Genomic DNA, 141,262 nt, shown 5'->3' with positions numbered 1-141,262 from the left:
TCTCTCAGGGGAAGCTGTTGCTGAGAAAGACTCTGAAATCACCTTCATTAAAAAGGTAACCTGCTCTAACGCTGAGCTGGTAAAAGGAAGGCAGTACTTAATTATGGGTAAAGAAGCCCTCCAGATAAAATACAATTTCAGCTTCAGGTAAGTCATTAATATTTTGGAGTCACTGATCTGTCCTCCAAAACTGAGTATAATTTATTCTTAAATAGGCTACGTGTTTCTACGGCCCTGCTCTTAACCAACAAGCCATTTTGAACATAAATTAAATAATATGAGTGTCAAACACAGAATGATTTAAAACCATCGTGGCAGCTGATGACTTAGCTGCCAGATCAACCATCTAAGTGTCTGGACCTGATGATGAATCTGAAAGTGCTCACTGGACCTCCCCTAACCACCATACCAATTCTTTCGATAGGCTCTCAGATTGTTGTTTGTAAAGAGGAAAATGTGTAAATATGCATTGTATTATCTGTTTTTAGCAACTAGACATTGAAATAGATGTCATTTCTGCCTTTAATATGGGAGCCTAGGCAGCTTCATGATGCCTCAAGGGTTTGTGAATCTTTCCCAGGAAAGGCTGGTACAGAAGAGTTTGGCAGACAACCTGACCCCTGGGGACCTGATCACAGTTGGGCTCTTACAAAAGAAACCAAATTCAGCTTTTCTGTATTGTGACCACCTCACAAACACTTTATTTCTTGGTAGGTACATCTACCCCTTAGATTCCTTGACCTGGATTGAATACTGGCCTAGAAACACAACATGTTCATCGTGTCAAGCATTTTTAGCTAATTTAGATGAGTTTGCTGAAGATATCTTTATAAATGGATGCTAAAACTCCTGAAGTTCAGCTGTCTACAGATTTTACTTATGGACTCCTATTGCTGAAGTTCGTTTTGCTTTTTTTTTCTTCTTTTTTTTTTTTTTTTAACATTCACAGCTGGTCTTATTTGTAAAGCTTACTTAGAATTAGTGGCACTTCCCTTTATTGGAGAACAATTTTAAACACTGTAACTTTCTGAAACAACATGGCCTTAGAGGACATGAAGACAGATACTCCTCCAAGGTTATTGGACATCGGAAGCAATAAATTGGAACACCTCCTCAAACCTACCACTCAGGAATGTTTGCTGGGGCTGAAAGAATAGTCCATTGAAATGGAGTATTACAAAAACATGGCCTTTGCTTGAAAGAAAATACCAAGGAACAGGAAACTCATCATTAAAGCCTGACTTTGCTTTCAAACTGTGCTAAAAAACCTGTTATTTTATGCTAGATCAGCTTCAACTGCACAAAGACAGGCAAATTGAGAAAGGTGGAGAAAGTAGGCAGTAGAGAATCTTAACCCTGAGCGGGCTTAGCCTCAGAGCCCTCAGCACACCAAGAAGGTAGGCGAGTTTGTCTCTGCCCGCTCCCTGTCCATTGCCCTCTCCATACCTCTGAAGGGAGATCCTCTACTCTCTTTCCTTCCCTCCTGGCATGTGTTCATTTCCCCCAGGAACTTGCTCTCGCCGATAATTGCTTTACTAGAAGGCAGGCCCCAGTGCAGCAACCTGGTGAGAAGAAACTGAATGGGGGATCAGGAGACCTTTTCCCAGCCCTATCCAGGTCTCTCTCTGAACCTCAGTTTGAGCTTTATAAAAGAGGTTTCATAATAAGGAGTTAAATTTTAAGTGACATTTTGCAGCACTTTAGAGCATATTAAAAAGTTCTTACATATATTACCATTTAATGCCTCAAGATTCCCACAGGTTCAGAAATTATTACTATTATTATCATTATCATCCCTATCTTACAGATAAGAAAATTGAGGTTCAGGCCTGGCTCAAGCCTATAGTCCCAGTGCTTTGGGAGGCCAAAATGGGTGGATCATTTGAGGTCAGGAGTTAGAGACCAACCTGGCCAACATAGTGAAATCCCGTCTTTACTAAAAATACAAAAATTAGCCAGGACTGGTGGCATACACCTGTAATCCCAGCTACTTAGGAGGCAGGAGAATCACTTGAACCCGGGAGGTGGAGTTTGCAGTGAGCTGAGAGCCTGCCACTGCACTCCAGCCTGGGTGACAGAGTGAGACTCCATCTCAAAAAAGATAAAAGAAAAAAAGAAAATTGAGGTTCAGAAAAAAAGCAGTTTTCCCAGCCTAGTGAAGAAAAGAATTGGAAATCAAACCCCAAGGCTCTATCTCAGTCTAAATACATCTCTCTTCCACATCACTACATATTGCTTGTCAGGTTGAATTTTCTAACACTAAGGTAGGACATGGTATAAGTTTCTTAGACACAGGTTAACCAGTCCCACTGAACTATCAAAAGAAACATGAAGATGACATCTGGATGTAATGGTAATTAACAGAGACTGAAAAGCATCTCCTTTTGAAGAGTCTGCTTTTTCACTAGTTAGGTGAAACTATCCAAGGCCTTGTAATGTGCCTTTATAAATAAGGCTAAGATTTTCCACTTCCAGGGACTAAGGGCTTATTTTTCTCTAATGTCAAAGCTTACATTGTAGGCACTCCCTTGGCAAAAACAACCAGTGTGTCAGGTTCAAGATGTCCACACTCCCTGTCAGCGAGGGGTGAGGAGACCTTTTCCAGAGCAGGCCTCTGGGTGTCTCCTGTCACCTTCTTACTGAATGCAGGGAGGAGGGAACCACTGGTGCTGCTTCAGAGGCACAGGAGTCTGACTGCCTTTTCCCTGAGCACTTTGGCAAATAGGGCAGGCCACAGTGGCCTAATTAACCCACAATGCAGCTGTCAAATATCAAAGCAGCTTTTGTGAAGTAGCCTGGCACCATTTAAAATATCCGCCAGCTCCTCTTCAGCTAACTCCTATGCATTCGAACATACTTTCTTAGTGAGTTTTTTGTGACCTCCAAACCAGGCTGGGCCCACTACCCAACCCTGCACTTCTCCTCCAAGACACTTGTGTTCTTGCAATGATTTTTAATCAGATGGAATTATTTGTATAGCGTGACCACACTGAAAGCTCCTTATAGGTGAGGCCTGAGTCTGTTCTATTCACCAGTATCTCCTGTTGTTGCCACAATATCAGGCACATCATAGGGATTTAATAAGTGGTTGTGGATTCCCCTACAGTGTAGAGAATCAGGAGACCCAAGTTCTAGTCTTGGCTTTGGCCCTAATTGGCAGCAATTTGGGACAAGCCTCTTACTCTCTTTGATAGCCTATAAAATAAGGAAATTGGACACTCTAATGTCTCTTATCTACAGTTAAGAAAATGTTTTATAATCTTATGATGTGAAACAGAAAAAAACAAATGGCATATAAGCATCCAAATATTGGGCTTATGTATTATTATTATTATTTTTATACAATGGCATAATCTCAGCTTACTACAACCTCTGCCTCCTGGATTCAAGTGATTCTTCTGCCTCAGCCTTCTAAGTAGCTGGGATTACAGGCATGTGCCACCATGCCCAGCTAATTTTTTGTATCTAGTAGAGACAGGGTTTCACCATGTTGGTCGGGCTGGTCTCAAACTCCTGGCCTCAGGTGATCCACCTCCCTCAACTTCCCAAAGTCCTGGGATTATAAGTGTGAGCCACTGCACCTGGCCTGGGCTTACATATTCTGTCTGTAATTATGGAGAGAGCTCAGAGAAGGAAGCTGGAGGAGCTACCAAGGCTTCCTGGAGAAGGACAGTGGGATTTGAGTAGGTGGCAGGTACAGGAGGGCCTTTCTGGTTAAGGGGGACTGCTTAAGGCAGGTTTCCCCAGGAGTAAGCAAGATGTTCTCAGGTGATGCGATGCACATTGTTCACTTGAGTAGCTATATGTTTATTTTAACATGTATTTTTAAAAAGTAGCTAGCACATCAAAGCTGTGATATGACATTTTCTTTCAAAATAAATTTATTTCCCAAGAAGTAAGTCTACTTAAGAAAAAGTATTAAGTAAATAAAAGTAAGATTATTCTCTAGGCAAAAATCATGCAGTTGGCATACAAATGATTGAAGTTTAAGATACTCTGTCTTAAGAAAATACGTGGAGGTGTCTATGAGCCACGGTTGAGACTAGCACCCTCACTCCATATTTCTCAGTGACAGACTCTGGACCAAAGTCATATTTAGTCTTTCTTTCCAGACCCTATAATGCTAATGTATTCAGCAATCCAACAAACATGTATTGATTGGTAACTGTAGGCTATGCCCAATTCTAGGTGCCTGGTACCAAGATCCCTGCCCTTGTGGATTCCAATTGGGAGAGATATGCAATAAAAAATAAAGAGAACAATTAAGGAATTAATCTTGGATCTCAGAAAGTGATAAGAGCAATGGGAAAAAGAAAAAGTAAAGCAGACTAAGGGAGACTAGTAATGGTCATGGGAGGGGTTTTTGTTCTAAATAGGCTGGTCAGATCAGGTGGGCTTCAATGAGAAGGTGAAATTTGAGCCAAGACTTGAAGGATGTGAAGGAGTGAGCCACATAGCTAGCCAGGGGGAGAGTGTTCCCGGCACTCTTGGTATCTGGTGTCCAGCCTAAGGCAGGAGCATGCTGGTGTGTCACAAGAAAAGCAAGAAAGCGGGGGTGGCAGGTGCAGGTTATGAAGTTAATGGAAGGGGCTTTGGCTTTACTTGGAAGGGAACAGGAGCCATTGCAAGGCTGTGAACAGAAGAGTGACATGGTCTGTCTTGCCTTTTTGAAGGACTACTCTAACTACTATGTTGAAAATAAGGCAAGAGTAAAGAGAACTGATAGGAGGCTACTGTAGTAAACCCAGTGAGGGATGATGGTACCTCAGACCAGAGTGGTAGCAGTGGAGGTATTGAAAAGTGGTTGAATTCTGGATATACTTTAGAAGTAAATGATACAGTTTGGGTATTTGTCCCCCAAAATCTCATGTTGAAATGTGATCCCCAGTGTTGGAAATGAGGCAGGGTGGAAGATGTTTGGACCACAGGGGTGGATCCCTCGTGAATGGCTTGGTGCCCTCCCCATGGTAATGAGTTAGTTCTCACTCTGTTAGTTACTGTGAGATCTGATTGTTAGAAAGAGCCTGGCACCTCCTTCTTGCTGGTTGCTTCCTCTCTCACCATGTGCCACCTAGGCTCTTTTTTCCCTTCCACCATAGTTGTAAGCTTCCTGGGGCCTCACCAGAAGCAGATGCTGGGACCATGCTTCTTGTACAGCCTGCAGAAACATGTGCCAAATAAATATCTTTTCTTTTTTTTTTTTTTATTGAGACTAATCACTCTGTCACCCAGGCTGGAGTGCATGGCGCGATCTCACCTCACTGCAACCTCCGCCTCTCAGATTCAAGCAATTCTCCTGCCTTAGGCTCCCAAGTAGCTAGGACTACAGGCATGAGCCACCACATCTGGCTAATTTTTTTTGTATTTTTAGTAGAGACGGGGTTTCACTGTGTTAGCCAGGATGGTCTCGATCTCCTGATCTCATGATGATCTGCCTGCCTCAGCCTCCCAAAGTGCTGAAATTACAGGCATGAGCCACTGCGCCTGGCCATCTTTTCTTTATAAATTATGCAGCCTCAAGTATTCCTTTATAGCAAAACAAAAGTGACTAATATAGTAGGTTTAATTGAAGGGGCTAATAGAGTAATTGTAACTGAATTTCTTGATAGAGTGGAAATAAGTGTGAGAGAAAGAGAGGAGTCAAGGGTGATGCCTGAACAACTGGAAAGATGGAGTTGCCTAAGATTAGGAAGGCTGCAGATGGAACAGGTTGCGGGGAGTTAGGAATCCATTTAGTTTTGGATGTGTTGAGTTTTAGAAGAAATCTATTAAACATCCAAGTGAAGGAGTTTGGAAGGCAATGGATTATACCGTTCTGGAGTTCAGGAGAGAGGTCTGGGCTGAAAAATATAAATCTGAGAGTCATCAGCATGCTAAAACCATTAGACTAGCTAAGATCACTAAGGATGTGAATATAGACAGAGTAGGGGAGAAAAGAAGACCAAGGATAGACTTTTTGAGCATTCCAACATGAAGTTGTTGGAGAAAAGAGATAGAGGTTCCATTGAATTGGAAGAAGAAACAAGAGATGAGGTCCCCTACAAGCCAAGCAAAAGAAAGACGTACTGGGAGGAAGAGTGTTGAACTGCATCAAATGCTAAGAGAGAAGTAAGATAAAGACTTGGCTATTGGGTTTAGCATTGGCGACTTTGACAGGACAGGTTAGATGGAGTAGTGGAAATAATAGCCTGAATAAAGTGAGTTGAAAAGTAAATGGAAAGAGAGGATTTGGAGACAGGGAGTATGGACAACTTATTCAAGGAGCAAAGAAATGGATTGGGGGAAGTAGAGTGAAGGAAAGTTTAAGATGGTAGAAATACACATTTGTGTTCTAAAGGGAATGACTCAGTAAAGAGTAAATAATTGACAATGCAGGAGAGAGAAAGGAGACTATCTAGAGTAATGTCCTGGAGAGGTAAGAGTGAATGGGATCTGGAGCTCAAGTGGAGAACTTGGCTTTAAATAAGAACATGACTATCTCACCTATGCCAGAGGTCAGCAAACTTTGTGAAGAGCCATGCATTAAAATATCTATAAATATTTTAGGCCTCGTGGGCCATGCAGTCTCTGTTGCAACTGCTCAATTCTCTTATTGTAGCACAAATGCAGCCATAGATAATGCAGAAAAGAATGGGTGTGGACTAGGCAGGCTGGATTTAGCCCTTGGGCAGCAGCATACTGATCCCTGATCCATGACTTGTGGTTATAGGCAGAGAAGCTGAGTACATGTAGCAGACACTGGCAAGGGTAGATGTGGTGAGAGTCTGTGGAAGTCCCTTTCTCAGAGAACTAGGATGCAAGATCATCACTTGAGTTGGGGGATAGGGAAGAGCGATTGGAGGCATGACAGGAGGAAAGAAGGGTGAGATCGTTATTTAAAAGAGAGGGAGGCTGAACCAACTAAAGACTTGTAATATATTTGCCTCTTCATATTGAGGGTCCACTTGAAGTTTCCAGTCATGAATTTAAAGTGGGACTGATCAGCATGAGTTGTAGGATTTTTTCCAGCCATATTCAGATCCTTTTCAGAATCTAATGAAAGCTATAGACTTATCAATTCCCTCCAATCAAGACTAACTACGAGGCCGGGCGCGGTGGCTCAAGCCTGTAATCTCAGCACTTTGGGAGGCCGAGGTGGGTGGATCACGAGGTCAAGAGATCGAGACCATCCTGGTCAACACGGTGAAACCCCGTCTCTACTAAAAATACAAAAAATTAGCTGGGCATGGTGGCGCGTGCCTGTAATCCCAGCTACTCAGGAGGCTGAGGCAGGAGAATTGCCTGAACCCAGGAGGCGGAGGTTGCGGTGAGCCGAGATCGCGCCATTGCACTCCAGCCTGGGTAACAAGAGCGAAACTCCGTCTCAAAAAAAAAAAAAAAGACTAACTACGAATACCTAAAACTGAACAAGGTCAGTTTACTGAGTCTTTGCAGCAAGGTAGAACACACACCATGGGGGCTTCATAAGGCTTCTTGGTGAGAGGGTGTTAGAAAAGCCTTATTATAGGATGTATGCTTGTGATAGAGTATTTGGAAGAAGGCTTAAAGAAGTGGAACTTTATTCTGGATTGGATACTTTCAGGAAGCAGGGGCAATCCTATGACCCAGTGTCTTATTTCTTTTCTAGGTGGGAGGAAAAGCAGCACTTACTCACTTTAGCCAGGAAAGAAGGGTTTGTGGTCATTTTTGTGGTTTGGACAATGTTATCGTTTTTATATCCTGCTCAAACATGATTATAGATCGGTCTTTTTTAGTATTGATCCATTTTATCTGATGTTGATGTTCTATGACATGAGACACAGAGAACACCATAGCCTGGCTCTGAGTACCAGACCAGTTCCCAGGGACACCAAGGCCTCATTCCAGCTGTCCAGGGCCATACTTCTCTTTCACAGACCCCTTTCCCAGAAACAGGCACATACACATGCCATGCTCACAGCTACATACCTGACAGAGGCCCCCCCTCCCAAAAATCCATGCATGGACTTCATGATTGAGAATCTCTATCTCAATAGCCAGGAATTTAGCAGCCAACTTGGGAGGTTCTCAGAGACACAGAGCAAACCTGGATCATGTTTCCACAGGTTTTCCCTACTCCTGAAAAGAGACTGATTCTGTATGTTTAATGTGACGAAAGAAACATGCCAGCAGGGACATGATCTTTAACCTTGATTGGGAGATTAAAATACTCCTTTATGCCTCTGAATCAGGAAGAAAGGCAGGGAGGGAGAAAAACAGAAAGGAAAGAAAGAAGGAGAGAATTTAAAAGGAGAGACGGGAAAAAGGGGAGAGAAGGGGGATTTCAGGACAAGATGAAAACAACTTTTCTAGAACTTTCTGGATCCTTCTCAACTGGCAGAGTCACCACCCTAACAGACACATTGGCATAAATTGATGTATTCCTTGGAACACGATGCCCACTCCTTCTCTGTTTGCATTACTATTGTCAGATATGTGTATGTTACATGCACAGTCATGAATTATACAAATCTAAAATTCCCACACCAGAAGGACCTAGAGCTCATCTCATCCAGTTCCTTCATTGTGAACATGGAGGTCCAGAGGAGCAGCTTGCCTGGGATTACGGTGCTGATAAATGGAAGGGCCGGGACACAAGCCCGTGGGAGGCCTCTGAGCCCCGAGTTCTTCCCACCACTGAGATGAGCAGGAGTTACAGAGACATCGGTTTTGGCTCCCTGTGAAAAATCATTTTCTTATAGCCAGAGCTGATCAAAAGTAGAGTCAGTCCCAAGCTCCCCATTGCTGGGGCCATCTGAACAGAGTCTAGCTGCCACCTTCCAGGGATGTTTCTGGGTGATTCGAGGTAGGAGTTTCAATGTCCCTTCTGCTCTGAGAGGCTTTTAATAGTCAAGACTTCTTTAATAAAATGGTAAAGTTTTCACATCTGAAAAATGGAAGTATTAATATTACCCAAGTCAGAGGGTTTCTGCAAGGCTCAAATGAGATAATACAGATAATGCACATAAAATGATTAGCACAGTGCCTGGCACAATAAAATTTCACTTGTGGTTGGGTAATAATACATCCCTGGCACACTGTAGGTGATAAATTCAATAACTTTTTTCCCTGTGAACATCCTACTTAGAATCATGAAATATTGACTTTAAAGATCCCCTAAAGATCATCTCATCCATGCCTCCCCATTTCACAGATGAGGAAGCAGGCCCAGGGAGGAGCCAGGACTCACCAAAAGGGTTCTACAACAGAGCTGGTGCTAGAATCCACAGCATCAGCCTCCTCTGCCTTCCTATACACAGCCTGGTGTCTCCTCCGGGCCTTAATAGGAACATTGCCTGCAGGGGCGAGCAGAGACCCGAGCCTGGCGGTGGGGTCCAGGGCTAAGATGTCTAACAGAGGAGATGGGAGAAATCAGAGGGTTTTGTTGTTGGTGGTTGTTAGGCTGGAGGGGTGCGTGTGTGTATGTGTGTTGGTGTTGGGAGTGTGGTCGGTGGGAGAGGGGTTGAAACTGAATGAGACAAGAGAAATTGGAGTTGAGGAAAGGATTGTTTGGCTTAATAATATCTTTTCTAAATAAAGAACCTTTAGGAAATTAGAGCCAGGACTAGACTCCAATTCCCTCAGGGCAAAGGAAGAGGAAGAGAAAGGAGATATGCTTAGAGTTGGAGGAGAAGGCAGAAAGGTTTCCTGAGTCTGTTGGGGCCTTGGTCATCATTATCCTCTTTTTGCCTCCTCCTTTCACCTTTGAAGGCAAAAGGCCAAATTGTGGTCTGTTCATTAATTAAATGCTGGGTGTCTAAATTAAAATGGCTCATTGGTTTGCTATGTTGTGTGTGTGTGAATGAGAGACAGACAGAGAAAGGAGGAGTTATTGTGGGGAAGTGATATGGTGAAGAAGTTAGAAACTGAACCATGAAACAGAGGAGCTGCCCTGACTTGTGACCTTGGGAGAGTTCCTGAACCTCATCAAGTCTCGATTTGCCGATCTAGAAAGTGGAAGTAACATTATCAGCCCTATAGGGTTATAAGGATTAGGAAAAACACCTGAATGTCAATTCAGGTGCCCACAACCTGTGGCAGCCAGCTGGCGTGTGATTTCCAACTGTCTTAACTCTCTGGGCCTCGGTTCTACCTTTTAAAAATAAGAATTTCCCCCAACCCAATTTACAGATTTTTTTGCAAGGATGAAATAAGATCAAACAAGTGAGAGAACTTTTAAAATGTAGAATCTTGCACAAATATAAACATAGCATTAAAAACCAAAAGCATCTTTGTGCTAAGATACCATAGGCAGAGACTGCCTGGTGTGGTTTTTTAAAAATTGGGAAAAGGCCACTATCTTAAAAAACAATCTCTGGCTGGGTGTGGTGGCTCATGCCTGTAATCTCAGCACTTTGGGAGGCCGAGGCAGGTGGATCATGAGGTCAGGAGTTCAAGACCAGCTTGGCCAACATGGTGAGACCCCATCTCTACAATACAAAAATACAAAAATTAAATTTTTAGATATGAAGCCCCATCTCTAAAAATACAAAAAAATTAGCTGGGCATGGTGGCGGACACCTGTAGTCCCAGCTACTTGGGAGGCTGAGGCAGGAGAATTCTGTGAACCCAGAAGGTGGAAGTTGCAGTGAGCCAAGATTGCACCACTGTACTCCAGCCTGGGCAAGAGAGTGAGACTCCATCTCAGAATAAAAAAAAAAAAAAAGAGCTTGTGAAAGTGCAGGTTCTTATTCTATAGGTCTGGGATGGGCCATCCTGTTTACTTTTGTACGGTTATAATTTTTCTTTTTTTTCCTTCTAATTACCATCATTTTATAGTTACAGGTTGAGCATCCCAAATCTGAAAATCCAAAATCTGAAGTGCTTCAAACTTTGAAACTTTTTGAGTACCAACATGACACCACAAATGGAAAATTCCACACATAAGTACTTAACACAAACTTTTATGTATAACATTGTTTAAACTATTGTATAAAATTACTTTCAGTGGATGCATATAAGGTATATATAAAACAAAAATGCATTTTATATTTAGACATGGCTCCCATCCCCAGGATATCTTATTATGTATATGCAAATATTCCAAAATCTGAAAAAAATCTGAAATCTGAAACACTTCTGGTCCCAAGCATTTTGGATAAAGTTTACTCAACTGGTATCTTATTCTGCTTTGTTTATTCTCAGATTCTATTTATTTGTTCTTAGGGATTTTTTTTAACTTCACGTTTTTTGTAATGTTCCTAGCAAATGTTATTCATGTTATTTAATTTTTTAAAAATTATGCCATTGCTCTAGCAACCGAGCAGGAAACAAAGGAACACAGGGCCAGCGTGCTGCTGAATGGGCCTGGCAGTGGCAGAACTACACGAAGAGGCCTCTGTGTTCCTGGAGGTTTAGGGACAGAGGTGTTGCATAACATACTGTTCCAGACCCCGTATCCTAATCAGAGTAGCTGCAACCCAGAAACAGCCTCTGCAAAGGAGGCTTTAGTACCAGATCCAAGCCTCACTTTGTGTCCTCACTCCCACTTTCGCATTAGCCCCCGACTCAGACCTTAGGATTTCAACCCGAATTGCAGGTGCACCTGTTAGCTTTTCTGCTCACTCTGGCTCCTGTGACCAGACCCAAGTTCATACAATAGATCTTTCCTGCCCTGCATGGGCATTTGAGACGCTGTGGAGGGTGGGCCTGCTTGGTTGATTACTGCTGCTGCTGCTTCCAGTTCCTTTGACCCACCAGGAACAGCAGCTCTGATTTGGCCTGTGCCTGTCCTCCCCCACCTCCATCTTTCCTTTTTCCCCCTCCCTTCCTCCTTGCCTTCCCCCTTCCCCCACATACCAGAAATCACTATCTTGGCACTTGGGATTTGAAAGGTTGCCCAACAAATGAAAACTGATCTTACCTCTCTGCAAAGCAATTCGACAATGCATTTCAAGAGCCAAAATATGTTTATATTTCTTGATCCAGTAATCCTTCTCCTGTTGAATGATTTATATAAATTCCCAAAAGGAAAAAAAAATAGTTTGCACACAAAGATCTTCTGTGGCAGATTAATTATTCATTTAATAAATATTTATTGAGTGCCTCCTGCATGCCAGGCACAGTTCTAGATGGTGTAATCAAGATAAAGTCTCTGCTCTCCTGGAGGTTATGTTATAATTGAGGGAAAAGACAATAAATACCTATATAAAGAGAGGAAATAATATATTTACTAAATCCTCTGCAGAGGATTTTTTTTTTTTGAGATAGAGTCTCACTCTGTTGCCCAAGCTGGAGTGCATTGGTGTGATCTCGACTCACTGCAACCTCCACCTCCCAGGTTCAAGCAATTCTCCTGCCTCAGCCACCTGAGTAGCTGGGACTACAGGTGTGCACCACCATGCCTGGCTAATTTTTGCATTTTTAGTCAAGATGGGGTTTCACCGTGTTGCCCAGGTTGTTCTCAAACTCTCAACCTCAAGTGATCTGCCTGCCTCGGCCTCCCAAAATGCTGAGATTATGGGCGTGAGCCACCGTGCCTGGCTTCTGCAGAGAATTTTTAAAAAGCTATGTGACGGAAAATGACTCAGTGATTGCTCTAGATTGGATGGTTAGGGAAGGTCTATCAAATATCACTAAATAAGGTGACATTTAAGCTGAGATTTTTTTCAACAAGAAGGAACAACCACGTGAAGGTCCAGACTGGTGCATGTAAAGACCCAGGGGTCCAGGGAACAGTGAGAAGGCTGACGTGGCTGGATTGAAGAAAGCAAGTGATGGACAGTGAGATCACAGAAGTGAGAGAGGCCAGATCACTGGGATTTTGTAAGAACTGGTAAGATGTTTGGATTCTATGCAGCTGAGAGTATTAAGCCAAAGGCCGTGAGACCAGGTTGTAGATTAGAACAATCAGGGAAGACCAGTGAAGAACTGGTGCCGTTGTCATGTGAGAGGTAACAGTAGCTTAAACTAGAAAGGAGGAAATGGAGATAAAGAGAAATGGATGAATTCGGGATAGTTTTGGAAGTGGTGTTGAGAGGATTTGCTGAAGGAATCAGGGTGGGGTGATGAATGCAGAGGAGTCAAGGATTACTCATGGATTCCTGGCTTGCATTGCTGCAGATGCCATTTACACAGCAGGGGAAGACAGGAGAAGGTGCACACTTAGGAAAACAAGGAAACAAGATGTTACGGGTTGAACACTATGCCACTCAAAAAGATATGTTGAAATTCAAATCTACAGTACCTCAGAATAGGACCTGATTTGGAAATAAGGTTGTTGCATGTGTAATTAGCTAAGGTAAGATGAAGTCACACTGGAATAGGGTGACTCTTAATCTAATGTGACTGATGTCCTTATGAGAAGAGTGAAATGTAAACCCAGAGATATGCAGAGAAAACCCCATGTGAAGATATAGATGTTGCGAGAGATTGGCCGCATACAGACAGAGGCAGAAATTGGAGTGATGCAGGTACAAACCGAGGAAGGCAAAGAACCGCTGCTGTCACTGAAGCTAGGAGAGAGGCATGGGTCCGCCCTCGGAGCCGGCCAGAAGGAACCAAACCTGCAGACACTTTGCTTTCAGACTTCTAACCTCAAGCCCGTACGGGAATACACCTCTATTGTTTCAAGTCACCCAGCTTGTGACACTTTGTTACCACAGCTCTCATACTAATTCAGAAGAGAAGGATTTCTGTCAGGGCTTCGTTAATGTTTGAGAAGCCTTTCAGACATCCTTGTGGAGATATCAAGTAGGACTTAGCCTAGAATTACTATGAATCTAGAATTAGATATAAAGCAATACATTGTAATTTATTGAAGTACTTTGTGTGATATAAAAAACCTGACATATAAACTAATAGTTCAAAGGGGCAAATTGTAATTACTACTCATAATTACATGTAAATGATGGAATGCATATTCCATGAACTATTATGCAGCCTCTAAAAAGAATCATTTTAAAGACTAGGTAGGAACCTGGAAAATGCTTATGATCATCACAAAGGCAGTGATTGCCACTATGTAATAACTGCCTATGGATGAGAAGCAGATGTTAAACTTTATGGGTTCAAATCACAGCTTCAACTCTTCTGAGTGCCCTGAGATACATTGTATGTCGGTATCCTGCGCATTATGTGCGTTCCCTATATTTGCAGCACCAGGGTAGGTGAACACAGGCTGAATTGCAAAGTGCCAAGATGATAAGAGTAAAGAAACAATCAGAGTAGACCTAGAATTAAGCAAGGAAAAATTCCTGGAAGTGCATGGCCTGGGCCAGACATGATGCCAGCTTCAAGAAGTACGAACACTCAGGACAAGCTCTTGCAAGTCCTCTGGAAACACACCTGTGCTGGAGCTCCGGCCACCCACAGCCTTCTCATTGATTGCTTATCATGGCCCTCCATCCCACTTTGAGCTCCTGGCGGACAGGGGCTGTAATTTGTTCCTCTCTGTATCCTAAGCACAAGACCTGGCACTTGGCAGTATAAATTAAAGTCTATGGCAATTAATAGAACATCAGAACCATAATTTTATTGTCACACAAGAACTTGCAAAAAAGGCTTATTGATATTGAGTCCTTCAGCCTGTGGACATGAGAATCCCAAGGAGTTAAGGGTTTAAAGCCTGAAGCACAGCTGATCTTTCAGGTAATGGTTAAGTACCTTTATCTGAGGTGAGCCCAGGGTTTTAGTTGCTTTGGAAGATGTGATAGAGGCAAACAACACCAATTAGAAAAACATAATGGAGAAGAGATCTCATTGTACAAAAGCAAATATAATTGCTGAATTAAGTAAATAAGACTCACTGTGCATACTTATAAGTCAGCTTTATTTTGTCTTCCAGTGCCCTATAAAGATTTATTCAAAGGGAAGGGAGAGATGTCCTTTTTGTGCCCTTTAAGGAAAACTCAAGCATCTTATGACTGTTATGATCACTCTTAGGAACTAAACAGTCCTATGATCAGCCGGGCGTGGTGGCTCACACCTGTAATCCCAGCACTTTGGAGGCTGAGGCGGGCAGATCACAAGATCAGGAGTTTGAGACCAGCCTGCCCAACATGGTGAAACCCCGTCTCAAGTAAAAAAAAAAAAAAAAAAAGCCAGGTGTGGTGGTGTGTGCCTGTAATCCCAGCTACTCAGGAGGCTGAGGCAGGAGAGTCACATGAACTCGGGGGGTAGAGGTTGCAGCCAGCAGAGATTGCACCATTGCACTCCAGCCTGAGTGACAGTGTGAGATTCTGTCTTAAAAAAAAAAAAAAAAAGTCCTATGATTACTTCAGTCACCTAACAACTCTATTCATAAGTTAGATGTTCAGTCCCATACAAAAGCAAAATTCCCAACTTGATTTAAAATACAATCTTCTCTCCCAGCCAGGGCTTGCTGCAGGTGGTATCCCTATAGCTGGGAGTAGTGTCATGGGCAGCTGCTTCTTTCCCTGAACTTTCCTTCTCAGCTTACTAAGGCTGCTTAGTGTGACTAAAATTGTAATAAATTAAAAATGCATAACATAAAATTTACCATCTTAACTACTTCCAAGTATGCATTTTGGTAGTGTTGACTATATTCACATTGCTGTGCAAGCTGTGACTTCTAACCTCTCCAGCACTAGAGGGATTGGGAGGGAAGGAAGGGAGAAGAAAGGGGAACAGGATCACTTACTTGACCAGTACTACCGTAAGATGGCTTTCAAGGTTTTAAAGCGGACTCTTTCATGGGCATATCCATGGACTTTTTAGACATCCCCCCAATCTCTCTCTTTCTCTCTCTCTCTCTTTTCTTTTTTTTTTTTTTAAAGATGGAGTCTTGCCCTGTCACCAAGGCTGGAGTGCAGTGGCCTGATCTCAGCTCACTGCAACCTTTGCCTCCCAGGTTCAAGCGATTCTCATGCCTCAGCCTCCTGAGTAGCTAGGATTACAGGCGTGTGCCACTATGCCGGGATAATTTTTGTATTTTTAGTAGAGACAGCGTTTCACCATGTTGGCCAAACTGATCTCGAACTCCTGACCTCAGGTGATCCACCCATCTCAGCCTCCCAAAGTGCTAGGATTACAGGCATGAGCCGCCACACCTGCCCATGCCCCCAGTCTCTAAGGACCTCTCACCATTCCATGCTCATTGTACCGAAGTGTATCCCATTTTTCACTTTCTGCTGCCCTAGGAATCCAGCAATGCCTTCAGTTTGTCACCCACCCCCACTAGAAGAACCTAGAGGCCTTTCACATTAGCCCTCTTGTGCATGGCCTGTTTCTGGTCCATGGGAACAGCGTTCTTTGCCCACATCATCTTTGGGAGTTGAGGCTAATCTGAGCAGAGCCACCTCTCCTTTGTCTTGTTTGTCTAAAATGGTGCCCATCTCTCATCGTTAAGATTTTTTGGGTGGCTAGCATGTGCTACTATGAGATAAAGCTCACTATGTTTCCTCTTCTCAAACTACCATTGACAGTACCGTGTGCGTGCATGCACACACACACACACACACACACACACACTCACACACACACACTCATACCCATATAGGGGAATCCAAGATGAATCCAACACTTTTTTTTTTTTTTGAGATGGAGTCTCGCTCTCTTGCCCAGGCAGGCTGGAGTGCAGTGGCGCCATCTTGGCTCACTGCAACCTCCACCTCCCAGATTCAAGTGATTCTCCTGCCTCAGCCTCCCAAATAGCAGGGACTACAGACACCAACACCCAGCTAATTTTTGTATTTTTAGTAGGGACAGGGTTTTACCATGTTAGCCAAAATGGTCTCAATCTCTTGACCTCATGATCCGCCTACCTCGGCCTCCCAAAGTGCTGGGATTACAGGCGTGAGCCACTGCCCCCAGCCCAACACTGTTTTTTAAGGAATTCAGTCTATTAGGGGAACTACAACATGTGCCCACAAGACGAGTACAAGACAGGATCATTTCTGATGCTTGCAGTGGAGAAGGCTCTGTGGGGAAGGTGCCCCCTGAGCTGGGTCTGGAAGAATGTCTAAGGTTTGGATACACCAAAATGAAATTATTTCCGAGAGAAGTAATGTGAGCAAACACTCAGCAGTGGGACTCAAGGGAGGTGCAGACAGAGACCCTTAGGCAGTTTGCTTAAATGAGACAAGTGGAAGACAAGGCCGAGCCAGACCAAAAATGAACAAGATAAAGGGTTTGGATTTTTTTCCTGCAGGAAGTGAGACATTTTGAAAGTTTCTGGACAGCACTACAGGATGGATTAGGGAGGGTAGTGATTTAAGTCTTGGTGAAGTGTAGGGTTCCATTAAGAAGAAAAACACAACAAAACATTTTAGGACCTGTTTTCTTTCCCAGAAAAACCCCTGCCCTTTGGAGCCTCTCATGTGTTTGGTTGATAAAGGGATTAGATCCTGTTTTTTTTACTGTTAGTTAAGGGCCCTTGGCATAGCTGCCAGTCCCAGGACCCTATTCCCAGCTCTGAGTCCTGGTGGCGCTGCTTGACCCATTCCCCTGTGTCCCCCAAAGACCATGACCCCAAAAGACTGCTCTCTGGAAGCATCTCAGAAGGGCTTGCCTCTCTGGGCAGCAGGACCAAGGAACTCTGGCCTCTGATGAGTCCAGCCATAAAGGCTCCCCGCTGGGCCCCACTGAACTCAGACCTGCAGCCAAATGGAAAAAATCCAGGAGGCTGCGAAGCCAAGAAAAAGAAGATTTGGATTCAAATTCTAGCTCTTCCCCCTTCCCTTTCTGATCTTGAGAGACCTCACTGAGCCTCTATGTCTTAATCTGTAAAGTGGAAACCTACCCTACAGGGTTACTTGTCAGGATGAAATGACAGAGATTTGTAAGTATGCTTTATAAATGCCAGACCTTGAAATGCATATAGCAGCCTTTCAATAAATATTCCTCCCACCTCTTCCCCCTACATTTCTCTGTGTCTCAGTTTCCTCACTTATTAAATGTGATGGAGACTGAAGGATACGGTTGAATTAGGTGATTTTCCCGAACCTCCGTCATCTGCCCCACGTAGAGGCCCTCGGGAGAGCAGAGGGCCTTCATCTGAGCTCTGGAAACTATTTATTATTTTATTTTCAAAAACGTAAAAAAATCACAAAAGACCCTTTACTGGTAATAACACTGGCACACACTTGGAATGAGCCCACATCCTCTAACCTCTTCCCACTACTGCTGTCTGACTCAGGTTCCCTTCTGTAAAGGAGCCTGGAGCAGGTCCCCTCTGCAACTGCCCACAAGGTTGGGAGGACAGTGCCCGGCAGAGGGCGCTCCAAGCGTAACCTCCTAGCCAAGGCGCTGGGGGAAGGCAACAGGCCAAGGAAAATTCTAGTGGAAAAAATGAAGAAAGGATTCCAGGTTTATGAGTCCCAGACTTTGAAAAACAAAACTGCTGAGTTGTCTCCTGAGTTAGGAAAAAGAACACCACAGCCGCCTCTAGATTTCCAGGAAACTATTTCTGAAGGCTTTGGGCAAGGCTGGCAGGGGAAACTTGGGCTGCGCCAGCTTAGGGTCCAATACCTTTGTGGGGTGGGGGGGAGATGGAGGTGGGCGGTGTGCACGCGAGAACATCAGCGTGCGCGTGTTCTTCAGCATGGTGGGGTTATGTGGGTTTAAATGCATGCCCTGTCTGTATACATTTGTATGAACCAGTAGGTACAATCCCACCAGTACATACTGAACACCTTCTATACTGGGCACAGTGCCAGGTGATGGGATGCACCAGCAAATGAAACACAGTCTCTAAACTCGTAGAGCTTAGTTTAGAGAAGGATGCAAAGTAACAGGCAATGTTAATTTGGAGTGCAGGCATCTGGGTGGTGGTTTGTGCGGCGGTTCAGAACACCAGCTTTGTGGTCAGGCAGCCTAGATTTTGACATGATCTTAGAGGTCCCTCTGATATTCAGTCTCCTTAGCTGGAAAGTGCAAATATTAAAACCACATCCCAGGAGATACTATGTGTGTGTCAGTGTCCAATAAAGGTCTCTAATATGTGTGTGCAGGGCTCACATCTGGATGAACGATGTGTACAGCCCAGATGAGTTACATGCGGGCACGTTCACACATCTGCTTTTGTTGTGTTTATGGAGTGCCAGGCTCTACCAGAGGTCACAAATAGTGGCCCACAGACACAGTTCATGGGGATGCTCATTTGGTTTGGGTTTATTTTTTTGGCTTATAGGGTGTTCTAAAAATCAAGACGTTTCACATAAAAATCCAGTTTTCCAATTTCTCTTGAAATCTTGGATGAGCCAGCCATCCTGTGAGCGTGTGCATGTGTGTGCCTGCCTGCCACAGTCTCTGCTTCCTGATAGATGTGTCCTTCCCAGGGGCACCCTCCCTCCTGGCCAGCGTCCAGGGCTGTCCTTGGAGGGATTCCAAGACTGCTCAGGAGAGCTGGTGTGTAGACATGTTCCCTGTGAAAGGAGAAGCAGGACTAGGCAGGAGCTGGTGCCAGGGCCCCAGGCCTCCCCAAGCAGTTCCAGTTTCAGCAATCACAGGGGCCAGAGAGAGCCATGGGCCCTACCACAGCTCTCTGGCTGTGCAGCTGGGTACTGGTTACAGAAGATAGTAACCAAGGATGGCAGTTAGACAGAATGGCTTTTCTTATCTATTTAATTTTGGATTTTAAAATGTTACAAGTACAGATCTGAAATGATTAAGACAATGATCTCCAGAAAGTGTTGCTAGCTATATATGCTAGAATTCTTTTTAAAATTTACAAAAAGGGCTGGGAGCAGTGGCTCATGCCTATAATCCCAGCACTTTGGGAAACCGAAGCAGTTTGAAGACCAACCTGGGTAACACAGTGAGTCCCTGGAAAAAAAAAAGTGTTTTGTTGTGTTTTTGTTTTTTAATTAGCCAGGCATGCTGGTGCATGTCTGTAGTCCCAGTTGCTTGGGAGAGTGTGGTGAGAGGATCACTTGAGCCCAGGAGCTGAAGGCTACAGTGAGCCATGATCACAACACTGCACTCCAGCCTGGACAGCCAAGTGAGACTCTGTCTCAAAAAAAAAAGGCTCATGGTGGAAGCTAAACACATATTTGTTAAATTCATCTAGCTGGGTAACCCACAGATGTGAAAGGCAGGGTTAATATTTCCTGGTATCCCTGAATCCTCTTATGACGGCAAAGAAGTCCCTCTTCATAGATCATTACTGGGCCCCCACTGTGTACTAGATGCAGGCTAGGTGCAAAGGAGCCCAGAGAAGTGTCTGTGCCCTGCTTCTTTGCCCTCAGGAAACTCAGTCTCGTGGAGAGATATCCAAGGAGAAACGAGTGCAGGAATAAAAGGACAGGATATTACTAAGACATCTTAAGACAACAGGGCATCAGAATACAGAGGAAGAGTCTTCTGGACCTTGGACTGACTGTGTAAGTTCATTTCCCTCTCTGGGTCCCCATTTCCCCTTTTTTAAGACAAGGAGGTCAGAAGAGATGATCAAACATCAACTCCATTTTCACAACTCTCCCGGCCCCCAGCCAGGGCATTCTTTGAGACTAAGGGCTGCACCCTGGTTCTTAGCTTCTTGCTCCTGCCACATATTCTTGCTCCTAAGCCTTGGCTTGTGCTGGGAAATCCTTTGGCTTGAGCTCTGAAAGAAAATCCATCAGAGGAGGTTCTTCACATAGCTTCCCTTGAAAAAAACAAAAAACAAAATGTTTGGAGTCCAAAAAGAGCATGCCTCTAGTGGAAGCTTCCATTGTCCATTATAGGGATTGCTGGTACCACCCCAAGGGCAGGTGGGGAGAACCACCCTCGACAGGTGGGAGAACTGTGCCCCGTCCCCAGCAGCAGGGATTGAATGATTAAAGTTTAAAGAATTAAATGGTTCACGCTGAAGGATTCCTCTGAAGTCATTCTCCCACTTTGCAGGTAAGAAAAAATAAGGTTTAAGGATGGAAGGAACTTTCTCCCACGGTCCTCCAACATCAGAGAGGACCATCTGATGTCTGAATAACAGCTTTCCTCGCTCCTTGGTTTATCTGTCCTAGACTGAGTCCTCAAGATAAAGTGAGATGGGGACCTCCACGCTGTTCCATTCTCAGCCAGATGTTGACAGCTGTTGAGCTCGAACACCAAGTTATTCTTGTTCTGTACTAGCCAGTGGCCAGGGAACCCAAGGCTCACAAAGGGGAGTATGAAGAAAGAGCAATAATTCTGTAGCCCAGCAAAAGGCCCTGGTGCAGCACGTTCACCTTTGGGAGAGTCTTTGTTTCCAGAGTCCATGAAAGAAGGAATTGTCACACAGCAAAAGCAGTCTCTTAGAACAGGATAGCTAGGTAGCCAGAGATGGCAAAGAAAGGCAGTAGGCTGGCTAGTATCAATGCCTTCCTCATCATTGGCATCTTAGGGCATGTCCCTACCAAAGAGTCCATCTGCCATATCACCTGACCATAAATGTCATTGGCACTTCCATCAGAAATTGAAATTCCCATTGCATCTTCACAGTGCATAACCAATTAATTAGAAAAACCCCAGGGACTGCTTGGTGCCTACAATTCAAATAACTTCAGAGGTGCTTTGTTTCTTTTCTTAAATTCTGGAAATCTCTTGAGATAGAGAAAATTACTGGACATAGAAACTCCCTTCAACAAACAACCCCAGATTTCTTTCCAAATTTTTGCTAGAATGATATTTCTAACTTCACAACACACAGGAAAAGGCCAGGTTGAAGATACTTAATAAATGTTTTCTGATGGTGGAGAAATCATTAACTCTTGTTACCACAAGTACAAATTTTTATTAATAGCATGTTGCATATTAGTCATTTATTGAATCAATATTTATTGATGTCTCCTATGTACCTAGCATCATGCTAAGCCAAGGGAAGCAACAATGAAATCAGATACAGCTTTACTTTCATGGTTTTAATTAATCTAATTTCATATATTCCTATACACATTTTCATATATTCCTACAATTTCATGTTTTCATAATTCTGTGGTAGAAAAAAAACCCTGTCAACAGCCATGTTTTAAAAATTGCTAGTCATAATAAGTGTAATAAGAACCAAGACGGAGATTAACAGAAGGAAACTGGAGGAATTTTTAATCATCAGACCATAGCAAAAAATACACATGACATGCTATCATTTTTATAAGATCATGTTTTATTTCTTTGTTTTGTTGTTGATATCAGTTCTACGTAAGGTACCACAGGGAGACACTGAATCTGGATTGAAGAACCCAGTACCATTTGGTGTTCTAATCTGACAGGTTGCTGACAGCTTGTAATCATCTGTTTAATTAAATTTCCTGGTTCAGGAATCAGAAGTTATCAGAGCAGATTAAGATGATACTAACAGGAAAGCTGTTCACTAATTGTTTTTACTAAACTCAAGCTGTGTGACAGAGACAAGGCACGCTGCTGACAATGAGAAGAAGGCCCCAAAGGGCTGATGGGGTTGAGGAAGTGATAATCATTCTGGGTTCCACATTTAAGGGCTGTTGACAAACAGGAGCCTGCCCAAATGGCGGCCTTTAGCCGGCTGGATACACTTACGTGTTCCATTCATTCTGCTTAGAAATGCCAGATATAGTATGCACCTAAAGTAAAATAAATAAATTTTAAAAAGAAAAAAAAAGAACGGATTATAAATTGCTGCTCTGGGAAACAGTGCAGGCCAGGGGGTGGCTGGATGCTTAGAGGCAAAGTCTAGGGGGCACATCACTTGTGCTCCATCATCTCATCATCGCCAATGCAGAATGGCTCACAGATCGGTAATTATCTAGAATCCTCCTGGCTGCAGGAGCCACAAGCTCAGAAGGCTACTAGGTTAGGCAGGCAACTTCAATGTTAAGGGGCGGATAGCTAAGGGATTAGGGGGAAACTGGAGGCTGAAAGCCTTTCCATGCCTCTTAGAACAGGCCAAACATATTAATACATGGACAAGAAGGGAGAGGGCTGAGGCTCAAACGCTGCCCACTTCCCTGTGTTCATTTTCTTATTCCTCAGTCATGGCTCCACGGTCAGAACACCAGATATGAGGCCTTGGCCAGATAACTATTTCTCTTTTTAAAGTTATTTTTAGAAAAAAAAATTCAACTGGGTAGACACGAGTGGCCTCCAAAAGATTTTCTTTCCTTTCTGAGTCAGGTTCAGCCTCACTGGGCTCAGCTTTCAATTTCTGTTGCCTTGCTGTTCCCCGGGCATTCAGAGGTCCTCTGGTGATGCCCCTCCATGTCAAGAGCCCCCCAAATTAAGCTGAATGACTACAGATAACTTTTTGGTACTTTCCAAAATTAAACTATTTCCCTTGGTAAATTTCCAGCAAATGAGCTCATTAATCTGAAAACAGGATGTGGCACATGAAGAGAGTGAGGTCAGACTGCCTGCTCTTTTCACTTACGCTGGCTTAGGGCAGAGAGGAAGGGGTGGGTGGGACAGAAGAGAGTGGCTTTTATAGGCCCCAAATCCTTGAGAAACTTTTCTTCAAAAGGCCCCTGTGCAATGTGCCCACCTTTGGAAGAGTCTTTGTTTCCAGAGTCCATGAAGGAAAGAATGGCCCCACAGAAAAACCAGTCTCTCAGAACAGGACACATGGGTAGCTACAGATGGCAAACAGAGGCAGCAAGCTGGCTACTATTAATGTCTTCCTCATGATTGGCATCTTAGAGCATGTCCCTATCAAAGGGTCCATCTGCCAAGCTCTTCCCCAGAACCACATTGCCTGACCATGAGAGTCATTAGCACTTCCATCAGAAACTGAAATCCCCATTGCACCTTCAAAGTGGCCAGTCCCATAAGCAACTAGAAGAACCTCAGGGATTGCTTGGTGCCTAGAATTCAAATAACTTCAGAGTTGCATTGTTTCTTTTTTAAAAATATGGACGTCTGTTGAGGTAGGGAAAAATCACCAGACTTAGGAACTCCCTTCAACAAACAACCCCAGATTTCTTTCCACATTTTTGCTAGAATGTTATTTCTAACTTCACAATACTCAGGAAAAGGCAAGGTCAACGACACATAAATGTTTTCTGATGATGGGAAAACCATCAGACTAATTGACTCAGAGTCCATTAATTTTAATTCAGACACTTAATTCTTTGAACCCTTTTCACAGAGACCACATCTGGTCAACCTCCCATAGATTGCAGAAATTCTCTCTTAGAGGCCCTTGAGATCCTCTGCTTGTCCACAAGTAGCATCTCCCTCCCAGGTGGGCCCCCCTGAGGTTCCACTTTCACTAGAGTACCCTGTGTCCTGCAGCTTCAGCCTGTGTAGCGGAAGTTGGAGGACAGCAGCTCTGCCTCCAATAAGTGAGAGACTTACAGTCATGCCAGGTTAAAAAACACACAAGTAAAAGATGGTTCCCTGCTCTTACAATCCAGTTGAGAGTCAACACATAAAAAGGGATCCTAACACATAAAGAGATTTAACAGGTGCCTTTGAGGGGTTAAAACCAAACCAACAAGGTGGGCAGCCTCGCCCCTCCCTCCATCAGTCCTACTAAGACGTCTGACAGAGAAGGAGCCTTTGTCAAATTGGTAGTTTGCAAAAATAAAAGTGGTTTGTAGCTTTTAATCTAAAATTCTACCCCAACACTAAGTTCCATCACTATTTTGATTACTACATATTCATAAGGACTTAGCGATTGTGTGTGTGTTTAAATGAAAACAGAAACGGTTCCTTAAAATACCCGGTTTGTAAAAGCACAGTGCCTGGAACCACTTAGTACCATCACTTTACTGATTGTGTTGTGGAAATTTGAGCGGAGAAGAACAGAGCGATCAAAAGACACAAGAGAACCTCTTTATTGGAGGTCCGGCTGACAGTGGCCTTACTGCTAGTAATGGCCGCCTGCCTAAAGCAAAGAAAATACCTTGCTTATATATTTTCTCAGCTGGGAAGACAAGGCAGGAAATAGGCTTAAACAAAGACAGTTAATCATTGACTTGTGACACGTTTTACAACCTTGAGAAAACATACATTGTCTACTTGGTTATTGCGTTTCCAGGACTTGTAACTGGGGAGGAAAAACAGAATTTTACAGAAATATGCTTGTGGTCTGCAGGTACAAAGATATGCTTGGATGTCTTATAGCCGAAGGAGGAGTCCGTGCTGGGTCTGCTTTTTATCTAAACACAGTTTACAACTTAGCCTGGAATGTAAGATAAGCTCGGCAGCTGTGAGCGATCTAAACTAAGCCAGGGGAGGTTGCTTGCTTCTTTGCTCACTATGATAATTCTGGGACTTTGGTTCAGAGTTTATTATTTATTCAGATTTAATATTTATTTTCCTCCTCAATTGCTCCAACCCAGTAAGCTTGGGCCAGCCTGGCACTGTGCTAGGATCTCTGGAGAAATCCAAGAAGGGTAAGACTGGGATTTCGGGCAGGCAAGGGGACCAGGGTGGGGGCTCCAATTCCCGGTTTGTGTTTGTATTTTCAGGGGGCAGTTTACCGAGCACTAAACACGCGCAGGCGCCGCACCAGGTGCCAGGAGCCCCTCACGCAGAGGAGCGGCGTCCACGCGTGTCAGTTAACAGTGGGCGCACAGTGCCCGTGGCGCCGCAGACCCGGGCCTCAGCCTCAGTTTCCCCGCATGGGGATCGCTCGCCCCGCCCCGCCCCGGGGCGGCCCGGGGAGCAGCCCCCGGCCCCGGCCCTGCCTCCCCGGTTTCCGCCTGCACGGCTGCGGCCTCCACACCCCACCGGAAGCTCCCGGCGGGGCAGCGGGGATGCGGTGGCAGAGGCGGCGCCTAGGTTGCCTGCCCTGCACCCCGGCGCCAGAACCGCAGGGCGGCTCCCGGCCCCCTTCCTCGCCCTGGACGCCCCGCTCCAGCTCGCGCTCGCTGAGGCGGGGACTCCCCGGGCGCGGCCGGGGACCTGGAACCTCGGCTGCGGAGCCCGCCCCCGGACTCACTGTCCCCAGCCCCGGCGCCCCGGGCGCTCCTCCCTCCCCGCAGGCTCCGGCGCTGCCAGTCTCCCAGCGCTGCGCTCGCAACGATTTGTGGAGGTGGCGACGCGGCAGTCCCCGCCCTTGGGCAGGCTCCCGGACGGGGCTGGGGACTCAGACAGGCAACCGGGCCTGCGGAGCCGGGCGGCCGGGGTTGTGCTGGCGCCGGCGGGCGCGAGGAATCACAGAGCGGGGCGCCCAGCCTCATCACGGGGCAGCCCACGGAGACTTCCCAGGGGAGTTGTGTCTGGTGCAGGGGGCCCCGAAGGACGAGTGGGAAATGGGGACACGCGACGCAGAGACTCCTCGTGGATGGAGCCGACGGAGGCTCAGCATGGAAGAGAAAGGGGTCACGGAGACGGATAAGGAGCCACCAGAGACTCGGGGGAATTCCCCCTAGAGGGTGCGGGAAGCCGGGGAAAGGAAGGGATTCCGAAGGAAGGGCTGGGAGCCGGGTCAGGTGCCGGCAGGACGGCTGGTTGGATAGAAACTGGGACAGGCCCAGTGCATTTGGAGTCCTCGACATTCGTATAAACTTGGAGAGATGGTTCCCTGGCGATCCAGGTGCCTGTATAGACAATATTTTCTAGAAGTTCTACCGTTAAGTGAGGAGAGAGAGTCGATGTGGAAATTGGAGACAAGCAGAAAGAGTGTTTTGAAAGCAGGCGTGGTTAGAGGACTGGCTCTGGGTTCAGGAGTCCCCACTCACTAGCTGTGAGACCTTGAGCAAGTCACTTAACCTCTCTGTGCCTCGGTTTTCTCATCTGTAGGATGGGGATGATGATGGCAATACCTGCTTCACAGAGTGAAAATTAGATGAGATGATGTCCATAAAATTACCTAATACGGCACCCAAAAGCAGTACTAGTTATTTTTCCCTTTTCTTATTAGAGCAGCTTGGGCACATTTTGATGGCCGTGGGAATGAGCAGGTAGAGGGTGGTATTGAGGCCAAAGGAGAGAGAAGGGACCCAGAGATGGCGAGATCAGTCTTGGGTGCCTGCTCCCAAACCAGGGGAAGGAGGGAACAGGTAGGGCTGCAGGAAAGTTTGCGGGTGTGGGGTACACAGTTAAAGGGAGTGTCTTCTGATAGTCTTGGTGCAGGTCTAGAGGTCGTTTGCTATACGGGTGGAGGTTCCGATGTACATTGCGGCAGTAAGATGCCATGCGTGCCCTCTTTGCCACCAGCCTGTGGCAGCCCCAGTATTACACCATGGCAGGTGGGCAATTTAATGTATCTCAGGTCAGATGACCTGCCCTGCCAACCTTTGAGGCTCCAGCTGAGAGACGTGAAAACACAGTATAAGCATAATGCACCACTTTAATCCTTTTCTCTGAGGAGCTGGAAGGCCTGTAGCCATCATCTGAGCCAAATGTCAAAGACTTTCAAGTACTTCAGTTGGGCTACGCGCCACGCCACACTTTGACCCACCATCTCATTTAGTCATCACAACAATTGGGTGAAATAGGTATGATTGTCTCATTTTACAGATGCAGAATATGAGCTTCAGGGAAGTTAAGAGGACCTTGTCCCAGGGGCCACCGTTAGTAAGTGGTGGACCCAGAATCCCAACTCAGCGCTGTCTGACCTTAAAACCCATGATTTGAAACCATCATGAAAGTTTGCAAAACCAGGATGGAAAGATGTGTAGGGATCATCTCCATTTGATAGATGAAACAAGAGCTGGGTACTCTGATCTCCATCCCAGGCACACAGAGCTTGGGACCCCACAGCCCTGGTGCGAATCCCACTCCACCACCAGAGGAGCTGTGTGCCTCTGGACCAAGCATCTTGCTTCTCTGACCGTATATACGGCTGCAGAAGAATTCCTTGCCCGTAAACTGCTGCCCAGCACACAGTAGACATGCAGGAGCCATCGTTCTCAAGCTGAACTTTTCCTGAGAACATGGATCTTGTATTTGTTTAGTGCTTTGTTCTCCTTGAGGCAGCGACGTGGTGACGCCTGACCTGAGCATGTAGCCACCTATGACTTCCTGAGTGGGGTGATCGGGGAGGGCCCTGAGGAGTCTGTGGTCCTAAGGCCTTGGATTTCAAAGGAAAGTCATGGTGTCACCGTGACTGTTCAGAATGCCATGAGGTGTTGGGTCATCAGAGGCCTTCCTGCTCCTTCTGGTTACCTCAGTCCCAGGAGAGATAGGGTCCCAGAATTTTAGAGCTCAGAGGCCACCTGTTGCAACTTCTTTTTTACAGAATGGGTCATCCAAACCCACGGTGAGGAAGTGACTTCTTGAGGTTACCCAGATGCTCTGAACAGAGCAGAGTGAAAGCGCCTAGAACTTAAACTTTTGGACCTGCCTCCAACACCCTGGGGATTTCCACTAGGAAGGTGAGCACCCCCACTGAGAATTCCAGGCTGCTCAGAGGTGCCAGGGAACACAGACCAGGGGCCAGCTGTGGCGCCCTCCTCCAATGTGCCCAGGGAGGTGGGGGAAGCCAGCGGTAGCCTGTGATTCTTAGCCAGGGGAACTCTCACTGTGCTTTCTGAGAGTCTGTGACATGGCTCATTTTCTCTGACTTGCTCTCTTGCTTTTTCTCACTCTAAAATAAAAAATGACTGGACACTCCTAAAGCCTTCAGTCACCATCCAGGGGATTTTTATCACCACAAAGGGTAATTCCTGCTCCATCCCTGCTGTGACTCAGCTATGACGTTGAACCACACAAGCCAGAGAGAAGAAGATAAAGTCATCAGACTCCTACTCACCAGAAAGTGAAGCCCAGGGCAGGACTCCACAGAGCTGGTCCCCTGCCCTGGAGGAACTTAGACGGGCCCTCTGGCCAGCCTGGAATCCTGAGATGGCCTCCAGCTCAGGCAGCAGCCCCCGCCCGGCCCCTGATGAGAATGAGTTTCCCTTTGGGTGCCCTCCCACCGTCTGCCAGGACCCAAAGGAACCCAGGGCTCTCTGCTGCACAGCCTGTCTCTCTGAGAACCTGAGGTGAGGTGATGGAGGAGCGGAGGGCGGGCAGAAAGTGGGTGCCAGGGAGGGACCCCTGATGGAAGGTGATGGGCCGAGGAGCCTGTGACCTCAGGCAAGTGACTTTACTTGTCTAGGCCTCAGTTTCCACACACCCTTTCTCACACTCCCTGACACTGCCCTTCTGGCTGTGGTGGGAGGAGAGGAAGCCACAGAAAGGCATCGGCTCCCACCTATTTTACAAATGAGGACACTGAGGCCTAACAGAGAAATTAGGTCAGCTTTGGACGGTTTCCTGGCAAATGTGCCCTTAAACTGCCTCATGTGATGACCTTTTGTTTGGGGTTTTATAGCTTAAGAAGGTGGGAAAGCTGAATCAGGCAAGTGAGAAGTTCAAATCTGTCGGCAAAGGAGGCTGTGGGATAGCGAGGAGAGGCTGTGGCGGTGGAAAGGCCAGCCGGGGGGTGGAGGAGCGGAGCTTGACTGGTTTTACCACCAAGCTCAGGCTCTGATGGTGGATCTCCTGGTCTCCCCTTTCCATCCTTCCAAAACCTGACAGAGGAGGGAGCTGATTGGAAGTTGGAAGGCCGAAGCCTGAGGCCTAAGTCCTGAAGAACTTCTACTCAGCTCTGCTCCTGACTCACTCTACCTTGGAATCCACATGCCCTCTGGGATCTCATTTCCTCACTTGTAAAACTGGCTATCTCAGTATCGGGTCAGAGACACCAGGAGCTTTGTAAAAACACAGGTTCTGGCCGGGCACAGTGGCTCACGCCTATAACCCGAGCATCGGCAGGCCGAGGCAAGAGGATCACTTGAGGTCAGGAGTTTGAGACCAGCCTGGCCAACAAGGTGAAACCTCACCTCTACTAAAAATACAAAAATTAGCTGGGCCTGGTGGTGCACACTTGTAATCCCAGCTACTCGGGAGGCTAAGGCACAAGAATGGCTTGAACCTGGGGGCAGAGTTTGCAGTGAGCTGAGATCACACCACTGCACTCTAGCCTGGGTGACAGAGTGAGATCCTCTCTCAAAAAATAAAAACCCAAAAACAAAACAACAAAAAAAAAACACGGGCACCTAGATGTCACCTGTTAGAATCTGACACCCACTCCTGATTAAGAACCTCCAGGCCAGCTGTTCTCTGAGGCCCCCCTTCTTGTTCTAATAGGCCATGATCCTCTGTTAATCACTAAAAATATGAGACCAAAATCAAATGGAGGACCAAATGAGAAGAGCAAGTATAGTTACATGTCAACAATCTCTTGCCTAAACCCTTGACATCAGATGTGTTTTGAAATTCAGAATTTTTTAGAAAAGCAAATCAGGGCATCACCTAATTCCTCTGGCAGGGAATGGAGCAGCACCTTGTAATCAAGCACATTAATGTTTCTGCAATGAAACCTGTAAATATTCACGCTAAGCGGGGCAGGTAAGGGCTATAATAGCTTCCGGTCAGTGCAGTCAGGGCAGATTTGGCAGCCCAGGAAGCTCACTGCAAACCACTGAAAAATGTGGGATGCTCGGCACTTTTGCGATGTAGGAACTGGCTCTGGGATTGTGAACGTACGCGATCACCACCTGCTGACGCTTCAGGCTTCTGGAGCTGTCAGGAGAGTGGACGGTGCAGGGAGCTAGAGTGCATCACTCCAGTGCTTTGTCCCTGTTTCCCCAGGAATGGCGAGGATCGGATCTGCCCCAAATGCAGAGGGGAAGGCCTCCAGTCTATAAGCCCAGGAAGCCGTCTTCGAACTCAGGAGAAGGTATGTTGGCCCATCACAGAAAAGTTTGTCCATTGTCTTGACTTTTCCAGGTTGAAGCTGAGCAGACAGCTGCCTGCTCCACCCCTGGCAGGCACCTCCCTCCTAGTTCTGAGTCTGGACTGAATTTGCTTTATAAGGAGTGAGGAAACTGATGTTCACAGTGGTGAAGGGTCTTGCCCAAAGCCACCTGGCGATAGACTTAGGGTGACAGCAATCCAGTCTGGGGTCCGCAAACTGTGGCTTATGGGACACCTCTGGCCTACCACCTGAGCAACGAGCTAAGAATGGTTTTTATATTTTCAAATGGTTGAAAAAATCAAAGGAACGATAGGCCATGCGTACTGACCTGTAATTTCTCGAGGCGGAGTGAGGCTGCTCTCTCACTGTGTGGTCTGGTGCACTGCTAATGTTCCCAAGCCACAGCTTGCTTGTCTGTAAATCTGTTTTCTGCATCACAGAATTGTTACGAGGCCTAATTAATAATCATCAAAAAAGTTCTTATAATAACAAATATACACCCCTTGGTAAATGACAAACTGTTACTGAATTACATGCCTGTAATTCTGAAGTGTTAGAATGCAAATTACATAGAATTACATACCTGTGGCCAGGCATGATGGCTCATGCCTGTAATCCCAGTACTTTGGGAGGCTGAGGCAGGCGGATCACAACGTCAAGAGATCGAGACCATCCTGGCCAACATGGTGAAACCCCGTCTCTACTAAAAATATAAAAATTAGCTGGGCGTGGTGGCACACACCTGTAGTCCCAGCTACTTGGGAGTCTGAGGCAGGAGAATCACTTGAACCTGGGAGGTGAAGGTTGCAGTGAGCCAACACCAAGCCACTGCACTCCAGCCTGGCAACAGAGCAAGACTCCATCTCCAAAAAAAAAAAAAGAATTACATGCTTGTAATCCTCACACTTTGAGAGGCTGAGGTGGGCAGATAGCTTGAGCCCAGGAGTTTGATACTAACCTGGGCAATATGGTGAAACCCCACCTTTAAAAAAAATACAAAAACTAACCTGGAGTGGTGATAGATGCCTGTAGTTCCAGTTAGTCTGAAGGCCAAGGTGGGAGAATCACCTGAGCCCGGGAAGGTTGAGGCTGTAGTGAGCCATGATCACGCCACGACACTGCAGCCTGGGCAGCAGAATAAGGCCCTGTCTCAAAAAAACAGAAAAAGATATTTGGGGACACATGAAAATTACATAAAATTGAGTACTTGTAACAGAGACTTCAAAGCCCAAAATATTTACGTCCAGCCCTTTACAAAAATACTTAGCAAACTCCTAATCTAGATGGTTCAGTCTGCCTCTGTTTGCCCTTAGGCAGGGAGAGACCATGATCAGCTCACCTCTTGTGCTCTGCCAAACTGTGCATCTAGGGATAAGAGACACCTTTGGAAGTGTGATAGGCCAGAGAAACATTTTCAGGAGCTACAATTTAGAACCCTGGCCCTCCCCAGCTGACCCTCATAGGGTACATGTCCAGCTCAGAGGTTCCCACATGCTATCGTGGACTGATCCATTCCCATCAGTTCATGACAAAATGATAAAAATAAGGCAATTAGGCCAGGCGTGGTGGCTCACGCCCATAATCCCAGCACTTTGGGAAGCCGAAGCAGGCCAGATCATGAGGTCAAGAGATCGAGGCCATCCTGGCCAACATGGTGAAACCCCGTCTCCACTAAAAATACAAAAATTAGCCAGATGTGGTGGCACGCGCCTGCAGTCCCAGCTACTTGGGAGGCTGAGGTGGAAGAATTGCTTGAACCCAGGAGGCGAAGGTTACAATGATCCGAGATTGTGCCACTGCACTCCAGCCTGGCGACAGAGCAAGACTCCGTCTCAAAAAAAATAGATAAATAAGGCAATTATATAAATGAGTTTATGTAAACTAAATTCTTTCCATTTATAAAATCAACCTTTACTCTGAGATTCTGTCCATCCTATGCATGTCTTTGCATAAATGAAAGGATGTAATAGTAGATGATAGTTTTTGGTAAAGCCTTTACTAAGTAAAATTAAAAAGATAGCAATCTTTTTGTTAATCTCTCAGGTTAAAAAACACACTTGTATTGGTCCATGAATTCAAGCAGGCAGGAGTTGCTGCTCAAAATCAAATCCTCTTGTTTACACATGGGGCCCTGAGACCCACAGAGGAGTCTCAGTGCCCAGCCACCCTCTCTGCCTCCACTGTGAGGTGCCTGGCTCCTTTCAGCCAAAGCCCTCTTCTTGCAGAAAACTGTGGCCCAGGGATCAGGACCCTGATGTCCAGGTTGTGCATAACTCTCTGCTTGGGTGGAGGCAACTCCCAGGCCCTGTTTCTGCATCTGTAAAATGAGAATATTAAGTTGGCTCTGCAAAACCTTTCCCGGATCTGTGATGTCCAGGTCACAGTAGCAGTGCCGGCAGGGCAGCTATCCCTCTACCCTTGGACCAGAGGCAAGTGAGTGTCCGCACCTCCTTCTCCTTTCTCTGAGCTGGTCCCTCTCATTCAGAAGGTTCAGGGGACTTTCCTGTCCCACCCAGAGCTGGTTTTGAGCATTCTCCCATCTGCTTTTCAGCAGCCCTTCCATCCACAGTTTCCTCAGGGAGTAAGAGTAAGGATCAAATGCATGTTCTTGGAACTTTCCACTCTGCAATGTGGTAAGAGTTAATATGACACGCTGATTGGTGGAGTAACTCCCTGACCCTCCCTGTTTGGCTCTTGGTGGACTGGCTGTGAGACACGGGCAGACCCTCAGCTCTCTGTGGGCCACTGTCCCCACTTGCAAAAGGCCTTTACCTGCTTAAATGCTCTAGGAGTATTGTTTTTAGCTTGTTTTATTCTTTCCTCTTAACAAAATTAATATACATTTGTTGTGTAAATCTTAGATAATATAGATATTTTAATATCTCTTAATCCAATGGATTTTTTTTCATCTTTTTCAATCAGATAAAAGTAGAAGTGTTCTGATGGAGGGGGAGCCTGGAGCCCCCACCTGTCAATTGCTCCATTTAACAATTAAGGGGTTCTGGGGACTCCTAGGGCCCTGCAGGGCACAGTTTGAAACTTGCTGCCTTAAGCCAAATGTAGGGACTTTAATGGTAGAATTACAGGCACCCTGACAGGCTATGGGATGGGAGAGGAAGCTGCCTATATTTGGTAGCAAAGAAGTCTTCTTGAATGCAGGCAGACCTCTGAGAGACATTAGCCCCCTCCCCTCTCTGCAAGGTGGCTTCCCCACCTTGCAGACTCACCACTGTACTCTGGGTGAAACGCTGGGGTGGGGCAGTAGTCATGATCTGATCACCTACACAAAACCACAGAGGGGAAGGACCAGGGACTCCTCTCACTTTTACCCCGAAGGGAACTTTGGGGAACTTTTGACCACAGGAAAGTGGCTGATGATAAGTCAACCTTTTGCATGTGTGGTAATTCCTAAGTTTGCCTGCACATCTGGGGCAACCTGGGAAATGGAGGCAAGGTAGAGGGCTGGGCCATCCCTCCTTGCAGAACTTCCCATGCCATCTGCTTATCGGTTTGTCCTCAGCCTCTGACTTCATCAGATGATTATCTCCCGAAGAAGTGACCAGAGCCATGGACCAATTAATTAATGTAAGAAGTGCGTATTAAAGGATCAATGTTGACCTAGTTAGAGACTCGATACTTGCCTGACATGATCTTAGAAGTGACAGTGAAGGAGGGAATGACCAGGGACTGGAAAATAACCTTCAGTCCTGTCTGCTGAGGACCAGCAAATGGATTGTCTCTCCTACTCTCTTCCCTCTGAGGCCCTTTCAGTAAAGTCAAAGGCAAGCTGACATCTGATGCCAGTAGCTCACAGTAATGCCTTCATTTTTCTAGAGTCAGAAAATGACAGGCGTTTAAACTGTCTAGTTCAATTTCTGTTCTGTACTGGACTCCTGCTACGTGGCTCCGTGTCCTTCTAATGGCAGAGAGCTCATTACTCCATGAAACAACCACACCCACCCTGGGGGGCTCTGTTGCAGCATTCTCCTCTTTCCTTGTACTGAGCTGAAGTCTGTCTCCCTTGAGGCCACAAAAGGCAACCTAGCCTCCTGTCCCATGAGTCAGTCTTGCCTCCGTGGAAAGACACTGAGCAGCCTTTCCCCAGTCTCTGTGCATTTGGGGTAAATGTGCCCCTGTTTATCTGTGTTCCTTGACGTGTGATGCTTGGGAATAAACCCCCAAAACTTACACTTCTGAGCTTGACAGTGTTCATCTGTAATCGCTCCAATCCTGTGACATCCTGTGCGGCGGGTGGTGGCCATAGCCCTGTTTTACCAATAGGTAGTATTTTGAGGCTCCATGAGGAGGTGTGCCTGGACCAGTCACACAGCAAGTAGGAAGCAAAGCCAAGCTCTAACCCATGGCTCCTGAGCTGGTGGCATCTTCTCTGTGCTGCTTCTACACAAGGAACCCTCCCCCAAATGTTTCATACATGTTTCAATAACACAGTCACCCTTTAGTGCAGGAGTCCACCCAGTGCTGTGGAAGAAACAGGAATGGGCAAGACTACTTTCAACCAGGAGAATCAGGCAGGGCTTCGTGGAGGAGGTGGCAGTTGAGCTGAGCAGAGGCTGACAGAGAGTTTACTAGCCCGGTTACAGAGGGCAAGAATGGGTGGACAGTGGCAGACTGACTAAGCTCCCCGTGTGACTGTAGAGTACCCCCTCAGCACCAGCTGAGATCCAAGCCCAAGCAGCCCCTCCAGGCATCCCTGACCTCAGCCTAGCATGGGGGTAGGCAGTGCCTGGCATGTTCAGATCCTCTTTGTCCCATGCAGGGGCCGCAGAGAGGTGGCACTCATGCTCCCAACATCCTCTTAACACTCACATTCCCAGAGGCCCCTGGTCTCAGAATGGGGCCCCCCACTAGGGCCCACTGTGACCCCACCACAAAGGGCCTGGGTAGCCAAGGGTGGCTGGAAACACCACACACCCAGAGACTCCTCAGACCCAGACAGAAGAACAAGTGTTTCCTCAGGGCTGGGAATCTGTTTTCTCTGTTTCTGTCTCCTCCTTGGAGGAAATTCCACTGCACACTTTATTTTTAGCAATTTGCAGGCAGTGAGGCTACTCACACAGGGGCCACTTGTGACACCAGACGTGTACCAGGGTTGGCCCAGGACAGATGCCCTATTCTTCTCCTGCAACACAATCTGATTCCTGATTCCCTCTCCTGTCCCCTCCGTCCCCAGCCTGAGGTGAGGCCACCCCAAGCAAGGAGGCTGTGGTGGGGAGGACGGAGCCTACACATGGACTCCAGGCTCCTGGGCTCGCCTCGCTGCCCCGTTGCCTCCTGCAAGTCACTGATCACCCCTGGGCTTTGGCTTCTGCACCGACACAAGGGAAGCAGAAGCTCAAAGCCCCAACCTCCTCCCCATGGCTGTGAGGATCTGATGGGACAGTGTCTACACGAGTGCCAGGTCAGCACCAGGCCTTGCAGGGGCTCACAGCTATGGGAGAGAATGCGCAGGTGCGCCCGGCTCCTCAGCTCACAAGCTCGGTGTGGCCTTAAACAAGCCATTCCCTGTTTCTGCCGGTATTAAGGTGACACTAATCCAGCCCTGCCTCCCTCAGAGGATTGCTGCGGGGATCCTATGGGACAACATTCAAACATGTTTTGGTCCTGTTCATTTAGGAATGTTCCTCACCGCCTTGAAGAAATCCAGTGGGAAAAATAGAGTTTTAGAGAATTTGTTGTTAAGAGTTTGTGATGTGAGGATGAAATGAGATACACATATATGACAGCCTTTGGGGGACTGGGACTGGCAGTGCTTAATCCATAGGAATAATAGTATCACTAATTAATACTAACAGTATTAGTACTAATTAGTATTCTTAGTGTTATTCTTAGTAGTATTCAACAAGTATTCAGTAGTAGTACTGAATAATTTCAATAAATATGAGCCATTATTGCTAATACTAGTAATAGCCATAATTACTGTTACTAATACTAATAATGGCGCATATTTATTGAACACTGTGTTAGGCAGAATAATGTCCTCCAGAGATGTCCACATGTGAACCCCCAGGACCTCTGAGTACGTGACCTTGCATGGCTCTATGCGTCTGCTAGGGCTGCCATAACAAAGTGCACAGACTGGGCGGTGTAAACAACAGAAATGTATTTCCTCACAGTTCTGGAGGCCAGAAGTTTAAGGCAAGGTATTGGTGAGGTGGTTTCCTCCAAGGCCTGTCTCCTTGCCTTGACGTGACCATCCTTTCCCTCTGTCTTCACATGGTCCCTCTTCAAATCTCTTCTTACAAGGATACTGGTCACATTGGATTAGGGCCCACCCTGAATGACCTCATTTAATTTAATTAGCTCTTTAAAGACCCTATCGCCATCTTCTGAGATATGGGGGGTTAGGACTTCAACATATGATTTGGGTGGCGGATGCTGAGTCTGAATGGCAAACAGACTCCACAGACACGATTAAATTAAGGATTCTGAGAAGGGGAGATGACCCTGGATTATCCAATCTGGCCCAAGGTAATCCTAAGGGTCCTCAGAAGAGGGAGATGAGAATCAGATAGAAGGGGAGATGCTCCACTGCTGGCTTTGAAGATGGAGGAAGGGACCACAAGCTGAGGAGTGCAGGCAGCCCTGAGAAGCTGGGAAAGGGAGGAAGCCATTCCCCTTGGGCCTCCAGGAGCAACACAGTCCTGCTGATGTTTCCATGTTAGGACCTCTGGCCTCCAGAACTATACGATAATAAAGCTGTGTTGTTTTAAGCCATTAAGTTTGTGGTATTTTGTTACAGCAGCAATAGGTAACTAATACCCATGCATATATGTATTATCTCATTTAATCCTCACAATAACCCTACAAGGGGGATATATATTATTATTATCCCTATTTTGCAGATGAGGAAACTGCAGCACAGAGAAGTTAATAACTATCCTCAGGCCATAAAGCTAGTATGTGAAATGACAGAAACAAGCTCTGAACCCCAAAAAGGCTGGCTCCAGAGGCCATACCCTGAACTCCCGTGTACTCTAAGGAATGAATAATGATGATGGAAAAGCCTCTCAAGTCACCCTGTCCCTTCCTCCAGCAGCCGTTCAAGGCTCCTCACAGTCCACATCTGTACACACGTCACAGAAGGAGGCCCCTACATTTGTATAGCATTTTACTCTCTGAAACAGGCATTTGCTGTTTACACAACACCAGGAAGGCTCCACTGCTAAAAGACACATCCCCTCCACCTGCAGGGTGATGTCTGGAATTTCACTCGTAGCTTGATCATTTCACGTTCTTATCCCTTTAATGACTCTCCCATCAAGCTTCAACACTTAGAACCGCGGAGGATTGGATCATGGACCCGTGGGGAGTGGTGGGACCGGAGAGGCTACCCCAAGTGTGTTCGCCCAGCAGCCAGATCCACACCTAGCATCAGTTCCTCCACTGTTCTCACGTGTCAAAAGCTACATGTTGGGAGAGGTTTCATCACCACAGACTTCCCGAAGCCAGCACGGTCTCCCTGCCAAGGCCGCCCTCTGCCTGCCCTCCATAAAACATCTGTTTTCTATTCTTTGTTGGGAACAACTTGTCCCTGAAGCCCTAGGCAGTTGAGGGGGGTCAGGGTGGCCTTTGCTGGGCTATGTTCTGTCTGTGTCCCAAACCAACTGTACTCATTAAGCCCACAGCTCTCTGCTCATGTTACTTTTAAAGAATAATAACTAGTGTGGCTTTTTGTATTTGCTCAGTCCGAAAGACCTCTGTCCTCCCTTGCTTTCAGCCAAATCCCCTTTCACGTGGTTCCATGAGATTATTCTCTCAAAAAAAAAAAATAATAACAGAGTGCTTATAGAATCAAGATATTATTTATATGCAATAAAACTCACTCATTTTTAGTATACAGTTTGATGAACGTAAATAATCACGTGACCGCGACTACAATCAAGTGGCAAACGTTTCTGCACAGGATAAAGCTGCTTTCTGTCCCTGCATGTCACTCCCCTCCCTGCCCACAGCTCCCGGCCACCACCGATCTACTTACGGTCACTGTAGTTTTGCCTTTTCTAGAAGCTTGTAAGAATGGAAATGTGTAATGTGTAGTCTTTGGTGCTGTCTTCTTTCACTTAGCATAATGTTTTTGAGGTTCATCCACGTTACTAGTATTTAATTCCATTTGGTTGTTCTGTAGCATATACAGACCAATTTGTTTATCCACTCACCAGTTGATGACACGTTTGGGTTGCTTTGAACAAAGACGCTACGAACACTCACATACACATCTGTGTGCAGACATTATGTTTTACTTTCTCGTAGGTAAGTTCCTAGGAGTGAAATGTGTGGATTGTATGATAACTTTATAAGTATGGTTTTTTTGTTTGTTTGAGACAGAGTCTCACTCTGTTGCCCAGGCTGGAGTAGAGAGACACGATCTCAGCTCACTGCAACCTCTGCTTCTCAGATTCAAGCAGTTCTCCTGCTTCAGCCTCCTTAGTAGCTGGAATTACAGGCACATGCCACCACACCCGGATAATTTTTTTGTATTTTTAGTAGAGACGGGGTTTCGCCAGGTTGGTCAGGCTGGTCTTGTGCTCCTTACCTCATGATCTGCCCACCTCGGCCTCCCAAAGTGCTGGGATTACAAGCCTGAGCCACCACACCCAGCCATAAGTATGGTTTATAAGTAAATTATTTTATAAGTATGGTTTAACTTTATAAGATACTTTCATAGATTGTATCTGTTATTTTCCTTTTTTTTTTTTTTTTTTTAAGAGAGACAGAGTCTTTCTCTGCTACCCAGGCTGGAGTACAGTGATGTGATCATAGCTCACTACAGCTTTGAACTCCTGGACCCAAGTGATCCTGCTACCTCAGCTTCCCAAGTAGCTGGGACTATAGGTACACACCACCAAGCCTGGCTAATTTTTAAATTTTTTAAAGTAGAGACGAGGTCTTACTATGTTGCCCAGGCTGGTCTTGAACTCCTGGCCTCAAGCACGATCCTCTTGCCTCAGCCTCCCAAAGGGTTAGGATTACAGGTGTTAAGCCACTGAGCCTGGCCTTGCCCATTTTTCATTGGGTCATTTGTCTTCTTATTAGACTGTAAGAGTTCTCTATATATTCTGGATACAAGCCGTTTTGAAGATGCAATCGTGTGCCACATAACATTTCAGTCAGCACCGGACTGCACGTACGATGGTCCCAGAAGAGTAAAGTACTGTATTCTTACTGTATTTTTTCTATGTTTAGATATTTTTAGTTACACACGGGATCATGTTACAATTGCCTACAGTATTCAGTATAGTCACATGCTGTACAGGTTTGTAGCCTAGGGCCAATAGGCTATCACAGAGTTTTGGTGTGTAGCAGGGTGTACCATCCAGGTTTGTGTAAATACATTCTATGATGATCACACAATAATGACACATTTATCAGAACGTATTCCTGTTGCATGACTGTATATGTTTTGGAAAAACTTTGCTCCCATCTCTCCTGGGCTGACTCCTGTTAAGAGGTAGTGATGTGCATGGGAGGGGCCCTGTGGCTGTGCTGCCTCCCAACTCTGCCTCCTTGGGCAAATCTCTTCCCTTCTGTGAGCCTCAGTTTTTTCATAAGTAAAATAGGAGTAAAAACCCACCCTCTCTTCCCCACCATGCTGTAAGGAGCCCTGCGAAGAATTACGACCATGAAAGCATTTGGTAAATGCTTCAGACCTAAATAGGCTAACAGTGGGGTCAAATTGCTATTATAATAGTACTGAAGACCCCTCTGTGTCCCTTCCCTCGGCTGGACGTTATCTGGAAGGGAAAGTTGTGCAGAGTGGACGCATCTCAGTCAAGGATAGACGACCAAGGAGGGATGCAGATGGGAATTGTGTGCACACCATTCCCCATAGGCTTCAGGAGGAGGGAGCAGCCAGTGTGTTCCGAGTGCCTCCGCTGTGCCGGGCACTGCCCTCAGCACTGGGAATGTGCCATGACCCTCACAGAGCCCCTCCGACCAGTCAGGGCAACCAGAGAGTGAGTGATGGTTACAGAGCTGTACGGACTCTGCGCTGACAGGAGAAATAGCAGTACCACCCAGGATCACAGTCGGGGCCCAGGTCCTGATTTGAAGGAAAGTCGTGGAAGGGTGGAAGCTTGAAGAGTGGAAAGGAGGTAGCCGGAGGGAACAGCATCTGCAAAGCTGTGTGGCCCAACTCATCTCCTGCCTTGGTGGATCCTGGTATATTGCAGAGAGGCCCCAGGGTAGCCACAGGGATCGCTATAACATTCAGCAACGTGATTATTATTTCCAGGCTCACCCAGAGGTGGCTGAGGTTGGAGTTGGGTGCCCCTTTGCAGGTGTCGGCTGCTCCTTCAAGGTAAGAACCTGAGTGTGAGAAAGGAGATCTGTCCACTATGGTTCTGGACCTCTGGGTCTCCCCACTGCAGCCCCTCTAAGATTTTCCCATAACATCAGCCCACTTATCTGGATGTCCCTTGTACTAATGACTTTCCCAAGCATTAGATCCTACTATTAAGTCATGATAGTACTTAGGGAAGTTCTTCTTAATGTCTCACCTAGGCATTGGCAGAACATCACTAAAATGACCCCCACCCGACCCCTGCCGCTTCTCTCCATGGTCCTGAATCACCCTTGCACTCCAGGGCAGGGCAGAATTAGAGGCTGCGATGTATACGGCTCATCGTGGGCATATCTGATGCCAGGATCTTCCTCCTCAATCCCTCCCACTGTACAGAAACCCACTCTTCTTTGCTGGGTGAATGGATCTGACTTTCCTTGGGGACTTTTGATAGCAGGGCTCTCCACTGCTCTCCGCTGTTCCCCTGTCCTCCCTCCACTGTTTACACTGATCAGCCCCACTCTCTTGGCAGGGGAGCCCACAGTCCATGCAAGAGCATGAGGTCACCTACCAGACCTCCCACCTAAACCTGCTGTTGGGGTTCATGAAACAGTGGAAGGCCCGGCTGAGCTCTGGCCTGGAGTCTGGGCCCATGGCCCTGGAGCAGAACCTGTCAGACCTGCAGCTGCAGGCGGCTGTGGAAGTGGCGGGGGACCTGGAGGTAGACTGCTACCGGGCACCCTGCTCCGAGAGCCAGGAGGAGCTGGCCCTGCAGCACTTCATGAAGGAGAAGCTTCTGGCTGAGCTGGAGGGGAAGCTGCGTGTGTTTGAGAACATTGTTGCTGTCCTCAACAAGGAGGTGGAGGCTTCCCACCTGGCCCTGGCCACCTCCATCCACCAGAGCCAGCTGGACCGCGAGCGCATTGTGAACTTGGAGCAGAGGGTGAGTGTAGGAGGCAAGTTTGCTTTCAAGCCTGGCTGAGCCCCATCCTGACTCCAGAGCAGCAGACAGGCTTCTTCCTAATCATTCATCCTGCTTAGAGCAGTCACTCCATCAAAACATATCTCCCCTTTCCCCCACACCCTTCCAGGAAGAGCACTGAGTTAGAAGCTGTAGTCAAGGTCACGGCTCCCCATCCAGTGCTTCAGTTCCTTTGCTTGAACTTTTGTGATAAGACACCACCTCCTTGAGCAGCTCATTCCATTGCAGGACATATTCCACTATTAGCAAGTAGTTCCTTACACTAAGCTAAAATAGGCCACTCTGTCTCTTCCCTGCATTGTGCCTGAACCTGCCCCTCAGAGCCCACAAGACAACTCCACCTTCTAGTCCCCACAACTTCAGGGACAGAGAGTTGGATTCTGTCCTATCTGAGTGCTTCCCTTTTCAGACTAAAAGCCCCGGTGCCTTCACCTCTTCTCAGAGCATGCTGCTTCACATTGCCCTCCTATGCTCTGGCTCCGCCTCTAAAGAATTATGTATGCTTGGAGTGTGGTCCCAGGCTGACCAGATAATCCACTATCGACAGTTCTTGCTCCAGCAGGGCTGTCTCCTCCTTTATTCTAGAGCGTATACTTTCCTTAATGTAGCCAATCACCATTCTAATGTTGCTTCTTTTGGAGTAACATTAACATTACATCATTGTCTCATATTGAGTTGGGCCTGGATTTTAGTTTCTGCTTCACCATTACCATTATCTGCCTCACCATTCGCGGTTACCATTACAGCAGGTGCTCAGAGCCACCTGCCATGCGGGTCTGAGCAAGTCACTTTCCCTCTGGGACCTCAGCTTCCCCATCAGTAAAATTAAGGATTAAATTTTCTTTAAGGACGCTCATTTCCATTCATGGCTTCCCTACCTGAACACACTCAAGAATAAATTTGTATTCTTTCCATTTTATTGGGGAAATCTATTAGAAGAGCCAGGCACTGAGTTGGAGTGGCTGAGACTTTATTTATGTAACTCTTGCCCCAGTTAAAAAGTGGGCTACCTGAAAGCCACAATTGTGTCATCATTTCACCCACAGACTTCCTGGCTCTACTTTTACATGCCAGGCACTACGCAGGGTGTGGACAGCAAGAAAAAATGAGCCCCCAGTGGAGGAGACCATCTGGTAGAGAAGGCAGAAAAATATGTCTCATAAAATCATTGTAAGGGCCCTGTAAGAGCATGTTGAGAGAGAGCAGCTGAACTAGGACAGTGGTTGAAGGCTCCCAGATGAGGGGCCTGGATTCCTGGTGGATAAAGAAAAGGAAGGCCAGGCAGAGGGCAGCACATTCAAACACAGACGCATGTGCCTGAGTGAGGCGTGGTCGGGAAAGCATATTTGGGGCTGATCAGTCTCCACATCCTGCCGTCCCCATCCCATCCCCAAGCCGGGTTCTGGTGCTCCTAGCTGAACAGCCTTCCCTACAGGTGGTGGAGCTGCAGCGGACCCTGGCCCAGAAAGACCAGGCCCTGGGCAAGCTGGAGCAGAGCTTGCGCCTCATGGAGGAAGCCTCCTTTGATGGCACCTTCCTGTGGAAGATCACCAACGTCACCAGGCGGTGCCAAGAGTCAGCCTGTGGCAAGACTGTCAGCCTTTTCTCCCCAGGTAACACCTCCCAGGGGCACAGAGGACCCAGGAAGCAAGCCGTGAAAACAGCCAGCTCTGTGACAGCCGTGCTGTGTCCAGTTTAGGCTGGTGCCCATTCAGGCCACTCGCCATGGCTGGGAACCATGCAGGGACCTTGGGGTTTGTGGGGGAACCGTGCTGTGCCCTGTGGCTCTCAGCCACACACAGCAGTGGCCCAAGCTGACTGACATTCAGGCCCCTCTCTTCCCTGGATGTCAGTCATGTTCTGCAAATAGGAAGCAAAATTGTTACCCACTTCATGGATTTGGGATGTGATGGTAAGTGTGCTGTGGGTGGATGAGATGGATGTGGATGATGATTTTCACAAGTGAACACCATAGGGCCCCTGGCCTCAGAGAGCTGACAGTCTGAAATAAGATTAGAGAGCTGAGTAAGACACGTGGATTTGTATACAATTGCAGTTAGCAAGTGAATCAGTGTCTTACTCATTTCTTACTCATTTCTGGGGACCCTGGGCTTGGCACAATGTCTTGCATAATTACTTGGTAAGTGTTCCTCTTAATTAAATGATATCTGTTAATATAACAATGCATATATTTGTGCAGAAAATGAGGCAGTGACCTGGGTGCAGTGGCTCATGTTTGTAATCCTCACGTTTTGAGAGGCTAAGGCAGGAGGATCATTTGAGGCCAGGAGTTCAAGACCAGCCTGGGCAACATAACAAGACCCCATTTCTACAAGAAAAAAAAAAATTTAATTAGCCAGGCATGGTGGCCTGCACCTGTGGTTCTTGCTACTTAGAGGCTGAGGTGGGAGGATCACTTAAGGAGTTCGAGGCTGCAGTGAGCTATGATGGTGTCACTGCACTCCAGTCTGGGCAACAAAGCAAGACCCTGTCTCAAAAAAATTTTTTTAACCGAGTCAGGAGCGTTTGTCACACTCCCAGAGCAGGGCTGGGACCCCTTTCCTGCAGGAGCAGTGCTCATCCTGCTCTGTGAGGACAGCCTCTTCATGGGGTGGCCTCGAGCCCTGCTTGTAGACTTTTTCCCTCAATTCTTTTCAAAGAAGGAAAAAGCAAGCAGTGCCTTGGGCTTCCTGTTCTACCAAAACGTAATAGGCATCAGACCCTCCTCTACCCCCCTTCCTGCCCACCCCCATCCACATCCCAGTCAGCCCTCCCAGAAGGACCCTCTGCCAGAGGACATGCTTTCGTGAGATGGCCCCTTCAGCTGCCCAGGGACTTTCTGTGCATCATCACCAGGGATGATTCATCCCTCAAAGGTTTTTGCCACCTGAGGATGGCTGGCAGAACTGTGAGTCACCCCATGTACCCCCAGCCTGCAGGGGACCCCAACCAGTTGGCATAGGGCAGCAGAAAGAATCCGGTGCTGGGAGGCAGGAAGCCTGCCCCCTCATTCTTGCTGGGCCCCCAACACACTGTGAGATGGTGACCAGCCACTTTCTTTCACCCAGCTTGGTTTCCAGACTAAAATGTAGGTTGGTTAGATCAGTGGTTCTCAGAGTGTGGCCCTAGGGCCAGCAGTATTGGCAACCCCTGCAAACTTGCTGGAAATGCCAACTCTCAGTTCTCACCCCAGGGTTATTGAGTGAGAAACTCTGAGGGTGGGGCCTGGCAGTATAGGACTTGGATGGCCAGGGGACAAACCCTGAGCTAGATGATCCCCAAGAGCCCATTCCTCTCTGACACCCTAGTCGAGAAGAATGTTGGGCTCTAACCCCATCTTTCATGGTTGTGAGCCACTGACCTTGGGCATGCCTAACCGCTGGGTCCCCGTCCTGCATCTGCAAAGTCCAGCACTTCCCAGCTGCCTCAGGCTTCTGCATTTCAGCATTCTACACTGCCAAGTATGGCTACAAGCTGTGCCTACGGCTATACCTGAATGGAGATGGCACTGGAAAGAGGACCCACCTGTCACTCTTCATTGTGATCATGAGAGGGGAGTATGATGCGCTGCTGCCGTGGCCTTTCCGGAACAAGGTACGAGTGTGGAGACGCAGGGGTAAGGTGGGGAGCATGGGAACCTGAGTCCTAGGCCTGGTTTGGCAATGAGTTGACCATGTGACATGGAAAGTCCCCCCCACCATGCCCCTGCTCTGTGTTATCAGTCTCCTTTTTTATAAAACAATCAGATCTGGTAACTAGGGCTCCCTCCAGCTCCATGAGTCCAGAAGCTAAAATGTCCGGAATCTTCCTGAAGTTTATATAGAAATAAAATTCATAACCAGGTGCAATGCCCCACATCTGCAATCCCAGCACTTTGGGAGACTGAGGCGGGAGGATTGGTTGAGCTCAGGAGCTTGAGACAGGCTGGGCAACATGGCGAGACTTCATCTCTGCTAAAAATAAAAACCATTAGCTGGGCGTGGTGGCACGTGCCTGTAGTCCCAGCTACCTGGGAGGCTGAGGCAGGAGGATTGCTTGAGCCTCCACTAAAAATACAAAAAAATTATCAAGACCATCCTGGCTAACACAGTTGTCCAAGAGTAGGGGCAGGGAGAGATGAACAGAAAGAGCACAGAGGAGTTTGGGAGCAGCAAAACTATTCTGTTTGATACTGTTATGGTGGATGCATGTCCTTATGCAGTTGTCAAAACCCATAGAAGTTGAAATACCAAGAGTAAATGCCAATGTAAACTGTGGACTTTGGATGATAATGATGTGTCAATACAGGTTCATCAATTGTTACAAAAGTACCACTTTGGAGGGGATGCTGATAGTGGGAGAGGTTGTGCATTGGGTGGGGGCAGGAGGTATATGGGAACTCTGTATTTTCTGCTGAATTTTGCTTTGAACCTAAAACTGCTTTAAAATATAAAGTCTATTAGGCCTGGCATGGTGGCTCATGCCTGTAATCCCAGCACTTTGGGAGGCTGAGGCGGGTGGATCACAAGGTCAAGAGATCGAGACCATCCTGGCTAACATGGTGAAACTCTGTCTCTACTGAAAATACAAAAAAATTAGCCAGATGTGGTGGCATGCACCTGTATTCCTAGCTACTCAGGAGACTGAGGCAGGAGAATCTCTTGAACCCAGGAGGTGGAGGTTGCAGTGAGCCGAGATCACGCTACTGCACTCCAGCCTAGGCAACAGAGAGACTCCGTCTTGTAAAAGAAAACATAAACAAAATAAAGTCTATTAAAAATTATTGACCAGGTGCAGTGGCACACACCTGTAATCCCAGCACTTTGGGAGGCTAAGGTGGGTGGATCACCTGAGGTTAGGAGTTTAAGACCAGCCTGATCAACATGGTGAAACCCCGTCTGTAGTAAATACAAAAAGTTACCCAGGTGAGGTGGTGCATCCCAGCTACTTGGGAGGCTGAGGCAGGAGAATTGCTTGAACCCAGAAGGCAGAGGTTGCAGTAAGCCAAGATTACACCGTTGCACTCCAGCCTGGGCAACAAGAGCAAAACTCTGTCTCAAAAAAAAAAAAAAATTCTTATAGAGGGGTTTGGGGGATAGACGTTCCCTGTGGGTGAACAGCAGCATTGCGTGAGTACAGAGTGTCAAGAATAGAGACCTCAGGTCCTGGGAAACAGGTGGGGCAGGGCGGGTATGCCGTGAGAATCAGTGGGTCCTCCCACCCCCAGCAGTTCCCAAAGGCACTGGGGAGATTTTTAAAACACCAACGACAGAATCTTACCCCGTAAGTGATAAGGCCTGAGCATCAGGATTAAGTCTCCCCAGGGGCTTCTAATGTGCAGGATTGAGGACTGCTTCAGTTGGCAACGGGAAGCCATTCAGGGTCCTGATGGGCATTTCAGAGACAGGTGCCAGGGAAGAGGGTTTGTGTCACTTTTAGACAGTCAGCTTCTCAGGGGAACCTCTATCTGTGCTGTGTATACCAAAGGCTCCACAAATGTCTCAGGACATGGATGACAGCCCCTCATTAGAAGACCTGCGTGTTCTGACCCTTCTGCCTTGCCCCAGCAGGTTCCAGCTGTAGCTGATGAAGCAAAACTGTCCACGCCAGAGGGGGTGTTATAGGTTATTGCATCCGCCCACCTTGTCAGTGCTTCAGTCACACCTTTTGCCCCAACAGCCAATCAGACTTGACTGGGGCATCAGAACCTTCCCGCTTTCTGCTGGGTGGAAGGAACATCTGATCCCCATCATAGAACAGCCCCTGAAGTGCACTCAGAATATCAGGTGATGTGGGCTCCCTGAGCCTGGCCATACACCAGCTGTGCTCCTTACCTGGCTTCTCTGACTCCGAATCCATCTGAGCCAAGGGTCCGAGGGGCTGCATAGGCGGTAGGCATGGAGCACAGCTCTGAGCCCAAGCCTGGGCCTCCAAGCTGCTCTGCTATTGGGTCTGATCTCCCACCTGCCCTTCCCTTCAGGTGACCTTCATGCTGCTGGACCAGAACAATCGTGAGCACGCCATCGATGCCTTCCGGCCTGACCTGAGCTCAGCGTCCTTCCAGAGGCCCCAGAGTGAAACCAACGTGGCCAGTGGCTGTCCACTCTTCTTCCCCCTCAGCAAGCTGCAGTCACCCAAGCACGCCTACGTGAGGGACGACACCATGTTCCTCAAGTGCATTGTGGAGACCAGCACTTAGGGTGGGCGGGGCTCCTGAGGGAGCTCCAACTCAGATGGGAGCTAGTGAGAGGACTGTGATGCCCTGCCCTTGGCGCCCAAGACCCCAGAGCACCAGGATGGGCGAAGACTGGCACTATCCGAGCAAGACTGAGGGGTCGACTATTGGCTGGCTATCTGGTTAGGATGGCAGGATGTAGGCTGGTCCCACAAAGGCAAAGGGTCAGAAGGAGACAGGCAGAGCTGCTCCCCGCTCTGCACTGACCCTGTAACACCAGGAGGCCAGGGGGCCACTCCAGCCCCAAATGTCAAGGTGGACTATCACCAAGATGGGAAGAAAATGGAACCAGGCCTGGAACTGTGGGACCTAAGCAGAGAAGCTCTCAGGCTAGGAAGATCTCTGCAGAGCCACCAGGGAGACCTGGACACAGGCCTGCCCTCCTCCTGTCCAGGATCAGAAACAGGACTGGGTGAAAGGGATGGGAGGGCCATGTGAATGCAGTCTGTCTAGGCCTGAACTGAGTTCCCTGTCACTGGAAGTGAACAAGCAAATCCAGAGGGCTCCAGTGGGACTTCAAATTGAGGGTTGGAATTGAAGACTTTTAAAGTTCCTTCCAGCCCAGAAAGCCTCTAATTCTAGGCCTCCTGGCTCAGGTGAGTCCTAGAGTTACAGGGGGTTCTGGAAACATTCAGGAGCTTTCTGCCCTCCCAGCTCCTCACTCATCTTCAATAACCCCTGCTGGACTGGCCTGGCCTGCAGGGCACCTGCCACCCTGGGCCTGGCAGCTCAGCTTCCCCAACACGCAGGAGCACACACAGCCCCCTCGTCCTGTGCCTCCACCAGCCAAACACCACTTCACTTCCTGCAGGTGAAACCCGGTCACTGTGAGCTCCCAGGTGCCTTGAGAAGGAGAGGGGCGTAAACCTTGCTCTTCCTGCCTGGAGGCCTCACCTCTGGTGCTTTCCAGAGTCCCACATCACTTGATTAACTGAGGCAGCCACTTCTCTCAGCAGACTGATCAGGACCTCCAAGCCACTGAGCAACGTATAACACCAAAAACAATTTTTGGAATCTCTTTTGAAGTTTTCCTAAAGTGTATGGTTTGGGAGTTGTTTGTACTGAGCCAAGTTTGAAAAGGCCATTGCTGAGTTTGAGGTGGTGCCACCAATTTTGCAGGTGGCATCAGAAGCTGGCATCCTGGCAGGAACATACCCTCTTGACCCCAGTCTTCTCTTTTCTATGATGAGACCCACCCCGGCTTGCCTCCCTCCCTGGGTTCTCTGACCCTCAAAGGAGATGCCACACAGGAGAGACTGGAGAGAGAGAAGCCTGGGTAATGCTGCCTGCCTGTCATGGCCTGCTGGTGGCCCACAACTATCTTCTCACCTCAGAGGCCACACCCAGCTTTCCAGAGATGCCGAGACAGGTCAGGACCCTACCACTCGCCCACCACCCTCCCGACAGCTTACTCTTCCTCCACTGCTGAGCCTCCACTAGACTTCAGTCCTTAAAATGCTAGGGTTCCTTCTGTAAAATGGGTCAGTAGCCCTTCCTTTTCTCTCCAGCCCAGCATGCAGGAGGATCAAAGGAGGTGAGGGAGCACTGTGGCACAGCAGGCTCCATGGGTTAGAAGACCCGGGCCCAACTGGGCTCTAAACCTGGCATCCTGTCATGCCTCAGCCCTCCAGCTGAAGACCAGGGGAGGTCCCTCCCTTGCCCTGCCCAGCTCTAGGAGTTTTTAGGAGGCCCAACTGCAATAATGGAGCACTAGTGATTTTATGTGCAATGGTGTCATCCATACAGACAGCAGCAAACATGCTGGGGCTGCTTGTTCTTGTTCCCACCGCTGGCAGTGTGGCAGCGGAGACTGTGGAGTCAGTGGAGACTGACTGCCTCCCGCTGACAGCTGATGTCACACATGAAGGTCTGGCCTAGCAAGTGATGGAGTGAGGCCCCGAAACTGATGTCCTAGCAATGACCTTTTGGTCCCTACTCACCAGTGCTGAGCTCAAGGGGGATTTGTAGGACAAGCCACCATGAGGGACAGCTGTTACTCTACACTTTTGATTGCCTATTTCTGATGGGAAGGGATATATACTCTCTTCAAAGAGTGTGAGATGCAACCATTCTTTCAGCAAAGCTTCACTGACACCTGCATGTGTTATCCACTGTGTTCGAACATTGGGGGGAGAAAGCAAGATGTGCACCCTGACCTCAAGAAACTCTTAATTCAGTGGAGGAAATGAGCACATAAGCAGCTCATTATGACTGAGAGTAAGAGAAGCTTAGAGAAAGCACAGAATCCCAGATCCACTGGGTGAAGGAGGGAAGGCTTCATGGAAGAAGTGGCATTTAAACTCAGCCTGAGAGTATTTCGAAATGCAGAGGATGGGGAAAAGGGAAGAGTCCCGACTTGGAGATGGGAAGTAGCCTTGGCTGAGGGCAGGGTCTGTGTGGCAGGACGGGGGAGGGAGGCAGCAGGGTTGGAGGAACTGGAATGTCGACAGCATCAGATGTGGCGGTGCCCTCCCCAGAGCACCTGCTGGTAACCCCTGGGCCTGTTGAAAGCAGGATGAGATGATGATTTAAAACACTGAATGGGCCGGGTGCGGTGGCTCACGCCTGTAATCCCAGCACCTCGGGAGGCCAAGGCGGGTGGATCACTAAGTCAGGAGTTAAAGACCAGCCTGTCCAAGATGTTGAAACCCCATCTCTACTAAAACTACAAAAATTAACTGGGCACGGTGGCAGGCACCTGTAATCCCAACTACGCGGGAGGCTGAGGCAGGAGAATCGCTGGAACCCAGGTGGTAGAGGTTGCAGTGAGCCAAGATCGCACCACTGCACTCCAGCTTGGGTGACACAGAAAAACAAAACAAAACAAAACCAAACCACTGATTTCTTTTCCAACAAAGCTCTATGTTAAGTGCACCAAAGATGTGACATCATATCTTTTACAGGTGATTCAAGGGTGGGGGAGGCAAGATGAAGGCAAAGCCATTGTTTCATTGGGTGGGGTCAGTAGGTCCTCCCCGCCAGCATTTCCCATAGATGCTGGGGAGATTTTTAAAACACTAACGACAAAAGCTCACCCCCGTAAGTGGTAAGTCCTGAGCATCAGGATTAAGTCTCCCCAGGGGCTTCTAATGTGCAGGATTGAGGACTGCTTCAGTTGGCAACGGGAAGCCATTCAGGGTCCTGATGGGCATTTCAGAGACAGGTGCCAGGGAAGAGGGTTTGTGTCACTTTTAGACAGTCAGCTTCTCAGGGGAACCTCTATCTGTGCTGTGTATACCAAAGGCTCCACAAATGTCTCAGGACATGGATGACAGCCCCTCGTCCTGTTCTGACCCTTCTGCCTTGCCCCAGGAGGCTCCAGCTGTAGCTGATGAAGCAAAACTGTGTCAGTGCTTCAGTCACACCTTCCACTTCCAACAGCCAATCAGACTTCACTGGGGCGTCAGAGCAGTTCCCTGCTTCCTGCTGGATGGAAGGAACATCTGATCCTCATCATAGAACAGCCCCTGCATTGCACTCAGAATACAGGTGTTACGGGCTCCCTGGGTCTGGCCATATGCCAGGTGCACTCCTTACTTGGTTTCTCTGACTCCTAACCCAAATAAGCTAAGTGTCAGAGGGTCTGCATGCAACCTGCTCCCCAACAGTGTGGGAAGCCCACTTTAATCCTCTTTTACAGATTAGGAAACTAAGACCAGAAAAGCCAAGTGCTTGGCCCAAGGAGGCAGGGATGGGACTGACGTTGGAAATCAGTTATTTGCTTCTAGTTTCTTTCCTTCCTCTCCCTTTTGGGTGAAATCTTCAGCCTTGATGAGATCATATCTTCATGGAGGCAGTAGGTCCTTCTGCCCCCAGCCAGAGGGCCAGCCCTGTGGGACCTACGGATGCCAGCCTGGCTGCATCCCAGGAGGGCAGAGCAAGCACAATCAGTACCACACAAGCTTGCTCACAGAGGACACCTCATGGGTATCCACAGCCAATCCCCAGTCAACCCTGGGCAGTAAAGGCAACTATCATTTAGGACTTCAATTGCTAAGTTCTGATTGTAAGAGACACATACTCATTATAGAAAAGCTGGGCCAAGCACACTGGCTTATGCTTCTAATCCCAGCACTTGGGAGACCGAGGCAGGGGAATTGCTTGAGGCCAGGAATTAAGACCAGCCTGGGCAACATAGCAAGATCCCCTCTCTACAAAAAAAAATTAAAATTAGCTGGGCACGGTGGCATGTTCCTGTACTCCCAGCTACTCCAGAGGCTGAGATAGGAGGATCCCTTGAGCCCAGGAGTTGGAGGCTGCAGTGACCTGTGCATCATTGCATTTCAGCCTGGGTGACAAAGACCCTGTCAAAAAAAAGGAAAATCAAAGAAAAACTGGGAAGTACAAAAGTCATAGAAAGAAGAAAGCAAAAATCACCCATGAGCCCAGTGTCCGGAAAGTACTCCTGGGAATGTTTTGGTTGATTTTCTTTGTATATTTGAGAAAGTAGATACAAGCACATACACATAGACTGATTTTAAAAATGTAATTAGAAGCATATTGATTGCTATTTGGTGCTCTCTCTCTTCACTTACCATCCTATTATCACATTCTACTACTAGCCCCTTCTTGCAGGCAAAGCCACAGAAACTAAGAAAATGAAGTCAAGGCCAGGCGCAGTGGCTCATGCTTGTAATCCTAGCACTTGGGAGGCTGAGGCAGGCAGATCACCGGAGGTCAGCTGTTTAAGACCAGCCTGGCCAACGTGGTGAAACTTCGTCTTTACTAAAAATACAAAAATTAGCCGGGCATGGTGACACATGCCTGTAATTCCAGCTACTTAGGAGGCTGAGTCCAGAGAATCGTTTGAACCCGGGAGGCAGAGGTTGCAGAGAGCCAAGTTTATACCACTGCACTTCAGCCTGGGTGACAGAGTGAGACTCTGTCTCAAAGAAAAAGAAAATTAATTCAATTGCTCAAGGCCACTCCAAATCAGTGTTCACACTCAGGTCTTTTGATACCAATGCCAGGGCTGAAATTATCACAACTGTTTTTAATGGAGAAACTGAGGCACAGAAGGGCAGTGTCCTGCACCAGTGTCAGGCTGGGGCTCACCCTGGCAGAAGTGAGGAGGGGATTTGCCTTTTTGACTGGAGGAGCCAATGGATTTAGAAGCTGGTGGGCAGGACACCATGCTCACAGCCGGGGCCAGGGAGGGTGACACAGCCTCTGCTTTCAAAGCAGCTTAGCCCGGGAGAGACAAACAGGACCCACTTTCCTCTATTGAGCTTGGGAGCAGAGGCTCGCTAAGCCTCAGCTTCTACTTCTGCCATGAGAGTGAAAATTCTAACCTCACAGTGTTGTCGTGAGGATGCCAATTGCAGAAGCTGCTTGCTTTGTCCACTGTGGGAGTGCCAGTCTAAGAATAACATAATCTTTTTTTTCTTTTTTTTTTTTTGAGATTGAGTCACCCAGGCTGCAGTGCAGTGGCGAAATCTCAGCTCACTGCAACCTCTGCCCTCTGGGTTCAAGCAATTCTCCTGCCTCAGACTCCTCAGTAGCTGGGATTACAGGCGCCCGCCACCACGCCCGGCTAATTTTTTGTATTTTCAGTAGAGACAGGGTTTCACCATGTTGGCCAGGCTGGTCTCAAACTCCCAACCTCAGGTAATCCACCTCACTCAGCCTCCCAAAGTGCTGGGATTACAGGCGTGAGCCACCACACCCAGCCAGAATAACAGAATCTTAAACAATCATGGAGTGCTTAGTTAGAGCCAGATACAGCACTGCAGGCTCTACCTGCATTGCTCCATGAAACTTTCATTTAAAAATCCATCAGGAAGGTATGTTTAGTATCATCTCTGTTTTATAGCAGAGAACACCCAGGCTTCAAGGGGTTCAAGGTCACACAAGCACCAGGAGCCAGGACTTGAACCAAGATGGGTCTATGGCAGGTTCAAACCCTTCAGTCCAGCAATTTGATTGATGACTAGAAGCAGCATAATGCTGTCGGAAAAGTACAAAAGCAGCTATGAGCTGTGACATCCAGTTTGAGTTCTGCACAGACTGTATGTTAATTTGTTTAAATAGCCATGATAAAATGATGACAGCTCTCATTTGCTGAGCACGTGCTTTTCTTGCAAGTATCACACTTAATACTGATAACAGACTTTGGAGAAAAGTATCATTTTTGTGACTTTATAGATGAAAAAACAATCTCAGGGCAGGGCGTGGTGGCTCACGCCTGTAATCCCAGCACTTTGGGAAGCCAAGGCGGGTGGATCACCTGAGTTCAGGAGTTCGAGACCAGCCGGGCCAACATGGTAAAATCTCGTCTCTACTAAAAATATAAAAATTAGCCGGGTGTGGTGGTGGGTGCCTGTAGTCCCAGCTACTTGGGAGGCTGAGGCAGGAGAATCACTTGAACCGGGGAGGCAGAGATTGCAGTGAGCCAGGATTGTGCCATTGCACTCCAGCCTGGAAGACAGAGCGAGACTTTGTCTCGAAAAAAAAAAAAAAATATATATATATATATATATATATCAGAGAGGCTAGGCAATTTTCCCAAGGTCACACAGCCTCCACAGCCAGGGCCTTCCCCCACCAAGGTGTGCTCTCTGGCGACTGACAATAATGGCAGCAGTAGTAGTATCAGGTAGCTATTTATAAAGCTCATACCATGTGATTTCTGCGCTAAGTTCTTGCTGTGTGTTGGCAGGAAGGAGTCACACAAGACGAAATGTGCCTTCTGCACCAGTTGCCAGCCGTTCTTCTCCAAGACCCTTCTCCAGGGGATACGTCCCCTGCCTGGAGCGCTCCAACCCAGGGGGCCGCTTGGGTGGGATTGACATGGGCCTCGGGGAAGGGGTAGGATGAAGTCAGGGGAGCTGCTGCTGAGCCCGTGCCCCTTGCCAGGAACTGGGTCTCATTTGCCACCTTGGCATCTGGGACTTGTGTGTTTCCTCAAGCAAAGCACATTAGTATGGCACAGACTGGGTTTAGGGGATCGTTCCTGAGAGAAGTGGATGTTCCAAGCATCCAGGCCTAGGGCGTTCCTTTTCAGGCTCTTTCCTCAACCCCCACCCATCTCAAGGCAGTCTCCTCCTTGGAAATCCTGGGTGTACAGGGCTAATGTTGTCATAACTGTCTCAGCCAACCAAGCAGGGAGGTCAAAGTAGCCGCCAGGCAAGGTCACCCGGTGGATCGAGGACTTGGCTGTGGTGGCCTGGGACTCCTCTTTGAGGAGAGGAGGTTGGCTGAGCCATCATCCCACCCTGCCTGCTGCCCCCCCACCAGCATCCTACGGGGCAGTTGGATCTCTTCTTGCAGCAACAGGGACTCCATTCCGTGTGTACAGATGAAAAGAAGGAGCTCAAGGGGGGCCGGGCGCGGTGGCTCAAGCCTGTAATCCCAGCACTTTGGGAGGCCGAGGCGGGTGGATCACAAGGTCAAGAGATCAAGACCATCCTGGTCAACATGGTGAAACCCTGTCTCTACTAAAACTACAAAAAATTAGCTGGGCATGGTGGCGCGTGCCTGTAATCCCAGCTACTCAGGAGGCTGAGGCAGGAGAATTGCCTGAACCCAGGAGGCGGAGGTTGCGGTGAGCCGAGATCGCGCCATTGCACTCCAGCCTGGGTAACATGAGTGAAACTCCGTCTCAAAAAAAAAAAAGAAGGAGCTCAAGGGGAAGAGTAACTTGCTCAGGCACCCAGCTGCCAAGAGGCAGAGTCCACTTAGAACCTGGGTCATCTTTTTTTTTTTTGAGATGGAGCCTTGCTCTGTCGCCTGGTTGGAGTGCAGTGGCACAATCTCGGCTCACTGCAACCTCCGCCTCCCGGCTTCAAGCAATTCTCCTACCTCAGCCTCCACAGTCCCAGTGTAGCTGGGACTATAGGTGCGCGCCACCACACCCAGCTAATTTTTGTATTTTTAGTAGAGACAGGGTTTCACCATATTGGTCAGGCTGATCTCAAACCCCTGACCTCAGATGATCCGCCCACCTCAGCCTCCCGAAGTGTTGGGATGATGACAGGCATAAGCCACCACGCTCGCCCTAGAACCTGGGTCTTCTGACCACAGCTCCCAGTCCTTCCCGCTGTACCCTATAACTTCTTGGTATCAATATTAAAGATTCTCATGATGAAAACAACCGATTCTTTTCCTCACTGACCATGTCAGGCTCTGGGCAGGAAGAGGCACAAAGAGCCTGAAGGAGGCCCTTTTTCCATGGGATTCTTAGGAAGCTTTTTTCTCAGCCCCAGCCCCTGCTTCGTGGGGTGCTGAGGAGCTGGTCCTGCCTGCCTGCCCAGGGCCCCCAGTTGCTTCCCCACACCCCATGAGCTGCAGCTCCTGGGTCAGTACATGCCAGTCATTTAAGACCATGTCCCAGCCTCACACCTGCATTTAGTCAGGAGCATATGAGTTGGAGTCCAATAGTCTAGTTCCAGTCCTGGCTCTGTCTTTTAGCAGCTGTGTGACCTTGGGCAAGTTACCTAACTTCTCTGTTTCTCAGTTTTCCCATCTGTAAAATGACGATAATAAACTTTTACCTCCTAGAAGTGTTGTGAGGATGAAACAAGCCAAAGCATGGCCAGAACTCGGCATAGAAACCACGTGGTGTGAGCTTTATAAGTGGTACCCAATATTCCTACCACTACCATTACCATCATCTTAACCGCTGGCCTCCAGCCCAAGGAGGGGAACCATAAACCAAGGCCCTAACGCCCCCTTCCCATTAGTCCTGGCTCTGCCTTTGAATCACGCCATCTGACCTTAAGTGAGTCCCTTCCCCTCATTAGGCTTCCATCACCCTGCCAAGAAAATGACACTTGGACTGTGAGATGGCAGGAACCGCAGCCTCTTCTTCCCTGGCCATAAGACACAGCACAGAGCCTGACACTCAGGAGACCATAATGAATGAATGTTCAAAAGCTTGAGCACTGTGCACCTCCGAGGCTATTTCTACAAAATCCTACGTCTCCAGTGCCCAGAGGAAGAACACATAACCCTTTTCCTCCCACCGGCATAGAACCTGCATAAATAGCGTGTTAGGTTGTTACTGTGCATGATCTAATCCCTGTTTGACTTGCAGTCAGGAATTTTCAAAAACTCAACACCAATGCTGGCACCCATTCCTCTGGCCCAGAGGTCTCCTTGCAGCTCCATAGGACTGCCCTGCTCAGCCCACGGTCAGGATGGAGCTGCAATGCTGGCATGGGAGGCAGAAACTGACACAGATGAAGCTACCCTGGGTTCCGGCTCCACCCCTGCCTCTTGCCGTGTCTCCTGCCAGCAGGCCCTACCCACTAGTGCAAGAGGGATTTTGAGTCAGGAATAGTTTCTTTCATTTTTTCTTTTTTTTTGAGACAGAGTCTCGCTTTGTCACCCAGGCTGGAGTGCAGTGGCGCGATCTTGGCTCACTGCAACCTCCACCTCCTAGGTTCAAGGGATTCTCCTGCCTCTCAGCTTCCTGAGTAGCTGGGACTACGGGTGTGCGTCACCATGCCCGGCTAATTTTTTGTATGTTTAGTAGAGAGGGGGTTTCACAGTGTTAGCCAGGATGGTCTCGATCTCCTGACCTCGTGATACGCTGTCTCGACCTCCCAAAGTGCTGGGATTACAGGCGTGAGCCACTGTGCCCAGCCAGGAATAGTTTCTTGTGACACCTACAGAAACTTAGGCCTCAGGGGGCTGGTCAAACCACCACCTGCCCACTGTGCAGCTGGGCACAGAGTGGCCAAGAAATAGCCCAGGCCAGCCTGGTGAGCCAGTGGGAGGGCCAGAACACGAATCTCAGGCTCAGGCCTCTCTACCCAGGCCTCAAAGAGCCCCTGCCTGGCTCCCTGCCCCAGGCAAAACACAGCTCCTGCAGGAGGAGCAGAATTAAGTGAGGCCCAAGCCTTGGAGAGGTCACTTTCCAGGAAAGGGCCACAAGCCCATGTCAGCATGGGAAAGGCCTGACTCCTGCTGCTCCCAAGATTTGCTTCTAGAAGGGAGAAAAAGACCAAAAGTCAGGAAAGGCCTTGGAGCCCTCAGCAGGCACCTTTGAAGTCCTCTGAGGTGTCCAGAGCACTGCGGCTCAAGCAGATGGAGGGTGCAGCCCCCGTCACCCTTGCAGGCTGGCCAGCCTCAGCCCTGGAGCTCAGCCATAACACCTGCACCTGGGTGTCCTCACGACTTCCATTCCACACTCCTTCAACTGTCCCCAGAGCACATACACACCTGAGAACTCCTTTGATCTTCGCAATGGCTCTGAAAATGTGCATTATTTGAGTTTTTACAGGTGAGGAAACTGAGGCTCACAGAGGGGCATGGCACTGCAGCATGGTGGGGGAACAGTGTTCCACTTGAGTCCCCTTTCTGGCTCGACTACCAGCTCAGCGAGAGCCCCTGGCAAGCCTCTTCTTCACTCTGAATCTGTTTCCCATCTGTAATGTGATTTAGCTGAACCCTATATGGTCTCTGACAACCCTCCTAAAACTCAGAACTCCCCTTTACAATGAAATAAGCACTTACATGCCTGGTGGCTTGTTACATTTTCCCAGCCATGGGTTATCATCAACCTCTTTTTATAGGCAAGGAAAGTACAGTCAACCAGGGATAGGAAGTGATCTGCCCAAGGTCCCACAACACGGCTGAGCTGGGGCATGACACTGGGAGTTTGGATTAGATTGTTCACCTGTTTCTGAAAGCGGCACTGTCCAACGTGATAGTCCCTGACACCCGTGGGTATTCAGCGGAGGGCAGGCTGAATAACAGCCCTCCGAAGATGTCTGTGTCCTGACCCCGGAACCCTGTGTACATGCTAGTTTTCCTGGGTCTTTGCAGACGTGATTAAATTGAGGGCTTTGGGTTTATAGCCAGGTGAGCCCAGTGTAATCACAAGTGTCATTTTAAGAGGGAGTCAGGAAGGTCTGGGGCAGAGAAGAGAGGATGACAAAAGAAGCAGAGATTGAAACGATGAGATGGAGGAAGGGGCCATGAGCCATGGAATTTGGGCTGGAAAAGACAAGGGCCAGGCTGGGCGCAGTGGCTCACGCCTGTAATCCCAACACTTTAGGAGGCCAAGGTGGGTGGATCACTTGAGGTCAGGAGTTAAAGACCAGCCTGTCCAACATGGTGAAACCCCATCTCTACTAAAAATACAAAAATTAGCCGGGCGTGGTGGCAGGCACCTGTAATCCCAGCTACTCAGGAGGCGGAGGCATGAAAATCACACGAACCCAGAAGGCAGAGGTTGCAGTGAGCTGAGATCATGACACTGCACTCCAGGCTGGGTGACAGAGCAAGACTCCATCTCAAAAATAAAAAAAAATAAAAAAATAAAAAAGACAAGGGATGAATTCTCCCCCAGAGCCCTGCCAGCACCTTGGTTTTAGCTATCAGACTCTGCAGACATCCAGAACTGTCAAATCATATGTCTGTGCTGTTTTAAATCACTAAGGCTGTGACCATGTGTAACAGCCACCACAGGAAACTCACACAACACTTGAAATGTGGCTGCTTCAAACTGAGATGCTCTGTCTGAAATACACACCAAAATTATTATTATTATTATTTTGAGACAGCATCTCACTCTGTCCCCCAGGCTGGAATGCAGTGGCGCAATCTCAGCTCACTGCAACCTCTGCCTTCCGGGCCCAAGTGATTCTCCTGCCTCAGCCTCCCGAGTAGCTGGGACTACAGCTACAGGTACCCGCCACCACGCCTGGCTAATTTTTGTATTTTTAGTAGAGGCAGGGTTTCACCATGTTGGCCAGGCTGGTCTGGAACTCCTGACCTCAAGTGATCCACCCGCCTCGGCCTCCAAAGTGCTGGGATTACAGGCGTGAAGTACCTTATCTGGCAGAGAATTTAATTTTTCATTCATATTTTCATATTGATGACATGTTGAAATGATAAAAAATTTTGATAAAGTATATTAAAATTAATTTCATCTGCTTCTTGTTTTCTTCTAAGATAGCTACTAGAAAATTTAGAATTACGTGTGCAGCTCATGTAATATTTCCATTGGAGAGCACTAGTGGACTTTTTCATTGCCTTGGCTACAGGGAACAGGCCCCGCCCACTCCATGTGACCTTAAACCAGTTCCTTTGTAGTCAGGGGCCTTCCACTGGGTAAAGGAATCATCCCCTATACACACCCACATATCTGCACACTGCAGGCGGAGAGTTCAGGTGGTGCGTGAGCACCCCCACCCCTTCTTCCCCCCACCCCCATCTGTCTCTGTGCCAGCCTATGTCCCTGCAAGACATGACTGTTATTTGCACTCGCCGCCTCAGCACAGCTGGCTGGAGAGCTTGCTGGGCATGGGCCAGCCCCAGGACTGACATCTCCCTGCCAATGGGGATCTCAGGAGAACTCGATTGTGAGGCTCTGGAGCCTCTGAGGGCCTGTGAGCAAACTCACAACATCCCTGGCAAGTACATATGACCGTAATCTGCATCTTTGCAGATGATGAGACCAAGGTGAGGAGGTCTCTACAAGGTAGGAGGTGGCAGAGCTGGGGCTTGGAAGCAAGTCATCTAGCCTGGGCCTTCTTCCCAAAGGCCTAATACTTCACTGGGTGGGCTGTGGGCCCTGCCCACTACACTCTGGGCAGATGCCAGGTCTCGTGCAGACGTTCACTGGGGGCGTCTCAAGAGAAAGTGAACCAACTGATTTGGAAGGAGGTGGATAGGCAGATGAAACTGTGCTTCAGGGCGGGCAGCCCAACATCTCCAGGTGAAGTGGGTTACGATAATTTAAAGGAGCCATACAAACATAAAAACAAAACTACACAAAATCCGAGACTGTCTCATGGTTCAGAAGCCAACTTTCAGGGTTCTAACCCAGGCCTCATCTTTGAGAGCCCACTGGCCCTGCCCTGTCTAACCTTTGGTCTCCTCCACCACGCAATTGGCATGAGAGTGGTTAGAGGATTAAATGAGATCATGGACATAAGAGCTTCTCGCAGTGGCAGGTACGAGTGAGCCCTCGGTAAACACCAGATAGTGGTATTATTTATCAAGCGCTTATTGCATATCAGTGACGCACCATGCTAAGTGGTTACACAATTCCTCCCCATAGAACATCACAACAACCTCCTGAGGCAGCTACTCTTATCCTGCCCATTTTACAGGTAAAGAAACAGAGACTCAGGGAAATGAGGTCACTCTTCAAGGTCACATGGCTAGTAAGGAGCAGCAGAGGTTGGATTTTTTTGGTAACAGCTTTTTAAAGATATAATTCACACACCGTACAATTTACCCACTTAAAATGTAAAATTTGGCCAGGTGCAGTCGCTCACATCTGTAATCCCAGCACTTTGGGAGATGGAGGTGGGTGATCACTTTAGGTCAGGAGTTCTAGACCAGCCTGCCCAACACAGTGAAACCCTGTCTCTACTAAAAATACAAAATTAGCTGGGTGTGGTGTTGCATGCCTGTAGTCCCAGCTACTTCAGAGGCTGAGGCAGGAGAATCACTTGAACCCGGGAGGTCAAGGCTGCAGTGAGCCAAGATAGCACCACTGCACTCCAGCCTGGGAAACAGAGTGAGACCTTGACCAATAAAATAAAATAAAATAAAATCCATTATAGTTATGGACGCAGCATGGAAGTCATAGACTTCTCTTTAAGGCAATCGTGTTTTTAAATTTGAAGCTCTGGCAGGGGGCAGGGGGTTCCTAGGCTTTGTTTGTGGTTTTTTTGTTTTGTTTTTGTTTTTTGTTTTCTTATTTCTTTTGAGACAGAGTCTCATTTTGTCACTTGGTGTTTTTTAAAATTTTTTTGAGACAGGGTCTTGATATGTTGCGTAGGCTGATCTCGAACTCCCAGGGTCAAGCAATCCTCCCACCTTCACATCCCTAAGTGCTAGGATTACTGTTACTGGCATCAACCACCTCCCCGGCCTTAAGGGGACAGTTCTCTCCTTTGTAAGTCTTACTAACTCTGGGATTCCAGTGAGGAAAGCCTCCAGGGAGGCCAGGGTAGGTTAAGTTTCATCAGGGTCCCCTCCCTCTGGAGTTTGGATAGAAAGAGCACTAGATGTGGAGTCCTTTAACCTGGATTCAAATTCTGACTTGCTCCTTGCTACCCATGAGACCTTGGGCAAGTCAGATCACCGCTGGAGAACAAAGTCCCTGACCAGTCAGGGATCTGGGACTGGGTTTACACAAATAGAAGAGAAGGTTCTTGCCCATGGCAGGCTCCCAGCGATGTTCGGTGGAGCCGAGTCTGGGGAACTGCGTGCTGGGTTATTTAAGGAGCCGACTCGCTGACGCCGTCTACACCAGTCAGTTGCATACTTAGCACTCATGCATCTAAGCCTCCGGATGCCTCCTACGTGCCCGGCACTGTGCTAGTCTCCGTAATCCGTGGTCCCCATCCCAGCGCCCAGACCGGCAAGAACCCAACGCAAACTGCTTCCCGCGGGGCGGGCGCTGGGCTAGGGGAGCCGCGGGTGGCCGGGTGGGCCCGCGACGCCGCCATATGGAACGCATTGAGCGGCGCTAGCATTCCAAACGCGCGGGGCTGCCTTGGCTCGCAGGCGCCGGCTCCTGGCCCGCGCCCGGCTCTCTCTTGGCAGCCGGGGGCCTGATCGCCCTATCAGGGGCCTCCTGCCGCGGCCTTCGACGGAGCGCGGCCAAAGCGGACGAGGCGGGTAGGGGGCGTCGTGGAAGAAGCGCTTGCCCCGCTATGGACCCTGGAGGTGCCCCCGGGATGGCGGGAATCCCGAAGATCCCGTTGCTTTGTTGTATTACAGGAAAGTAATGGAAACATGTGAGCATCCGCCGCAGGCAGAGGCAAAGAAAGGTCCTAAGGTTGGCATTCAAGGCACCAGCCTGAGTTTCAGATCAGCTTTCCCTGACCTTCATCCTATCTCTCCTCTCTGCTGAAGCCCTTATCTTGGGTTCCATGACTGACACAGAACAACGCCCAGGCGGTAGCTGACTCTCAGAAGGTAGTTGGGTGATCGGGCCACAAGGGAGGTGGCTCAGGACCAACCACGTGACAGGCAGGCTTCCCACGTTCCTCTCCTGGCCCTTCCAGAAACCACTGCCATGATGAGGGCCGTCCCTGTTGACAGATGAGGTGACAGGTTCAGAACGAATCCACCACTCCACTGGTCCGAAAAACGGCCTTGCAAGTCCAGTCACCTCCGGGCTTGTGAAAACGGGGAGTGCTGGGTGGGCCCCATGTCATTGGCCTCAGTAGTTCTGGAATGAGGCTGGAGGTTTTACATTTATGAGATGCTCCCAGTCTAGGCTGATGCTCCAGATCTGAGCTACACTTTGAAAAGCGCTGCCCTAGGCAGTACTGTCTCTTATGAATAAATTTTAGACCCTTGGGGAAAGCTGCAACTCACCACAGACCACCTTCTAAAGCATGCGTGCATCTGTCAAGGACAAGGTCAAGGGACCCTTCAAAGATGAATTTGCTCACTTAAGTGATGATCAGGAGAGGGATCAGTCAGGGTTGGGGAAGGGACTGGGAAGCGTGCAGAAAACTGCCAGAGGCTTCCAGAAAGGGAATGTACAGGGCTAGGGACAGACAGTTGGGAACAGGCAGGACAGGGTCTTCAGCATGTGAGCATGGCAGGAGGAGAGTGACGGGGCAGTCACACTTGGACAGGGAGCTACTTGCCATCGCTGCTGTAACCAGAGGGGCCCTGGTGGGGTGGAGGGAGCAGAGACCTGGGATGGGGACCTGAGGGAATCAAGGGCTTCTGGAAGGCCTCCCCATTTTATTGATCCAGTGAATCCATGTGGCTTCTGGCTTGAGCAAAGGGAGTGTGTCCTCACTCATGTTGCACACATTACTGCATTTACTAAGTCATTTCGCAATGACGTTCATAAATAACGATATTTCTGGTGTTGAAATAATCACAGCTGCCACTTATTAAGTGCCTATGACATGGCAGTCCCTTTACATCATCTCACTCAATCCTCCCAGCAACTCTGATAAGGTGGCACTGAGATTGTCCCCATTGTACAGACGAAGAAACTGAGGCTAAGAGAGGTTAAACAGCCTGGCTAAGGTCGCAGTCTCTAGGAAATGGCAGGACTATTGTCTCTCCATCTTTAAACCGCTGCTTTCTGCTCTATCATCCTGCTCTCATTTCCTGAACACCTGCTCTGTGCAAGGCCTGTGTGAAACCACAAGATGAATCATCCAAGTAGTCATGTATTCAATAACCTTTTTTTGAGCACTTACTATTTTTATGGGCTTCTTTATTTATAGCATGCCTTATTCCAGAAGGCACTTAACTTCTTTATTTGATAGACAAGAATAAAATTTTACAGGAGTGGTCATGTGATAAGCATTCCAATGAAAAACAGAAGCTGGAAAGGTCAGAAGAACCCAGGAATGACAGGTATACAAGTGCGGACCTTGAGGTCCTATAGGCCATGGGGACAGGACACAGATTGTCCTCTGAGCGTTCTAGCAGCTGCAACTGGATCCCACGCAGTGCGCAGTGGCCATAAGACACCGGCACAGCATTGCTGAGGCAAATCAAAACCCTAGTAGACCCTGAGACCCAAGAGGTATTTTTTTAGAGAGTTGGCATGAAGAGAACACTGCTAAATGCAAGGAAAAATGTCCCCAAACAGCCTCCCAATTGCACGTACAGCACAAGTCTCAGGGGCTGTTTCCTGTACCCTCCTCCATGCTGGCCCAAGTCCCATAGCAGGAAAGCAGCTCAGAAGAAAGAGAGTCGAGACAAAGCCAGGCAAGCACGACACCCTCTAGCTTCATCCACGTGTGGGGGTAACAGATGCTAAATGCACGCCCTAGGTAAGTTCCATTTGGTCTGAGCTTTGTACTTAAATGGCTTGAACTCTCTGTCAACTTCAAATGGATTTCACCTTTTCAAAAATTCCGATTTTGGCATTCTCTCTTTAAAAAAGAGGGACTTGACAACATGGGGCCCACATTCCCAAAGAACAAGAATTTGCTAGAGCCAGTCGTTTTCCAGACCCTCCATGGTCCGCTGAAGGCCCTTCTTTGCTTTGAACTTCCCTACCTGTCTCGGCAAGGCATCACAATTTTGCAGCCTGTTTTAGGATGTTTTGAGTCCTGGCACATTTGTGTGCAGGAGGATCACCAGGAGACTTGTTTATAGCACAGGGTCCCAGGTCTGGCTCCTTGGATTTGGGTTGGGCTCAGACAGGCACCCTTCTAGAGATGACTGTGATGCATCGGTCTCTCCTACCAAGCATGGAAGACTGGGTGGGGTCTGTGGGGGACTGTACAGCTGCTCAATGCTGCTGACCCAGATAAGTGGATGAATAGTTTTCTTTCAACACAACAAATATGGCAAATATGTTGGGGTTCCGAGTTCAAGGTTGTACTCCCCAAGGTGCCTGGAGTGCAGTTCCTCTAAGTGGCTAGGTGGGTCTTGAGTAATTTACACGCTGTAAATTACGGTAGCACTCCACCTGGGCTGCCCCCTAGAAACACCTGGGTAGCTTTTCAACCCACGCTCCTCACCCCATGCCTAGGCCACTTTCAGGCCAATCAAACCAGAATCTCTGAAGATGAGAACATAGGCATCAGCATGTTAAAGTTTCTGGGATGATCCCAAGGTACTGCAGGTGTGAGGGCTTAAGATTGAGCAAGGTTCTTTATAGGCCAATACCTTCTCTAAGTATTGACTGTAGCTGGACCAATTTCCTCAGGGAGGGAGGGGAGGGAAGGACAGGAGAAAGAAGCGGAGAGGAGAGGAGAGGAGAGGCAGGTGAGTAAATGGATCCTCACAATATGTGCGACGAGCAGAAACCTGGACGCTCTGGGGCAGGAGCAGGGATACCTAACCCAGCCTGGGAACCCAATCTTTCCCCACCCCTGCAGGAGAGTCTTGGGGTGAGTTTTGGGAGTAAGGACCATCCAGCCACATGAAAAAGGGGAAGGAAAATCCCCATCAAGGGAAGGACAGTCCAAGGCTCTGAGGCCCAAATTCCGGGGGGAGGGGTAAAAGTTGTCTAGTCACACCTGGGTCAAAGGGTGGGGTGGGGAGTAGAAGAGGCCACACAGGTGAGAAGGTGTCAGATCACAAAGGGTTTTCTGTGCCAAACTAAGGAGATTGAGCTTGCCGGTGAAGCTAGGGAGACCCTCTGGAGGGTTTTAAAGCAAGGAGTCGTATGGATGAACAAACCTGTGACGGGCTGGGGTTGCCAAGGAGGGCTTACTGGAGGAAGTCAGACTTGAGCTGGGGGAGGGATAGGATTTGGAGAGCTGACATTCTGATGAGCTGCTTCAGTTAAAGCTGGCGAAAACCCTTCCCTCCCCTATGCCCTTTGAAGCCATTTGAATCACAGATTGCGTGTGTTAAAGATGTGTTTGTCTGTTATTTGAAAGCTGTGGTTTCTCTTTAACAGATTCAGGGCTTCATCTTTTGACTAGGAACCAGGAAGGAATTAGGAGCATGTCCTCCTGCCCAGAGAGCTAATTACTGAAATTCAGCAGCCTCACCAGGGTGAGTGGCGTCACTGATCTCCATCTTCCAACGGCTCCTAATTTTTAACTGGTCAGAGTTAGACATTTCAGTACATTTTTATGGGCCGCCCAAAGCCAGCTGGAAGCTTTTTTTCCATAAACTCTCCCTGAGACAAGTAGCCAGGTTTCACATATTAAAATGAAAACGTCAAAAGCATTGTTTAACAGGAAAAAAAAAAAAAGCCAGCTCATTTGTGAGGCCCCAGCTCACAAAACCGGAATCAGGGTCCAACAGCATCTGCCCGTTTTCCTTCTGCAAAGCTGATGGTCAAGTTAGAAGGATGATGATAATCACTTGCTTATCCAATCACTCAGTAAACACTTACTGGGCATTTACTGGGTGCCAGGCCTTGAGCTGGGCACTGAGATGAGAAGCTGCCTGAGGCATGATCGTCCCATCCCCACTGCCCTCCAGGGCTCAAAATACTTTATAGTTTACAAAGTGTTTTCACATGAAATTTTGTGAGCTGTGGGTGCCATTACAATCCAAATTGCTTAATACATGGCAGAACCTGACCTTAGGTTATCCAAGTCCAGATTCCAAGTCCAAGTCCAGTCTAGACTCTAGAGCCTGTCCGCTCTTTCCTTCCTTCCTTCCTCCCTTTCTTTCTTTCTCTTTCATTCTCTTTCCTTCCTCCTTCTTTCTTTCTTTCCTTCCTTCTTCTTTCTTTCTTTCCTTCCTTCTTCTTTCTTTCTTCTCTCTCTCTCTCTCTCTCTCTCTTTCTTTCTAAGACAGGGTCTTGCTCTGTCACCCAGGCCAGAGTGCAGTGGCACAATCATGGCTCACTGAAGGCAGCCTTAACCTCCCAGCCTCCAGTGATCCTCCCAACTCAGCCTCCTGAGTAGCTAGGACTACAGGCACACGCCACCACGCTCGGCTAATTTTTGTATTTTTGGTAGAAACGGGCTTTCCCCATATTGGCCAGGCTGATCTCAGTCTCCTGACCTCATGATCCACATGCCTCAGCCTCCCAAAGTGCTGGGATTACAGGCGTGAGCCACCACACCCCGCTACCTTGCTCCCTTATTAAGCAGCGTCATCTAACTGTTATTGGCCTAAGTTGGACAATACCTCCAAGAGGTTTATCTGTCACTTATGATCTGCCCAGCATCCACCCCCACCTTAAAATTCTGGTTTCCTTTTCGGAGGAGCTCCCCGTTTTGACTAAGGATAAAACTAGCACCCACCTCCCATGGCCACCATCACTGTGAAATCCTAGTGGAGCTAAATCATTCCACAGCATCTTATCCTGCCTGGCTAATGGACAGGGACATGGAAAATGCACCACTAGCCAGTCAGATGCTCATTCTTGGGGCTAAGTATTGAGTGAGCAGTGAGGAGACCCTTGGAGATCACTCACCCTCAGTAGACGATCCTGGATCACATGGTGCCTGCAGCCTTCCCTTGGCCAGAATTCTTCTCTTGGCCCTGCCTTTTGTCCAAGCCCATTCTCCAGCCTCTTTTTCATTCTGTGTACCCTCACTACCCTCCAGGAAGTCCCCACTTTTGCTTTGGATGGACGGAGTTGCTCATAATCAAGAATTCCAACTGATACAAAGTTCTAGGTCTCCATCCTGTTTACAGAGCTGGCAGGAAATAGCCACCTCCTGTGGTGCCATGAACACTGACCAAGGAGTTTCTTCACTGAAAAATCATTTTTGGGTGCCATGAAAATATTGGCATAGCCTCTCTTGCCAAGGTCTGAGAATTATCACAGCGGATAGACCCAGTTTTCCAGGCTGCTGCCTGCATCCTGAAAAGCAGACATAAGCTCACGGCTCACTGCTGGGTTCCACACCTCTCAGCTCTTCGAGCCTCCACCAAGCTTGTTCTCCTTGCAATTCCATTCCCATCTGGGAGCTTCTAGCCTTTTACGGGTCATCAGTCTGAAGAAGGAGGCTGGGCCAGGCGCGGTAGCTCATGCCTGTAATCCCAGCACTTTGGGAGGCTGAGGTGGGCAGATCATTTGAGGTTAGGAGTTTAATACCAGCCTGACCAACATGGTGAAACCCTGTCTCTACTTTAAAAAATCCAAAAATTGGCTGGCACAGTGGCTCACACCTGTAATTCCAGCACTTTGGGAGGCTGAGGTGGGCAGATCATGAGGCCAGGAGATCGAGACCATCCTGGCCAACATGGTGAAACCTCATCTCTATGAAAATACAAAAAATTAGCCTGGTGTGGTGGTGCATGCCTGCAATCCCAGCTACTAGGGAGGCTGAGGCAGGGAATCACTTGAACCTGGTAGGCAGAGGTTGCAGTGAGCTGAGATCATGCCACTGCACTCCAACCTGGTGACAGAGCAAGACTCTGTCTCAAAAAAAAAAAAAAAAAATATATATATATATATATACAAAAATTAGCCGGGCATGGTGGTGCATGCCTGTTGTCCCAGCTACTTAGAAGGCTGAGGCAGGAGAATTGCTTGAACCCAGGAGGCGGAGGTTGCAGTGAGCTGAGATTGCACCACTGCACTTCAACCTGGGTGACAGAATGAGACTCCATCTAAAAACAAAAAAAAGGAGGCTGAAGTAAAAGCCATGTGTGTGATCTGCTGAGGAGGCCTGTGTGGGGACTTGCAGGAGGACAAAGAGCCAAGAGACCCGCACAGGTGTCATTAGGTGCTCAGGAAAGGAACTCTGTTCTCAAGGACTGTGAAGAGGGGTGGGTCCATCAGTCTCTGGAGAACAGAACCAATGAGAGATACAAGGGATATGTATACAGATGCTTGTCCAATTACAATGGAGTTTCGCTCTGAGAAGCCCATCTGAAGTTGAAAATACCATAAGTGGAAAATGCATTTAATATACCTAACCTAACAAATATCATAGTATGATTTCTACTGAATGCATACAGCTTTTGCACCATCGTAAATCCAAAAATTTGTAAGGCAAACCATCATAATTCAGAGACCATCTCTGTGTGTGTATACATGTTTGTTCATAAAGAGATGTATTTATTTTAAGAAATTAATTCCCATGATTGCAGGAGCTGGCAAGTGTGAAATCTACAGGGCAGGCCAATAGGCTGGTGGCTCAGCAGAAATTAATGCCACAGTCTTGAGACAGAATTTTTTCTCCAGGAAACCTCAGTTTTTGTTTTTGTTTTTGTTTTTGAGACAGAGTTTCACTCTTGTTGCCCAGACTGGAGTGCAATGGCATGATCTCGGCTCACTGCAACCTCCGCCTCCCAGGTTCAAGCAATTCTCCTGCCTCACCCTCTCAAGTAGCTGGGATTACAGGCATGCGCCACCATGCCCAGCTAATTTTGCATTTTTAGTAGAGACAGTATTTCACCATGTGGTCAGGCTGGTCTTGAACTCCTGACCTCAGGTGATCCGCCCACCTTAGCTTCCCCAAGTGCTGCAATTACACATTTGAGCCACCTCACCTAGCCAGAAACCTCAATTTTTACTCTTAAGGCCTTCCATTGATTGGCTGTGACCCACCCACACTATCGAGGGTAATTTTCTTAAAGTCAACTGATGATAAATGTTAACCACATCTACAAGATGCCTTCACAGTGACACCTAGATAGATATTGGATTAAATAACTGGGTATAATAGCTTAGTCATGGGGACATATAAAATTAACCATCACAGAGGCGTCAGCCCAGAATGGTGCCTTTTGTGACTGTCAGAGGGCAGTGACTACAGGCTGCATGGACCAGCCAAGGGAGTGGGAAACACTCCAGCTGACACTGGGTCATCTGTCTGTGGAAGAGAACTCCATAGTCACACCAGGGGTGCATGGCCAAATGCTGGGATTAGCCGTGAAGGATGAGTGAATACTGACTCATGGTTTGAGCCTGTGTTCTTCTTTGCTTTCCCTGTGACCTGCACAGATCAAGCTCCTTGCTGCAGAGGTCTGTTCTTTGCAATGCTTCCCCCCACCCACTTTTTGTCTAGCTGCCTGGACATCTCTCTATTTTGATTTGATGTCCATACAAACACCAGCCCCATTTAACTCCCCAGAGCCTCTTTCCTGCATGCTGACTGTTCAGACTCCCTGCACACACATACCTGGGGCATGTCGAAGCCTTATGGGTGAGACCCAGACCCGGATGGTCAGAACCACATCTGGAATGAAAAGCTCTCAGCTCACAGGCTCCTACCCCAAGGCATCTCCCACACAGCTGGGCTCCCGCCGTGCAGCTCCAGCCCAGATGTTTCCTCTCCTCTGCAGGGGGAGGCGTTGGGACTTTGAATTGTAATCATGGAAGAAGCAGCTATAAGACACAGATCTGAATGGTCCCAGCTAAACCTCTTGGAACTATTGCCCCAACCTAAGCCCAAAGATCAGGGAGCAGAACAGACAACAGAGAAAGACCAGGCCTGAGCGTTCCTTCTGAGAGCTATAAAAGAGGGAAGATTAGCTTTAAAGAGCCAGGGAATTCTGGCAACAGAATCTCCACCTCTCTAAGCTGAAAGAGGTCCTGAAGGTCACTTAGACATTCCTCCACCCAGGCAGGGATTACCTCTGAAATTCATAAGAAAGTCACATGTCACGGGACACTCAAACAGAAGGGTTTTAAATAAATTTTGGCAATTAAAAAACTCAAGAGGATTTCTGGAGACCTGACAAAGTGGCATGACATACATCTCTGGGCAGGGGAGGGGGCAGAGGCCTTGACCCCCTTATGGCTCATGAACTGATTCACTACTTGACCTTGAACAAGTCTTTCCTGCGTGACCTTGGCCAGACTTCTCCTGCTTTCTAGATACCGATTTCTCCATCTGAAAATGTGAAGTTGAGCGACTTGACTTAGAAGGTCCCCTCCAGTGTGACTACCTGATCATGAGTCTCATGCCTGACACTTCCTAGCAGCATGGCCTTGAGAACCTCACTTAACCTCTGTAACCTCAATGTCATCATTTACAAAATGAGGGAGTCGGAAGCCTTGCCTTGCACAACAAAATTGCTGTGTGGATGGGATGAGAAATGCGCTTTGTATGCACTCCAAACAGCTATTCATGTATAACATATTATTGTAACATGGAACATCATTTCTGACATCTGGGTATCTTAAGCTGAGTAAAGATCTACGAGACCAAAGAGCAATATTCACAGGGGCAGAGGGCATGTAGTTATAGGCTGTGGAGCCAGCTGCCTGGGTCCTCGGCTCAGCCCTGCCACATTTACCAGTTTCCTCTTGAGCAAAACGGGATAACAACGAGGCATGGGAAGCTCAGGGTGGTGCCTGGCCTGTGGTGTGCTCTCTGTGCACATCATGAATGTCCTCCAATCACAAAGCAAGGAAGGCCGATTGGGGCAGTGGGAGGGGCATAGACTACTGTGGGTTTTGTTTAAGACACAGGTGTCACTGTTGCTCAGACTGGAGTGCCATGGTATAATCATAGCTCACTGCATCCTCCAACTTCTGGGCTCAAGCAATCCTCCCACTTCAGCCTCCTGAGTAGCTGCGACTGCAGGTGCATGTCAACACCCCAGCTAATTTATTTTTATTTTTAGAGATGTGGTCTTGCTATGTTGCCCAGGCTGGTCTTGAACTCCTGGCCTCAAATGATCCTCCTGCCTCAACCTCCCAAGTAGTTGGGATTATAGGAATGGCTGGCATTTGCTATTTTTCTTTCTTTCTTTCTTTCTTTCTTTTTTTTTTTTTTTTTTTTTTGAGAGAGTGTCTCACTCTGTCACTGAGGCCAGAGTGCAGTGGTGCTATCTGAGTTCACTGCAACTTCCGCCTCCGGGGTTGAAGCGATTCTCATGCCTCAGCCTCTGGAGTAGCTGGGATCATAGGTATGTACCACCATACCCAGTTAACACCATACCCAGCTAATTTTTTTATTTTTTGGTAGAGATGGGGTTTTGCCATGTTGGCCAGGCTGGTCTCAAACTCCTGGCCTCCAGCGATCCACCTTCCTTGGCCTCCCAAAATGCTGGGATTACAGGTGTGAGCCACCATGCCCAGCCTGGCATTGGCTTTTGAATATACCGTTTATCAACTGGGTTCAAACCTCAGATCCACCAATACTAGTTTAATCGTATAAATCACCCTGTTGTATCCACTCTTTTCTTATTTGGTCTCCTCTGGTTATATCTTGGGCAGTTGGTTATATCTTGTTTCCTTCATGAAATGCTCAGCAAGAGCCCTGGCTCTCGGGAACAGCTCTCATACATTTCCTTTTTCTTCTATACACCCAGCTTGGGACCAGGAGCTCAGCCACCTCACATGGATCACTTGCGGATTGCTTGATCCCGGAAAAGATGCCTTGTAAATATTGGAGTTCATTAATAAAATGGTTCCTCTGTATTTTAATGTGGGGAAAACTTTAAAGGTATCTTCGGTCTTCTCTGGAAGTATCTGCTATAAAATGGCATAGATTAATTAATTACCCAGTGTTCTTACTTTTGGCAAGAATTCTATTAACTATCTAAGTCTGTCTTTTATGATCACACTGTTTTAATCGTATCAATCAAAAGCTCGAATTGAAGATAGTATGTAGACCTAATTCATAAAAACACGAAGATAAAATATCTCTCAAATAGTCAGTGCAGTGTTTGGTGGGTCAAATCTTTATATAAGATCTTTTACGAAGAATGACTGGGAACAACTCATTTGTTCTCAGCTTCATGTGAAGCCCTGCTAAGAGAAGTGACCTATCCTAGGTTACCCAGTGAGGGAAAAACGAAGCTTAGACTGAGTTCATAGAATCAAATAATTTTGTCATTGGAGGCACCTTAGAGGTCACTGTGGTTTGCACAGAGCTGATCACTCCTTGTCTTGACTTCTTCCAACAATTATCTATCTGTCTGTCCCCCTATTCTTCCCCCTAGCTCTAAACCAGGAGCTTCTTCTTCCTTATTTTTTTTTCTTTTTTGAGACAGGGTCTTGCTCTGTCACCCAGGCTGCTGGAGTGCAGTGGTGCCATCTCAGCTCACTGCAACCCCCACCTCCAGGCTCAAGCGATCCTCCCATGTGATCCTCCCAAGTAGCTAGGACATGCCACCATGCGCAGCTAATTTTTTGGCAGAGATGAGGCTGGTCTCAAACTCCTGAGCTCAGGCAATCCACCTGCCTCAGCCTCCCAAAGTGCTGGGATTATAGGCGTGAGGCACCGCGCCCAGCTGGACCCAGAGCTTCTTGAGGTCGAAGCCTACATCTTATTCATCTTCATGCCACGCCTGTCATTCCTAGCATGGTGCCTGCCTGCAGCACAGTTCCCTACACACATGCACTATGTTGAAAGCATGAACAAACCTCCACTTTATCTTTAACAGATGGGGAGACTAAAATTTAGATAAGGGAAGGGTTCCTTGGTTCCACAGCAAGCTGGCAAGGCAGGGGAAAAGGATCTCCAGTGTCTGGTGAAGGTTCCATTTTCTTTTCTGTATCCCCTGGGCTCACAGAGAAGGCAGGCAGACTTCTCCCATTTCTCCACAAAAGCCACAGGTAAAGGTGTTTATAGCTTGGCAGCTAACCAAGGCCACAGGCACGCCAACAGGTCACAGTCTGACCCTAGCAACAGTTTTTTTTTAACTGGTGTTAATAACCATGCTTTCTACTATAATTGGAAAACTCCTCTGCACCTCCGTGCTGAGGACATGATAAACCATCCTCCAAATTCAGGCCATAAAATATAGGCTCATCTAACTGGTGATCTGCATAATAATTATTTCCAAAAGTTATATAATTATTATTATTATTAATATTTGTGAAAAGCCTTTTCTGTGTAGAGCATTCTTTTTTTTTTTTTTTTTTGAGATGGAGTTTAGCTCTTGTCGCCCAGGTTGGAGTGCAGTGGCACAATCTCGGCTCACTGCAACCTCCGCCTCCCAGGTTCAAGGGATGCTCCTGCCTCAGCCTCCCAAGTAGCTGGGATTACAGGTGCCAGCCACCACACCCGGCTAATTTTTGTATTTTTAGTAGAGACGGGGGTTTCACCATGTTGGCCAGGCTGGTCTTCAACTCCTGACCTCAAGTGATCCACCCACCTCGGCCTCCCAAAGTTCTGGGATTATAGGCGTGAGCCACTGCGCCCAGCCGTAGAGCACTTTCATATAGGCTAACTCGTTTGGTATTCAAACAAGTATTTATGAAAAAAAATGATGTTCTCTCAAAATAGTGACTGTACATTTAAAATAGGTGAATTTGTCATATGTGAAATATACTTTGATACATCTGATTTTAAAAGTAACAGTGAAAATCACAAGTGACTTTATTTTCTTCCTCGTGCTTTTTGACATTTTCCAAATTGTCCTTAATTGAAAGAAAACATAGAATAGCACAGCAGAAGGAAGAGGATGGGTTACTGGAATGCGGGAGACCTTGTCTCAGGGCTCTCTGGCCCTTTGGTGATCTCCCCGTACAGGCAGGTGCTGAGACACTGCTGAGCAAAGGGGATGAGCCCTGACTCTCTATTGTGTGTGATGCTGAGTAAATCACTACGCCTTTCCAAACCTCCATTTCGTCCCCCGCAAAATGGACCTGATGCCTGCCACACCTGGCTCACCAAGCTGTGACAAGTCTTAAAAGAGAAGGGTGGGCCAAGTGCAGTGGCTCACGCCTGTAATCCCAGCAATTTGGGAGGCCAAGGTGGGTGGATCACGAGGTCAGGAGTTCAAGACCAGCCTGGCCAACACGGTGAAACCCCATCTCTGCTAAAAATACAAAAATTAGCCAGTGTGGTAGTGTGCACCTGTAATTGCAGCTACTCTGGAGGCTGAGACAGGAGAATTGCTTGAACCTGGGAGGCGGAGGTTGCAGTGAGCCGAGATTGTGCCACCGCATTCCAGCCTAGGTGACAGAGATGCCATCTCTAAATAAATAAATAGGGTGATCAAGTCCATGCATGAGGGGACACTGAACCATAACCACCCTGCACACATAGCAAGCAATGCTGTCATCAAAACCTCTGCTGCAATCTCCTCATAGCCTCTCTGCCCCTCCCATCTTTAAAATCACCAAATATTTCAAACAAGGAAAAGGTTTAGGACTTGAGAAGAAGGATCAGAGAGAACAACTACAGATCAACCGCCCAGCTCTGTTACATCTTGACACTTGGTCATATTTGCCTCAGATTTTAAATTTTTTCTAAGAAATACGACATACAAATAGAATTAAATCCCCTGTGTGTGTCCTTCTGATCTCATTCCTGTCCCTCCCTTCCCAAAGTTTACTCTATTCTAAATATGGGGTCTTTCATTTCCCATGCACGTTTCAATACTTTTACTAACTCACTGGAGCCCCAAAATATCTACATAGCATATTTAGTATTTCTTTCTGTATGTGTGTTTTTTTGTGTTTTTTTTTGGGGGGGGCGAGGTGGGGGAACAGTCTCTCTCTGTCACCCAGGCTGGAGTGTGGTGGCACGATTATGGCTTACCACAGCCTTGAATTCCTGGGCTCAATCAATCTTCCCACCTCAGCCTCCCAAGTAGCTGGGACTACAGGTGCATGCCATCATGCCCAGCTAATTTTTGTATTTTTAGTAGAGATGGGGTTTTGTCATGTTGCCCAGGCTGGTCTTGAACTCCCAAGCTCAAGCGATCTTCCCTCTATTGCCTCCCAAAGTGCTGGGATATGGGCTTGAGCCATGGGGCCCAGCTGACTGTGATAAGAAACACTTTGTATCACTCATGTCACACTGTACCTATACTATATATCTTGATGTTAGTTTTTTTCCTACAGTGTATCTATGTGGAGGCTACAGACTTAGTTTATTTTTACTCCCAGTATAATATTCCATTGTATGACTAGATCACAATTAGTCTATCTGGACTGCTGTTTTTGTGTTTGTTTTTGGAAACGGAGTCTCACTCTTTCTCCCAGGCTGGAGTGCAGTGGCATGATCTCACCCACTGCAACCTCCGCCTCCCGGGTTCAAGCAATTCTCCTGTCTCAGCCTCTCAAGTAGCTGGAACTGCAGGTACATGACACCGTGCCCGGCTAATTTTTGTATTTTTCTTAGAGATGGGGTTTCACCATGTTGGTCAGGCTGGTCTCAAACTCCTGACCTCAAGTGATCCACCAGCCTTGGCCTCCCAAAATGCTGAGAGTACAGGTGTGAGCCACAGTGCCTGGCCTATCTGGGCTGGTGTTCATGGATAATTCATCAATTTCTAAATTTTCACAACTATATGTTGAATGACTGGAGCAGAGTCATTGGATTGTAGCTGTGAGAATCTTCCACTTTCTTACATGTTGCCAAATTGTTCTCGAAAATTGTTTTTACGGGTTCATGTCTCCATCGGTGGCATTTGAGGTTTCCAACAGTGCAACTTCCTCGCCCCCTACTCCCCTATATTGACAGACTTGACTCCGTGCCCATCTGGTGGATGTGTAATGGTGTTTCACACTCTCTTTATTTGCATCTCTCACGTGCCCAATGAGGTTGAACATCTTTTCACATTTTAGGCTATTTTAGCCATTTAGGTTTCCTCTTTGTGAATTGCCTGTTGATATCCTTAATCCATATTTTTAAAATTAGATTGTTGGTCAGCCCATTAAACTTCCTCCACCTGGCACACCCACCTCCCTATTTCCACAACCTAACTGAATGCCACCTTTTCCATGAAATGTGTTCTCTTTCCTCAATTCAAAGTTAGAGTTGCCTCTAAAAAACCGCTGGTCACACTGTACCTTTCTTGTGGCATTTATAATTTCCTGTTTTGTAGTGTTTTAACTTCTTATTTTGCATCCCAAACTTTTTAGTTTACAAAAGCACCTGCTCCTTCATTATCTTATTTGAACATTTACGCAACAGCCCCATAAGATGGGTAGTATTATTGCCCCCATTTAAACAGATAAAGAAACATGGTGTAGGAGGGTCTAGCTAACCCAAGACCCCGCCCTGGCTCAGAGGCAGAACTGGACTGGAAGCCGGGACACTCCAATTCCATGTCCAGCTCACAGTACAATCCCCGCTTATTTATCTATGAGTCAACACTGCCTCCTCCACGAGATTGCCAGTCCCTTGTCTCCCATCCACCTGCAGGTCATATGTCCCCCAACTCTAGTCCCACACAGTGGGGCAATCAGGATTCTGAATACAGAATTTCCTAACAAAGTATTAATACAATGATCACTTATTGCATACCCACTGGGCACCAGGGGCTTTGCATACATTAACTCTAACCCTCCCAAGAACTCTATTTAGGTGAGGACAAGGAAGCTTAAGAGTTGAAGTCTTGAGAGCAAGACTTGTTTAAAAAAAAAAAATGAATTGAAGTGACACACTCAGGATCCCATGGCCAGTAATGGCTGCGGCTGGCCTGTAGCCTCAGAGGTGAGCTCTTCCCTCTGTCAGCTCTGTCCCCCAGCATCCTGAAGGCAGATCCAGCCAGCTTAGAAGCTAGTGGGAGTGTTCTGCTCACATCATCAGCCCTGCCCACATTGGACACACATTCTCTTGGCAGAACATAGAGAAATAGCACAATCCTAGGGCCCCTTTGGGACTTGAAAATGTGCTCCCCAGGACTGGGAGATTTTGTGCCATGGGGCTGCTCTCAGGCTTCCCTTCCAGGTTCAGGCAGAGGTGAGGCAGGTGATCAGCACTGCTAGGTTTTGCTGTGGTGCCAGGATCCAGAATGGGGCAGTGAGGCACCTGAGAGCAGGAGGATCAAGGGGCAGAAGGAAGTGAGGAAGGAGGTGAGAGGACTTCTGGATCTCTGCTGTGAAGGTGAGGTGGAGACTGCACAGATCATGCTCCAAGGCCAGGAGGCAGAGGGCCCAGAGTAAGCAAGTGACCATGAATAGGGAAGGCTCTGAAGGAAGGTGCTGTCCACTGGCCACACCCATGAATGCACATATCCCCGTCTGGTGGGGATGTCTGCAGAGTGGGATGGTAGCCACAGAGGTGGGCGCTGTGGACTAAGGGCAAGGATGCAGGTGAGGGTTATTGGTAAGTGTTCTTCCCCACTTCCCCCAACAATGAGTCTGGGTGGGGCCATGTCTGTCTTTTCCCCCCAGGGCAGGGACCACATGATTGGAGCTCTGCCTACTGCCTCCATCTGCCATTCCTATGACTCTGCATGTTGTCTTTCATTGTGTGCCCTTTATTCACATGAAGTGTTGTGCATGCGGTATATATTTGCAATTATATGTATTTCTGTGCACTGTCTCTATGCAATTTGTTGTCTGGGACTATTTCAGTCATGTAGGTTTCCTCTTTTGTGAATTACCTGTTGATATCCTTAACCCATATTTTAAAAATTGGATTGTTAGCTCACTAAATTTTCTCCACCTGGCACACCCACCAACCTATCTCCACAACCTATCTGATTGCCACCTTCTCCGGGAAACTTGTTTCTCTTGCGTGTCTGTGTTGTGGCTTTATGTATTACGTCTGTCTACCTTAAATGTATGTTCTGTTGTGTGTCTCTGCTGTGTAGTGTATCTCCCCTTGTGTATCTATGCCTATGGCCGGTGTGTACATTACTTCTCTTTGCGGTGTGTGTCCTGTACATGCTATGGTGTGTTCTGACCTGTGTCTGCACGCTGTGCACTGTGTGTTGTGTATCTACATTACGCTCGTGCTGTGTCTCCGTGCCGAACGCCTGTTCTGTGAGTGCGAGGTGTTATGTGCTTCTGTTCTGTGGCCCGTTTGGCCGTCCTGGGTCTCTGTCTGAGTGTGTCTACGCCAAGTGTCCGCGCCGCCCTGATGGGTGTCTGTGCCAGGGTCCGCCGGTGCCTGCGCGCAGAGCTGCTTCCTCAACAAGTGTGCGAGCGGCAGTGTGCGCCATGCGCGCTGCCTGGCGTCTCCGTGTGCGCCGCGGTGTGGCCGCGCCTCGGCTGGGGGCCCGTGTCCGGGCAGTGCGCGCGGTGGCTGCGGAGGATGCGCGCCCGCGGGGCGGGCGGGGCCGGGCGGGGGCTGGCGGCGCTGCGGGGCCCGGCGGCCGCGGGCTCCAATGGCGAGGCCGGCGCGGCCCCCGCTAATTACATAAGCGGGACGTCAATAATTCGCGGGAAAACGCGAAAAAGATGGCGCCCCGCGCCCGGGGGGCCCCTTCCTGAGCGCCCCGGCCCCTCCCTCCGCCGCCTCCCCCTCCTCCCTGCGGCGCCCCCGCCCCGCCCCGCCCCCGCCGAGACCCCGACCCCGGCCCCACGGGCGGACACTCGGCCGGGCAGCCGCGGGCTGAGCGCAGCCGCCTCCGCCGCCGATGCGCCTGGTGGCCAGACTCCAAGTGGGACCGGCGGACACGCAGCCTCGCGGTGAGTTCTGCGCTGCAGGGCGAACTCCCCGCCACGCTCTCCCCTCCCAGCCCTCATCCCTCTCTTTTTGAAATCTCCCTGAACTTTGGCTGCCCGAACGCCTCCGGGGGTGAGACTCCTGCGGAGCGGGGCGCTCACGGGTGGGGACGGGGGTGCAGGGTACCTGCGGGGCAGAGGGGCCCCGGTGGGCGTGGGTGACAGGTCGTTCTTCCTCGCCCCTGATCTTTAATTTTCCTGTCGGGGTGGGGGAAGGACAGACGGGCGTTTGGCATTTCGCTCACGTCCGAAGTCAGGCTGCTGCAGGGGTTGGGATGTGGAAGGCTTGGCGTCCGAGCGACTGAGGAGAGGAGCGCTGAACGCGAAGGGGGTGCTTCTGCAAGCTTTTTTCCCCCTCCTGAACACCCTTTTTAAAAAGCCAACGGCCGCCCTGGGAGAGGCCCCGGCGCATGAATCATTCTCGCTTCCTGCCCCCGCCCGGCCCCGCGCTCCCGGTGCCGCGGATTTGAACTGGACGCAGACGGGAACCCGCAAACAGGCATTTCTTTGCAAATGGGTTTGAATCAGCCAATCACAGCCCGCAGGGGCCCGCTCCGGGAGGACGGAGGCGGGGGCTGGGGGGGCGCCACCCGGGGGCCCCCGCCCGGCCAGGGTGGAGGGGGTGCGGCGACTCAGCCGGCTCCCAGAGGCTCAGCGGGGGAGGAAGTGTCAGTTTGTGAACCTGCAGCGGCCCCGGCCTGGCCTCAGGCAGGACGGGCGGGGACCTCGCAGCGCCAGGGGAGCCAGGTGGCAGGGAGAGGACAGGGGTTCAGACTGTATCCCCTGCCTGGGAGCCTGTGCGCTCGGCGCTGGAGAAAAAAGAGATGGAAATGGGAGTGGAGAGGGTCGTGGTGACGCCACCATCTGGGGAACTGAGACCCCTGCAGTGCCCGGCTCGCCCCAAGGCCCCGCACAGAAACTCGTATTTAACTTCACACACTCCCTGGCACAATGCCTTGGACATCATCCTGCCCAGTCTTACAGGAGTACACGCACGCACCACACAAAAACAGGCACTGGACTCTCTCCCTGTGGACAGTCATAACACCAGGTGCCCAGCGCCATGGCCACAGGGAGGAGACCCGAGTAGGCGCGCAGGGAAAGAGCCAGGCTGTGACTGGCTGTAGTGGAGAGTGTGTGGAGGGGCATGGAGCCAGGTGAGCCCAGCGGGGAAGGAAGGGGCCTTAGGGACGGCTTTGAGCACCAGTGAGGGCAGTGGAGAGCCCTAGAAGGTTTCTGGAAGGAAATTGGTGGCCCTGCGGAAGAGTCTGGTGGAAAGGCAGGAATGCAGGAGTGGCCTGTTTAGCCCTGGGTGCTGGTAGTACCCGTTCCCCAACCCAGGTGCCTAGTGGAGGTGAGCACAAGGCCCAGGAAACTGTTATTGAGTGAATGAATGAGTGAATGAATGACCCAAGCAAAAGATGAGGCCTGAACTCAGACCAGCATGGGAGGATGGAAGCTAGAGGCCGGAAAGCCAGAAGTCATAGCACTTAAAATGGGCAGACTACGGCAGCTCATTGCTTGGAGGAGTTTGAGATGCATGGAGGCAGTGCCACTAGCAGGGAGAGAGGAACCCATGGGTAAACTGCATGCTGCTGAAAAGGATGGTGAGAGACAGGTGTGGAGAGGTTGGCATGGGGATGAGTTCACTGCTTGGAGCAAATGTGTATCTAGGTGAAAGCATAAGTGGGTTTAAATGTCCCAGAATTGGTTTCCATTAAATCATCTCATAATTGAGAACAGAAGGGGGATTACAAAAGACAGATGACCCGTCTACACTAGTTACAAGCCACCCAGGAGTTTTCCTTTCTAGGTGAGTTTTCTCTGGACAGATCTCAGGGAAGGGATGGTTACAGTGCTTGGGGTTAAAAAAAAGAAGAAAGAAAAGAAACCCAGCTGCTCCCCTGGAGAAGACCCTCTATCCGGAATACATGGAGTGTGTTTGCCTAAGGAATAAAACATCAGCCTCCGGAGACAGGGAGTATGGTTCAAGCCCGCTGGGTAGGGGACTTTGTTCTGTGGGGGTTGAGAGATCTATTCACTTTAAAAGACAGTGCGGTATGAGCCATGGCTCTGCCTTTGGCCCATCAGCCTCTTTTCCTTGCCACACCTCAGTTTCCCTGTCTGTAAGATGTGAATAATATCTTCCTCATAGGATGGCCATGAGGAACCAGTGAGATAATAAACAAGCCTAGCTTATAGCACAGGATACAGAAATGCTGATTTCCTTCCTTCCCCTAATGGGCTTTCTGAAGCAGGGAAGCAAGAAGTGAAAACCCTGTTCTTTCTCTCCCAGTGTCAGGGGAAGCTGATGGAGAATCGAGCTCTGGATCCAGGGACTCGGGACTCCTATGGTGCCACCAGCCACCTCCCCAACAAGGGGGCCCTGGCGAAGGTCAAGAACAACTTCAAAGACCTGATGTCCAAGCTGACAGAGGGCCAGTATGTGCTGTGCCGGTGGACAGATGGCCTGTACTACCTCGGGAAGATCAAGAGGGTAAACCCGTCCTCTCTGGTCCCTGTTCTCAGGCTCAGCATGTCTCTGCTCATGTTCCAGCCTGGCTCTCAGACTAGGGGGGGACAGGGGGATTGCTAGGGAATTCCCTTCTTGTCCCTCATGCCCAAAGCTGCTGGTGGGAGGGACCAGAGCCTGGTCTTGCAGGCACCATCCTTAGGGTCGACATCATCCAACCAGTTCTTTAGAAAAGTACTTGGAGGCCAGGTGCAGTGGCTCACGCCTGAGGTGGGCGGATCACGAGGTCAAGAGATCGAGACCATCCTGGCCAACATGGTGAAACCCCGTGTCTACTAAAAATACAAAAATTAGCTGGGCTTACAGGTGCACAGGAGGCTGGGGCAGGAGAATCGCTTGAACCTGGGAGGTGGGGGTTGCAGTGAGCCAAGATCGCGCCACTGTACTCCAGCCTGGCAACAGAGCAAGACTCCATCTCAAAACAAAATGAAAAGTGCTCTGAGAGCCTACAAAACCAAAAAGTCAGGTTCGATAGGATCACAGAGGAGCATCTGACTTGTGCTTCGGTCCTCAGCGTTCTGACCAAGTTGTCATCCGTCGGTAACTGGCTAGGAGCACACCATGTCCAGGAACTGCTGTCCTCCTTCCCCTTCCAGTCCTGCTTTCTGGAGCATAAGGAGACAAAAATGGGCAAGGAAGATTATATTCCAGGTTGGCTTTTCCCCAGCCCTTTCTCACTTGTTTCTTCCTATCTGTGCCCCAGGTCAGCAGCTCTAAGCAAAGCTGCCTCGTGACTTTCGAAGATAATTCCAAATACTGGGTCCTATGGAAGGACATACAGCATGGTGAGTTTTCCTAAAATTTCGAGTAGCCCCCAACCTCCCCAGGTCTTCTCTCCTCTGCTGCCTTCATTTCTTCCTTCTCTCCTTCCATCTCTTACTCCTGGCATCTGCCCTTGTCCATGAACCCCAAGCCCACCTGAGGTGATGATCAAATCTGGTTGTATATTGACTTGGCAAGGTACTTCGGACATGAGTTGTCCCCTTGAGAGTTCATACCCCAGGAAGGAGGCTGGGCAGGTGGGGAAGGTAGCTCAAGGAGGTTCTTGGAGGGCCAGGACTGGGCCTCAGGCCTGTGTTTGCTTCCTGGCTGCAGTACATCTCCAGCTGCTCAAAGCTCTGGGTTCCAGAATTGCTTTCTATTTAAATGTCCCAGAATTGGTCTCCATTTAAATGTCCCAGAATTGCTTTCCATTTAAATGTCCCAGAATTGCTTTCCATTTAAATGTCCCAGAATTGGTTCCATTTAAATATCCCAGCCTAGGCTAGAAAAGGGGATGTGCCCAGGTAATCAGAATTGTCAGCTCTAAATGCAAGCACAGTGTCCCTAATTTAACATGTGAATTAAACTAGTGGAAGCAGCTGTCTCCACGGGGCAAGGAGTTCATGGCAAATGGGAGAAAAACCAATAAAGCAGAGATGAGCCAGGCAGGATGAAGATGGACATGCCTGGATGGAGCTAGACCAGCTTTCAGGGCTGAAAGGAGGCTGGGTTGGGTACCATCCCTGCCCTTAGAAAGCTGACATCTCTCCCTTACAGAGATGGCAAATCAGGGCCGTGTTTGCCACCATTCTCCCTTCCCATGCACACAACAGACATCAGTAGTCATTGACAACACATGCACTTTCAACGTGGAGCCCCAAGCAGCTACTACCTGTCAATCAGAGTTGGCATGAGAGGAGAAACCTATTTGCCATTTATACTCTAACAGGAGATGAGACACGGTCCCTAGCGGGGGAAGAAGCAGGTTTTAGGGTCAGATAGACCTTGAACCAAGTTCCAGCTTTGCCACTTACTAGGTGCATTTGCCAGAGCAAGTAATATGACCTCTCTGAGTCTTAATTTCTTCAGGTGAAAGAAGGTGATAGTGAAAGTACTGGCTTCATAGAGTGGTTGGGAGGCTTAAGTGAGCTAATCCATGTAAAATGCTTAGCTCAGTGCTACTGGTTAGAGAGAGGCTGTTAATCAAGAATTTGTTACCAGCCACGTGTGGTGGCTTATGCCTGTAATCCCAGCACTTTCGGAGGCTGAGGTGGGTGAATCACCTGAGGTCAGGAGTTCAAGACCAGCCTGGCCAACATGGTTAAACCCTGTCTCTACTAAAAATACAGCTACCCAGGAGGCTGAGGCAGGAGAATTTCTTGAACCCAGGAGGTGGAGGTTGTAGTGAGCTGAGATCGCACCACTGCATTCCAGCCTGGGCAACAGAGCGAGACTCCATCTCAAATAATGATAATAATAATAATTTGTTACCATAAAAGGTGATTCCAAGAAGCCTGCCAAGTAGAGGCCGCAGAACCCAGCTGATTAGTAAAGCTTTCAAATTGCCCCTTTCTCCAAGAAGCTGTGGCCAGTGGAGACCAATTTTTCTCCAAGTCCTGAAATGTATAAAGATCCAAAGCAATGAGGCCCTTCTCTCCTGGTTTACCACCTTATTGAAAGCACAAGGAGCCAGATGGTTCAGAAGCCTATGCACCTTAGCTAACCTGTGTAGGCCCACCACATGCCAGGCTCCTTGGAGGTACCACAGCAATCAGCTGAAGAATAGCTTGACTCCTAGCCAGAGCTGCCCCTTCTGGGTACCCCCTGGCATCTCCCAAAGTGAGAGCATAAGGCTGAGCACCATTGTAGTTATTGATCCATTGCTTCATTAAGCCAGTGAGGACTTACTGAGACACACTGTGGGCACCACCTTCCTGGAAGCAAGTTCAAGAATAGGAGGCAAGGTTCCTGCCTGGCCATATATTCAACAAACTTGTCTTTGAACACCTGTTACATGCCACACTGTATGAGGTCCTGGGGATACAGAGATGAAGAGATATCATTTCTGCCCTTACAAAACATTTAGCGAGCTGGGGACATTAGGCAGAAACACACATCAAAATGTGTTTAATGTATTCATACAAACCTTTCACACATAAAAACATATTCTTCAACCAAAATAAAATGCAGAGAAAAAAGAGATGGAGAGGGGACCTATAGATTAAAAGCAATTTTAAAAACTTCAGCCAGTCACCATGTATGGACTTTACTTGGGGATCTTGATTCAAAAGAACAGACTTAAAATTGTTATGGCATTTGTATTTAAGAGACAATTGGAAATGTGAACGTTAACTGAATTTGTTAATGATATTAAGCAATTACGTTAACATTTAGGTGCAATAAAGGTGTTGTAATTATGTTTTTTAAAAAGAGAGTCTTGATCTTTCAGAAATACATATGGAAATATTTATGAAAAAATGATTGGGTATCTGGGACTCAATTTAAAATAATTACAGGAAAGAGATGTAGGTGGGAATATAGTAGAAACGAGATTGGCCATGAGTTAATAAGTGATGAGAAGATGGAGTTTCATTATAACATTCTAGACCAGACATGGTGGCTCATGCCTGTGATCCCAGCACTTTGAGAGGCCGAGGCAGGTGGATCACTTGAGGTCAGGAGTTCGAGACCAGCCTGGCCAACATGGCGAAACCCTGTCTCTACTAAAAATACAAAAATTAGCCGGGCGTGGTGGCACATACCTGCAATCCCAGTTACTCAGGAGGCTGAGGCAGGAGAATTACTTGAACCCAGGAGGTGGAGGTTGCAGTGAGCCAAGATCATACCACTGCACTCCAGCCTGGAGACACAGTGAGACTCCATTTCAAAAAAAAAAAAAAGAATTCTATTATCCCATAATAAAGTTTTAAAAAATTACTTAACTGTTTAACAAAACAAGTTAAATCAAGCGGGAGAGGCAATATGATGTGGTCAAAAGAACAAAGGGTTTGATGTCAAACAGCCATGGGTTTGAATCCCCCCACTCTCCTACTTACTAGCTAAGCAAGGGACTTAACCTCTCAGAACCTCAGTTCCCCCATCTTTAGAATGGGGTAATGATGATAGGCATCTCAGAGTGGTTGGGGAGATTCAGTGAGGTGCCATACGGGGCCCAGTGCTAGGCTTAGCCGACAGTAGAGGTTGGGCATCTGGACTGTGAGTGTAAAACTTCTCATTCCTGTGAGCTGGACCTGACCCTCCAGGGCCTCTCTTTCAGCTGGCGTTCCAGGAGAGGAGCCCAAGTGTAACATCTGTCTGGGGAAGACATCAGGGCCGCTGAATGAAATCCTCATCTGCGGGAAGTGTGGCTTGGGTGAGTGGAGCAAGCAGGGCCCTGAGAAGGCCCCAACCTGTGGGTCCCCACGCACTGGCCCCTGATGGGCACTGCTCCAGCCTGTTGGGGCCTCAACTGGCTTCCTGTTTCTCTTGGCACTTCAGGGTGAAAGGGGGCCAGTTGCTGTGAGAGACGGCTTGGGAGGAGACCCTTGGGAAAGCTGGGAGAGTATGCTGGGGTCCTGCTAGATGGAGAGGATGGGTGGGAAAGATGGGGCTCAGGCACTGAAGCCAGAGCTTGGTGTGCCACCCTCCACTGGCCAATGCTGTCATTTAGTCCCCAGCCTGGACACTGACTTGGCCACCTTGGTGGGCAACAGCAGCCAGGCTCCTGGCAGCTGGCAGGCAGAGCTCCTAGGATTTCCCTCAGCCCTCCCAGCCCTGCCTCCTTTGGGCCAACTGGCCTTGGGCCACAGTTTCATTGTGGGCGCTCACCGCCCCCTCCTTTGCTGTAGGTTACCACCAGCAGTGCCACATCCCCATAGCGGGCAGTGCCGACCAGCCCCTGCTCACACCTTGGTTCTGCCGACGCTGCATCTTCGCACTGGCTGTGCGGGTGAGCCTTCCATCCTCCCCAGTCCCTGCCTCTCCTGCCCCCTCCAGTGGGGCAGCCCAGAGACTCGCCATCATAGAGCCTGAGCTCCAAGCAGAAGGGCCACACCTGGGCCTCAGAGACAGATGGCACCTCTGCCACTATCCTTGGCCAGGATTCATAGACTCCCTGAGCCTAGTTTCCTCAGCAGTAAAGTGGAGATGGGTTTGGTGTCGGGAATAACAGGACCAATAAGTGATGCTTTACTATTAAAAGAGAAAATCCATGTAAATACATGTTGGTAATTGGTGCCTTTATTGTGCTTATTACTCTTAATATTGTTAGCAACGGGGTTCCTTCTGGGATGGGGGGATGGGTTTGGAATTGATGAGAAAAAGCTCTTTGCTTTTCTGACAACGTTCAAATATCTGCGGGTCCCCCCAGCCCTGGCAGCACTTCCCTCCACAGATAGCTGTGTGCTGACTTGCGAGGTCCACTCGGACCTAGTGGTTGACTGGAGCCCTCGTCTCCCCCCCAGAAAGGCGGCGCGCTAAAGAAGGGCGCCATCGCCAGGACGCTGCAGGCCGTGAAGATGGTGCTGTCCTACCAGCCAGAGGAGCTCGAGTGGGACTCGCCCCACCGCACCAACCAGCAGCAATGCTACTGCTACTGCGGCGGGCCCGGAGAGTAAGGCAGGGGGTCGGGGCCCCCCGGGGAGGCAGGGCAGATCTCCGAGAATCGGCCGCGGGGCCCGCCTGTACAGAGCGAGCCTGGAGTGTCAGCTGAGGCGGGGACCTTGAGGGCGGACCCAGCGTGCTGTGGTGTGGGGGCGAGACCCTAAGGGGCGGGCCTGGAGTGTCAGCCGCAGGGGTGGGACCTCGGGAGGCGGGTCTGGGGTGACAGCCGCTGCGGAGGCGGGGCCTCGAGCGGGACCGGAAAGTTGGACCTGGGGGCGGGGCCTCGAGGGGCGGGCCCGGAAGGTTGAACCTGGGGGCGGGACCTTGGGAGGTGAACTCGGCAGGTTAGACCTGGCGGCGGAGCCTCGAGGGGCGGGCCGGGAAGATTGGACCTCGGGGCGAGGCCTCGGGAGGCGGGCCTGGTCGGTTAGACCGCTGGAGCAGGGCCCCAGGGAGGCGGGGCAGGTTGAGAAGCACCCTGTGGAGGGGCGGGGTGGGGAGGAGGGAATAGTAAGGCCTCGGGAATAGGACTTGAGGAGGTGAGGGCCCAAGGGGCGGTCCCCGAAGGGAAGGCCGAGGGGGCGGGACCTCAATGGGAGAACCTAGGGCCGTGCTCCGCGGGGCTAGAGGGCAGAGGTGTTTCATTGGAGCTCTGTAGGAAACGAAGTATTGAAGAGTGGTTAAGAGCCTGGGGCGGACACGTCCTGGCTCTGCTCCTTACCACCTGTGCAGCCCCTCAGTCTCAGCTCTCTCAATAGTTTCCCCATCGTGTAGTGATTATGAGCAGAGCGTGAATTACATAATTCATGTAGAGGTTCACATAGTGCCTGGCACTTGGTAAACACTTTTTGAAAATGTGAGCTGTTACTGGTGGTGGTACTAATGCATGAAAGTCAAGATAACCTTTTCACCATCAGAGTCAGTGGAACCCGCTGCTGGTAAGATACTAAGATCCTTTTCCTGCCAGGCACGGTGACACATGCCTGTAGTCGCAGCTTCTCAGGAGGCTGAGGTGGGAGGATCACCTGAGCCTGGGAGATGGAGGCTACAGTTAGCCGTGATCATGCCACTGTACTCCAGGCTGGGTGACAGAGCAAGACGACCCTGTCTCCAAAAAAAAAAAAAAAAAAGAAAAGATCCTTTTCCCTGGAGATGTGCAATCAGGCAGGGGTGGGGGCAGGGGGCGAGGCATGCTATGTTGGGAACACTGTGAAGGGAATTCTTATATGTGGCAAGAGTCTTTGATTCTTCCTTGCCGACCTGGACCTCTGTGTAGCAGTGGCAGTTTAGCCTTCTCCCTTGGGCTGAGTGCACCTGGCATCATGGAAAGAACCACAGATGTAAGAGGTAGGGTCTCTACCCTTGGTAAATTCACCGGTCAAGACCTCCTGAAGTCCCGAATCTCAGCCCCAAGCTCCAGCTGGGTAATTTGGGCAGCGGTTGAACTGTTTCATCTCTCAAATGGGCTTAACTTCAGGTCCATCAGCTTCCCTAAGTATTGTCAGATGGAGAAACGCAGTGCTTCTCAATGCATATGGGCAGAGTTGCACAGGATGCCTGTTAAAAAATGCATCCCAGAGGCTTTCCTAAAGATTGAATAGGTCTGTGGTGGATCAAGGAATCTGCATTTTAACCTGGACCTCACCTGACAAGGTGTCAAGAAAGCATTGAGCATTTTGCTCCTCATATTCCATGAATACTTGTTGGATGACCATCATAGGACAGATACAGTTGCAGGTCAGAAAAGCCAGATGTAGTCTTGCCCCTATGCAACTTACAGAAACCATATACTCCCATGAAGTCTCAAAGGCAAGCATTTCCCCGTCAGCAGTGTGTGTGAAGCAGCAAGTCCAGAAATGGTGGCCCCATTGTGGCGTGGCAAGGAGAGAAGCTTTTGAGGTTAGGGAGACTAGAATTTGAATCACCATCCTCCACGTGCCTTCTGAGTGAGCTTGAGCAAGCCATTTCACCTGTGACTCATCTGTAATATGGGGACAGTGGTCCATCTTTTACCAGGTGGTGAGGTCAAATAAGATAGTATATGTCCAACTCCCAGGTCCTCCCTTGGCACAGCCTAAGTGCTCTGTAACTATAAATTCTCTTCCCTTTCTGCCAGTGGAGGGCAAATTTAAGTTGGGAAAGGTTGCTGAGGCCCATACCTGGCTGGGAGTGTGGTCCTGGGTGACCTTGGCTCCTCTGTCTCTCCAGATGGTACCTGCGGATGCTGCAATGTTACCGATGCAGACAGTGGTTCCATGAGGCCTGCACCCAGTGCCTCAATGAGCCCATGATGTTTGGAGACCGGTAGGTGCTAATTTGGTCCAACTGGGCCTTTGGCCTGGTGGGGAGGGACCAGGGATGGCAGCAACAACTCCTGCCAGCCTCCAGATAAGAGGGGGGCTGTGACAATGTATGCCTACCTGTTTACTGGAGGCAGCTCAGGGTAGGGGATCCCCCAGCTGTGCAGGGCCAGGAGGCAATAAAGAAGTACGCTGGCTGGTCGTAGAGGCTCAAGCCTGTAATCCCAGCACTTTGGGAGGCCAAAGCAGGCAGATCACGAGGTCAAGAGATCAAGACCATCCTGGCTAACATGGTGATGTTAGCCATCTTTACTAAAAACACAAAAAAATTAGCTGGGTGTGGAGGCGTGCACCTGTAATTCCAGCTACACCAGAGGCTAAGGCAGGAGAATTGCTTGAACCCAGGAGGTGGAGGTTGCAGGGAGCCGCGATCACGTCACTGCGCTCCAGCCTGGCAGCAGAGTGAGACTCTGTCTCAGAAAAAAAAAAAAAGAAAGAAAAGAGAAAAGAAGTAAGCTGGGCCACATCCTTATTTGCCATTGATTTGTGGAATATCGTAGAAAAATGCCTGTCTTCCCTATTTCCCAGTCACTTAAGTATCTGGGGAAGAAGGGATGACAGTCTTTGCACCAGCCCTGCCCAGGGTTGTTGTGGGAGCCACTGGGGAAATGGACAACTTACTGTGGCTTCTGGCCAGTGGAGCTAAGCTAAAGGAGTCATTATGGATGTCAAACCAGATGTTATGCATCTTTTGGTTGGTGTCTCATGTCATTTGTGATGGTGTATGTGTGTGTCTGTCTCAGAGAGGAAGAAGATGACCATAGGAGCCCAACCTAGCTCAGCTCATTCTCTGTGAACTCAGTTATGCTTCAGGGCAAGATTTGGGAAGGAGATTCAGGGTAGGAGTTAGAAGGATTATGAGTGGTCCCTGTCCTCGCCCTCCAGTGGCCAGCAGCAAAGATTATGGGAAGGCAGGTGGGGAGTGAGGGGATCAGGGAGCTGGACAGGGGGGTGTCAGAGCCCCTCCCACCATAGGCCCCCCTCTCTACCCACCCACAGGTTTTACCTGTTCTTCTGCTCCGTGTGTAACCAGGGCCCAGAGTACATCGAGAGGCTGCCCCTGCGATGGTGAGAGGATGGGGCTTGGTCCAGACCCACCCCTGCTCCTCCCAGCTTCTCCCCTCCGTCTTCCCTCTTGGAACAATTCCATTTCCAGCTATTGGGTCCCAACCCTGCCCCTGTCTCAGCCTGGACCCAGAAGGCTGTGACCTTGGTTGAGCAGGCTGCCACCTTACCTGGCCCCACCTCCTTGCCCCCTTGCCCAGGGTGGACGTGGTTCACCTGGCCCTCTATAATCTGGGGGTACAGAGCAAGAAGAAGTACTTTGACTTTGAGGAGATTCTGGCCTTTGTCAACCACCACTGGGAGCTCCTGCAGCTTGGCAAGGTATGCGGGGTTGTGGCATGTCAGTGGCAGGAGGCAGAGAGGTTTGCCCAGGGCCACACAGTGCAGTACTAGGATGGAGGTCTGTGAGCTCTCACCCTTGAGTTGCTGCATCCCTGAGTCCAGGCCTCTGAGCCTGTGTCCTCTAAGGGCCGTCCTAACCCCAGCTTTTGGCAGTGGGCAGGTTGGGGCCTCTCCAGCTCAGTAGAGGGGAGCTGAGGTCCTAGATCAAGTCTGGCTGGAACACAGCTCTCTGCTGTGTTTGACCCACTCCAGATTTCCTGCTTGGGATGCAACATGGAGTGGGTCTGCCCAATGTTGATCCTATGCTGAATAGTGGGTCATCAGGGGCCTGGGAGCCTCAGATCCATGGACTGAAGTAACAGAGACTTTCAGGATGTCAGAGCTGGAGAGTGACTTGCCTGTGGTCAGCAGAGCTTTGGGGCTGAGCCAGAGCTGGAGCCAGGGCCTCCCTAATCACTCGCATGAGTGCTGTGCCTTTTTTCCCTAAAGACATCCGTAGAATCCTCTCCATCACATGCAGAGTGAGCCATCTTCTCTACGGACTGCCCTAAATCCTTCTTTGATGAAAAGGAATTATTAAAAAAATAACCATTATGCTTTGCAAAATACATCTTCATTTACAGTATTTGAAAATTTTTTTAAATAGATATTATAAAACCTTAAAAGATTATGTAGAGCTGGTATTTTTAAACAACTTTTCTTCTGATTCCTTTTTTTAATTGTACATATTCCTGGTGGAAAATCTTTAAAGTACCAAAAAGTATAAGGAAGTATACTTTTTAAAAGACCCATATCACACCACCCAGAAATCACTCAAACTAATGCATGGGTGCATTTCCTTTCAAACTCTTCTATGAATATTTTTTCTTTTTAATGGTTTAAATGATACAGTATATACAATTTTAAATAATCTTTTTTTAGTATACATTATACTTTTCCATATTATTAGAATCTTCATAAACTTTTATTTTTTTGAGATGGAGTTTCGCTCTTTGGCCCAGGCTGGAGTGAAGTGGCGCCATTTTGGCTCACTGCAACCTCCATCCCCTGGGTTCAAGTGATTCTTCTGCCTCAGCCTCCCGAGTAGCTGGGATTATAGGTGCCCACCACCATGCCCGGCTAATTTAATAGCTGCATTGGTTTCTGCCATAGTTTACTTGTTTCCTTCCTGTTGGGCAGTTTCTTTCCCACTTGTCCACCATTAGAAACAATGCCACCATTTTGTATGTAAAGTTTTGTTCATATTTCATGTTATATCTGCAGATATATAGATTCCTTGATAGATTCCATGGAATAGCATTACTGGGTCAAGGGTATGGACTTTTTAAAGCTCTCGATATAGTTAGGTCAGGAAGTATTCTCTCCATTTACAGATGGGAATGAGCTTGGAGAGGTGAAAAGGCATATCTGAGATCCTGGAGTGAGTCAGTGGTCCTCACCTGGAGGACTCAGAAGCATCAGGAGATGGAGGGGAGGGAGTAGGGGCTGGGGCTTCCCCACACACCATGTGCCTGGGTCTGATGTCTTGCCGGCCTGCTCTCCCACAGCTCACCAGCACCCCCGTGACAGATCGAGGACCGCACCTCCTCAACGCTCTGAACAGTTACAAAAGCCGGTGCGTGCAGGGAGGGAAGGGTATGTGGTGGGGCCCTCTACAGGTGAGATTTCTTCTTACCGCATAGTCTTTGCTCAGGCTGTGCTCCCTGCCTGTATCCTCCTCCCCTTCTCTCTGAATCATTCCTATTCTCCAAGATCCAGGGGATATCCCACCTTCTTTGCACAGCCATTCTGACCACCCCAGCAGTCTGCCACATTTTGATACTGGGCTCAGCTCTGTAGTGGGGGGCTGTACCCCTGCTCTCTGAGGGCCCCTTCTGCTCTAGATATCTGGGGCTTGTGGGCCAGGCACTGAGGGGTGAGTGCATGATCCTGAGTGGGCTATAGCCTCCTGACCCATCCCTCTGCCCCTGTCTTCCCATCCAGGGTTCTCAGCATACACAGCTGGCCACGTCTCTCACCACACCACAGAGGCGTGCCCAGCCTCCTAAGCCTGGCACTCAAGGCCTTTGAAGATCAGGCCGTGCCCGTGTCCTCTGCCACTGTCTCTTTGCTTTCTGTATTCTGGGTGCCAGCCATCCTGAGCCCTTGGTTTCCCACCTGGAACTTTTGCTTATGCTCTGCCCTTTGTCTAGGATGTGCTTCAGTCTTTTTCACTCATTTGTTCCATCAACAAGTATTCATTGAGTTACTGTTCTACATTGGGCCTGTCTGGGTGCTGAGGTCATGGTGGGGAATAAAACAAGGTCCTCATCCCTGAAACTCTTCCAGACACCTCTAGGCAGAATTACCTACTCTCTCTTCAACATTCTCCTGGTTTAGGGCCCAGACAAAGCCCTGCTCTTGAGTATAAGAGGCCCCCTGCCCTCCCAGTGGACAGATCCCAGATCCCCACCTCCTTTTACTTCCGTTGTGAGGGCAAGGGGCCTCTTGTACTAAAGAGTAGAGAGCTGTGTCTGGGTCACTTCTGCAGCTTTAGGGTAACTCAGCCAGTGTTGCTTTCAGTCTTCTGGGGAAACCAGAGAACAGAATGAAGTAGGTTCGTGTCTTGACCGTAGGAGTTCCATTGTGAGCTGGAGGAGGCCTTGTAGGAGATGGCCTTGGGGCTGGTTTAGGCAAATAAAAGGGACAAGAGCAGCAAGAACCACACTCGTGCAGGAGGAAGCACAGGGAGGAGACACCAGCCGAGTTCTCAGCTGCTACCTGGAACCCCACATCCCATGGGCTTTGAGGAAATCAGCACCTCCAGAGGACATCCAGACTTTAGCTCTGGGTCCAGTGAGGCAGAGAAGCTTGTGTCATGCTTGACCCCACTCTCCAGGAGGATGGACTGGCAGACTCCAGAGCTTCCTCCTCCCTCTGCCCACCCCCCAGGTTCCTCTGCGGCAAGGAGATCAAGAAGAAGAAGTGCATCTTCCGCCTGCGCATCCGTGTCCCACCCAACCCACCAGGGAAACTGCTGCCTGACAAGGGACTGCTGCCAAATGAGAACAGCGCCTCCTCTGAGCTGCGTAAGAGAGGAAAGAGCAAGCCTGGGTCAGTGCTCGGGGACCCAGGGGCCAGGGCTGCAGCCAAACCTGGTTTCTCTGCTTCCAAGCAAGCAAGGAGGACCTGCACCCAGCAAGTCCCAGCTGTAGGACCCTGAGAGGGCTAGGTAGTGGCTGAGCAGGAGCCCAGATCCCAGATCCCCAACGGCTTTCACCACCACAGCCCACTCATTGCCTCACAGGGAGGAAAAGCCAGATCCGAGGACCCAGCCTTGCTGGATTAGGACTTGGGCAAGGAGGTGAAGGGGAAAGCAGAGTGTTTGAGGGGTCCCTCACTTTCCTGGCTCAGCTGAGCCCCCTTATCCTGGCACTGGGGGGCAGGGCATCTGGATGCATGTGCCTGGGGAGGCACCTTTTCTTTTTCTACCCGCTATACCCACTCCACACCCTCCCACCCCTGCTGTCCCAGGACTCTCCCTCCTCCCCAGGCCTCCCTGTGAAGGTGCAGCTGTGTTCAGAGCCTGTCTCCCCAACTGCTGTGACCCCCGCCCCTGCGGCACCTCCCTCTGGGCCACCCTAGGGCCCTCAGGCTCTGACGGGGCCACCCTCTCCCTTTTCTGTCTCCACAGTTTGTTGCCTCACGAATTCCAGCAGCAGAAAAGGCGAGTTTATAGAAGAAAAAGATCAAAGTTTTTGCTGGAAGATGCTATTCCCAGTGTTAGTTCCTTGTTTTCTTACTCTCCATTTTCACACACAGGGTCAGCACATAGTAGGGCTTCCTGTGCCGAAAACTAGGTCCCCCAGGCCCAGAGGACTCTAATGACCCTAAAAGGAGAAGCCAGTCCCTATTACAGCTAAGTCAGGCACTCCAAAACCACTGCGTCACCTCCCCTCAAGTTCTCCCAAGAACCCAAAATTGGGGGGTAAGGGCAGGTAATAGTGGTGTCCCCACTGTCCAGGTAGGGACATTGAGGGAAGGGTGGAGCAGTGACTTTCCCCAAGGCCACACATCAAAGTGGCAGAGCCCAGCCTGGAACCAGGGTTCCAGAGCACTTTCTTTCCTCCTTCAGTAACCCTGCCTCCTCTCTGAAGCCCTCCCTGTGGGCAGTAATATTAATAATGCCTCATCTCCCAGCACTTTGCGCTTTATAAGCATTATTTAATTGTACTGCGCTTCCTGACGTCTCTAAGAGTGAAGCAAGGCAAAATGGGGAAATTGTCCCCATTTTGCAGTTGAAGTAACTGAGGTCCAGAGAAGGGAAGGTCGTATAGTCAGCTAGAGACAAAGGCAGTGCTAGAACTGGGGTAGCTTGGCTCCCTGGTCAGCACTTGGAATAAAGGTGATGGTCTTACCCTAGGGAGGGCCCCGCCCTCAGCAGCCCTGGCTGGACAGCAGGCAGCCTGTGTGGGAGGCAGATTTCATACTCGTCTGACCCTTCCTCTCTCCTTCCTGTGTCCACAGAGTGACTTCACCTCAGCCTGGAGCACCAACCACCACCTGGCTAGCATATTTGACTTCACGCTGGATGAAATTCAAAGTTTAAAAAGGTATCAATGTGGGACCTACTAGAGAGGTCTGCTCTGGAGACTGGGAGGGAACCAAACAGAAAGCGAAGCCCCCAGTTAAAAGGATCCCTGCTGCACAGGTCTGCCTGAAGGGGCTTTCCGCAGCAGAGCTTTCAGCATAACACCCCTGTTCCCAGAGCACCACAGCCCTCCCCACTTCTCCAGCCCTCCCCTCCTGCTTCTCCCTGCCTCGAACCACGGTATCCACACTCACCATGCTGTCTGATGCCTCCTCATTGTGGCTCATGTTCCCTCTGCCTGAAATACCCTTTGCCCTGCCCTAGCCCATCTGAAAACTCAGGGCCCTGCTTCTTCCAGGAAGGCTTCACTCACCCTCCCCAGGCTGTGCTGGACGCCCTCCTTTGTAGTTCCATAGTGTCCTTATGTTTAAGTACTCCCAAGGGAGGAACTGCATCTTCCATCATTTTCATTCCCAAATTATTAAAGGTCATTTAGTATTTTCCTGAGGACGTGGAGGAGGGCTTTAGAGTCACCTGAGCTCCAGACCCTGCTTATCTTCCTCAGCTATTTTCCTCAAACAAGATAATGCAAATGAAAGCATTTCTGACCTATCAAGTGACGCACAGTTGCCTCCGATCATGCTCGTGGAGTTACTAGCACCAGTGCTTATGTCACTGCCAGGGAAGGGTGCTCTGAGGAGCTTTTCTTGACTTCTTGGACTTTGAAAGGTGGATGGGTAGGAAACAGACAGGTGTGCTGGGGGGAAGCTCATCTGTGGGAAGATGGGCACCGACTGGGATGGAGGATGCATGTTAGGGGCAGAGAGATGGCTGCAGAGGTCCCAAGGGATCCTGTGGGCCAGGTTGGCAGGCTCACCGTCTTGCCCCTCTCAGTGCCAGCTCAGGCCAGACCTTCTTCTCAGATGTCGACTCCACCGACGCTGCCAGCACCTCTGGCTCTGCCTCCACCAGCCTCTCCTATGACTCCAGGTGAGCTTCCTGGAGGTCTGACCTTCACATTTTGCAAGGACCATCATTCCTCCCAGCCCCTCCACCTCCCACTTCTGTCATGTGTGGCTCATTCTGTGTGTCCCAGTCTCCGGTGGGGGGACCTGGCCTTCTGCAATTGTGAGTCTGGCTCTCAGACCCTCTGGTTCTGAGTCACGGGGCTTTAGATGGGACTTAAGTATAGGCATTCAGGTTCCTGTGGTTCCCTCCCTTTGGAATGCTTCACCTGCTGCAGAAGGTTGTACAACACCGCTCACTGGGCGATTCCAGTTCTTGGGTTGTTGGACGAGAGGTTCTTTCACTTTTGACCTCTGCATGCCATGAGTTTGCATGTCTCTGCCTCTTGGACTGCAGGGTTCCCTGACTTTGATTCTTGGCTGTCTGAATAATCTGGTGTCTGTCTTCTGTGGTCTCTAAGGGAAAAAGGCATTTATTTAGAAGCCTGACAGAAGGGAAGATGGAAGATGGCATCCTGTAGGATGGAAGATTTAGGAGTGGGAACAGAAATCCCTGGTGGCCTATCTTCAGTACTGCTGGTCTGTCAACAGCTGGTCCTCAGAAGTACGGGGAGTGGTAGAGCAAAGGGATTTCCTCTGCACTCAGGCTGCACTGTATTTTGAGATACTTGACACCCTTGCAAAAGTAGAATTAAAAGTATAATGCCTGGCTGGGCATGGTGTCACACCTGTTATCCCAGCAGTATGGAAGGTTGAGGTGGGCAGATCACCTGAGGTCAGTAGTTTGAGACCAGCCTGGCCAGCATGGCAAAACCCCATCTCTACTAAAAATACAAAAAATTAGCCAGACATGGTGGCACATAACTGTAATCCTAGCTACTCGGAAGGCTGAGGCAAGAGAATCACTTGAACTGGGGAGGTGGAGGTTGCAGTGAGCTGAGATTGCATTACTGCACTCCAGCCTGGGTGAAAAGAGTGGGACTCCATCGCACCAAAAAAAAAAAAAAAAAAAAAAAAAAAAGGCATAATGGTATAATGCCTGTAGAGGTCTTAGAGTCTGTGTCTCTTGACATCTGTTTAGGTGTCCTCTGCTGTTGCCTCTGTATTTTTATTTCTTCCTGTGTGTTGGTTGGTCGGAGACAGTCTCGCTCTGCTGCCCAGACTACAGTGCAGTGGCATGATCTCAGCTCACTGCAGCCTCCGCCTGCCAGGCTCAAGTGAGTCTCATCCCTCAGCCTCCTGAGTAGCTGGAACTACAGGCATGCGCCACCACACTCAGCCAATTTCTTCCTGTTTCTTTGGCTTTCACCAGCACTTCATGTCTTGGTTTCTGTCTCTAAGCATCTGAATGTATGCCTCGTCATGTGTGTCTGTGTGTCCATTTCTCTTAACACTTCTGCATCCAGGCTCTGGGATACAGGGTCCTTCAGTTCCTAAACCCTAGCCGTATGTGACCTATCTAGCTCCATGAGTCTGGTCAGGGGCAAGGCAGAATAAGCAGGGCCTCTGCCCTGCACGACCTCAGGAGGCTCAGTGAATGGTGCTCTCACACTTGTGCAGTGCTGGGATCCTGGCTGCAAGAGCATGTGTTTAGGAGTTGGACATTCCTAGGTTTGAATCCTGGCTCTGCCACTCCCTAGCTGGTTTTCTCCTCTGGATCCTCAGTTTCCCTCCTTGCAGGACTCTCATGAGGATTCAGTGAGATAATCTATGCCTAAGGCCTAGCACAGCGCCTGGTACTAGGAATGGGCTCAGGGAAAGGAATTTATCTCTCCCACTCCTGATCATCTTCCTCTCCCGCTCCCGATACAGATGGACAGTGGGCAGCAGAAAGAGGAAGCTGGCAGCCAAGGCATACATGCCCCTGCGGGCAAAGCGGTGGGCAGCTGAGTTGGATGGACGCTGCCCCTCGGACAGCAGTGCAGAGGGGGCTTCGGTTCCTGAGCGGCCAGACGAAGGCATTGACAGCCACACATTTGAGAGCATCAGTGAAGATGACTCGTCCCTGTCCCACCTCAAGTCATCTATCACCAACTACTTTGGTGCGGCTGGGCGGTTGGCCTGTGGGGAGAAGTACCAGGTGTTGGCTCGAAGGGTCACACCTGAGGGCAAGGTTCAGTACCTGGTGGAGTGGGAAGGGACCACCCCTTACTGAATAGCCCTCAGGGGGTGCCAGGGGCCCTGAAAACCAAAGGAGGGGCAGCAGAAGCCATAGGCTCCCCAGCTTTCTCCAGGCTAGGGTGGGAGAAGGAAGCAGGACAGAGCTGCAAGTGCCTGGCAGAAGGCCCTGCCCGCCTGCCTGCCTGCCCAGCCAAGGCCTGTGTCTCTCTGCTGTACCAGCTCTGCCCCAGGGCCTCCTCAGGCTCACCACCCCTGTGCCTGTGTCTCTACACGCTCCACACCCCCTCAGACTCTGTTTGTCTCTTCCTCTGACCTTGTGTCCCCTGCTCTGGGACCCTTCCTCTTGAGGCCCAGGTCTTTGTCCCAGTTGTGTGCCTTGACCTCTCTCGCCCCTTTGGGTGTGTTTGCACATCCAGGCCCTCCACTGGATACCCTTCACACCTGACTCATGGGGCAACTAGTCCTCCAGGGACTACATAACAGGTGCCTTTGAGAGAGCATAGGAGAAGATGGATAAGAGGATGCCGCTCAGTGCTTTTCTCTTCCACTTTCCGGCTACTCCCCACTGCCCTTGGAGAGAGGTGGCGGGGTGGGAGAAAGCCCCTTTGAAAGCTCGCAAAGATCTGAAGAGTAAAGGGCTGTGTCTGCCTCAGAAGGCACTAGCACCAGGGCCCAGGTATTAAGGCTGAGAGTGAAGGCTGCCAGTGTCAGCTTTGGAGGTTCCAGAAGTCGTCTCTTCCCTGCCCGCTCTCCCTTCAGTCGCCACAGAGCTGGACCAGGCCTTGTTGGAATGGAGGCATCCTTCAAAACCTGGGGGACCAGGGTGGAGGGTGGTAGTGGTGGGAGGGAAACCATGTCATGCTAAACCTGTTTCTGGTGCCTCCCATCCCCAGACCCACCAGACACCACCCAGCAGACAATACACACCCACTCCCACAGGCTTCCACCCATGTGTGTTATACTTTCTGCCCTAGGCACACACACAGCCACACCACCACATGCCCAGGTGTACACACAGTCCCTCTGGGCCAGCTGGCTCCACCCTTGGCTTTCCCATGGCCCTCTATATGGAATGTGAAAGCTCAGCTCCCGCCCCTTTTAGCCCGTCAACCACCTTTGGTCCCATAGGGAAGCATAGGGGACTCACCCTCTTTCATATCCCTTGCCCTTCCCTGAAACGGACAATCACTTTTTTGGATAGGTTGTGATTTTTAAAGGGCCTGCATCATTCCAGTTCCCTCAAAGAGAAGCCCTTGCCAGTGGGGGTTTGAAAGAGAATTTTTGGAACCAGCATTCAAATTCTGCCTCATCTGGAGGGAAACCAAAATTGGGAGGGGGAAGAGGACCCCTCATGTTTTGCTGCTTCCAGAGATATTAGAAACTGACTCACTTGATTGGAAAATGGACAAAAGTGCCTTGAGGTGGAGGGTGGGCACCAGATGGGGACCAGCCTTGCCAACTGCTGCTGTGGCCTCCAGCTTGGCTGGTTTTGTGGGCCACCAGCAGGAAGGCGAAGGTGATAGTACAGCAAGAGGCACTGGTGGGGCAGCAGGCCTGCAGGAGCTGTTCTCCATTACTAGGCCTGTCCCCTCTACCTATGAGCATTCAGAGGGTCCCTGAGATAGTTTAGATGCCCCCCATCTTAGACCTCAGCTCCCACAGTGCCTTTTAAGAGGGACCTCACCTCCTACACACAGCCCACCCACTTTACTCTGCTTCCCTGGCACAGCCCAGGCATAGATGAGCTGGCCTTAGACCCAGTTCTTCCCCCTTCTCAGCCCCACAGCTGCTGCCACAGGGGCCAACTGGGGCCAGGTGGAAGGGGAGCTAAGAAGCCAGCCCCTAGCCCAGTGGTGCTGTGGGACCTGGGATCCAATCTGTAGCGTCCTGCCTGGTTTCAGAGAGCCCAGCAACCTCCTAGGCCTGCTTTCCAGATTTCTGAGACAGCCTGGGATGAGCAATCCTGTTACAGTACATCTGGTCCTTCCCTACCTGGGCTCCAGAGAGGCTCTGGGCTTGGAGAGGGAAAAGCAGGGAGGGGGTGTCTTCACCACCTGGGAGGACAGCACAAGGCCTAATGAGGTCACCCTGACTCCCCACCCCAGCATTTCATTCATACCAGATAATAGCTGCATTACTGCCAACTGACCTTATAACCCTCTGCACCTTCAAAAACGTTCATGGTTTTTAATTGCTGCTTTTAATAACATTTGTTAAAGTTATAATTAGTGTGTCTGATTTATGATTTAAAAGCTCCCTTTGAACAATCACCTGTCTTCCCTGTAGTGAATTAGCTGCTGGGAAGCAGAAGGAGTTGGCTCTGTCTTTTGCTGTTGGTTTATTGGAGGTTAAGGAGGAATGGCAGGACCCTGTCCTCTGGCCACCCTGCCACTCCTACCACTGCCAGCAACTTTCTCACCCTTACTGCCAGAGATACTATGGAATCTTTTGTGAGTACCCAACCTATGGTGGCAAAAAACATTAGTTGAGGGCCACTGACAGGTAAAAGATGAGAAATGAACTTATTACCCTATTATAATACTTAGGTCCAGGCACAATAAAACTATCAGTACATCATCACACAACTCCAGAAATAAATAAGAAATGAGTTCTAGGCCTGACTGCTAGTTCTAACCTGTGCCACTTTAGTCAGATTCCTTTCCTTCAGTTTTTTCACCCTTCAAATGCCATTAATAATCCCAGCACACCTGCTCCCCAGGTGTTGGAAGAGACTTTCCTGTGTGTCACCGATTATTACTTTAAAATAAACCTCTAAATTAAGGGTGGTTTGGAGAAAAAAAAGAAAACAGGAGATGTGAAGGGATAGGAAAAAGGTCATCTAATAGGGAGGTAAAGGCCATGGATTCCACTGAATTCTAAAGTTTCAGGGTAAAGTGTAGCCTGTAATCCTGAGTGAAGGGCTTAGTGGTATTAATGTCTGCCCTTAAACGTCTTCATTCACTGTGGCTCCTACTTCTTTCTGCCACTCCTTCAGCTTCAACCTTTTATGTGTCCTCAGAATAAAACTCCAGTGGGAGCTGGGGGTGGTGGTGGCTATTCTCTGGGCTGAAATGAATGGAATGAAAAGTGCATGACATCAGGTGTCAAAAGACCTGGGTTCTAATGCAAGGTCTACAGTAAGCAGCTACATGGACCCTCCTAAGATCAGTGGGCCTCCCAGGCTAGAGAGTGCCTGCTTCTCTGTAGTCTAGTATTTCCAAATTCACAACATTTATCTTTGGAATTTAGGGACAAGGAAGTAGAATTCTCAGAAATCCCCCAAATAGTAAGTTATTCTTAAAATACTTTATTCTTTATACTCTTCCTCATTATTATAGGTATCTAGAAAAACTTTTATTTTCTAAGTAGATATATTAAGCTTATTTGTACTTACAAAGAACTGTGGCTTATAGAGAATATTTAAAAGGAAGATGCCAGGGAACGTATATTGGATAGCATTCAAATAAATATAACATTTGAATATCCTAGAGCAAGGTAAACAGTATGTAGAATCAATCGTGTCCAGACTGTTAACTTATTTTTCTTCCAAAGTTTATTTCTCGGAACACCATTCATAAGATTTGTATCAAGTATGCTAGGTTGTTTATCAAATCATTTTATTCACAAGAACTCACCATTAGCAGCCAATAGGGCCAGACATACATACTTAGTGACATCACAGCAACCAAAAGTAAGACTAATTAGATGGTGATCATTTCTCTCGGCTATGCTCCTGTCTCTGTTCTTGTAGCCTTCAACTCAGTATGTTATATTTGATGAAGCTGGATTCTTTCAAACCAGTAATGTCTCTATAATGGTGTTAGTATTCACAGAATAACTATAATACTTCTCATTTCCTCAACTGATTTTTCTAGTGATTATGGATTCAAAAAACATATATTTCCTAAGAAATACTGGGAGGGAATTCCCACATGGAAACACTGGACTGGGTCTTAGCCCCAGCCTCTGCAGCATCATTCTGGGATGACAGTATGTAATAGTGGCCAAACCACATAAGTTGGAGTTAAGGCAGACCGTAGAGATCAGTGAACTCCTGAAGATCTGTGGTGAGTAGTAAACAATACATTTTTAAGTGCCAGACCAACTTACCGCATAGATGTTTTAAGAACTAATAATTTTACTGTTGGCTGCAGCAGCTTCTCTGGATCTATGGCCTACAAAGAACTCAGTGAACCTCTGAGAAAAAGTAAGAGCATTAGGTTTAGAATCAGAGTTGGGTTCACATCCTAGCTCTGCCAAATACTTTACGTGTTTCATGCTCTCTGATCTCAGGTTTCATCTGTAAAATGAGGATAACAATGCATTATAAGGATTAGTGTTAAGGAACCGAGGACAATGCCCGGCAGAAATGGCCCTCTCCCCTCCCGTTTCCTACAACAGTCAACTTGACACCAGGGAAGAGGAAGGCCACCAGGAGTTTTCTGATAACAGAAAACCACCCAGTGAAGGCCACAGACAGAAAAATCTCCTTTGGAATTAGTCTCACTTTAAGAATATTAAAGGAAAAAAGTTGAATTTGCTAATTCCATAAATCAAAAGTGACTATGTACTGTAGAGAGAGCTTTAGTTAATTAAATACTTAAGACATCAATTTGCCAAACAGGTATGACAGATTAAATAGATTCAGACATGCCCCTATCTTCAAGCAGCTTACAACCTAGGAATATAAAGCCGACTGTGATGCACAAAGATGACAGAAATACCACAACAGAAGAGATTCCTCCCAATCACGGAAGCCAGGCCATACAAAGGAGCAGCAACATTTCACAAGCATTCAGGCAGAAGGGCATTCCGGGCAGAGGAGACAGCAGGAACACAGGAATAACATCACACAGTATAGTGGAGCCATCCATTTCCCAAAGTGAGAGAGGAGATGCAGGGGATGATGACAGAAAAGGTGAGCTGAAGCAAGGTTATAAAAACCAGACCTAGAACTTGGACTTTCTCCTGGAAGCAATACAGGCAGTATGTCTTGGATCCCCAGTACATTTAGGTAGGGTCTACTTTACACAGATTTGTATATCTATCAGAACATGATCTGTTGTAAAAAGCAAGGGACATCACCACTATCATTCTCTTTGTTCTTCTGAGGCAGTCTCTCAAAATCTCCATTGGAACCCTCTGGAACATTCCAAGGGCCTCAGCCTAAAGTCCCTACAAGATCTTTGCAAAGGACTCTCAGAGATCTTCCATTTGATATTTGGGAGCACAAAGATCCAAGAAGTACAGTAATTGTCAGAACCACAGCCTGGCATTAGCCTTCCTGCACACCCTCCCCTCAAGGATGGACCCAAGATATAACAGCTATCTGTAGACCCCCACCCAAACTGCCCATGGTCTCCACAGAATGGAGTTACCTCATGACAGATTCAGAGGGGTTTCTGGGGCAAATTTCCCTTCTTAGTCCATGCGGCTTGGCAGGCCACTGCCTTCCCTGCCCTCTTCTGCCACAAACCCATGGAGCAAGTACACGAGAGCATGAAACAGAGGATGAGCAGCCCAGGTTGCACCACCCCCTTTCTGGGCCTCCATGCAGTTCAGTTTCCTGCAGTAATCTATAAAATGAAAACTGGCTCAGAGGGGTGGTTTACAAATCTTTAACAAAGCTTTTTAAAAAATCCCCTTGTAGGGAGCCTCCAAGGTACCTTTTGTCAACCTCTGGGGCTCTGTGAAGCAAACCTGAAAGACACGGGTCTGATTCCTGGGGCTGCTTCTGTGCTCAAGGGAAAAGGTTAGTTTGGTGGGCTCAGAATCTACGTCTTCACTGACAAGGCACCAGAATGACCTGATGTCTGTCATTCCGACTAGGGAAGAGCCAAGACTTACCCCCAACCCATGAGGCTGTGCCAAAGTCCTAATATTCCCTGAATTATACACAAGCTCATGGAGCCCATTCCTAGTCCCACATCGTCAGAATTCAGAAGCCACAAAAGCCTCTTTAGCAAGGAGAAATAATCCTGCTGATCCATGAGATGGCACCATTAGCAATTTATCTTTTTGATAAAGCACTTGCCAGTCCCCCTAGGAGGAGGCATTCATCCCACACTCTTCCAGGTGAACAAGGTCACTGGGGCCACTCCTCCCCATGAGAAGCAGCAGAGCAATTACATCCTAGGCATTTCAGTAGGCCTAGTGACTCAAGAAGATGACAAGTCTTACCGTCACTGCCTCTTGCCCTCAGTCTCCACACAACCATCCTCGTGCCCTCATATCCCCGATCCCCCTTAACCATGAAGCACTCAGAGACAAGTTACACTGGGTTCTTGCTTGACCTGACTGGCCCTCTGCGCTGACAGGAACATGGAATCCAGAGATGCTGGGAGGTAGAAGGAGGCCCCCTCTTCCCCAGAGTGCAGCTGATGAAGGCTGTAGGCAGCCAGCAGCATGCACAAAAAGCTTCGCCCACTCAGTCCTCTTCCATGCTTTCCTCAAGCCACTTTAAATAGTACACATCTCCTTGATCCACAGGGAGCCTAAAGACCTCTGAGATTTCAAAAGGATGTACAGCCTTTGGAGAGAAAGTAAAGCTCTGTGAGTGACTATGATTAGAATCAACTCACGTGATAAAACCCAACTGGCCAGTCTCACTGGAGGCCCTCTGCAACCTGCTGCAGCCCACCTATCCAGGCCCATGGCCTATCACTCTCCAACTTATGTTCCCATCTGTCAACAAGTGATCAGTTAGGCCAGATAGCTTTAGAGTCTCACAGACATGGGCTCAAATTCTAAGGTTGCCCCTACTAACTGTCTGACTATGGACAAGTCACTTAGTTTCCTTTAAAGGCTCCTGTAAAACAGCAAATAACAAAAAGGCCCTACATGACTGGACTGCTGGGGATTTACTAACACAAGGTACACAAGCACTTACCCAGTATACCAGGTGGCACTGTATGCCTTCATTAAATGCCAACTATTTTTATTGTGCCATGCATATCTCTTCCCAAAACAAACCCCCCCCCAATATCTCTGTATTCTGTTGTCCACCTAGAAGATTCCACCTACTCCAGCTGATCAGTCAGAAGCCTCTCTATTCTTGCTTCCAAAAAAAAAAAAAAAAAAAAAGTCTCTCTATCCCTCAAGGCACAATTCAACCACTGACCTTTTCCAAGGGATCTTCCCTGACAGCCCAGGTCTACAGGAATCTCTCCTCTCCTGTTTCTTTCGCCTGGCCCTTGTCACACAGTGCAAGTTCTCTTCACTTTCCAGACTGAAGAAGCATGAGGACTTGGGCCTCAGTATCCTGTCTGTCAAATGGGGATTATAATCCTCTGCCTCCTTTCTGCTGAATGAGGTATTTTAAAGTTCCCATAACATGCTTAATAAATCACAGTTCATCATTGGATGGACAGTGTTGTCGGAAGCAAGAGAGGGGCACAGTAGTGGTCCCTCTGGAGCATCCCGTAGCTTCTTGAGCCTCCTGGGGCCACACCTAAGCCCTTTCACCATACCTGACAATGTCTCTGGCAATTTTCTCATAGGAACAGTTGACAGAGATGATGCAGTAAGTGCCAAAGACAAAGCTGCAGGTCACAGGTGAGTGGAGCTGCACGATAAGGGCCTTGAACATGAGCATGTGGTGTGTCAGAAAAGAAGCTGCCAGGATCTATATGAGGGAAAAATAAAAGCACGGATCAGTGACATTACCAATTCAATGCCTCCCAGCTCAAGCAGATTGGAAACAAGCCTGGGGTCATTTTTAAAATCCCCATCCCCTTCCACAAATTAATCCCTGAGATCTGCATTAAGCTTTAGTGTTTAGACCATTTTCATATCTAGATATTTTCCCCTGCATTTCACAGATGAAGAAAAAAAATAGAGGCCCAGAAATCAAGAAACTTGCTCAACATCACATAGCTTTAATTGGTGAAGCCAGGATAAGGACAAGTCTGGATGTCTTGGAATCCATTTTTACTGCACAAAACTGCTACTAGAGGTAATATCAACTGGCATCCACTGACCTGCATTCATCCTGTGGAGATTATTATGAATGATAAACTATTACACCTATTGATGTTTTAGGAAGTAATTTCACCTGCATTCATTTGTACATGTACCAGGTACTATGTGCAGTACTGAAGAAAATGCAGCCTTGTAAACAAACTTAAAACCCTAGTTTTAAGTAATCGAAAATCCCCTGAAATTGAATGCAACTTTCAGTTTATCTATACACTTTCCTCAGATGCAAATCCACAACTTCCACAAAACTACTCAGGGAGACCTAAGATCCCCAAAAAGTTAAGGTCCACTGGTTGGTGCCAATTTTTACAGATGAGGAAATAAAGGCCAAAGAAGGGAAGAAATCACCCAAAAGGTGAGCAGCAAAGCTGAGCTAGAACCCTGGGCTTCTGACCCTCGCCTACAGTTCTTCCTGCCCCCCTCCACCACCTGGAGTTACTCTATAGTCACGTCCAACCTTAACGCTTCGAGATATTTCCAAGATAAGAAAAACAAAGCCCCCAGAAAATTACAGAAAAATGAGATGGTAACTACAATAGACCTATTGTGTGATGCCTGGATGAGGATTCACCAGCAGATACCTCTTCCCCTCCTCCATCTAGTAAGACACAGCCCAGTCACTCCTCCCAAGATGCCGGGAGTGACGGTTTCCCAGTAAACCTAGAAAACACTCCGCAATCTGCAGGACACCAAGTGGTGCCTCCAGAAACCAAACTGTTCACTGCCCTTACCTGGCTGCCTCCAGCGCAAATCCCCAGGACCCTTAAAGAGAAATTTGTCTGCCTTCTCCCTTCCTTCCATTCCCCTCAGTCCTGAGGCTGGGAGTTTACGGATGAAGAAGTTTGTAGTGTGCTGGCATAGGGCACTCACCAGGAGGCAGATGAAGACAGAGAGCCATGGGCAGCTTGGCAGAGGATACCATGAGCCCAGCCTGTCTATAGCATCACAGGTAACCATGGCAGTGAATAGCCGCACCATGGCAGTGAATCGCAGCCATGGGCAGAGGTGCTAGTGGGCGGGCACTGAGGGCCTAAACTGACCTCTCACCCACCAACTGCCCTGGCTTCTCCCTGGCCCAGTCTGCCAAGCTTGCCAGAAGGAGACCAGGAGAGAGACAGTGGAGGGAGCAGCAAAGAGAGGGAGGAATTTCCACTGGACACCCTTCACCCTTGAAACAACACAAGCACCATACCAGACCTACAACACCTGCAAAAACACACTATTTCGCTTTCCATTCAAACAATTTTTTAAAAACCATAAAATCCCCAAAGACATCCAAATACAAAGACATAAACTCTTAGAACACAAAACCTTCAGAATCTACAGCACACAAACACTAACACACATACACAAAATTCTTCCACTTTAGAGAGGCCCAACCCACCAATAAAAACAAGAGAAGCATGCACATGGCTGCCTCTCTGGCCCCTTCCTCCCAGAATCTCTGTTCTAATTCTCCTTCGCTTAGAACACTCTTGTTCCCTACCTGTCTCCTTAGTGAACTCTTTCCTGGCCATCCCAAAGATTCTCCCACAGTCCTCTGCCCCTAAGGCACTTTGCACACATTTTTTTTGAGATGGAGTCTTGCTCTGTCACCCAGGCTGGAGTGCAGTGGCAAAATCTCAGCTCACTGCAACCTCTGCCTCCCCGGTTCAAGCAATTCTCCTACCCCAGCCTCCCAAGTAGCTGGGACTACAGGCGCGCGCCACCACACCCGGCTAATTTCTGTATTTTTAATAGAGATGGGATTTCACCATAGTGGCCAGGCTGGTCTCAAACTCCTAACCTTGTGATCCACCCGCCTCCACCTCCCAAAGGGCTGGGATTACAGGTGTGAGCCACCACACCTGGACTGCACACACTTTTGTGGTAGCATGTAACAAACTATGGGGAGCACTAACAAGAAAAGTGGCAAGCTAATGGCTGACTGTTGCCCTTCTGAACACAGGCTCCACTGTTGTCAGAATTAACAAATTTTTAATCCAGCTTTTTAATGTGAAGTATCCTCATTTTAAAAATAATGACAATTCTGGGGATGGCGATAGAAAGCAGAGAAGTATAAGTAAACTGTTTAAGAGAATTGTTCTATGTTTTAGTTGTGGCAGGAGTAATACCAAGTGTTTTAAAAATTCAATAAGCAGTACATTTAAGTTGGCAAATTTTATCGTATGTAAATAGTACCTTAAAACAGAGAGGGCAAAATGGTGGAAGGCAGTTCAAAATTGTTTTTGACTAGACAGACCAAACAAAACATATCTGTTAATCAAATCTGGCTTGCAGATTGCTAGCTGACAGTCCCTGCATTTATTGTAATTACCTGTTCACCTATCTGTTTCATTCCCTGGGATTATAAATTCTTAAAGGCCTAACACACTTTTCAGGAAAGTGTCTGACAAAATACCATAGTTAATCAGTTGTAGACCTATTCCTTTCATTTATATTGTTAGTTGTGCAGATTCAAGGCAGTTACTTAATTTCTGTGTGCTTTCAGGGGAGATTTTTCTCATAAAGGAAGGTCTAATATCCCCTTCATTGGTCTGAAGTGAGAATTAACAGAGATTAATGTTAAGAGTGCTTATAAAATATGGCCAGGCGCGGTGGCTCACGCCTATAATCCCGGCACTTTGGGAGGGTGAGGTGGGCAGATCACTTGACGTCAGGAGTTCGAGACCAGCCTAGCCAACATGGTGAAACCCCATCTCTACTGAAAAGACAAACATTAGCCAGGTGTGGTGGTGCATGCCTGTAATCCCAGCTATTCAAGAGGCTGAGATAGGAGAATCGCTTGAACTCAAGAGGCGGAGGTTGCAGTGAGCTGAGATCTCACCATTGCACTCCAGCCCGGGCAACAAAGCAAAAATCCAACAAAAAAAAAAAAAAAAAAAAAAGAGTGCTTATAAAACGTAAGGCCATGTTATTCAAGAGCAAGTAGCCTCTTGTCAACTACCAAGGTAAACTCAGAAAACCGCCATTTGTGATTGGGGAACTTACTGTCTATAGAAATATGGTTAGAGAAAATGAGGCTGAGTGGTCCTAAGAAAAACCTTTATATTTTAAGTCACTAAAATCAAGACCATGACCTTTTATACCTATTATATTAATAAGAATGGAACTGTTAATGACCATTTACCTCAGATTCTGAGATGATTTCCTGAGCCAATGTCCCCAAGTTTAGCTCAGAGCCCTGCAGAGTTTAAGCTCGATGTTTGTTAAATGATTAAATGATACAGATGTGTGGCTGTGATGAAAAAAGGATGATGGTATTGATGAAAATGACATTGAGGTAACAAGGGAAGGATGGCCTCTGGAACCTCTTTGTCCTTCAATTCAGGTACCTATACTCTCTCCAGATTCACTTCCAAGGTTACATTCCAAAGGTTCAATTTCGTGTTAATGGCTTGGACAGTTTCTTCAGACATATCATGACTCTGAGTGCCATGCTGGAGGGTCCACACGTTTCTTCTGGCAGCTTCTTATCCTCCATCTTCTCCTGCTCCTTATCGGATCCTGATTCAGAGTCAAATTTCCCCTCAGACTCAGATTCTGTATCCATCACCTTCACCTAAATGACATCCTTTTCATCATGTCTTCCTTCTCTTTCTTCAAGTCCTTTGCTTTATTTTGAAGGTTCTTTTACATCTCTTTATAAGTATACGCAATTTATTGAAATCTCTTTTAAAAGCCATGCTTCGATCGAGGAAAGGATCCATATCAATTATAGTATCAGTGAGGTCTGCATCAGACAGCATTAAATTTCCTCTGTCTGCAAATACTTTTTCCTATGGACATAGACTCTCAGTTATGACCAAACAATGAAACTTGAGTAGCTCATTAATTTTACTTTCCTGATATCAATGAATCTTAAACTCATCTGTTTTGCAGACACTAAGATTTTTTTTAACTTCATTAGCTCTAGGGAAACATGCATAATCATTCACACATCCTCCTGAACTTTCCAGCAAGCTTAAGAGTGGCTGATTTTATATCACCCATCACCTCTTTTATCACTACTAAAGCATCAGCAATATTGTACTGTTGTCATGTTTCTTTCAGAGTAAGGTGAGGGTTTTTTTCAATACAGTCAGCAAAGCGGTCAAACATATGCTTGGTGTAATACCTCCCAAATGCTTCAGTTATACCCTGACCCAAGGGCTGAAGAAAGCTAGGGCTCCCTGAGGGATAAACACAATATCAACATTAGAAAGAACAATGAATAATGAGGCTGGGTGATTGGGACCTCTGTCCACAACTAGCAACATTCTGATTTCCAGATTTTATTTCTGTTAAATGACTTCGGACTTGAACAATAACAAAACCAATCCAAAAAGTGGCACTGGTGATTCTGAGTGTGATCACAAGAAAACAGGAAGGTGTTTATCTGTTTCTAAAAGACAAGTGGGGGATTAGAGCCTTCGTAAAGCAACAGTGGTTTATCATTGTCACCTGAGGCACTGCCACAAAAAATGAGGGAAATCCTGTCCTTAGCTTCCTCTAAGCTTTCCAGATTTTTGTTTTTTGCACCAAAAGTAGGAAGGCATGCACTTCGAAAGATGGGTCATCTCCTTGGCGTTGAAAACCTGTTGAGGCACACAACCTCTCTCCAGTTGCTTGGAATACTCAGTGCCCTCTCAGCATTTAAGGGTCCTTCCTCCCCCATCAACTTCATATGTGCAAAACAACAGTGATTTTTAAAGTTCTCAAACTATCCCTTGCTCGCAAGATACTTATTTGGGTTGTCCTCCCCAGATGTTTCCCACTGGTTCCCTGTAGATGTGTTAGGCCTGGTTGCAGAATGCCTTCCGGGTCAGATGTCGCCCTCCATCATCTGGCCCTCCACCTAAAAGGTTAACTGGGTCTCCATCTTCACGATGTTTACATTACGGGGAATACACAGCAGCTTGGAGCAGATGGGCGACCAACTCTCCACATTGGTCTTTCTTGGTTTTCTGGGGGAGGTGGGTAACAGGGTCTTGCTCTGTCGCCCAGGCTGGAGTGCAGTGACACAATCACAGCTCACTGCAGTCTCGACCTCCCAGGCTCAAGCGAGCCTCCCGCTTCAGCCTCCCGAGTATCTGGAACTACAGGTGCGTGCCACCACACTACACTAATATTTTCCTTTTTTTTTTTTTTTTTTTTTTTGGTAGAGACGGGGTTCTCACTATGTTGCCCAGGCTGGTCTTGAACTCCTGGGCTCAAGAGATCCTCCCGCCGCAGCCTCCCAAAACGCTTGGATTACAGGCACAGCCACCGCGCCCAGCTGCTTCTCCTTGATGGACTGATCAACACCAGTAAGGCAGCGCACGTCCCTATTACTCACGCCTTCGTCGGACTCCTGGAGAATATTCATCCTGTCTTCCAGAGGCATGACGCTCCGCCTCCTCTTGACAGGTGTCTGGCCCAGGATCAAGATTCCCCTCCAGGCCTCCGCTCCTCTTGGGGCGGCCTCGGCTGCGGCCGTAGTCGCAGTGGCCTCCATAACGGCCGCGATCGCCGTCGCCTAGAGCCTGGTTTTGGAGCCGCGAAGCCGCCGACGAGGCCGTTTACCTTCCGGTGAGTCCCCATACTCGCCGCTGCTCTGGCAGGGACAAGGCTTTGCCCTCCGCGTAAACACGTAAGCCGACTGGAAAACTGGCCTCGGCAATCCACTGAGCAGCACCCCAGATGACGCCACACTGAGGAAGCCGCGGCCACTGGCTACAGTTGACAAGGCCCTAACGGACACTTATCGCGAGGCTTGGCAGCCCTGTAGCAATCTCAGGGACAGGGATGTTGTGATCAGCAGATCTCGCGAGGCTCAGGGAAGCATCCCGGGAACTAGGCTGTCTAGCCAACCCCGGCGTTGGGGGGCAAGATGGCGGCGCAGGCTTTGACGCTGCTGAGGGAGGTGGCGAGGCTGGAAGCGCCGCTGGAGGAGCTGCGCGCTCTTCACTCTGTGCTGCAGGCCGTGCCGCTCAATGAGCTTCGCGAGCAAGCGGCGGAGCTGCGCCTCGGCCCGCTTTTCTCTCTGCTCAACGAGAACCATAGGTGAGAGGACCCCGGGGGCTTGAGCCGAGGAGAGAGGCACCCCTAAATACGGACACGAAAGTGGTTAGAGGCAAGAACAGCGCTTTTCCCAGTCACAGGGGAGGTGGAAAGTAACCGAAATTTGCAGAGAAGGAAGGATCCTGGGTTCAGAGGCTAGAGACGAGGTTCATATTCAGCCTGAGAGTACCCAGGGTCAGTTTTCTCCCGTTTTCTTGAAACAGGAGTTAAAGGAGGAAAGCAAAGTTGTCCACTTAAAAGGAGCATTCCACATCCTTTTGTACATGTTCTTGATTTGTTTCCTCTTCCAAAAGGATCCTATCCTGCCAATGTGGCAAGAACCATCAGCACTTTAAATTCACATGCCTTTTCATCCAGTCATTCTTGTTACGAAAATTTAATATAGGTATACGCGCACAAAACGTGGAGTTATTTTGTCCTTTCGAACCCGAGGCTGAAATTGCTCCAAAAGCAGAGGCAGGAGAGTTCCCACAAGGGAGTCCTTCAAGCCTTCCCGAGATGTGGCTGGTTGAAATGCCCGAGAAAGAATCACTGAATGCCAAGGCAATCAGTCCAAAAGCGTTTAGGGGGAAACACAGAGGGCTGCAGAGATTGTCGAGACGGACACTGGGAGAAAAGAGGTGTTCCTGGGTTTGTCCGCCGCGAAGGGGGTCAGGGTCAGTTCAGATGAGAGTTTAAAGGAATTTGGCTCAGGGTTGAGGTCAGCCTCTTTCAGTGTTTTGGGCAACAACCTAGATATCTTTATCCGGCCTGGGAATGTTCAAGGCCCAGGTTTATGGTCAAGCGTGCTAGGGAAACTTGCCGCTGGCTAGGTCAGAGAGCAATCAAGGCACTCTGATTTTCATCAGGACATAGAAAGAATATTTATAACATATCATATGTGACACCAAAACACTAGAAACAATCTAAATATCCGTTAACAGGGGATTCCAAATTATGCACTATTACTCTGTAACACTATGCAGTTATTTAAGATACTGAGGTAGATGTATGTATATGTATGTGGACATGAAAAGACCTCTGTGTTGTTGAATGAAAAAGAAAATTGCAGGATTTATGAATCTGTAATTTTAATCTGTAATTTTTAAAAATGATTACAATCCTCCCAAACCCCACAGGCTTCTATAACTTGTATACACAACACTGGAAATATCTGCAAAGGTACACCAGAAACTATTGATAAGGAAATGGGGCTGAAAATAGTAGGACAACTTTTACTTTTGATATTTTACACATCAGAAGTGTTTGATTAAAAAACACTTTGTAGCCGGGCACAATGGCTCACGCCTGTAATCCCAGCACTTTGGGAGGCCGAGGCGGGTGGATCACCTGAGGTCAGGAGACCAGCCTGACCAACACGGAGAAACTCCGTCTCTACTAAAAATACAAAATTAGCTGGGTGTGGTGGTGCAGGCCTGTAATCCCAGCTACTAGGGAGGCTGAGGCAGGAGAATCACTTGAACCCAGGAGGCAGAGGTTGGGGTGAGCCGAGATCATGCCATTGCACTCCAGCCTGGGCAACAAGAGTGAAACTCCGCTTCAAAAAAAAAAAACTTTATAGACCAGGAGCAGTGGGTCACGTGTGTAATCCTAACAATTTGGGAGGTTGAGGCTGAGCTTGAGCTCAGGAGTTCAAGACCAGCTTGAGCAACATAGTGAAACCTCGTCTCTACAAAACAAAACAAAAAATTAATTGGGCGTTGCCTGTAGTCCGGCTACTTTGAGAGCTGAGGCGAGAGGATGGAGGATCGCTTGAGCCCGGGAGGTGGAGGTTGCAGTGAGCAGAGATTGCCCACTGCACTCCAGCCTGGGTGACAGATTGAGGCCCTGCCTGTCTTTTTTTTTTTTTGAGATGGAGTCAGGCTCTGTCGCCCAGGCTGGAGTACAGTGGCGGGATCTAAGCTCACTGCAACCTGTGCCTCCCAGGTTCAAGTGATTCTCCTGCTCACTCAGCTTCCCAAGTAGCTGGGACTATAGTAGCTGGACCACCACCACACCCAGCTAATTTTTTAGTGGAGACAGGGTTTTACCATGTTGGCCAAGGCTGGTTTCGAACTCCTGACCTCAAGTTATCTGCCTGCCTTGGCCTCCCAAAGTGCTGGGATTACAGGCATGAGCTACTGTGCCCAGCAGAGACTGTCTTTTAAAAAAAAAAAAAAAAAAAAGAAAGAAAAAACATTTTATAATTCTGTCTTACCTGGATTCTGGGTGAAAAAAAGGAGAAAAACCCCACTTTGTATTAGATAATTTGATCATTTAAAAGAGTTTTGAAATGTTTGTGATCCAAAGACTTTAAAGTGACCTTACTACTTGAAAAGATTATGAACCACTGAGTCAACACTGGCTATCAGAGGGCTTTCTTGGCTATGACCGTCTTAAGATTCCTTCCTTTTTTGTACGTGTTCTCCAATCATGAAGTCTATCAGTTAACATTTTTCAAGTCTGCCTATGAAATATCTTATTTGTCCCCTCTTTAATCCAAGCCCTCATTTTTTCTCTCTTGCTAGGTCTGTAGTATTAATCTGACTTCTCATTACCTCTGAAATTCCTTTTCTAGCAAGTCCTTCCCACCCTGTAACCCTAGTGAGCATACATCTCAGGTCAGTTGGTGCTAATCTTTTCCATGGTTTCTCATTGCCTAGAGTGAGTTTTTAGAGTGCCATTTGGGCCCTTTACGGTATATTTCCATCCTACTTTTCCCACCTCACCTTTTTCCTCCACTCCACTTCTTTTCATCTGCTCCAGCTACCATGTGGCACCCTTATTTTTCCTTAAGCGTCACTTGCACTTTCCTAACTTTACTCATACCACCCTTCTAACTGAAATACTTTGCTGTTTATCCTGTCCATCCTTTTAGGCCCACTAAAGAGCCATCCCCTCCAAAATATTTTTCTCAATTATTCTAGTTGCAAATGACTGTGCCTCAGGTCTGCTAAAGGACATTATTGTTATTTCTGTAAATGATACTTGACACTATTACCTATGTTGTAGTTCTCTGTGTGTCTATTTCTAGTTTGTAAATTCTTTGAAGGCAGTGACTGCATTTTTTTCATCTCTGCATCCCTCTTAGGGCAATGCAGTATATACACAATGAAAGATGAGACTCACAGAGTTTAGAGTGACCACCTAGTCCAACCTCTTCATTTTAGAGATGAAGAGACTTTCAAAGATCATACCACAAGTTGGTAACAGAGAAGCAGTAGGAACTGAAGTGAGGGAGAGTTTGAGGATTAAGGCCCATGAGAAGATAGTTTGCTAAATGAAGGAGCAGTGCTTTAGGGAACAATTTTAATGGAAATTTAAAGACAGAGTAATTCAGAACTGGATGCAGAGTAGATACCAATTGCAATTTGTGGGAATAATTCTCTGGATAGTATCTGGCAGTCTCCAGATATATTGCTGTTATCCTGACTAAACCACATAGGTTGCTGTGTATTGGTTCACAATCTGATCTTATAGATGTAAAGTAAAATCTTGACAGTTTTTTTTTTTTTTTGAGAGAGTTTAAATCCTAAGATTACTGCTTTAGAATATGAAAATCAAACAAGACTAATTTTAAGCATTAACTCTTTGGCTTTTGGCACAGAAGGGTCATATAGGACCTAAAATTTGTGCACTGTACAGTTTAACATACCACTACTTTTTTTTAAAACAGCTTTTTAAAGGTATAATTTGTATACAATGAACTGCACTTAATAAAATTTACAAGTTGGCATTTGACATACATATACACCCGTGAAGCCATCACCACAATCAAGATAGCAAATGTATCTTTCACTCCCAGAAGCTCCCTCACACCCCTTGCTAATCTCTCCCTGTTTCAACCGGGCAACCTCTGATCTGCTTTCTATCACTATAGATGAACTTGCCCTTATTTTGGCCAAACATGGGAGGAAGGGATTTTATAAATGGAGTCACACATTATGTATTCTTTTGTTTTGTTTCCTTCACACGGCATAGTTATTTTGAGATTTAGCTGTGTGGCATGAATAAATAGTTCATTTCTTTTTATTGTTGAGTAGTAGTCCATTGTATGAATGTACTATAATTTGTTTATCCATTCCCCTGTTGGTGAGCATTTGAGACTTGAATTGTTTTCTGTTTGGAGATATTATAAATAACACTGCTGTGAACATTCATGTACAAGTCTTTACATAAAAATATCCTTTCTTTTCTCTTTGAATAAATAGCTAGGAGTGGAATGGCTAGATGGTGTGGTAGGTGTATACTTTTTAAGCAACTACCAAACTGTTTTCCAAAGTGGTTACACTATTTTACCTTTCTACCAGCAGTGTATGAGAATGGATCATAGACCTAAATATAAAACCTAGAACTACAAAACTTCTAGAAGAAAACATAGGAAAAAATTATGACCTTTAGTTAAAAGACTTCTTTAATATGACACCAAAAGCATGATCCATACAAGAACAAATTGAGCTGGGCATGGTGGCTCATGCCTGTGCTCCCAGCTACTCAGGAGGCAGAGGTGGAGGCTGCAGTGAGCTGTGATTGCTCCATTACACTCTAGCCTGAGTGACAGAGATCCTGTCTTAAAAAAAAGAACAAAGCCGGGCGCGGTGGCTCAAGCCTGTAATCCCAGCACTTTGGGAGGCCGAGGCGGGTGGATCACGAGGTCAAGAGATCGAGACCATCCTGGTCAACATGGTGAAACCCCGTCTCTACTAAAAATACAAAAAATTAGCTGGGCATGGTGGTGCGTGCCTGTAATCCCAGCTACTCAGGAGGCTGGGGCAGGAGAATTGCCTGAACCCAGGAGGCGGAGGTTGCGGTGAGCCGAGATCGTGCCATTGCACTCCAGCCTGGGTAACAAGAGCGAAACTCCGTCTTAAAAAAAAAAAAAAAAAAAAAAGAACAAAGTGATACAAAGTAGAATTCACCAAAATTAAACATTCTGTTCTTTAAAGGTTACATACAGTTAAGAGAATGAAAAGTCACAAATGAAGAAAAAATCTTTGTGAAGAATATATCTGATTAAGGACTTGTATTCAGAATATGTAAGGAGCTTTCAAAACTAAATAGCAAGAAAAGAAATAACCCAATTAAAACATGGGCAAAAGATCTGAACAAGAAGTACAGATGGTAAATATTCACGTAAAAAGATATTCAACATTAATCATCAGGGAAATGCAAATTAAAATTACAGTGAGATTCTACTGCACACTATTAGATTGGCTAAAATTGTAAAAGGCACAGAAGCAATGCAACCCAAGTGTGCAACCAAAGTGTCTATGAAGAGATGAATGGACAAACAAAATGGGGTATATACATATACGATGGGATATACGATGGGATATTGTACATGTTGCCTTAAAAAGAAAGGAAATTCTGACAGGTGAACTTTGAAGACATTATACTAAATGAAGTAAACCAGACACAAAAGGACAAATGTTGTATGCTTTTACTTACATACCTAGAGTAGTCAAATCTAGAGAGACAGAAAGTAGAATGGTGGTTGCCAGGAGCTTGGGAGGGGAGAATAGGAAGTGTTCAATGGGTGCAGAGTTTCTGGTTGGTAAGATGAAAACATTCTGGAGATGGATGATGGTGATGGCTGGACAACAAAGTGAATATACTTATTGCCACAGAACTGTATATTCAAGAATGGTTAAAATGGTAAATTTTACCTATGATCACGTCTTTTTAAAGAGAAAGAAAACCCAATTAAAACATGGGCAAAAGATCTGAACAAGAAGTACAGATGGTAAATATTCACGTAAAAAGATATTCAACATTAATCATCAGGGAAATGCAAATTAAAATTACAGTAAGATTCTACTGCACACTATCAGATTGGCTAAAATTGTAAAAGGCACAGAAGCAACGCAACCCAAGTGTGCAGCCAAAGTGTCTGTGAAGAGATGACTCATGTATCCCCATTCCTCCTCTTCCCCTTTCCCCCAGCCTCTGGCAACCAGGAATCTACTTTCTATATGGATTTGTCTACTCTGGACATTTGATATAAATAGAATCATTCTCAAAAGGAAGCCTTTTGTGTCTGGCTTATTTAACTTAGCATAATACTTAAAAGGTTTATTCATGTTGTAATATGTATCATTACTTCATTGCTTTTTATGGCTGAATAATATTCCATTGTCTGCATGTAACACATTTATCCATTCATCACTTGGTGGGCATTTGGGTTGTTTCCACTGCTGTGAACATTTGTGTACAAGTTTTTGTGAAAATACATGTTTTCAATTATTTTGGATATAAAAACATTCTTATTTCTACCTTAGGTTCAGTTATGCAAAATGGAGTCTCTGAATTAAAAGGGTATGTTCTTTTTTTTTTTTTTTTTTTTGAGACAGAGTCTTGCACTGTCGCCCAGGCTGTAGTGCAGTGGCACGATCTCGGCTCACTGCAGTCTCCACCTCCTAGGCTCAAGCAGTTCTCCTGCCTCAGCCTTTCTAGTAGCTGGGACTATAGACATGCGCCACCACGCCCAGCTAATTTTTTTGTATTTTTAGTAGAGATGGGGTTTCATCAGGTTGGCCAGGGTGGTCTCGATCTGCTGACCTTGTGATCCATCCACCTTGGTCCCCCAAAGTGCTGGGATTACAGGATTGAGCCACCGCGCCTGGTGAGGTATGTTCATTTTTAAGGCTTTTCATTTGTATTACATAGTTACCTTCCCGAAAGGTTGTACCAGTTGAATTGTATGCTACTATTAACAATATATTAGCCCATTTATTTGTAGTGTCTATTAAGAGACAAGAAAATTGTTCTTAAAACATCTTCTGTATCTACCAGTGGTAGTCACCAGGCTCTTTTTCATAGCACTTCCCTCTTCTCTCTATCCCCACTGCTGCTTCCCTGATTTACTCCATCATCACCTCTCACCATTAACTGCCTTGTAATTGAAATTTTCTTCCCTAACACTGGTGCAGAGTGATTTCTAGAAGTCAGATCTCATCATTTTACTTATTTATTTAAGACCACCTTGGGTGAAACCCCGTCTCTACTAAAAAACTACAAAAAATTAGCTGGGCATGGTGGCGCGTGCCTGTAGTCCCAGCTACTCAGGAGGCTGAGGCAGGAGAATTGCCTGAACCCAGGAGGCGGAGGTTGCGGTGAGCCGAGATCGCGCCATTGCACTCCAGCCTGGGTAACAAGAGCGAAACTCTGTCTCAAAAAAAAAAAAAAAAAGACCACCTTGTGGCTTGCCATTGATTTTCTGGAAAAAGTCTAAATTCCAAGTATGATATGAAATACCGGTTAGAATCTGGCTTCTGTGCATCTTTTCAGTTTCAGTTTTTGTCCTTAACCTTACCCTTTCACCTTCTTACCACCTGTCTCCCATTCTGACCCCAATCATACCAAGCTACTTATTCCTTGAAAGTATAACACTGTGTCTCATTCCTCTCTGCCTTTTCATGCACTGCTATTGCTATTCCCTCTACGTGAAACACGTTTCTTCTAGATAACTCCTACTTTTTCTTAAAATTTAGTTTAGATGTTACCCTTCTAGGAAGCCTTCCCTGTACCCTCTGTTCTTTTTTAAGCTCTTATAGTTTCTGGCCTTAGCCTATAGCATTTATTTGTATTATAGTTGCCTTTTTTGTTTTTCTTTATCTTTCATTGGATTGAGCTCCTTAAGACTAGAGAATATATCGGGCCAGGCACGGTGGCTCATACCTGTAATCCCAACACTTTGGGAGGCCAAGGTGAGCGGATCACAAGGTCAGGAGTTTGAGACCATCCTGGCTAACACAGTGAAACCACGTCTCTACTAAAAATACAAAAAATTAGCCGGGTGTGGTGGCAGTCGCCTGTAGGCTCAGCTACTCAGGCGGCTGAGGCAAGAGAACTGCTTGAGCCCAGGAGGCAGAAGTTGCAGTGAGCTGAGATCACACCACTGCATTCCAGCCAGAGTGACAAAGCGAGACTCCGTCCCAAGAAAAAAAAAAAAAAAAGACTAGAGAATATATCTTATTCTTCTTTGTAGCCCCAGCACAGGCAATGTGCATAATAGGTACTTAGCAAATGTTTAATAGGTGAGCAAAAGCTGCTGTTTCAAAAAGAAGTCTGTGTGGAGGAGATGCTGACCCAACCTTCAGATATTATTAGGTTGTTACTTCCTACTTGGCAGGACGTGAACTAATAAGATCTATGATGTCTCCTTCAGGGAAAAGACTACTTTGTGTGTATCCATTCTGGAGAGATTGCTCCAAGCTATGGAACCAGTTCACGTGGCCCGGAACCTCAGGGTTGACCTGCAGAGGGGACTAATTCACTCTGATGATTCTGTAAAAATCCTCACTCTTTCCCAGGTATGAAATTTTACTAGGAACTGACATTGACCACCTGCTCCGGGCCAGATTCTGTACTGGGACAGAAAGGTAAAGAAAGCACAGTATCTCTCAAGAAAGCACAGTATCTCTCTCTCTCTCTCCCTCCCCTCCCTCTTCTCTCCCCCTTTTCTCCTCTCCTCTGCTTCTTTTCTCCCCGCAGGAAATGTGTGGTCTATTCCAATGTGCATAGCTAACTATAACCTGGGAGATAGAAGCTAAAGAAAGAAGTCCATTAAATATCGTCTGAATCATTCATTAATCAGATACTGACTGAGTTACTTTTACATGCCAGGCATGGTGCCATATGCTGTTAGAGTTACCAAGATAAACAAAACCTATTACTTTCCTTCAAGGAGCTCCTAGTCTAAAGAAAAAAGATTCCTGTGTGTTCAAATAGCTCTGTGCCATGTTAGATTCTGTTACACTGGATGAACCAAATGCTATTGTAAAGGTCGCTAAACCAACAATTCAGACAGTAACTCTTATCATCCTGGTAACCAAAGCATCCTACTATTTGAGTGAAGAACTGATGCTAAGGATTATCTTGTTGAAATGGTAGGAGCTAAACAGTTATTCAGTAGATACTGAACTACTGTTTTTCCTTTTCTGTGTTTATTCAGCAAAAAAGGGGGCCAGGCATGGTGGCTCATGCCTGTAATCCCAGCACTTTGGGAGGCCGAGGCAGGCAGATCACCTGAGGTCAGGAGTTCGAGACCAACCTGGCCAACATGGTGAAACCCCGTCTCTACACAAATACAGAAATTAGCCGGGCATGATGGCGGGTGCTTGTAATCCCAGATACTCAGGAAGCTGAGGTGGAAGAATCACTTGAACCCAGGAGATGGAGGTTGTAGTGAGCCGAGATCTCACCTCTGCACTCCAGCTTGGGCAACAGAGCGAGACTCTGTCTCAAAAAAAGAAAAAGGCGTGGGGGATGATATCAGTTTATTCACTGGCCATTATATGCCAGATACTGAAGCAAGGGCTTTGCCTATTCAGTCTAATTTAATCTTTGTTACTGTGCTAGAATTAAATATTGTGTTCCCATTTTACGGATAAGAAATGAGGCTATAATTTGTGCAAGGTCAATGTAGCTAAAAATAGAGCTGGGTTTATATTGTTTTCATCTACTGAGCTATCTTACCTCTTTAGCTACTTTATTTTTTCCTTTCACAGATGTGACTATACCATATGTGTGCCAATGAATTTAGGTCATTTTGATTTTTTCTGACTTGACATAGAGCTGTGACCACTAACTCATAACTGCACAGTAATGAAATTGGACCATTGTGTGTTAACCATATGTTGCCCTACTTTAGAATAGTGTTTCTGATTGTTTTTCTTTCAGGTTGGAAGAATTGTTGAAAATTCTGATGCTGTTACTGAGATTCTAAACAATGCTGAATTACTAAAACAAATTGTTTATTGCATTGGTGGAGAGAATCTATCTGTAGCAAAAGCGGTGAGTCTACTAGAATCATTGACTTAAATGTGCAGAAATATTAGTGTCCTAAAAGATAAAGAAAGGCCTTCTGAATTGAGAGGTAAAGGTTTAGAATGATTTGTGTAATTGAATTTGCAACCTCATATGGATTGTATAAAATAAATGGTTGTCAAGTAAATACCAGTAAACCCCTTTCATTTTCTAGGATAGACATATCTACAGTATCCATCATAATTCTATGGGGAATACCATGTGTCTTTTCCAATTATAAATAATAGCTAAAACATAATGAATGCTCATTGGGTAAGGTGCATTCCATGCACTAATTTTCATATCAGTCTTATGAAGTAGATAATAATATTTTGTATTTTGAGGACATAAGAGATATTTTCTTTCCTTATAAGGCCATCAAATCCTTGTCAAGAATATCACTAACCCAAGCTGGACTCGAGGCTTTATTTGAAAGCAATCTGCTGGATGATTTGAAAAGTGTAATGAAAACAAATGACATTGTTCGATACAGGGTGTATGAGGTAAGACTAAAAGCATACTTTCTCATGCTTACAAAGCAGAATGCAATTTGGCTTACACTGGGAAGCAAGATGGCTCATTGAGTATATAATCTGTGTTTGGCCATATAGTAGGTGCTGGGAATATAGGGATGCATTTCCAGGCTAGTATGAAAGACAGTCACAAAAAATACTTACAGCCCAGCACTTTAGAAGGCAAAGGCAGGAGGATCCCATGAGGCCAGGAGTTTCAGAACAGCCTGGACAACATTACGAGACCCCATCTCTACAGAGAATTAAAAAATTAGCTGTGCATGGTGTTGTGTGCCTGTCATCCCAGCTACCTGGGAGGTTGAAGTGGGAGGATTAACTGAGCCCAGAAAGTTGACACAGCAATGAGCAAGCCTTGGTTGTGCCACTGTACTCCAGCCTGGGCAACAGAGCAAGACCCTTTCTAAATATATATACATATATTTAGAAAGATAAATATTTTGAGACAGAGTCTTACTCTGTCACCCAGGTTGAAGTACAGTGGTGTGATCTCAGCTCACTTTCACCTCTGCTATATATATATTTATCTATATATATATATATATATATAGATAGATAGATAGATAGATAGATTTAGAGTGCAGTATAAGTACTATGATAGAGAATATGTTAAAACCAGACTTGAAAAAATTTGTAGTTAGAAGAAATGGCCCTTATTTGTACCAGCTTTGTACTAAGCACTGTGCTAAAATACTCACATACATTATCTTTAATTCTTACAGTAAACTTTGTATGTTCTTATCATTAACCTCATATTGATGGAGCAATGGATCCAAGGCCACATACTTAATAGGGTACATATTTGCAATGGAATCCTCTATAGTCTAATTCCCTCTTCAGAACACTTACTTTGCATGTTATACCATACTATGCTGCTTTTCCTTCTCCCTCTCAGTTTCTTCTCAGTCTCCTGGCTCATTATCCTCTATTGAATCTTTAATTGTTGGAGTTCATGAAAACAGTTCCAAGCCCCGCTTTCACTGTACTTCATATTCATTCCTAGATGATTGTAATTCACTTATGATTTCACTTCCCATCTCTGATGATGGCTCTCAAATGTAAAGTTCCAACTGACACCTTTCTTCTGAGCTCAAATGTTCATACGCTACTGCTTCCTCACTCTTGGCCACTTGGGCATATTCTAGGCCCTTCAAACTCATGCAGAAATCAAATTCCTGATCTTCCTTATCCACCCCATCCCCCTAATTAAAAACAAGGGCAACAAACTGGCCCTGTCTCACAGTCTACTTAATTGAATATTAGACCTTGGCTCATTCTGAGGCCTGTTTTCCCTGCCACATATCCATTCAGTCATCATATTGTGTCGATTTTATTTAAACCCATGCATTTCTCTTCATTAGTACAGTTTCTACCACCCTAGACTAATGTACTGGTATCACTCACCTGGGCTACTATAGTTGCATCCAAACTGTACTCCACTCATCCATTTTTGTCATCCCTTGTCTGTCTTCACATGCAGTCAGAATGGTCTTCTAAAAGTCCAAATCTAATTGTGTCATTTCTCTGCTTAAAACCCTTCAGCGTCTTCCTGTGTCTCTCAGTAAGACCTCAGGATATACTTGTTGAATGAGTAAGAGAATGACTGACTGACAGAATGCCTGAATGAGTGAATGGTTTTATAATCCATTTGTTGTTACTGATTCAGGCTTTTATACCCTGATTGATGTTTGCTTGGGCGGGAAAGTGCTGATACATCCAGATATAATGGAACATTTCTTGTGCCACAGAGGCCGGGCATGATGGCTCATGCCTGTAATCTCAGCACTTTGGGAGGCCAAGACAGGCAGATGACTTGAGGCCAGGAGTTCAAGACCAGCATGGCAAAACCCCATCGCTACTAAAAAAATACAAAAAATTAGCCAGGTGGTGTGCGCCTGTAATCTCAGCTACTCAGGAGGCTACAGCACAAGGATTGCTTGAACCTGGGAGGCGGAGGTTGCAGTGAGCTGAGATCACGCCACTGTACTTCAATCTGGGTGACAGAGCGAGACTCTGTCTCAAAAAAAAAAAAAAAATCTGTGCCAAAGTAATGTCTTATGTGTTCACTGAAGTTTTCCTACTTAAAGAGACAGAGACAAATAATTGATTTTTAAAAACTCATTTATAGAAAGTACTTAGTCTTGCATTTAACTGAAAATGAGATCTATCAGGCCTATGGCTGTTTTGACCTTTTTCTTTTTCTGTTTTTATTTCAGCTAATTGTAGAGATTTCTTCTGTGTCACCAGAATCTTTAAACTACTGTACCACAAGTGGATTGGTAACCCAGCTCCTGAGAGAGCTGACTGGTGAGGATGTGTTGGTCAGGTGTGTTGACTGAGAGTTCTTAAAGTGAAATGTCCTCTTTTGAAGGGCTGGGAAACAACCTTGGGATGTCTGTGATTTTCTCTATTAAAGACTTTGCCCAGGTTGCAATCTCATGACTGATGTGTGTCCTGCAGGAGGGACCTTTAGAAAATTGCTCAAGTTACGTCGTGACAACATACTGGAACTTGGCAAAGCCCCACATGACAATTCAGCAACTTTCAAGTGACTGTGTTCCCTGTCCCTAAGTCTGTGTGCTCTTAAAAAGTTGTAATTGCATGGTAACTGCCATTTTGTATTACTAATATTTCATCATATGCATTTTTTTGGCATTGTTAAATAGCAGTACCATGGCATGATAGAAAGAATATGGGCTAGGCCAGGCACGGTGGCTCACGCCTGTAATCCCAGTACTTTGGGAGGCTGAGGTGGGCAAATCATGATGTCAGGAGTTTGAAACCAGCCTGGCTAACATGGTGAAACCCCGTCTCTACTAAAAATACAAAAATTAGCCGGGCACAGTGGCACACGCCTGTAGTCCCAGCTACTTGGGAGGCTGAGGCAGGAGAATGGCTTGAACTCAGGAGGCGGAGGATGTGGTGAGCCAAGATCGTGCTACTGCACTCCAGCCTAGCAACAGAGCAAGACTTCGTCTCAAAAAAAAAAAAATAGAATATGAGCTTTTCGAAATGAGGAAGACTTGGCTTGCAGGCCTTTCTACCATTTATTAGCTGTTTGGCCTTGGACAGATTATTATAAGCTTTCTACACCTCAGTCAGTTTCCTCATCTCTCAGATAGAACAATAACTCTGTAAAAAAGATACTGTAAGTATTAAGCTAATTGACCATAGGAAGCAGTACAATGGCTGACGTAGGTTCTCCAAGAAATGTTATTTCCAGTCTCTTCAGCCCCATTCCCCCTACTCCCTAAATCCTTTTTAATGTCTTTCAAACGTTCTTTGTTGATATTCCACAGTTTACTAATACCGCCTCATTATTAAACAGTTGATTTGCTTCAAGTATTTTGCTGTTATGATAGCATTATAGTTATCTTTGCATATATAAGTTTTGATTTTTCTTATCTTAAATGATTTTTTGATCGTCCTGTGTTCTTTAAACATGGCTGAATTTGTTAAACCTATATGAGTAAATCAGTCACTAGTTACACTGCTTCAGTGCATTTGAGTGTCTCAACCTAATGAGACAATTATTTTTGTTAATTATTTTTTAGCATTGTATCAAATTTCATGATACAGAAAAAAAAAAACCTGTAAATGGTTAGTCAAAACACTTTAGGATCAACTATAAACTGTAAAAATAAATCTTATTATTTTCTTTGATCATGGTTGGATATGAGATAATACCAAAGAATTATTATTAATTTCTTAATATGTGGCAATGGCATTATAATTGTGTGAGGAAACACTTGTGTTTTGTAGAGATGCATACTGAAGTATGCAGGGATAAATGGCAGGGTGACTAGGATTTGCTTTAAAATAGTTCAACAGAAAATAGGGAAAAAAATGAAATAAGTAAAGCAAAATCTTCATAACCATAAAATCAGGTTATGGGTATATAGGGGCTTATTGTATTATTCTCATTACTTTTGTGTATGTTTGATACTTCAGAATAAAATTTTAAAAAATATTTTAGGAAGCAGCTAGGTTATAGTGGAAACAGTAGTGGACTTCAAATCAGAAGGTCAAGATTTAGATCTAAACTCTGCCTGTAATAACAATGTGATTCCAGATAAGTCACTGCAACTTTCTAGGCCTTAGTGCCTCATCTAAAAAGAGGAGCCAAGACCATTGACCTTTCAAATGTGGTGGGAAGAATTAAATAAGATAACGTATATGATAACAGTTTATAAACTATGCAAATCCTGTGCAAACTCTCCTTGTTTTTGCCCTTCTGACATTTTAGAGCCACCTGTATAGAAATGGTGACGTCACTGGCATATACTCATCATGGACGACAGTACCTTGCTCAAGAAGGAGTAATTGACCAAATTTCTAATATAATTGTTGGGGCAGATTCAGACCCTTTCTCTAGCTTCTATTTGCCAGGTAAGAAACACGGATACCTATGGAAATGATGGTGCATGTTTTATTTGTGGGAGGCTGAGGTGGGTGGATCACGAGGTCAGGAGATCAAGACCATCCTGGCTTATGCCAGGTGTGGTGGCTTACATAGTAATCCCAGCACTTTGGGAGGCCAAGGTGGGCGGATCACGAGGTCAGGAGTTGGAGATCAGCCTGGCCAATATGGCGAAAATCCGTTTCTACTAAAAATACAAAAATTAGCTGGTGTGGTGGCAGGCACCTGTAATCCCAGCTACTTGGGAGGCTGAAGCAGGAGAATGGCTTGAACCTGGGCAGCGGAGTGGATTTTGAGACCATCCTGGCCAACATGGTGAAACCCCGTCTCTACTAAAAGTACAAAAAGTAGTCCGAAGTGGTGGTGTGTGCCTGTAATCCCAGCTACTCAGTAGGCTGAGGAAGGAGAATCCCAGGAACCCAGGAAATGGAGGTTCCAGTGAGCTGAGCCCGGGAAGAGAGAGAGAGAGGGAAAGAGAAATAAAAACGTCTGACATAATTTTATATTAATACATAGAATAAAGATTCCACAAAAAGCTGTTGAATGAATAAATTCAATAAAGCTACAAGATATAAAATCAGTGCATAAAAATCAGCATTTCTACACACTAACAGTGAACTCTGAAAAAGCAATCAAAGATACATTCCCATGTACAATAGCATTCAAAAAAATTAAATATTTATGAATAAATTTAAAGATCTATCATAAAAACATGATAATGAGAACATGTGGACACAGGGAGGGAAGCATCACACACTGGGATCAGTGGGGGGGAAATAAGGGAGGGACAGCGGTGGGTGGGGAGTAGGGAGGGATAACATGGGGAGAAATGCCAGATATAGGTGATGGGAGGAAGGCAGCAAACCACACTGCCATGTATGTACCTATGCAACAATCTTACATGTTCTTCACGTGTATCCCAAAACCTAAAATGCAATAAATAAATAAAAAAAAAACAACTGATGAAAGAAATTGAAGAAGATTCAAATAAATGGAAAGATATCCTATATTCATATTAAAATGTCCGTGCTACCCAAAGCACTGTATAGATTCAGTGCATTCGCTACAAAATTACCAAATTTAATGACATTTTTCACGAAAGCAGAAAAATCAGTTTTAAAAATATACATATTTCAGAATACATTGTTTACAATAAAGATATATGACCTTAGTTTGCCAGTTAAAAGTTAATTTTTTAAAAAAGAAGATACCTATATATAGCCTCTTAATGATGGGGAGTCCATTGCTCTGGGAGCTGTGTATTGTTGACTTTGGTTTTCTGGAAACATCAGTGCTATTTAGAACGTTAGGATATTTTTCTTTTGAAGATCAACAAAAACATAAATGAAAATACTAGTAATGACATTTTCAGTTTGTTTCACAGAGTAATCATGCCTCTGATTGGGAATCCATATCTATGGTAGGATCTACTCTTGCCATTTTATTCTGGGACATGGTTGATTAGTCCTTCTTGAACACTTTTAGAAAATAGCTATGTATGTCTTCCTTAGGTAGCCTAGCTTATTTTATTAATGAACATATCCATTTAAAAATTTCTTCCTGGTAATGACTCTAAACTTGCCTTCCTGTAATTTGTATCTACTGATCCTTGTTCTTTGTTCTCCCTCTTGCATATGACGGTACTTCAATAGCTGGTCCCAGCTCCATTGACTCTCTCAGGATCACACATCACAGGTCCTTCAGAATCTCCTAATGGTATCTCTGATTTCCAGGCGACACACTACTCTAACCTTTCTCCACTTTCTGGCCTGCAGTTCATTTCTGTTCCTATGAAGTCATAGGGCCCACAATTCATGCTGTCTTGCTACCCTATTAAAATATATTTTTGTAAATCTCTTTAGGATTCGTGAAGTTTTTTGGAAACCTGGCTGTCATGGATAGTCCTCAACAGACCTGTGAGCGTTATCCTGTCTTTATGGAAAAAGTCTTTGAAATGATAGAAAGTCAGGACCCCACTATGATTGGTGTAGCTGTAGACACAGTTGGAATCTTGGGATCCAATGTTGAAGGAAAACAGGTTTTACAGAAAACAGGTTGGTATGACTTGGCTCTGTTCAGGGTTATCTTAATTTTTGACAAGGGTTCAATATGTAAGTTCATTTGCTGGTGGGTTAACTACGTTGTAGAAACTATTTTATGGGTTGCAGTCTTGTTAACCGTGACCTTGGACTCATGTCTGAAAGTCTAATAATTACTACTGAAACCCCCCCCCCTTTTTTTTTTTTTTTTACTTTTCACTGTTTAGGTTTCTACCAATGAGTTTCAACCAAATATTGTTTTCTGTTTCCCCTCTATGTCTTCTTTGGCTAGATTTCATGGTACAAAGACCATGGGCTAGAGTCAGAAAGGCCTAGATTCATGTCCTTGAGTTTTCTATTCCTTTCCTTTCCTTTTCTATTTTTTTTTTAGAGATGGGGGGTGTCTCTCTGTTACCCAGGCTTGCCTCAAACTCCTGGGCTCAAGTAGTCCTCCTGCCTCATCCTCATTGGCTGGGACTGCAGGTGCACACCATTGCATCCAGCTCTGACTTTGCTTTTTGAACTTCATTTACTCACTTCACTTTTCTAGCCCATTTTCTTCATTTATAAAAATGGCATAACAACTACTTCTTAGGGTTGTTGTGAATATGAAATTTTGGGGGGTTTTTTGTAATGTCAAGAAAGGAAAATAAAAGTTTTTTAAATAAGATTTTATGTTAAGAGAGATACTTCTGGCTGGGCACAGTGACTCATGCCTGTAATCCAGCACTTTAGGAGGCCAAGGTGGGTGGATTGCCTGAGCTCAGGAATTCAAGACCACCCTGGCAACATGGCAAAATCTTGTCTCTACTAAAGAATATAAATACTAGCCAGGCATGATGTTGCACAGCACTAGTTCCTTAAGAGGCTGAGGCAGGAGAATCGCTTGAACCTGGCAGGTAGAGGTTGCAGTGAGCTGAGATCATGTCACTGCACTCCAGCCTGGGTGACAAAGTAAGACTCTGTCTCAAAACATAAAAAAGGCCAGGCGTGGTGGCTCACCCCTGTACTCCCAACAAGTTGGGAGGCCAAGGTGGGTGGATCACTTAAGGTCAGGAGTTCAAGACCAACCTGGCCAATATGGTGAAACCCCTTCTCTACCTAAAATACAAAAATTAGCTGAGCATGGTGGTGCGTGCCTGTAGTCCCAGCTACTCAGGAGGCTGAGGCAGGATAATGGCTTGAACCCAGGAGGCAGAGGTTGCGGTGAGCTGAAATGACACCTCTACACTCCAGCCTGGGCAACAGAATGAGACTTTATCGAAAATAAAAAGAAAGAAAAAAGAAAGATACTCTTATGGAGCATCCATACATCCATGAGGATCAATAGCACAACAAATTATACACACAAAACAATATGCAGCCCAATTATTAAAATTCTTGATACACATATGTTGAAAACTATCATGCGTATTATACTCCCATCACTTTAGGAGGCCAAGGCAGGAGGATCACTTGAGGCCAGGAATTCCAGACTAGCCTAGGCAACAACAAAAAAAGCCAGGTGTGGTGTGGTGCGTGACTATAAGTCCAGCGACTTGGGGGGCTTAGGTGGGAGGATCATTTGAGCCCAGGAGATAAAGGCTGCAGTGAGCCATGATCACGTCATTGCACTGCAGCCTAGGTGACAGAGTGAGACCCCCATCTCAAAAAATAAAAATTTAAAAAGAGTTTGGGCAAGGTGGCTCATGCCTATAATCCCAGCACTTTGGGAGGCAAAGGAGTGTGGATCACCTGAGGTCAGGAGTTCAAGACCAGCTTGGCCAACATGCCGAAACCCGGTCTCTACTGAAAGTACAAAAATCAGCTGGGTGTGGTGGCATTCATCTATAATCCCAGCCACTTGGGAGGCTGAGGCAGGAGAATGGCTTGTACCTGGGCAGCAGAGGTTGTAGTGAGCCAAGATCAGGCCACTGTACTCCAGCCTGGGTGACACAGCAAGACTCCATCTCAAAAAAATAAAAAATATAAAAATAAATTAATATGCTATTGCGTATCATAGCTAATATCCTTGTTTTATGTAGTTTTCTAAGTGTTTTTACCTATGACATAATCTTTTTACATACCTGCAAAGAACATACTACTGTCATTTTCATTTTCCAGATAAGGTAGATAAAACTTAGAGGAGTTAAGAAAATTTCTAAGGTCATACTAATTAGGGCAGCTGCTACTCAAGTCCAGGTCCTTTAATTCCAGTTTTATGACTTTGCCTTATATATGCTGTGTTGCATGTAATTGTGTGTTCTAGGCCTGTCACTTGTTCTCTAATTATATGCTTATTTTTGTATTGGTCTGGGTTGGTAGAGATCATAGTGTATGACAGCATAATTTAAAAAATCTCATTTTTCACTTCATATCCATTAGGATGGCTATTACTTAAAAAAAAAAAAACCCATAAAATAAGTGTTAGGATGTGGAGAAACTGTAACCCTTGTACATTTTACATTTCCTTCATCCAACATCTCCACTTCCAGGTATATACCAAAAAAAATTGTACAAACGTTTGTACACCCATGTTCATAGCAGCATTATTCATAACCAAAAAAAGGTGCAAGCAATTCAATGTTCATTGATAGATGAATCAATAAACAAAATGTGGTATATACATACAATGGAATATTACTCAGCCTTTAAAAAGAATGAGATTCTGGCACATGCTGCAACATGTAGGAACCTGCACCACTGATAACATTATGCTTAGTGTAGTAAGCCAGATACATAAGGACAGATACTATATGATTCCACTTAGATGATACACCTGGAAGAATCTAGTTCACAGGAGGTAGAATGGTGGTTGGCAGGGGATGAGGTTAGGGAAGAAAGGGAATTATTGTTTAATAGATATAGAGTTTCAGTTTGGGTTGATGAAGAAGTTCTAGAGTTATGATTGTTGCACAACAATGTGAATGTACGTAATAGCACTGAACTATGCACTTAAAAATGGTTAAAATGGTAAATTTTATGTTGTGTATATTTTACCATAATGAAGAAGAATCTCATTGTTATCCTTCAAAGGAACTCGCTTTGAACGCTTGCTCGTGAGAATAGGACATCAAGCAAAGAATGCCTCAATGGAGCTAAAAATTAGATGTTTGGATGCAATTTCATCTCTTCTGTACTTACCAGTAAGTAGACTGGGAAATTAATAAAGGACAGTGGGTCCCAGGTGTCCTGACTTCCAAATAAGTTCTTTTCTCCAGATGAGTTAACCTTGTGATGAGATTTTCCTTTTCTTTCCTATAGCCTGAGCAGCAGACTGATGACCTTCTGAGGATGACAGAATCCTGGTTTTCTTCTTTATCCCGGGATCCACTGGAGCTCTTCCGTGGCATTAGCAGTCAACCCTTCCCTGAACTACACTGTGCTGCCTTAAAAGTGTTCACAGTAGGTATTCTCTTCCACGGGTCCTTCTGGAACCCTGCCAGTTCAACACTTGAGTACTTACAGTGAGCCAGAGCCTGTGCCATCTCTGGGGATGCACAAGTGCATAGTGTACCTTCTGCTACCTTAGAGACTAAGGAAGGAGACAGATTTATAAACAGATTGTTTCAGTAAAAGATACTAGGTGCTGTTTGAGGTTTGAACAGGATGCTATGTGATCACATGGTTAATTCCAGAATTTTTATCTGCCATCCTCTGTTGACCTAGCCCTGGTCTTCCTAAGCCTTATTTCCCCTGCAGGAAATAAGGCTTCTGGCACCTAATGTTCCAGTGGTATCAAACTGTTTTGTGTCTCTGAACCTTTGCTGGGCTCTCTGTATCTAACACTCTTCCTTAACTTTGCTTCTTTACCTCTTACTCTTTTGTCAAGGACTAACTCAGGTATGTCTTCAGCACACTTTGCCCAGATTGACAAGGTTGAGTTAAACAATGTTGGCTTTCCTGTGTTGCATATATTTATTTCTTCAGCAAATATTTATTGAGTTTCTGTTTTTGCTCAGTGAAGGGCATACAACAGTAAACCAAATACATAAAGACCTTCCTTTCCTGTAGTTTCCTGTCTATTGAAGGAGGAAGGCAGTAAATATAACTGTACAGTTACTTATGTAATTACAGCTGTGGTAAGGATTATACCTTTGTGTTCTATTTGTTATATTATGTTGCAAATGTTTATTGACCTGTCTCACCTATTAAGTAGAGTTGGTTGAGAGCAGGAAGCATATCTGATTTATCTTTGTAGCCCCAGCATAGAAAGGTAGTAATCACTTTAGTAATCTTATCAATAATGGGATCTCAGACAGCATACATGGCCTAGACTGGGAGGGAATAAAGAGAATGGCAGGGACAAATGAGGGAAGGCTTCCTGAGGATGCGATACAGGATCTGAGTCTTGAAGAATACAGGTATTCCTACAATCTTCAGAAACAATTCTTTAAGACTGCTTCAGCTGGCCTGGTGCGGGGCTCACGCCTGTAATCCCAGCACTTCGGGAGGCTGAGGTGGGCGGATCACGAGGTCAAGAGATCAAGACCATCCTGGCCAAAATGGTGAAACTCCATCTCTACTAAAAATGCAAAAATTAGCTGACGTGGTGGCATGCACCTGTAGTCCCAGCTACTCGGGAGGCTGAGGCAGGAGAATTGCTTGAACCCAAGAGGCGGAGGTTGCAGTGAGCCAAGATCGCGCCACTGCACTCCAGCCTGGCACCTGGCAACGAAGCAAGACTCTGTCTCAAAAAAAAAAAAAAAAATATTTGTAAGGGGTCACTGTATGAGATGGCCATTTTGGCTCCTGCTTAGTATTTTCATTATTAGTTTATTTTGGTTTTGCTCTTCTTCTTTATCCTGTGCTTAGCTGGTTCCATTGTAGAAATAATTTTTTTTCTAGGTCAGTGCAAAAGTATGTAAAAAATAATTTTTATTTACTAGTTGGGATAACTATTTTTATTCCTGCTTACATTCATGCTTGGTTGTGAAGTAGGCCACAGTTTCTCAAACATTAATCTTAGGAATCTTATTAAAATGCAGATTCTAATTCAGTAGTTGTGGGGCAGAGCCTGAGACCCTGTATGTCTAATAAGCTCTCAGGTGATGCTGATGCTACTTGTCCGTGGAACACATTTTGAGAGGAAAAAACTAGGCCAGGGCCGGGCGTGGTGGCTCATGCCTGTAATCCAAGCACTTTAGAGGCCAAGGCGGACAGATCACTTGAGGTCGGGAGTTCAAGACCAGCCTGACCAACATGGTGAAACCCCGTCTTTAAAAAAAAACAAGGCCATAAGCTGGATTGTTACTTCTTTTTCATTAAAATGTAATAGGTTTTGAAAAACTTACTCTTAAAATTTGGAAAATACTTAGAAGTAGAATTTTTAAAAATCCCATAAAGTGATAGCTTTTGGTGCATTTCCTTTTAGTTTTTATATTAGTGTGTGTTTATTTTTGGTGAAATATTTCAAACATAGTTATATCTTCCTACCTTTGCCCAGTGGTATTCCCTTTCTTCTGTTCTTAGGTAAAATCACTGTCACAAAGTTAGGGTCCATACATGATTTCATATTTCTACCACATGTTGTATGCGTCCTTTAAATAAAACACAGTATTTTAGATATTCATAAACTTTGTAAATGATATCATGCTGTTTGTATCATTCTGTTAGGTTGATGCAAAAGTAATTGTGGTTTTTGCTTTTTTCCCCTTCAATGTTTTTTTTTAATTTGTCTACGTTAAGAGGCAGTTAGAAAGTTGGTATTTCATTGAATAGCCACAATATATCATTCTCCTGTAAATGAAGATTTAGATAGTATCTTACAAATGATACTACAATGAACATTCTTGAAAATATTTGTGTACTATGAGTATCTTGAAGTTAGTCTTTTCTACTTTAGTTTTCATTTTTCCACTGTGTAATCATGCATTATTTATAATTTGCATCTGCTGTTTTCATATAACAGTTTTACTTATGTCATTTCCTATTCTTTGTAAACATTATTCTTAATGTTTATTTTTTATTGCTATATACCATAATTTATGTAACCATTCCCCCATTATTATTTATATTGTAATTTTCACACTATTATGAACATCTTTGTATACAAGGATTTTTTTGTATTTAAGATTATTTTATTTTATTAAGTTAGATTCTCAGGAAGGAATTTACTCAAGACAAAAGGTAACATTTTTAAAGTTCATGTTGCCAGATTTCTTTGTAAATATTGTGCCATCCCACTAACAAACTTAACTTCAACTCAGAGGAATTGTATTCTTTCTGCCTTCCATTACAGGCCATTGCAAACCAACCCTGGGCTCAGAAACTTATGTTTAACAGTCCAGGTTTTGTAGAATATGTGGTGGACCGGTCTGTGGAGCATGACAAAGCTTCAAAGGATGCCAAATATGAACTAGTGAAAGCACTTGCCAATTCCAAGACAATTGCAGAAATCTTTGGGAACCCAAATTATTTGAGGCTCAGAACTTACCTGAGTGAGGGTCCATACTATGTGAAACCTATTTCCACGACAGCAGTAGAAGGAGCCGAATGATTTCTCTAGAGGCTCATGTAGAGGACCACGTTTTGACCAAAACTTCTCCTAAGGCATTTGGCTCCATCTGTATTTCACAAAAGAGACTTCCTTCCCCCCAAGAATTATCATGGAATGTCTGATGTTACTTTGTCACCAAAATTGTTGTGTTTCTACATTGAAATGCAAAATGGAACTAGGAGTTTGGAATGCATTAAGAGCAGGCAAGCTTGGTCATAATAGATTCAGTGTTTTTCAGATTCCTTTCACTGCCTTAATCTTTGCAACGGGATGGAAGATTTTTTCTTCCCTCAGAAAATTTTCATGGACCTACAATTTTATTTAAAAGCCTACTTCAGGGCCAGGTGCAGTGGCTCATGCCTGTAATCCCAGCACTCTGGGAGGCCAAAGTGGGCAAATCACTTGAGTCCTGGAGTTCGAGACCAGCCTGGCCAATATGATGAAACCCCATCTCTACTAAAAATATAAAAATTAGTCAGGCATGGTGGCACACACCTGTAATCTCAGCTACTCAGGAGGCTGAGGCACGAGAATTGCTTGAACCTGGGAAGTGGAGGTTGCAGCTGAGATGGTGCCACTGCACACAAGCCTGGGCAACACAGCAAGACTCTGTCTCAAAAATAAATAAAAAACCTGCTGCCAAATTATTTCTGGATTCTCTTCACTAACTTTTTTTTCTTTTTGATCCTTTTTCCATTTCTGATTCCACTTTCAAAGTCTTGGATATATTCCTTGAAAAATGAGTAGTGTGTAATATTAAAATTATGTTCTCTATACTCAAATACTTTTTATGAGCTCCTTTTTGTTTTTTTGTTACTATTATTCCTTTGAAAAAAAGACTTAAAATCTCTAAAAAATGTTTATAGTGTTCATATAATGCTTTTTTGCTGTTTACCAATGAATTTTACCCTCTTGTGGTTTGGGGAAGGAAAAGTGATAACATGCTATCCAGAAGGATTCCTAAACTGTCATTTCATTTATTGGTACGTCATCATTGTTGAGGGTTTTGCTTTGGGTTTTTCATACCCATAAAGTCAATCTTGAGTTGATCAAAAAGAGGGAAACTTACTCCTAATGAACAGAAGGGACATATGCCTAAATAGGACACCATCTCATTAATTTACAAAGGATAATCTTTCTTTTCATTGACAACACCTACACCCACTTGTTTTCCAGTGTTCTCTCTTAAACAGCAAAGCCAAAGCACTCTGCATACCAAATCACCTATTCAGAGATTTCTGCATGAGCATATTTCATTTAGGCCATGGTGATGTTGATAAACCATCCCTGCTTTGTAACAAAATTTTTTTTAAGTGACTAGAATTTTCTAGTCCCCAGATTGATCATCTCCCTTGGCAACTTGAGTCTCTTGTGTGTGTGTTTCCATGCCGACCAGTTCCCTACTGTTAATATCGCTACTAATTAGGCTACAGCCAAGTCTTTCCTGGCCTGAGAAATATTCTCTTAAAATGACCTTTGCTTTAATTTCATTCATGATGTTGATTTTTTGTTCAATGTGGTATAATATATAAAATAAAATATTGTCATAACTATTTTAAGTGTACAGTTCAATATATTAAATATGTTCATAATGTTGTACTACAACCATCACCACCATCCATCTTCAGAATTCTTTTCATCTTATACAATTGAAATTATACTCATTAAACAATAACTGTCTATTCCCTCTTTTCCCCAGCCTCTGGCAACCACCGTTCTGCTTCATGACATTGATTTTATTCACTAAACATAAAGAGTTTGGGGGGATGCCCTCTCTCCTATGTATGGCCTATACATTCTGATTTTTTTTAGATTAAATAAAATTTGTAAATCATTTTCATTTAGTAACACCTGTTGACTGCCTGTTATGTTCTTGGCGTTGGGGAAGGTGCTAGACATTGGCCTAAGTGCAAAGTAAAGGTTGCAGTGAGCTAAGATCACACCATTGCACTCCAGCCTGGGTGACAGAGTGAGATTCCGTCTCAAAAAAAAAGTTACAAGTCACCCAGTTTGTGATACTTTATTATAGTATCCCTAGGAAACGAATATAGGGTATATTTCATGACATTAAATGTGAATTTGTTGCACCCCATCTGTGAAGCATTGCCTAAGTAGAACTTGACAAAAGTTAGATTCAAGTCTTTACAGTAGTGAAGTTTTAAGTTAACATAAACTGGAGGGCCAGTAGTTTTAAATTACTTGCAGTTCTACCTCCTAGATTACTAAAATGTTTCCTGCTTGCAGACAATAATAATATATTTTTTTTGAAACGGAGTCGCTCTGTCACCTGGGATGGAGTACAGTGGTACGATCTCGGCTCACTGCAACCTCTGCCTCCTGGGTTCAAGCGATTCTCATGTCAGCCTCCCGGATAGCTGGGATTACAGATGTGCACCACCATGCCCAGCTAATTTTTGTGTTTTTAGTAAAAATGGGGTTTCACCGTGTTGGCCAGGCTGGTCTCCAACCCCCGACCTCAGGTAATATGCCCACCTTGGCCTCCCAAAGTGCTGGGGCTACAGGCATGAGCCACCAGGCCTGGCCAAGAATAACATTTTATTATACAAATTCCCTTATTTAAGGTTTTTCTTTCAATTCTGAGCATTCACCACCATCACTGAGTCACTACTGCCAACACTCAGTCATGACAGTTCCATAGAATGATTTTTAAATATCCAAGGCTGGGCATGGTGGCTCATGCCTGTAATCCCAGCACTTTGAGAGGCTGAGGTGGGTGGATCAACTGAGGTCAGGAGTTTGAGACCAGCCTGGCTAAAAACCATCTCTACTAAAAATACAAAATTAGCCAGGCGTGGTGGCACATGCCTGTAATCCCAGCTACTTGCAAGGCTGAGGCAGGAGACTCACTTGAACCCAGGAGGCAGAGATTGTGGTACACTCCAGTCTAGGCAACAAGAGTGAAACTCCATCTCAAAAAAAAAAAAAGAAACAAGAAATCTGCTAATTATAAAGCGAAATAAGACTTGGCTACATTTTTCTTGGTTATAAACACACACACACACACACACACACACACACACACACACACTCTCTCTCTCTCTCTCTCTCTCTCTTTTACTTCTTTTCCACAATGTATTCTGTACACAAGGGCCCTTTCTTCCCTTAGTGCCTGTCATGCGAGTCTGTTGGAAGAAGATCGACAGGGAATATCTCTGGCAGACTGACCAACCCAGGTATATGTATGTAGAATGATTAGGTTATCCTCAAACAAGTATCGGATACTTAAATCTACTTCACTAGGGTAATAAGTTAGGCACAGAAGGTGGTTTGGACCTTTGGAATGCACCTGTAGATTTCAGGGCCTTGTCATGGCTGGCAGAGACAGAGGATGTTGGGAGCCTTTTTCTCCTGGTTTTTAGGGTCAAAGGGTGGGATCCTGCTGCCTCATCACTCCAGTGTAGTGTGGGTGCCACAAATGCTTAGGGCTAGGATGCTGCTTCCCACCTGTATCATACCAATTACCAAGGGCATCTGAGGGTAACAGACTGCAGTGTGAGGAGTTGGGAGGGAGGGGCAGAGGAGAGAGAAATATCTGGCTGATTCTCGGTGGAGGAGGGTGCGAAAAGCAAGTGGGATCTGATATTATCAGGGTGTCTCTCATTCAAGTTCTGTTAGTCTTCAACCTCCCTGAGCTTCAGAGAACAGAAGAGATGGCCCCTAGTGAGGACAGTAGTGGTATCCTCCCATGTCCCAGGTAGGAGACACCCGTCTTCTGAAGAAGCAGCCCCTAGGCAGCATATGTATCACCAAATTCATTAAGAAGCATAGCCACGAGAGGCAGAGTGGAGCTGGGGAAGTAAATGGCTTCCAGATGGACACAAAAGAGGAGGAAGAGTGACCATATGATCATGGACACCCGGTTGTTAGGGAGGTCCAGGCCCCATGTAGAACCATTTCTGGAGTTGAGGGTTTAGTTGGAATGTATACTAGTGAGAGCCTGCTGCCCACAGTTTGCTCAGCCCATCCTGAGAGCATCCCCTGACAGAATGACCAACTTTGGTGTATATATGCAGAATGATTAGATTATCCACAAGCAGGTATCAGATACTTGAATGTACTACAGATTTCTGGGTATAGTATCTTTTGTCCTCTTTCACAGGCATCCCCAGAGGTATGGAACATTTTATATAGGATGCTTGATTAGTCCTTTTTGAAACCAACACAGAGAGTCAAGAGAAATGAAGAAACAGGAAAATACATTACAAATAAAAGAGCAAGATAATTGTATAGAAACTAACCCAAACGAATGGGAGATACTGTTTTACCTGATAGCAATTCAAAATAATGGTGATAGGCTGGGCTTAGTGGCTCAAGCCTGTAATCCCAGCACTTTGAGAAGCTGAGGTGAGTGGATGAGTTGAGGCCAGGAGTTTGAGACCAGCCTGGCCAACATGATGGAACCCCATCTCTACTAAAAATATGAAAAACAAACAAAAAAGCCAGGCATGGTGGCACATGCCTGTAGTCCCTCAGCCTCAGCTACTTGTGAGGCTGAGGCACAAGAATCACTTGAAACTGGGAGGTGGAGGCTGTAGTGAGCCAAAATCACACCACTGCACTCCAGCCGGCGCAACAGAGTGAACACTGTCTCAATAATAATAACAATGGTAATAAAGATGCTTACTAAAGTCAAGAGATCAGTATAAGAACAAACTGGGAATTTCAACAAAAAGAAAAAAAAGTATAAGAAATACCATGTCTCTTGCTGCAGCAAGGCAAGTGGGGACACCAGGAGTCCTGGCTCAGAGTGGGATGGCAGGGATTGTTTTAAGAAAATGGCAGGCAAACCAGACATAGGGGAAATCACCAGCTTCGATAAGGCCAAGCTGAAGAAAATGGAGACACAGGAGAAGAACACCTTGCTAACCAGAGACCACAGAGCAGGAGAAGCGAAGTGAAATTTCCTAGGAACTTCCTGCCCCTGTCATCTTCAAGACCCCAGTCGTGATGTGAAGGAAGAGCCACCTGCAAAATGGACACAA

General features: G+C 46.9%; 5 protein-coding genes and 1 pseudogene across 23 annotated transcripts in view; 5 read left to right on the top strand and 1 right to left on the bottom strand.

The window, feature by feature from the left end:
* The window catches only part of C5 (complement C5), a 106,181-nt gene extending 104,927 nt beyond the window's left edge, over positions 1-1,254 (top strand). Inside the window, exons 40-41 of one of the 2 annotated variants that reach the window (XM_032251481.1) lie at positions 9-147; positions 489-1,254. In XM_032251481.1, the coding sequence (XP_032107372.1) occupies positions 9-147; positions 489-495 (146 nt within the window). In that variant the 3' untranslated portion in view covers positions 496-1,254. The remainder of the gene's footprint in view (positions 1-8; positions 148-488) is intronic. The other variant, XM_032251480.1, reaches the window with a different exon arrangement.
* A 22,875-nt stretch (positions 1,255-24,129) lies between these two features.
* On the top strand, positions 24,130-49,134 carry TRAF1 (TNF receptor associated factor 1). Of its 9 annotated transcripts, none has more exons than XM_032251466.1 (8): positions 24,130-25,244; positions 28,417-28,781; positions 30,436-30,523; positions 40,794-40,859; positions 41,374-41,784; positions 43,259-43,436; positions 45,269-45,417; positions 47,783-49,134. In XM_032251466.1, exons 2-8 carry the CDS (start codon positions 28,642-28,644, stop codon positions 47,999-48,001), a joined length of 1,251 nt encoding a protein of 416 aa, XP_032107357.1. In that variant the 5' UTR covers positions 24,130-25,244; positions 28,417-28,641; the 3' UTR covers positions 48,002-49,134. The 9 variants fall into 9 exon arrangements, with proteins under 9 accessions (XP_032107357.1, XP_032107354.1, XP_032107353.1 ...); XM_032251463.1 differs by having other exon boundaries at positions 28,037-28,781; XM_032251462.1 differs by having other exon boundaries at positions 27,316-28,781.
* Positions 49,135-79,493: 30,359 nt separating this feature from the next.
* On the top strand, positions 79,494-101,944 carry PHF19 (PHD finger protein 19). Of its 3 annotated transcripts, none has more exons than XM_032251446.1 (15): positions 79,500-79,631; positions 81,964-82,164; positions 82,904-82,985; positions 86,240-86,335; positions 86,811-86,911; positions 87,426-87,574; positions 89,773-89,868; positions 90,924-90,992; positions 91,190-91,310; positions 92,879-92,946; positions 94,263-94,424; positions 95,005-95,092; positions 95,838-95,923; positions 96,796-96,891; positions 98,679-101,944. In XM_032251446.1, the coding sequence occupies exons 2-15, from the start codon at positions 81,979-81,981 to the stop codon at positions 99,019-99,021; spliced, it is 1,743 nt and encodes a 580-aa protein (XP_032107337.1). In that variant the 5' UTR covers positions 79,500-79,631; positions 81,964-81,978; the 3' UTR covers positions 99,022-101,944. The 3 variants fall into 3 exon arrangements, with proteins under 3 accessions (XP_032107339.1, XP_032107337.1, XP_032107338.1); XM_032251447.1 differs by lacking the exon at positions 79,500-79,631 and adding an exon at positions 80,302-81,480; XM_032251448.1 differs by lacking the exon at positions 86,811-86,911 and having other exon boundaries at positions 79,494-79,631.
* Positions 101,945-102,582: 638 nt separating this feature from the next.
* LOC116532373 lies at positions 102,583-112,467 on the bottom strand. 8 transcript variants are annotated; one of them, XR_004260847.1, is made up of 4 exons: positions 110,095-110,433; positions 106,108-106,611; positions 104,654-104,721; positions 102,583-104,563 (listed from the first exon to the last, which is right to left on the bottom strand). XR_004260847.1 is itself a non-coding variant. In XM_032251455.1 (3 exons), exons 1-3 carry the CDS (start codon positions 112,438-112,440, stop codon positions 104,362-104,364), a joined length of 516 nt encoding a protein of 171 aa, XP_032107346.1. In that variant the 5' UTR covers positions 112,441-112,467; the 3' UTR covers positions 102,583-104,361. The 8 variants fall into 8 exon arrangements, 2 of the variants coding, with proteins under 2 accessions (XP_032107346.1, XP_032107347.1); XR_004260845.1 differs by having other exon boundaries at positions 104,654-106,611; XR_004260846.1 differs by having other exon boundaries at positions 102,583-104,721.
* Positions 112,468-112,673: 206 nt separating this feature from the next.
* PSMD5 (proteasome 26S subunit, non-ATPase 5) lies at positions 112,674-137,812 on the top strand. Its single transcript, XM_032251449.1, has 10 exons — positions 112,674-112,988; positions 121,153-121,297; positions 122,667-122,780; positions 123,167-123,295; positions 125,539-125,648; positions 127,569-127,711; positions 129,605-129,796; positions 132,797-132,906; positions 133,025-133,165; positions 136,002-137,812. The coding sequence occupies exons 1-10, from the start codon at positions 112,816-112,818 to the stop codon at positions 136,257-136,259; spliced, it is 1,515 nt and encodes a 504-aa protein (XP_032107340.1). The 5' UTR covers positions 112,674-112,815; the 3' UTR covers positions 136,260-137,812.
* A 3,018-nt stretch (positions 137,813-140,830) lies between these two features.
* LOC116532374 overlaps positions 140,831-141,262 on the top strand; it is a 743-nt pseudogene continuing 311 nt past the window's right edge.

Source organism: Sapajus apella, unplaced genomic scaffold (genome assembly GCF_009761245.1).
Source record: "Sapajus apella isolate SASKATOON/1434 unplaced genomic scaffold, GSC_monkey_1.0 scaffold76, whole genome shotgun sequence".
Classification (NCBI taxonomy): domain Eukaryota; kingdom Metazoa; phylum Chordata; class Mammalia; order Primates; family Cebidae; genus Sapajus; species Sapajus apella.
The sequence above is the reverse complement of the archived record's forward strand: the minus strand, read 5'-3'. Positions and strand labels throughout refer to the sequence as shown.

Bases quoted from the DNA above. Each gene is read 5' to 3' on its own strand.
- LOC116532373 (XM_032251455.1), bottom strand. From the start codon at position 112,440: ATGGAGGCCACTGCGACTACGGCCGCAGCCGAGGCCGCCCCAAGAGGA. The intron at 106,612-112,281 runs GTGAGTAATAGG...TCCCTCATATAG, and splicing joins TCCAGGAGTCCGACGAAGGC to ATCCTGGCAGCTTCTTTTCT. The intron at 104,564-106,456 runs GTATGGTGAAAG...TTCATTTTATAG, and splicing joins ATTGCCAGAGACATTGTCAG to ATTACTGCAGGAAACTGAAC.
- TRAF1 (XM_032251466.1), top strand. From the start codon at position 28,642: ATGGCCTCCAGCTCAGGCAGCAGCCCCCGCCCGGCCCCTGATGAGAAT. The intron at 30,524-40,793 runs GTATGTTGGCCC...TATTATTTCCAG, and splicing joins GTCTTCGAACTCAGGAGAAG to GCTCACCCAGAGGTGGCTGA. The intron at 41,785-43,258 runs GTGAGTGTAGGA...CCTTCCCTACAG, and splicing joins TTGTGAACTTGGAGCAGAGG to GTGGTGGAGCTGCAGCGGAC.
- PSMD5 (XM_032251449.1), top strand. From the start codon at position 112,816: ATGGCGGCGCAGGCTTTGACGCTGCTGAGGGAGGTGGCGAGGCTGGAA. The intron at 127,712-129,604 runs GTAAGAAACACG...AAATCTCTTTAG, and splicing joins CTCTAGCTTCTATTTGCCAG to GATTCGTGAAGTTTTTTGGA. The intron at 133,166-136,001 runs GTAGGTATTCTC...CTTCCATTACAG, and splicing joins CTGCCTTAAAAGTGTTCACA to GCCATTGCAAACCAACCCTG.
- PHF19 (XM_032251446.1), top strand. From the start codon at position 81,979: ATGGAGAATCGAGCTCTGGATCCAGGGACTCGGGACTCCTATGGTGCC. The intron at 92,947-94,262 runs GTGCGTGCAGGG...CCCACCCCCCAG, and splicing joins CTGAACAGTTACAAAAGCCG to GTTCCTCTGCGGCAAGGAGA. The intron at 96,892-98,678 runs GTGAGCTTCCTG...CTCCCGATACAG, and splicing joins AGCCTCTCCTATGACTCCAG to ATGGACAGTGGGCAGCAGAA.